At 42.7% G+C, this 121,354-nt stretch overlaps 4 protein-coding genes across 7 annotated transcripts; all 4 read right to left on the bottom strand.

Annotated features, from left to right (window-relative positions):
* Window positions 1–2,520: 2,520 nt before the first annotated feature.
* On the bottom strand, window positions 2,521–11,797 carry lrrc73.S (leucine rich repeat containing 73 S homeolog). The gene is made up of 6 exons (XM_018264880.2): window positions 10,861–11,797; window positions 10,581–10,741; window positions 6,923–7,045; window positions 6,725–6,825; window positions 3,511–3,697; window positions 2,521–3,420 (listed from the first exon to the last, which is right to left on the bottom strand). The coding sequence occupies exons 1-6, from the start codon at window positions 11,130–11,132 to the stop codon at window positions 3,350–3,352; spliced, it is 915 nt and encodes a 304-aa protein (XP_018120369.1). The 5' UTR covers window positions 11,133–11,797; the 3' UTR covers window positions 2,521–3,349.
* Window positions 11,798–18,606: 6,809 nt separating this feature from the next.
* Window positions 18,607–29,581, bottom strand: yipf3.S (Yip1 domain family member 3 S homeolog). 2 transcript variants are annotated; one of them, NM_001097663.1, is given in 10 exon segments: window positions 18,607–19,595; window positions 20,017–20,140; window positions 21,624–21,737; window positions 25,527–25,658; window positions 26,433–26,525; window positions 26,820–26,865; window positions 27,056–27,162; window positions 27,762–27,971; window positions 29,260–29,394; window positions 29,488–29,548. In NM_001097663.1, coding segments are annotated over 9 exon segments (1,026 nt in total). In that variant the 5' UTR covers window positions 29,332–29,394; window positions 29,488–29,548; the 3' UTR covers window positions 18,607–19,467.
* A 15,873-nt stretch (window positions 29,582–45,454) lies between these two features.
* On the bottom strand, window positions 45,455–75,193 carry xpo5.S (exportin 5 S homeolog). 2 transcript variants are annotated; one of them, XM_018264878.2, is made up of 32 exons: window positions 74,833–75,193; window positions 72,997–73,118; window positions 69,169–69,241; window positions 68,836–68,973; window positions 67,706–67,888; window positions 67,261–67,287; window positions 66,485–66,670; window positions 66,091–66,167; window positions 65,572–65,674; window positions 65,131–65,214; window positions 64,924–65,049; window positions 64,686–64,776; window positions 64,344–64,472; window positions 63,648–63,766; window positions 62,855–63,010; window positions 62,476–62,517; window positions 59,671–59,760; window positions 53,962–54,161; window positions 53,699–53,798; window positions 52,585–52,766; window positions 52,325–52,425; window positions 52,080–52,173; window positions 51,724–51,860; window positions 51,235–51,332; window positions 50,418–50,464; window positions 50,220–50,314; window positions 49,843–49,929; window positions 49,634–49,716; window positions 49,056–49,163; window positions 48,773–48,910; window positions 47,582–47,743; window positions 45,455–46,660 (listed from the first exon to the last, which is right to left on the bottom strand). In XM_018264878.2, exons 1-32 carry the CDS (start codon window positions 75,070–75,072, stop codon window positions 46,517–46,519), a joined length of 3,762 nt encoding a protein of 1,253 aa, XP_018120367.1. In that variant the 5' UTR covers window positions 75,073–75,193; the 3' UTR covers window positions 45,455–46,516. The 2 variants fall into 2 exon arrangements, with proteins under 2 accessions (XP_018120367.1, XP_018120368.1); XM_018264879.2 differs by having other exon boundaries at window positions 63,648–63,763; window positions 74,833–75,192.
* A 1,300-nt stretch (window positions 75,194–76,493) lies between these two features.
* Window positions 76,494–117,593, bottom strand: LOC108717377 (exportin-5-like). 2 transcript variants are annotated; one of them, XM_041564195.1, is made up of 32 exons: window positions 117,218–117,593; window positions 112,979–113,100; window positions 109,278–109,350; window positions 106,814–106,951; window positions 105,480–105,662; window positions 104,494–104,679; window positions 102,411–102,487; window positions 100,031–100,133; window positions 99,734–99,817; window positions 99,484–99,609; window positions 99,038–99,128; window positions 98,289–98,417; window positions 96,081–96,196; window positions 95,536–95,691; window positions 94,134–94,175; window positions 92,935–93,021; window positions 91,731–91,930; window positions 91,471–91,570; window positions 91,113–91,294; window positions 90,948–91,003; window positions 90,314–90,413; window positions 89,009–89,145; window positions 88,466–88,563; window positions 87,984–88,030; window positions 86,761–86,855; window positions 83,753–83,845; window positions 80,863–80,948; window positions 79,740–79,847; window positions 79,490–79,627; window positions 77,714–77,875; window positions 77,406–77,550; window positions 76,494–77,195 (listed from the first exon to the last, which is right to left on the bottom strand). In XM_041564195.1, exons 1-32 carry the CDS (start codon window positions 117,341–117,343, stop codon window positions 77,179–77,181), a joined length of 3,603 nt encoding a protein of 1,200 aa, XP_041420129.1. In that variant the 5' UTR covers window positions 117,344–117,593; the 3' UTR covers window positions 76,494–77,178. The 2 variants fall into 2 exon arrangements, with proteins under 2 accessions (XP_041420129.1, XP_041420130.1); XM_041564196.1 differs by having other exon boundaries at window positions 79,740–79,844.
* Between the last annotated feature and the right edge of the window lie 3,761 nt (window positions 117,594–121,354).

Here is a 121,354-nt window from a genome sequence, read left to right as displayed (position 1 = left end):
ATACATAATTATTCATATCTAGAAGATACGTAATCATGGGCATAGCCGCGTTACGATGATGTTTTAAGTTATGGAATCAAATAGAGTTTTATCAGGAGTGCATGCTCGTTTCTTCAGTTGTCTGCTCCTGTTCGCATCCTCAAGGATTTTTTTCTTGCTTGTGTGGCTCCCAACATTATGTACATTTACCTGTGGCTCAGGTTTAAAAAAAAAAAAATTGGGGACCCCTGGTCTAGACGGACCACATTTTCTATTTCAGTAGATGTTTTGGTGCAAATCTAAACACAATGACCACTAGAGAGAACATCTCTCCCTACACCGGAGAATTAGCCCATTAACATGCAAAGTAAATGCTGTGCCACAAATCTTGGCCAAAAATCTCCTTGTTGCCCCTACTTATTCATTGTCTGGACAGACTGTGAGTTTCATGTGCAAACTGTGCACACACTTTAAGATCTACAGTACATGGACAATATGGCTCCAGACTCCATTAGCCAATATAGTCCCAAATAGGGTCATTTGTCATTAACCCAAAGGACTTGATCAAGGGGGGAGCGAATAAATCCCTTTATCAGTTAATATACATGCATTGATAGAACTGATGGATTTATTAACATGCTCATTGGGAATCTGCTTGTTCTAAGGCCAAAGGAATACAAGCCACTCGTACAAAACAATTGGCCACCTGGCTGACAGTCTGCCGTGTGTTCTAAGCCATCACTCATAGTGGGCAGATACCTGCCGGCACAATATAGGGTGAGTGTGAGCTCTGCATATTGGAAGTGCTGGAAGCAGTCAATTATACACGCGGTACCTGTATTTCTACCAAGGTTTTGAAAATCAGCTCAAGGTTAAGTATGCATTTGTCACTAAGATTTCCGATTTCACTTCGTGATATTCGGCGCATTCGATCGAATATTAGGTATTCAAACTTTTTCTACCAGTTGTGGGAGGATATTTGAAATTAAAAAACAAAATTCACATAAATTCAAAATTCGACCTTTGATAAATCGGCCGTTATAAAAGACTGGAGACTGTGACACTTAAAGGAACAGTTCAGTAGAAATCTAAAAATGAGTTGGGCTGTGCAAAATAAAAAAAAAATGTATCTAATATAGTTAGTTAGCCAAAAATGTAATGTATAAAGGCTGGAGTGACTGGATGTGTAACATAATAGCCAGATGAATGCTGAGGATTAATTACAAACGCCCTAAACATTTATGTCCCATGTGGCCCCCCTTCAAGTCACTGACTAACTCAGAGTTAGAGAGCTGAAAAGCAGGAAGTAGTGTTCTGGCTATTATGTTACACATCCAGTCACTTCTGCTTAGGAAAAAATAGAAACTTTTCTCAAATCTTTCCTAAGCAGAAGAACATCAGCCTCTTTCTTTCTCCTGACAACTTCCTTGACTACTTGGTGGTCAGACTGGTGGGAAACTGACCAGCAGGTGGCGCTGTTGTAACAAAATTCATTTATATTAACAGTACACGTATCCCTTAATATCTTGGAATTAAAGAAAAATAAATAATGAATGTACATTGCAAAAGTTCATAGAATAGCCCCATCGTCACGTTTACATTTACTTATTTTAAAGGTTTACTTATCCTTTAATAAAAGGAAGTGTTGAAAATGTCTTGATTGAACAAGAAAGCTCACAAAGTTCTACTGATTGGACAGGATCAACACATGTTTAGGATCAATCTTTATCATCCAGATCCCCTTCCTGAAATTCTGGCATAAGCGTTCTCAACGATCCCATAAATAAATTCAGGAATCAGAGTAAAAATAATGATATTTCTGGGATGACTTATGTGACTTTATTCAGAAGAAGTCTTTCCTGACTTGGTCAGACTGTTGGGAGATCTTGAAGATAAAAATCTGGATCTTTTAGAACAAATTTGGACTTTCAAGTTGCTCCTTATTCATGGAGTCTTTTAAGCCCATCAGTCAAAGGAACCCTGGCAATGGCACGGGAAAGAAACCGCAAACATCTTTTAAGTCTTCTGGTAAATGTAAAATAAGGGTCTCACAGCTGTTATTAGAAGTAACACCAGTTCCAAATAAAACTGGGAATCCTACCCAACTTGACCATCCGAAATGTTTTCCCCTTCACAAAGTCGAGAAAGTCTCTAGACGAAGCTCTGAATGCTGAACCTAATGCCTTTAAAAATGGCTTGGATGATTTCTTGGACAGACATAATATCAAAGGCTATTGTGATACTAAACTCTATAGTTAGTATAGATATGGGTATATAGAATTTTAATTAAAAGTAGGGAGGGGTGTGTGTATGGGGCTGGGTTTTCATTTGGGTTGAACTTGATGGACTTTGTCTTTTTTCAACCCAATTTAACTATGTAACTATGTAAGAATGTGACTGAGGAATTGAAGGACTGATCTTGTTATAGGGAAATAGACGCAGAGACATAACAGCCAGTAGCAGTTCATGTAGGATCCTGCTGGAACTGCTGTGAGCGCTACTCCCCAAATCAATCTAGTCACACAGGCAACAAGAGAAGTCTGATTTGCAATAAACTTTATTGACATGCTTGTGCTTTTACAATAATTCAGATCTCCAAAATGTGTCTCTGTGCAAAGGGCTACCCTGTGCTTAGGGTTGCCAACTTTTCTGGAAAAAAATACCGGCCTTCCTATATATTTATCTTTATTTTTCCTATAAATAACATTGGGATCAACCATCATTTTTACCGGCCAGGTGGCAACCCTACCTGTGCTGTCCCTCTACACGCAAAACCAATGGGACAGTCTGTGTCTGCCCTCCCTGTATAGACTACGAGTATCTGCTGGTTGGACCCAACAGCCATGGAGCACTTAGTGGGTTAAATAAAATCTCTATTTCTTTTATATCCTCTAGTAGTAAATACATTGCCTTTTGCCCTTGGTGGGGGTGCTGAGCATTTAGAGCCCCCAAACAGGATTATATGAGATACAAGACTTTGGTAAAAGCACAAAAAGAACAAGAATCTTCCCTTTCCTCATCTAATTCACATATTGGATTATCTGGTGGGATCAGTGAATGGATCCGCTATCCAAGTCGGTACCACAATGGGTCACCCTGTGTCTCTAAGTGCTGCCAGTGGGTCACATGTGCAATCTAGTTGCCATTTCAGTGGGTTTGTATCTTGCTGACTGGTATAGAAACGTTTTGGGGAGGATGCCGCCATTTGTGCATTTTCTATCTGGGGATATTACAACAAGAGAGAGAGAGTAACTTCCCGTTGCTGCTGCATCTCCCCGGCTGTGCTTGATACAGACTTGTGCTATTGTCTAGTTCTGTGGTAACGTTGGTGCCTTAGTGCCACGTGCATCAGTTTATTCCACCGCATGGATCACATCTCTGTCTCTGTAAGCAGACTGTCACCTAGGCCTGAGGTCAGGAGAACCCTGTGAGGAGCAGAACCTGGGAGAGACGGAAAGGAACAAGTCACTACAAACGGTTATTATAGGACAGGTATTTATAGGTAACGTCCAGATTATTCTGTTCTAGTACCTTGTGAGTGTTTGAATCCCTTTTCCCTCACTGGCTGCTCTTGTACTTGCCCATCATACTCTTCCTCTTCCTCCCCTTCAGAGAGCAGATCGGCAATTTGCTGCTGCAGGTCCAAGCTGATGTTATTCTCTGACAGAACAAGGGTTTTCAGAGGGGTTGGATAATTCTGCACCATGTCAAGGAGAATCTGAAGTGACAGGAACATAGAGATAAGATAAGGTCTCCCAGAGGGTTATATTCCTGTCTGTCCAGTCAGTGAGTAGCTGGAGTAAAATCACACAGTCCTGCCCAGGTTCCAACTCAGAACTTCAGTGGTGAAAGTGTAATTTGTGCATATGTGGAAACATCACAGAGGGAGGGCCCAATGCTAAAGCTGGACACGTGTGGGCTGATATGACCATTTCTGAGCGAGTTGTGTAGAAGCCCAGCAGGTATTGAGCAGAAAATTGGGAAGATCTCAGGAAAATTCTATTGGGCTCAGGGCCCCGTTCCCTCCCTTTAATTCAATCAAATTTTCATCATCGGGACCAGAGCAATGGGGATTGGCTTTAAGGTTGCCACCTTTTCTGCCGGTGGAGACCAGACAGGGGACGGGACCATGATGTGGAGGAGCCGGGCTGTGACATCAGGGCGGGGCCGATTGTCGTGTCAATCATGGGGAATCCAGCACAGTTTTCCTAATTTAGAAAACGGGCAGGAAGTTTTGACCCGGGCAGGTGGCAACCTTAATTGGCGTGCAGGAAATTTTAAAAACGATTGTATCTCCTGCGCCTCCCAAGTGTTTCTGAACCAATGTGGGTGTGGTCGGGCAGCATGCGGCCCCCTAAAATCCTGCCACCCTAGGCCTGGGCCTTGGTGGCCTGTCCATAAATCCAGGCCTAATTTGGGCGAGGACTAAATTAGCACATGTGGTGCTTTTTTTCTTGCATTGGCTTCTAGCATAGTCCGACTGCTGGCACGTGGACCAAACGCTCACAACTGCCCAATTGGGCACAGCACATAGGTGGCTAAATTGGGCAAAGATCTGCACAAATCTCACCAAACAAGTGGATCTTTATGTGTATGGCAAACTGAAGCTGATGCAATAGGAAAGGTAGAGGTGTATTATACAGAGCAGTAGGCAGAGCTGTAGGAAGGGTTATGTGGAGCAGTAGACTGAGTTCTAGGGATGGTTATATGGAGTAGGAGGGACTGTAGGGATCAGGCCCGGACTGAGAATTAAAATAGGCCCTGGCATTTCAGGTACACAGAGGCCCAATCAGCCCCCACCAGCCCACTAAATACTGACTTTCAATGACACCTTATAGCAGCCCCTCTGGCATTTGCCAGAACCCACAGATTGCCAGTCCGGGCTTGGTAGGGATGGTTGTACAGTAGACGGAGCTGCAGGGAAGGTTTTACAGAGTAGTGGGTGGAGCTGTAGGGAGGGTCATACAGAGTAGTAGGAAGAGTTATAGGGAGGTGTATATGGAGCAGTAGGAGGAGTTGTAAGAAGGGTCATACAAAGCAGTGGGAGGAGTTATAGAGATGTAGAAGGGGCTGCAGGGAGGGGTTGGAGAGAATTCTTCATCTTAATGAAGTAGCTATGTGGGGACAAGCAATGAGCAGGTAAGTATGAGTTTGAAGACCCACCTCATAGCTGCACTGTTGGCTCACCTCAAACTAGTCAGTGGCTGACTCAGGATGTGATTCATAAAGCTTTACTAAAAATTAATGTGAACAAGGCGCCACGGCCAAACGACTTAGTTCAGTTTTAGACCGGCTCCTGTTTCTGATTTTCTCAAACTCCTGGATTGCAGGAAAGCTGATGTAATTCCTATTTTAAAAATGAATTATGAACTCAGTCTGGCAATTATAGGCCAGTAAATTTGACATCCTGGTGAATGACATTGTGAGCAGCAATCAGCATGGCTTTATGAAGGATAGGTCATGCCAGACAAATGTGATTACTTTTTATGATGAGGTAAGTAAGATGCTGGACAGTGGGGGGAGCAGTAGACGTGATCTATTTAGATTTTTCCAAATCGTTTGATACTGTGCTCCACAAACGACTGCTTTCTAAACTGAGGCCTGTTGGGCTTAATGAAGTCGTTTGCACATGGATAGGAAACTGGCTACAGGATCGGGTACAGAGGGTGGTAGTTAATGGGACATTCTCTACTTGGAGTAAGGTTCTTAGTGGGGTTCCTCAGGGCTCGGTTATTGGGTCCACTTTTATTTAACTTGTTCATTAATGACTTAGGGGAGGGTGTTGTAAGTAATGTATCAGTGTTTGCAGATGACACAAAACTATCAGCCCAATTAATTCCATCCAGGATGTGGCACTTGCAACAGGATCTGAGTGGCAGATGTGATTCAATGTTGATAAATGTAAAGTCCTGCACCTGGGATGTAAAAATATCCACTTATACCCTTAATGGGACTGCACTAGGCAAATCCATAATGGAAAAGGATCTTGTAGATAATAAACTTGTCTGTAGCAAGCAATGCCAGTCAGCAGCATCAAGGGCAAATAAGGTCTTGAGCTGTATTAAATGGGGCAGAGAGTCACGGGAGGAGGGGGTCATTCTTCCACTGTATAGAGCACTGGTAAGGCCCCATCTAGAATATGCCGTACAGTTTTGGTCTCCATCACTCAAACAGGACATTATTGTATTAGAGAGGGTACAGAGAAGGGCAACTAAGCTGGTAAAGGGAAAATCTTAACTATGAGGAAAGACTGGCCAAATTGGGGATGTTCACGTTGGAGTAGAGGCGCTTAAGGGGAGATATGATAACTATGTATAAATATATAAGGGGATCATAGAATAATCTCTCTAATGATTTATTTACCAGTAGGTCTTTCCAGCTGACACAAGGTCAAGAGGTTCCGGCTAAATATTGGGAAGGGGTTTGTTACAGTGAGAGCTGTGAAGATGTGGAATTGTCTCCCTGAATCAGTGGTACAGGCTGATACATTAGATAGGTATAAGAAGGGGTTGGATGGTGTTTAGCAAGTGAGGGAATACAGGGAAATGGGAGCTAGCTCATAGTACAAGTTCATCCAGGGACTGGTCCAATTGCCATCTTTTTTCCTCCTCTTGGGCAAATCGGAGAGGCTTCAAACAGGGTAGCCTTCCTCTGGATCAACTAGTAGTTAGTCAGGTTATATATAGACCTAAAAGTTTGACCTGGATGGACATGTGTCTTTTTTCAACCTAATTTACAATGTTACCTGAGCAGATTTATTGGTCAGTCCTGTCCCTTCCAAATCCAGAACCTCCAAAGTCCGACTGGAAGCCACACACACAGCTAACATAGATGCAATGTGATCCCCTGGGGAGACAAAAACCACACAAACACATGGCTAACATAACACAGTGTGACCCCCTGGTGACACACAGACATAGTGACAGACAGAGGTGAAATTTACCCAGTGGATTATAATCCAGATTCAGAGTGCGCACTTGGGAGCTGTGAGCCACAGCAATAGCCAATCGTGCCCAGCCCAGGCAGGTGATAGCCGGATTAGCAGAGAGAGTGAGTTCCCGTAGCCCTGTACAGATAAATGACCATTAGTCTCACAGTCGTGCACTGCTCTCTATACTACGTGACTCATGACACATGCAGCTAGCACACAGGCAGATTCGGGGAGATAAGTCGCCCTGCTAAAATGTAAATCGCCGGCGGGATGGCACTCGGATTGATACGTTTTCCGAAGTTGTCCGAAGTTTCCTCGTGAGGCAGCTTCAGAAAACGAATCCCTCCGAGTGCCAACCTGCCGGTGATTTACATTTTAGCCAGGCGACTAATCTCCACGAATCTGCCTGTGTGCCCTGACCCTAAAAGACAGAATAAGAGAGTACATAAGGGCCATTGAAAAGAAGGATGAAAAATCCCCCACAGGAAAGCATTTTGCATCTTGTTCCTATAATGGCATCCAAGATCTAAGGGTAAAGGTCATAGAACAAGTTAGAATCCCTCTTAGAGGTGGGGATACCCCTAAATCTAAGAGAAGCTTTTTAGATCTTCAAGTTGGATACCAGAGTTCCTAGTGGTCTTAACACTAGGCATGAGCTTGCATATTTATATTAATACGATTTTTGATTCTCTGTATATATGTTAGGATGTTCTATACATTGTTTTTGTTCATATACCTGCCTTTATAGTTTTGCTATACATTTCTTGCTCATATCACCTTTAGCATACAGGACTTCCAATTGAGGCAATTTTAAAATATAGGAGGGGAATTTTTTAAAGATAAGCCTTTTCCTCTTTAAAGGAGAAGGAAAGGCTAAAACTAAGTAAACTTTATCAGAAAGGTCTATATAAATATACCAGTAAACACTCAAAGTAATGCTGCTCTGAGTCCTCTGTCAAAAGAAACAGCACATTTCTTTCCTTCTATTGTGTACTCATGGGCTTCTGTATCAGACTTCCTGTTTTCAGCTTAAACCTCCAGGGCTTGGGCTTGAGCATGCTCAGTTTGCTCCTCTCTCCCTCCCTGCTGTAATCTGAGCCCAGGGCTATGAGTGAGCAGGGAGAGACTCAGGCAGGAAGTGATGTCACAACAAGCTAATATGGCCGCTTCTATCCCAAACAAACATAGAGTTTCTAGAGCTGTTTACCCAGTTATGGTAAAGCATTCTGCAGAATAAATATAGTGTTATAGCTTGCACTATTGTGGTTAAACTATTGGCAATAAACTGCTTCGGTAGCTTTCCTTCTCCTTTAATGGGTGTTTTTGCTTCTTTGTTTGTCAGAGTGCATAATAAAAGGTGATTTTAAGTTTGGGAGATATAATACCAATGTACTTTTCAATTGTGACATAATGGGCTGTAAATTTATGTTGCGCCCAGCAGAGGTCACTGTCAGGTTAACTATTTAAAGGAGACATATAGGATAAATTAAAAAACCCTAATTTTTTAGGCAATTATAAGTAATATATGGTGTTGCTTTTAAATGGTGCTAAAAATTAGTATTATCTTTAAAAATAGTCCCTTTATTGGAGCTCCCTATAGATGTTCTCTGGTCCCAGTTTCAAATGAGGGGTGGGCGTGTCCTAACAGTCCCTGCCAGAAGAACAGTAGGAGGGGGACAGCCAATCACAGCCCTGCAGTCACACAAGCACAGACAGGCTTCAGTTCCCTATCAGGTCCTGCTAGCTGCTGATTGGTTCCTGTCCTACAGTGCAGTGAGCTGAGTGCACAGCCTGGGAATTCAGGGAGCAGGAAGTGGAAGAGAAGGGAGGGATTATTAGGGTTTTTGCAGAAATATTCAATAAATCAGCCTGAAACACTTTTTAAAGCACAATTCATCTATATCTAAATGAGTGTAATGCGCTGGTACATTCTTATTTTTTTCACAAAATGTCTCCTTTATGGAAGTGATGAATATCTATTTGTATGATTAAGGGAGTCTTTCCTGAAATGCGTTAGGCTATGCTGTTAACCCACTTGTTGCAATAAAAATCTCTTATTTTATCCGGAGTGATGTCTGATCTAATTACTGATTGGTAATATATACGGTTGGGACGCTGGTGGCTGAGTGGAGGGGCACAGCATGTGGGGTGAGTCTGGAGCTGTCACTCTCTTCTGACAATGTAGATATAAGTACAATTAGCTGTACAGATTTACTACCTGCAGCCCTCCAGCTAAAGGGTAACTTTCAGCATCTGAGAAGCAAAGAAATATATCACAGTCCGAGGGCACTCCATGATAAACGTAATTATTTGCCTCTCTGGCTTTTCACACATATAGAAAGGGTTGTTGATAGAATTAGGGCCCCCCTGTAACATGTGATGTTAGTGGGGTCCCGGTGTGTCATGGCAGTGTGTATGTGTGGAGCAGGAACATGAGAAGCTTCTGAACCTGAAGGTGTGGCTACTAAATAATTTAAAGGACCAGAAACACCAAACATGGAACTGAAAACAAATTCATTAATTCTCTGTACCATAATAAAGCGAACAACAAATAACCAAATTCTACCAGTTATGTTGGTTTCAGCCATTTTTTCTCTCTCATCTAAACAGAGTCCTGCTCACTCTATTGTTCCAATGGAATATTATATATGTATATAGGAGCTGCCCCCAGAAGCCCAACCAGCAAAGCACTGTATATATATATATATATATATATATAAACACTGTATTACCAGTAGCACACTGGCTGATGGGATTGTTATAGTAGTGAATGTCAGAAAAGGGTAATTTTATTACAATATGATGTTTATATTACAGTAGTGTAATTATGATACAGTTGGGCAAATATTTTACAGTAGGGTAATTATTTTACAGTAGTGACAGAAAACGTTCCTTTGTGCCCACAGAGCAGCCTCAGGTTCTTATTTGCAACATACAGAGTTATATTATATTATATTAACCTCCCACACGGTCCCCTCTACCCCTAGGCTCCCCATAAAGTTAAAGCAGTGGTTTGAGATTTTTGCCCTGCTGGTTCAGTTACAGCAGGGGTGCCCAAACATTTTGCAACGAGGGCCAGATTTGGTGAGTAGAAAATGTGTGGGGGCCGAACATTCAGCCCGAATTTCTTTGAACCATTAACATTAAATTACAGGAATTGAGTAATCGTAGCAGTAATATTTGGGCACATTAGCGAAATGATCTGCCACTTGGTCTATACTGCTGCCTGTGTGCTGAAGGTGTTAGTAATAGACACGTACTGGAATGTAGTGACGCCATACTTCTTTAGTTTACTGTACTGGCACGTCAGTACGTCTATTGCACCTTCAGCCCTAAAGAAATATGCGAAAACTGCGCGTTACTACGTTCCAGTACGTGTCTATTACTAACACCTTCAACACACAGGCAGCAGTATAGAGCAAGTGGCAGATCATTTCACTAATGTGCCTTAATATCACTGTTATGTTTTGGGTAGCGGAGGATGAGAAGAGTATCCTCGGCTACCAAAAAAACATAACAATTTCTGGGATTCCTGATCGCACTGTGCTGGGGGGCCTCATTATTATTAATTTCATGATGGAGGCTGAAGGCCAGTGTAAATTTGAAAAAGGGGGCACTTTGGACATGCCTGAGTTCCAGGGTACCCTATGAAGCATAAGAGATGACGCACCTGGTTTGGCCCCATCAGGAGGCAGGAGACCACAGATCAGGCCGATGCCCTCATCTCCAAGCAAGCAGTCCCCGAGATCCAGAGACATCAGTGATGGGTGCCCGGCCAGCGCAGGGTTGAGGAGGGCCAATCCCGTGTCCGTCAGGGGGTTGCCATGTAGGCTGGTAGTGAGGAATAGACAAAAGGTTAGAGAAACAGAGAGAACATGAGGATATGTAGGAACTATAATGCCAGGGAACAACTGTCAGTTTACAGACCCGTGGCACAGGCAGATACTCACAAGAGGGACTGCAGCGAGCGGTTGGCATGTAGAGACTGTGCCAGTTGCTGGACCCGCGTGGCACTGGAGACCACCCCAAGGTTAAGGTTGAGCTGCACCAGAGAAGGGGACTGCGAGACGCCCTGGCAGAGGCGGGAAAAGTCCCTATCAGACAAGAGGCACCCACGCAAGGACAGGAGGCGCACGGAGCCCTCCATCAGCCCCTCACACACCCCTTTAACCTCAGCTCCAGACAGAGTTTCCCCCGACATGTGGATACTGCCCGGTAACATGTTGCTGAATGGGGCAGGGGGGTCTCTAGTGACTGGAGGCAGGTGAGCTCCCAGAATTCTCTGAGGTTTCACTCTGTGTCCCACTTGGTGGCAGATGAGGTAAATAAGCCTTTAGCTAAAGACTGGGGGGGACATTCTGCCCCATATGAGGCTGTTACTATTATTAGGGAAGTGGGGAGGAGTCAGGAAGATTGCGAGCTTCTCAGGCGAGGGGGAGGAGCAAAGCAGCCCGGTACCCTCACCCTAAAACCCCTGCGTGGGATTATTTACATATGAGCAGAGGAGAAATATTCAAGAGGATGAAATGAGAGCTCTGAGGGCTAAAGGGACCGGCCCGAGTTGCCTCAGTTCGGAGCAGACACTCAGGGGCAGGCGGGTGAGAGGCAGTAAGGAATGACCGGGACAGATACTGCACCGACAACAAACATCTGCCTCTATCGCTGCTATATAAATAACATGACAGTTCCGGCTCCGCTCTCTCACTGCGGGGCCCTCAAGCCCTGTCTCTGTGATGCCGTCCTGTTTCTATGGCAACCGAGCGTCACTGCCTGGCCACGCCCACGCACGCTTGCCTTAATAACCTGTCACAGCCGCTTAAAGGCGTCTCTGCCCTATCTGTCCTCCGACACTAATGCACCTGCTGAGGCGCGACAATACCTTGGGCCTACTGTGCGGACTCCTCCTCCTCCTCCTGCCAATAACAGAATGTCTGCGAGTCAGGAAAAAAACGACACCTCAGAGATTGGGATTGACCTGTATTTCTGTCAGAGGAACAATAGTAACCCACCTGCCCCAGGGGAAAAGGCAAAACAGCCCCATTCAGTTTACCTCAGAGGAGAAAATCCTTCCTGTCTCTAAAATAATCGCTTTACTCTGTACTTTATTTCATTACTGTCCCTGGTATATTTATACAGTCATGCTTGAAAGTTTCTGAACCCTAAGGGGCACATTTACTTAGCTCGAGTGAAGGATTAGAATGAAAAATACTTCAAATTTCGAAGTATTTTTTTGGCTACTTCGACCATCGAATTGGCTACTTCGACTACAACTTCGAATTGAACGATTCAAACTAAAAATCATTCGACCATTCTCATACCTCCCAACATTTTGGAAGTAAAAAGAGGGACAAAAATTTTTTTTCCGCGTATAGCGCAGCAATTTTTTGACCACACCTCTGTGGCCACGCCCCCTAATTACCATGTTCGTTTTACAAAATTTGGCAGGTTATGAAAGTTTGAAAATATTTCTCCTTATCTAAACTGTGTTTTTGTGTCTCAAAATTGTTACAAAGTACCTTATTTGCACCTGTTAGCTGTTCTGGGCTCTCTGCTAAAAGCCAATTAAGTGAGAAACTTTGTTTCTTTTTCTGGCTGTTCAGTGCATAGAAAAGAGGGACTTTCCAGTACAAATGAGGGACTGCGGGTTGAGCTGTCAAAAGAGGGACTGTCCCTCCGAAAAAGGGACAGTTGGGAGGTATGCATTCTATAGTCGAAGTACTGTCTCTTTAAAAAAAACTTTGACCACCGACTTCGCCACCTAAAACCTACCGAGCACCAATGTTAGCCCATGGGGAAGGTCCCCATAGTCTTTCTAGCCAATTTCTGATCAAAGGAAAATCGTTTGATGCAAAGGATTTAATCGTTTGATTCAAAGGATTTAATCGTTCGATCGAACGTTTATTCATTCGATCGAACGAATAGCGCTAAATCCTTCAACTTCGATATTCGAAGTCGAAGGATTTTACTTCGATGGTCGAATATCGAGGGTTAATTAACCCTCGATATTCGACCCATAGTAAATGTTCTATGTTTTTATATCAATGTGACCAAAAACATCATCTGATTTTCAAACAAGTCCTAAAAGTAGATGAAGAAACCAAAGGCCCCCATACAAGGGCCGATAAAAGCTGCAAACAGCCCGAATGAGCAACGTATTGGGCTGTGTGTAGGGCCTTCCGACGGGTGTCCCTGATGGATATCTGCAGGGGCGATCCTACCCAATTTGCCACCCCCCACTAGTGCAGAGAGCGCAATTGCACTCTCTGCACTAGAAGACCTGAATTTCCGGGTTTAAAACCGGAGATTCGGCTCTTAGTTACCAGGAGCAGCAACCAGGGGGGCGCTGCCGCCTGAGGCGAGTGGTGGATATCTGGCTGAAAGTCGGCTGTTACTGGGCAGGGTAAAAAATCCCGTCGGATCACGGCTGCATCTGTTCGTTGATACGATCCGACCGCCTGTATTGCCTCCATTCTGATCCCTAGGGCCCACGATTGGATCAGCCCGATATCGGCCATTTCGGGGAGAGATCCAGCCGCCCCCAGCCCAGCGTGACTGAAACAACTCAGCAAGATGATTTCATGGTGTCTAAGCGTCGCCGTTACTAAGGTTCGCCGGGCTGTGGGCGACTTTGGGGAGCTATTAGCTCCTTATATTTCAAGTGAAGCTTCTATTTACTGATACCGACACATTCCTATTTTATAGGAACGTGTCAGTATCACTTTAAGTTTAAACAAATGAAACAAAAATGATTGTGTTTGGTCACGTATTCATTGAAAGAAAAGATGATCCAATAACAGTAATATCTGTGTGTGACATAAGTGAATCCATATTCACCTCCTTTCACTAGGTATTTGGTGTGACGCCCTCGTGAAGCAATAACTGCAACTAAGGGGCAGATTCACTAAAGGGCGAATTGTCGCCAGCGACTGCTTCACACACATCACACCACTTCGCCAGGTGCAAATTCGCTATCCGCTACGCTAATTCACAAATTTGCAAACTTTCGTCCTGGCGACTTTTTGCTAGCGTTACTTCGGCACTGCCAGCATTTCATAGTGAAGATGCGCTAGCGTTCGTTTGTGATCTTGCACTTAGGTCAATTTGCATACGGAGGGTAATTTAAAGTTGTACGGACGTCTTTATTATAAATGTTGGTGCAAATGCTTGAAGTTACCACTTTTTATTACAAATGTCCAGGGAACCGTAATAAAGACAAGAGAGTTAATATAATGCCCTACACATGAGCCCATTGTAAAATGAATGTTCCATATGTTATGAAATGTCTGGAGAAAACCCAGTTACCCAAAAAAAGTTCAAGTTAGGACTTTTGCAGCCAATCCCGCTTAAAAAAAGGAAAAGCGTTGCTCTTTAATGCATTTTCGGCTCACAGGATATGATGTAAGTGACATAAATTGAGGAAGATCTGGCTGCTTTATAGCACTTTGCCTGGTCTGAGGTGGCGAAGTCAAATCTGGCAAAAGAGGTAACGTTCAGTAAAATCTGCACTTTATTGAATTTGCGGAGTTACAACCATTTGCCAGAGCGAAAAGTCGCCTGGCGATAGAGAGCGGCCGAACGCTAGCGACGGTCTCTTTCACTAGCGAATTGTCATCTGTGCCTATTAGTGAATTTGCGATGTCCCTCCAGATATGATTTCTGGCGAAAAGTCGATAGTGTAAGCCACTTCACCCTTTAGTAAATCTGCTCCTAAATATTGCGCTAACTGTTGATCAGTCCTGCACATTGAGGATTTGTAGCCCATTCCTCCATACAGAACAGCTTCAGCTCTTGGATGTTGGTGGGTTTCCTCACATGAGCCACTCACTTTAGCATACCTCCCAACATTTTGGAAGTAAAAAGAGGGACAAAAAATTTTTTTCCGCATGTAGCACAGCAATTTTTTGACCACACCCCTTTCTGTGGCCACACCCCTAATTACCATGTTTATTTTACAAAATTTGGACGGTTATGAAAGTTTCAAAATATTTCTCCTTATCTAAACTGTGTTTTTGTGTCTCAAAATTGTTACAAAGTATCTTATTTGCACCTGTGGCTGTTCTGGGCTCTCTGCTAAAAGCCAATTAAGTGAGAAACTTTGTTTCTTTTTCTGGCTGTTCAGTGCTGAGAAAAGAGGGACTTTCCAGTACAAATGAGGGACTGCGGGTTGAGCTGTCAAAAGAGGGACTGTCCCTCCGAAAAAGGGACAGTTGGGAGGTATGACTTTAGGTCTTTCCACAACATTTCAATTGGATTAAGGTCAGGACTTTGACTTGGCCAGTCCAGAGAATTCATTTTATTCTTCTTTAACCGTTCTTTGGTAGAAAGACTTGTGTGTTTAGGATCAATGTCTTGCTGCACGACCCACTGTCTCTTGAGATTCAGCCTTAGGGCTCTTACACATTGGCGTCTTTTGCTGCGATCCCCTGCATTGCGCTTTCTTCCGTTCAGCCGCAGGGGAGCGCAGGAGTAAACACACTCAATTACTGTCAAGTGGGCTGTACTCACACAGACGCATGTTTGCAGCAAATGCAGGTGGGACGCAGCATGTTACATTACTAAGGATAAATAAAGTACATAACTAAATATAATTATTTTTGTTTCATTTGATTAACTAGGTTTTCTTTATCTACTTTTAGGACTTGTTTGAAAATCAGATAATTTACAGTCACATTCATATATAAATAAAGACATTTTTAAAGTTCAAAAACTTTCAAGCACAACTGTATATATAGTGATCATATCTCCCCTTAACTGCCTCTTCTCCAGTGTAACCAATCCCAACTTGACCAGCCTTTCCCCATAACTGATCCCTTCCATTCCCTTTATCAGCTTATTTGCTCTTCTCTGTACTTTCTCTATATATTTAAAGGGATACTGTCATGGGAAAAAAAATGTTTTTCAAAATGAATCAGTTAATAGTGCTGCTCCAGCAGAATTCTGCACTGAAATCCATTTCTCAAAAGAGCAAACAGATTTTTTTATATTCAATTTTGAAATCTGACATGGGGCTAGACACATATCAATTTCCCAGCTGCCCCAAGTCGTGTGACTTGTGCTCTGATAAACTTCAATCACTCTTTACTGCTGTACTGCAAGTTGGAGTGATATCACCCCCTCCCTTTTTCCCCCCAGCAGCCAAACAAAAGAACAATGGGAAGGTAACCAGATAGCAGCTCCCTAACACAAGATAACAGCTGCCTGGTAGATCTAAGAACAGCACTCAATAGTAAAATCCAGGTCCCACTGAGACACATTCAGTTACATTGAGAAGGAAAAACAGCAGCCTGCCAGAAAGCATTTCTCTCCTAAAGTGCAGGCACAAGTCACATGACTGGGGGCAGCTGGGAAATTGACAAAATGTCTAACCCCATGTCAGATTTCAAAATTAAATATAAAAAAATCTGTTTGCTCTTTTGAGAAATTGATTTCATGCAATTCTGCTGGAGCAGCACTATTAACTGATTCATTTTTTTCCCATGACAGTATCCCTTTAATTACGGCCACTTATATCCCCCCTTAACTACCTCTTCTCCAGTGTAAGAAATGAAAAATTGGTCAGAATTGGGGAACCATAACTGATCCCTTCCATTCCCTTTACTAGATTGGATTAATATCAAAAAGGGATATTGTTGAATTAGATTCTCTCTAATTGAATTAAATAATATCACAGCATATTTCAGATTGGGCTGCTCCTCCCAGGAAGGACTCCAAGCTCCGTCTCCATTATGGATTTGCCTAGTGCAGTCCCATTACATCTCAGATGCATGACCTTACATTTATAAACATTGGATTTCATCTGCCAAGAGTGCTAGTTCGACCAATAGTTTCAAGGTTCCACATCCTGGAACTCTGTGGGACCCACGAAAAACCCTACTCCAAGTAAAGAATATACCAGTGATACCCACCCTCAGTACCCACTTTCCTATCCATTCACAAACTGCATTACTGAGACCAACAGATCTTAAAGTAGAATTCAACCATTAACTAAAAAAACCCTACCCCCTAACCTACAAGGACCCCCTCCCTCTTCTCCCCTGCCTAGCTGCCCCCCCCTTGGGGAAAAGCCCTTACATTTTTACTTAACCCTCTGTGCAGAATCAGGGATTCACGGCAGCCATCTTCCGTGTCTTCGGTAATCTGAGACTAAGACTGGCGAAGCGGCGCATGTGTAGCTGGAGCTAGTTCCCGGTTTGTGACAGCGGCGCATGTGCCGAAATGGACGGAAATTGCCAAAAAAGACACGAAAGGTGGCTGCCATGAACTGCGATCCCTGAATCTGCACCGAGTGGTAAGTAAAGAATTAGGGGCATTTCCCTGGGGGGAGGGCAGCTAGGCTGGGGGGAGGAGGGAGGGGGGTCTACTTAGGGTAGCGATTCTTTTAGTTAACGGTTGAATTCTCCTTTAAAGCTGGCCATAGACGCAAAAATCCGATCGGACTTACCCATCTCCCGACCTGCCACTAACCTTCAGTTTAAATAAAGTAGTAAAAGAACAGCCGATGTTCTGCCCGGACAGCAATCATACGAAAGTTATGTCCGACCAAAGCTAGTGACAGTCTCCCACTGAAAATCATCAGATCGGCAATACACGCAGAGATATTATCGGCAGCCGACAGAAATCTTTCAACCTGTCCGATCCACCAAACGACTGATCTCCATGGGATGAAAAATGTCGGGACTCTCCACACAGGTCCGAAAATCGTGAGAATCGAGGATTCGTACGATCGGGTCTTTGCGTCTATGGCCAGCTTTAGTTGTTTATGCGACACTTTTTCCAGCTCTTTGGAACAATCTAAATACTGTAGATCTCAATGAATGCTCTGCAACTGTCCAACGTCCTGTTTGCTGCATCCATAAGCAAACTGTCTGACATGTGTCTCTCTTAAAGCTATGCTGATGAACCCATGATGAACATAATCTTGAATCAAAGTCAAAGTAAACTTTATTGTCATCTCAGCAGTATACGAATATACAGTGAGACGAGACAACATGGCTCCAGCTGGTACATATATGAATGTGATCCAGATTGTGCCCAGATAAGAATGGAACTCAGGACCAAAGGCAGCAGTGTTGAGCCAGTCTGTGACTGGGGTTTCCCTCTCACCCCTTTAGGGAACATTGTATTGCACAGAATCCAGCTGGTGTCAAATGCATTAGAAATGCCAAAGTCTTCAATGCAACCATTCAGCACATAGATCTATTCATTGCTGATCAGCCATGTGACACTCAGATCTTTAGTACGTACCCATCTATGGGCAGTTGGATGTTGATTCATGTTTTGGAAGACCTGTCCCCCCAGGCTTGTTCATTGTAGGGGTAATCCCGACCCCATCTGACACCTGAGGCGGCTTTCCTGCTGCCACCCCCTTCCCCCCAACTCTCCCCTTTTCAGCACCGGAGGGGATCCCGTTGCTCTGCAGTACAACAGGCTAATTTCTGGTTTTAAGACATTAAGCTCTTAAGTTACCAGGAGCAGCCTTTTGGGGCACTGCCACCTGAGACGAGATTCTCAACTTGCCCCATTAGCACAGCACCCCCGATTGTATCCCATAATACTCTCAAAACAGATTCTGTGTAGCTTGGGTAACGACATCTTTAAACTTCAGATGCTACAGAACCACAGCTCTCAGATTCACTGTACCTGCCAGCCAATCTCTGATGTTTACAAGAAGTAACCTCATACAGAACAAGACAACCCTTGGTACAGCAATGCATCACTTTACTACACATTGTATCAAGGCTTTTGGGCATAAATAAACCCTTATTTTTATAATGGTGCCCCTTTAATACAGAAGCACAAAGAGTTAAAACAGATACCCAATAACAAGTCTCACTCTATTAATGAACTTATTACAGAAATAAGAAGCAGATGATTGAGGGGACTATCTGCATACACAAATTCCTGGGCTGAGGGGTTCCACATTGGGGTAACAAAGGTGCACATAGTGCTGTTAGGAGAGTGCAGATCTCTCAAGGAACAGAAAGGGTACAAATGCACTAATTTCTCATACACACAGAGTTGTGGCACTGCATAGGGGCAGCCCTGGGTACAGAGCTGGGTGCTGATTAGTTGGGGCTCCAGTTACCAGGTGTTTGGCCTCTAGTGTTTGTGGGTGAGGAGAGAAAGGGGACAATAAGGCATAAACACAGTCCATGTAACGTGTTTGTTAGGTCTGCCTCCATTCCATGCATTGCCCTATGTTTAATAGCCGATATCCCAAAGTCTTAACATTTCCAGCTTTGATCAGATCCCACACGACCGTCCAAGACTGAAAAAAATCTATGATGGGGAGCAACGGTTGCCAGGATCAAGACAATACATCAACATTTGGAGCCAAAGAAAAAACTTGTTAACTCTTTACTATCAGAAAAGGTTTAAAGCCCCCTTCTGACTAAGGGGTTAAAGGACAGCATGAGGGGGGGGTCCCCCACATTAACAGCAGCTCTTCCTCTTAGCTGTGGGGATTCAGCCAGAAAAGGGCAAAAAGACAGTATTTGCCCCACTGGGGGATTAAGAGAATCACAGTCATTTGCAGTACTTTGTCTTTGTGCCCAAGGTCAGCGGGAGTGGGCCAGAAGAACCTGTACAGTGGCATTCAGCAGAGTATTAGGCCCCACAGGCAAATCCCGAGCAACTCTCTGAATGGGTGGTGGAACAATCACTCCATCCAGTGTATCCAAAATACCTACAAATGGAAAAGTAAGCAAACATGAGTCAGGCCAGGAGAGCAAGAGAAAATTGGAGTTTTCCAATTCCTTCCACAAGAAGGAAAAGACAGAAGGAGAAAGGCAGTGAGAGAGAAGGGGGATAGGCGTACCTGGAGAAAAAATAGTGAGGGAGAAGGGATGGGATCTCTGGAGAAGAAAGTGAGAGAGGGAAGCTGGGCAGTTAGACAGAATGAGGGGAAAACAAAGTGCAAAGAGAAAGTAGAAAGCTGAATGAGGGGCAATAGTGCTAGTGGCAGCACAGGGGTATGAGAAGAAGAGAGCTGAAAGAGAAAAAGAGAGCAGAAAGGGAAGAAGAAAGCAGAGGGAGGAAGTGGTACCAGGGGTAAGGAGAGGAACATTGGGAGGTCACAGCAATCACAAACATTAAAAGGTTCTCACCTTCCACAACCTTGTGATAAGCAAAGTGCAGGTACAGCAAGAAAAGCATATGGAGGGCGGCCATAGTACCGCACAGGATCAGCCTCTGAGTGTGTCCTACAGTGCGAGACAGCAATACTGCCACCTACAATTAAAGGAGAGATATAATGCACATTGTTAGAAAATTATAATGAACATACATTATAAATGGCTATATTTTAATTTTAATGTTTCCTTAATGGACTTCACTAGGCAAATCCATAATGGAGACGGAGCTTGGAGTCCTTGTAGATGATCAACTTGTCTGTAGCAAGTAATGTCAGTCAGCAGCATCAAGGGAAAGTAAGGTCTTGAGTTGTATTAAATGGGGCAGAGAGTCACGGGAGGAGGGGGTCATTCTTCCACTGTATAGAGCACTTGTAAGGCCCCATCTAGAATATGCCGCACAGTTTTGGTCTTAAGCACCAGAATTGGAGTTTGCCGAGAGAAGTGCAACTAAGCTGGTAAAAGGTATGGAAAAATGAGGTTCCATCTAAATATTCAGAAGGGTTTATTTTTTACAGTGAGAGCTGTGAAGATGTGGAATTGTCTCCCTGAATCAGTGGTACAGGCTGATACATTAGATAGGTACAAGAAGGGGTTGGATGGTGTTTAGCAAGTGAGGGAATACAGGGATATGGGAGATAGCTCATAGTACAAGTTGATCCAGGGACTTATCCCATTGCCATTTCGGCATCAGGAAGGAATTTTTTCCCCCTCTGAGGCAAATTGGAGAGGCTTCAAATGGGGTTTTTTAGCCTTCCTCTGGATCAACTGGCAGTTAGGCAGGTTTTATATAGACTTAAAGGGATACTGTCATGGGAAAATATTTTTTTTCCAAAATGAATCAGTTAATAGTGCTGCTCCAGCAGAATTCTGTACTGAAATCCATTTCTCAAAGGAGCAAACAGATTTTTTTATATTCAAATTTGAAATCTGACATGGGGCTAGACGTATATCAATTTCCCAGCTGCCCCAAGTCATGTGACTTGTGCTCTGATAAACTTCAATCACTCTTTACTGCTGTACTGCAAGTTAGAGTGATATCACCCCCTCCCTTTTTCCCCCCAGCAGCCAAACAACAGAACAATGGGAAGGTAACCAGATAACAGCTGCCTAACACAAGATAACAGCTGCCTGGTAGATCTAAGAACAACACTCAATAGTAAAAACCCATGTCCCACTGAGACACATTCAGTTACATTGAGAAGGAAAAACAGCAGCCTGCCAGAAAGCATTTCCTTCCTAAAGTGCAGGCACAAGTCACATGACCAGGGGCAGCTGGGAAATTGACAAAATGTCTCGCCCCATGTCAGATTTCAAAATTGAATATAAAAAAATCTGTTTGCTCTTTTGAGAAATGGATTTCAGCAAAGAATTCTGCTGGAGCAGCACTATTAACTGATTCATTTTGAATTTTTTTTTTTCCATGACAGTATCCCTTTAAAAGGTTGAACTTGATGGATGCTCCCTGTATCTATTCCCCATTTCTAAAAAAGCAGTTCCTTATGTTTTCTTTCAGCCTCCCCTCCTATTCCTTTACTGTAGTAGTCCCACTGTCCCTGCTGGGAGGGTGTTCTGCTTCTCACCATGCGGAGAGTGGACAGCCCCCCGATGCACAGCCAGAATATGTAGAAGAGTGAGTGGAAGTGGATGTTATAGGTGATGAAAAGCACGATGCAGTGTCCAAACAGCCCGTAACCCTGAGAAAAAGGAGACAAGGTTTAATAATGGCTTTTTTTGCAGATTTCTCCAAATACAGGAATCTTTCACATTCTGTAGGATAATTCTAATTGAATTAGGGATGCACCGAATCCAGGATTCGGTTCGGGATTCGGCCTTTTTCAGCAGGATTCGGCCGAATCCTTCTGCCTGGCCGAACCGAATCCGAATTTGCATATGCAAATTAGGGGCGGGAGGGAAATTGCGTGACTTTTTGTCAGAAAACAAGGAAGTAAAAAATGTTTTCCCCTTCCCACCCCTAATTTGCATATGCAAATTAGGGTTCGGATTCGGTATTGGCCGAATCTTTCGTGAAGGATTCGGGGGTTCGGCCGAATCCAAAAAAGTGGATTCGGTGCATCCCTAAATTGAATCTAATGTAACCACAGTCATCAGTGTAACAGAAACCCGTATATAAATATATATATAGAAGAAGAGCAAGGTTCAGCCCATATGAAACAGAGCACATAGAAGAGTAGGGGTGAGTTCAGAAGGGCAGGGTTTGGGGGCAGAATTGATCAGTATGAGAGAGGGAACACAGAACAGAATGGCTGCTACAAGAATCAAATAATGCACTTGTGAGAAGGGATCATTAAAGAGACACTAACACCAAAAAATAACCTTTTTTAATATTCATTATAAGATTATCTTTGAATGTTATTTATAATTTTGCCATAAAAGTATTTGCCTGATGCTTTTACATTATTTTCCTTACCCCAATATTCCCCTATGAGATGGGACAGTCAAGTTGGCAAAACAAATGTGGAATCAGTATATGCTATGTTTAAATACGTTGAGTGAGTTTACTGCTGTACATGGTGGGCCCGGGTGCACACGCCCCAGACCTTCAGCAAGGGGAGCAAACACCGGAAAATAGGAGATTTTGTGTATTCACCGTTAAATCTCTTTCTCTTCAGTCACTTGGGGGACACAGGAGACAGTGGGGTATTGCTAATGCCACTAGGAGGCAGGACACAACAGAATAATAAAATAGGTGACTCCTCCTTGGCTGGCTATACCCCCAGCAGTAGGCAGAGCCTGAATCAGTTTGTAACAAAGTAGTGACCGAATAACTGTATGATAACTGTAATAATTTGAACTGTAACATACTGGCTATGGCCAGAACCATGTCAAATGGATAGAGAGGGCCTCCATCCAGCGAGGGAAGTCCTGTGTCCCCCAAACGACTGAAGAGAAAGAGATTTAACGGGGAGTACATAAAATCTCCATGTCGGCTTGGGGGACACAGGAGACAGTGGGGACGTCCCAAAGCTGTCCCCTATCCTCAGGACGGGAAGGATAGGCCCTATGTGGAAGAAGCCACGGCAGCCTGAAGAACCTTCCTGCCAAAGCATGTGTCAGATGTCGCAAAAGTATCAAAGTGATAAAATTTTGTGAATGAGTGGATCAAAATCCACGTGGCCGATTTCTGGGTACCAGGGGAAGTGGAGGGAAGGCGTAGGCTAGCCTGAAGTTCCAGGGAGCTGTGAGAGCATCTGCTTCCAGCGCTAGCGGGTCTCGGTAACAGGCAAAGAAGGCCGGCACCTTTCGATTCTTTCTCGTCTGGCATGCCCCGTTGGTGGACGAACTCTTGGAAGATCTCCTCATTTAGTGACCATTCTCCCGGGTCTAAGGTTTGACAGCTGAGGAAGTCCGCTTCCCAGTTCTGGAGGCCCGGGATGTATATGGCTGACAGTTGGGTGTGATGGTTCTCTGCCCATTGAAGGATGAGGCTGGTTTCTCTGTGGGCACCTCTGCTTCTTGTGCCGCCTTGATGATTGATGTAAGCCACTGCTGTGGCATTGTCCGACTGGATCTTCACAGCGTAGCCTGACAAGTCCTGTTGCCAGTGAGTCAGGCCTAGGCAAATTGCTCGGATTTCCAGTAGGTTGATTGTTAAGCAGCGTTCCTTCTGGGACCACATTCCTGAGCTGAGCATCCCTCTAACACTGCTCCCCATCCGAACAGGCTTGCGTCCGTCGTTAGGAGACGTCATTAAGGTTTTCCTAGGCGTTTTCCTGCGGAGAGATGGTGGGAGTTTGACCACCAAAGAAGGGATGTTTGAGTCTTACGTGATAGACAAATCTCTTGTAGTAGGGACTTCCGTTTCCAGGACGTCAGAATCTTCCACTGCAGATCTCTGAGGTGATGCTGGGCAAATGGAACTGCTTCTATGGTCGACACTATGACCCCTAGGACCATCATGCAGTCTGGCCGAATGGGTCGGCTTGGTTAGTAATGAGTTCATGAGACTTTGTAATCTCGTTGTCTTGTCTTGTGGTAGTGAGACTATCTGAGTCCTCGTGTTGAACTGCATTCCCAGAAAGATCATGGATTGGCTGGGGATCAGAGATGACTTTTCGAGGTTGATGCACCATCCGAGCTCCTGTAGCTTGGACATGGAGAACTGCAGGCAGCGTTGGGCTGCTGCGAGGGAGGGTGCTTTGATTAACAGGTCGTCGAGATAGGGAGTAATTGATATCCCCATGTTTCTGAAGACTCGAGGGGCTGAGGTGAGGCTGAAGGGAAGGGCTGTGAACTGATAGTGAAGATTTTGGAAGGCAAAGCGCAAGTATTTCCGATGTGGAGGGAAAATGGGGACGTGGAGATAGGCGTCCTTGATATCGAGGGATGTCAAGTATTGGCCCTCGCTCATCGCTGCAATGATGGATCTGAGGGACTCCATCTTGAATCTTCGAGGCCTTATGAATTTGTTGAGTCCCTTTAGGTCTAGTATAGGATGAACAGACCTTCGTTGTTCCCTTCTTGGGAACAACAAAGAGGTTGGAGCAGTACCCTTTGAATAGTTCCCCTGGTGGCAGCGCCGATCCGCGCCTTTATGCTGCCTGAGGCGGCCTTCCGTTGCCGCCCCGACCCCTCCTCACGGCGCTCACATTTTCTGCGCAGGAGGGGGTCGGGGCGCTGCACGACGCTAGTGCAGAGAGCGCAATTGCGGTGGGAAGGGGGCTGCTGAGGGCAGATGGGACCCCCAGGGGGAGAGGGGAGGGGTACTCACCTTCCCCTGGGCCCCGGATTATGTCTTTGTCTCCTGGCCAGCCGACTTCTTCCTGAAGGGGAGGAGGAGTGTGTTAGGCTGGGTGGTTGGAGCTGCCTTTAGCTGTGGTGACCCCAGGGACAGAATCCACCGCAGGGAGATGTCATAAAAAATGTGTAAGTGTAATTATAGGAGTAAGCGAGAGAGAGTCCTAACCTCCTTAGGACACAACAAAAAACTGATTCAGGCTCTGCCTACTGCTGGGGGTATAGCCAGCCAAGGAGGAGTTGCCTTTTTTATTATTCTGTTGTGTCCTGCCTCCTAGTGGCATTAGCTATACCCCACTGTCTCCTGTGTCCCCCAAGCCGACATGGAGAAAAGAGGCTCAGCCTATGACTAAGTGTCCCTTGTAGACACAAAATGTGTCAGGCCTTGGTTATTAATTATGGAGAATAAAATGTAAGCATGTTTAACCTTTTACAATCTGACTCTGGCTTTACTACTTCGCGGGTTGAGGCTTGTGCCAGCCTCAAAACAGGCAAAACAGTCAGGTTTACGAACTTCAAGTAATAATTATTTACAAAAGCAGAACTATCAGCAAAAAACATTCAACATGACCTATATGTAACTTTTAAAGCATAACAAAACAGAAAAGGGACTTATACAGGAGAATGGGAGCGCACTGGGTTACATGGTTACAGAAAGAGTACAGGAATCCTTTACTGGCCAATGCTAATTTAGAATCTTATTCTAATTTTTGTTGCCAAATACTCACAAGCAGGGACAGTGTCTGTAACATGGTGATCTGAGCGTTGCACAAATAGGCCAAGAAGTAAATGAAAGAAGAGACTCCCAGCCAGTAGCCAAAGCAGGTGCCAATTGCAGTACCCATGAGAGTGCCCTCTCGCTGTGTAGAGATAATACATGAACTAAATCACCATATCTAGAGAAACCACCAACTTTATTGTCATCAATTTATTTATAGGCTCCAACCAACCTACATTTCTCTTTACTCTGCCCATCTTCCCCACCTACTACTCCCTCCATCCCATGAACCCTTCTCATCTACTCATCTGAACTCATCTGCTGCACACTGACACTAAGGGGCAAAATCTCACCCATGTTCTATTAATTCCTATGGGATTTTTAGAAACATATTTATCAATGGAATTCACCATTTGATAAATATGCTTTTATATGAATGAATAGAAAGTGAGTGAGATTTACTGTGGTGAGTTCTATTCTCACCTTTTGATAAATCTGTCGGGAGATGACAGCAGAAGGAGCGGGCAGAGGAGACTAAAGAGGAAAGAAAGTTAAGTGGTGGAGACAGCAGAGAAAGTATGCAAAAATATTTGGAGAGGGTGTGGCAGTAAAGGAGACATAGATATTTAGGAAGGTATCATAAAGTGGGGAGCAAAGCTGACGGGGGGCAGCAAGCTGACAATATCCTTTTCTCTCCTCAAGTTCCTCTTTGTATTCTGCCCCAGGGAGCCCTTTCCCATTGTGGTTCCTTCTATCACTTTATTTGCTTGCTTATCATCCATAACCTACTATATCTATCTATCTATATCTATATCTATATATATACTTGTCTGATCACCCCTGCACTCGGCCACCCCCCCCCCGTATCCCAGTTTCCCACAATCCCCCTACGCCTTGTCCAGCCTCTCTTACTTACAATAATAGTTCCTGATGATTTCATCCCGTGCAAGAGAATGGCCACCATGGTGAACACCAGCATGAGGGGTCCGTACAGCTCTCCAGCAATTTTCTGTAGGTGAAAAAACAGAAGGCCAGGAAGTATTTTTTTTTTTTTTTTTTTTGGTTTCCAAACTTTTCTGATCACTGTTCTAGATCCTTCCTTGTCCCATAAGTATATTACTTGTATACATTATTTTATTCAATAGACAGCCCAGAAACCCACATGCCAATGAATCGAGATGTTGTTGTTTTTCATTTCCCAGCCCTCCTCATAATACGCAGCTTTTGGAGAGCTGATTCGAGTTGTAGGCCAACATCTTGATAGGTCACAGATTGAAGTACTGTTATATAAATCTATACACACCTGGGGGAAGCTGATCATTTTTACCGGGATCATTGATTCCAGCAGCCTGCAGCAGAGAAGAGGAGTGAACACTAGTATGTCATGGCCCTGTTTCCTGTGCTTGGCCAATTTTATACAGAAACCCCATTGACTTGATTCTTTAATTATATAATATTGAACATTTTCCTACATTCATTCCTCTAAATATTGTCATGGTCTTTTAACAGAACCTTGTAACATACTGGAACTGAACTCACCGGTTTCGGACCTGTATGGGCTCCACGTCAAAGTAAGGCCGCAGGATGTCTATATTGGCATAAAGGTTGAAAGCTTTGGAGGCCTGTCTCTTGCCAGCCTGCCACATCTAGAATTGAGGAGCAGGAGAGAAAACAGACGGTAAACATGGATTAAGTCATACCTGAGCATCTCTATATTGGATTAAAGCTAGAAGGCATTTGACAGTGAAAGGGTTAAGGAAGGGAAAGTAACCCTTGTCCTGCTGCCTTTGTGTGAGCAAGGAAGGCATTACTGTGGAGAGCATCTTAATCTGGTTCCTATTTCTATCCTTCCTCTCTTTCATTAGGGTTTGAAATTAATTCTGCCAAATTTTAAGAATTAGACTGAATCTACAGTAACTACACCAAAAGTCCTCGGAATCAGACAAACTCTGAACCTGACACATCCCTTAAATGATATGAGTTTTGGAGCAGCGAAGCCAACCAAGGAAAGATACATGGGAAAGGGACCTTGTATTTGGATTTGTACAACTGAATTTTGAATTTGATTTGGGACAGGTTCAGATGCCTTCCTGAGTGGAAAAGCACAGGTTTAGAATGGCAGAGATGGGGAGACAGGGACACAGGGTAAAGGACTGGGACATGGAAAGAGAGAGACAGTGATGAGAATACAGAATGTCTGACTTACTGAACAATGCCATTAAAATGAAGCAGAGATCATTCTCACCTCATCAGCCACTTGTCGCCCCAACTGCCCCTTGACGCCTTTCATACCAAGGAAGGCCCCATCCTCCTCCCCATCCTCTGGGGCTCCTTCACCTTCCACTTCCTCTTCCTCCTCCTTCATTCGCTGATGAATCTCCCCCATGTCTTCAAAGCTGGATCCAGATGTGTCATCCATGTTTTCCATGTCAATTACTGCTGCCCCCCCACCAGACTGTGAGAGACAAGACACGGGCTGATGATTGGACGGGCACACGTCAGGTCACTTTAATTTACTCATGAAGAGTGACTTGGGCAGAACCATATCAGTTTTAAGAGACAGCGACTTGGGCTGAACCATATCAGTTCTGGGAGACACTGACTTGGGCAGAACCATATCAGTTTTAAGAGACAGCGACTTGGGCTGAACCATATCAGTTCTGGGAGACACTGACTTGGGCAGAACCATATAAGTTCTAGGAGACAACTCAGGACATATCACTACCAACAAATGTCATCCTGGTGTCCCAGTCTGCCCAACGACACAGACTTGTGAGCCCAAATATACAAACAGCCTGGCATACACATCAAATTAGTGAGAGGAAAGCATCAAACTTAAAATCATGGGTTGGCAGGTGCTCACACTCACACAGGGCAAGGAATTATTGTCTGGTGAAAGAGAGACAATATAATGATGCTAAATATCATAGTGTGACTGACTGGTATGTAAATAACCAGGGAGATCTCTCTCACATACACTAGGGGTATTGGGGGGAGAGGTAGATAAGGGTGTAAATGGACCCTGACTCAACAGGATTATTATTATATGGTACGGCCACCTCACAGGCATCATGAGCTCCTCTATCATACCTCCCAACATTTTGGAAGTAAAAAGAGGGACAACATTTTTTTTTCCGCATGTAGCGCAGCAATTTTTTGACCACACACCTTTCTGTGGTCAGGTTATGAAAGTTTGAAAATATTTCTCCTTATCTAAACTGTGTTTTTGTGTCTCAAAATTGTTACAAAGTATCTTATTTGCACTTGTGGCTGTTCTGGACTCTCTGCTAAAAGCCAATTAAGTGAGAAACTTTGTTTCTTTTTCTGGCTGTTCAGTGCAGAGAAAAGAGGGACTTTCCAGTACAAATGAGGGACTGCGGGTTGAGCTGTCAAAAGAGGGACTGTCCCTCCAAAAAAGGGACAGTTGGGAGGTATGCTCTATACATGTACTATTCCTGAGCCTCAGCTGAGCTATGTTGGCAGCTTTACCAACCGCTATCCATAGTGTAATAACAAAATGGCACGGCAATAGGGGCGAAGCAGCAGCAGAGACATTGCACAGGTTTATATTTGGTTGGGGGTAACACTGCAGAAATATCTCTCATTTAATAATATGTATGTGATTGTATGTACTCTCTCTGTGCCTCAGATCTAGATTGTAAGCTCTACAGGCCAGGAACCCCCTGTAATACAGTCAGCATTGAGCTAGTCCATGGGGAGGCAGATAATGGAAACTGACTTACCTGCATGTTGTCATCAAATCCGCCCCAGTCAGCAGCTGTCAGGTTTCTGCTTGATCCCGATGAGCTGGCCATCCTGCCCCTAGTTCCTGCCCCTCCCTCACTACCTGACACTTTAGCCTGCCCCTCCCTCACTGCCTGACACTTTAGACTGCCCCTCCCTCACTGCCTGACACTTTAGCCTGCCCCTCCCTCACTGCCTGACACTTTAGCCTGCCCCTCCCTCACTGCCTGACCCAATTACACTAGTTCACCCCAGGAGGCAGAAAACACCTATTCCAATATTTCTGCCACTTAACCTCTCCACTGCTGCCTCCAGGAAGTAAACACTAGCTGAAGACGTGGTGAGTAGGCAAGTCTCGCGAGACAAATTCTCCTCACGTCACTTGTCATGGTAGCGGCTAGTTCCCATCCTCGGAAAGGACCTGACGTCACGGTCATGTGATCATACCATGTGACCGCTCCATTGCGCATTATCCATTATTGAGCGGTAGATTCAAATAAGCAGAAGCGCTAATGCATTGTACGGGCAGGCAGCGAACATTTCAAAGGACGTGCAGCTTAATCTCTGGAACTGCCAACTTCTGATGTAAGTTGTTACAGGCTGCAACCTCTACCCTAGGTTTTACGGCAGTTAACTGGGTCACTGTGCCTCGATTTCTGTGGGCTATAGGGGTGATCGCTGTGCCTCTGATTTTATGTGGGCGATGGGGGGGTTACTGTGCCTCTGATTTTCTCTGGGCTATATGGGGGGGATCGCTGTGCCTCTGATTTTATGTGGGCTATAGGGGGGATCGCTGTGCCTCTGATTTTATGTGGGCTATAGGGGGGATCGCTGTGCCTCTGATTTTCTCTGGGCTATGGGGGGGGATCGCTGTGCCTCTGATTTTCTCTGGGTCTATAGGGGGGGATCACTGTGCCTCTGATTTTTGTGGGCTATAGGGGGGATCGCTGTGCCTCTGATTTTCTTGGGCTATAGGGGGGATCGCTGTGCTCTGATTTTCTCTGGGCTATAGGGGGGATCGCTGTGCCTCTGATTTTCTTGGGCTATAGGGGGGATCACTGTGCCTCTGATTTTCTGTGGTCTATAGGGGGGATCACTGTGCCTCTGATTTTATGTGGGCTATAGGGGGATCGCTGTGCCTCTGATTTTACTGTGGGCTATAGGGGGGATCGCTGTGCCTCTGATTTTTGTGGGCTATAGGGGGGATCGCTGTGCCTCTGATTTTCTGTGGGCTATAGGGGGATCGCTGTGCCTCTGATTTTTGTGGGCTATAGGGGGGGAGTCGACTGTGCCTCTGATTTTATGTGGGCTATAGGGGGGATCGCTGTGCCTCTGATTTTATTGGGCTATAGGGGGGGATCACTGTGCCTCTGATTTTATGTGGTCTATAGGGGGGATCGCTGTGCCTCTGATTTTCTCTGGGCTATGGGGGGGATCGCTGTGCCTCTGATTTTCTGTGGGCTATAGGGGGATCGCTGTGCCTCTGATTTTCTGTGGGCGATGATGGGGGATCCTGTGCCTCTGATTTTCTGTGGCTATGGGGGGATCACTGTGCCTCTGATTTTATGTGGGCTATAGGGGGGATCGCTGTGCCTCTGATTTTATGTGGGCTATAGGGGGGATCCTGTGCCCTCTGATTTTATGTGGGCTATAGGGGGATCGCTGTGCTCTGATTTCTCTGGGCTATGGGGGGATCGCTGTGCCTCTGATTTTCTGTGGCTATAGGGGGGGATCACTGTGCCTCTGATTTTATGTGGGCTATAGGGGGATCCTGTGGCCTCTGATTTTCTCTGGGCTATGGGGGGGATCACTGTGCCTCTGATTTTCTGTGGTCTATAGGGGGGATCGCTGTGCCTCTGATTTTATGTGGCTATAGGGGGGGATCACTGTGCCTCTGATTTTATGTGGCTATAGGGGGATCGCTGTGCCTCTGATTTTCTCTGGGCTATGGGGGGGGATCGCTGTGCCTCTGATTTTCTGTGGTCTATAGGGGGGATCGCTGTGCCTCTGATTTTATGTGGCGATGGGGGGGTTACTGTGCCTCTGATTTTCTCTGGGCTATAGGGGGGATCCTGTGCCTCTGATTTTATGTGGGCTATAGGGGGATCGCTGTGCCTCTGATTTTATGTGGGCTATAGGGGGATCGCTGTGCTCTGATTTTCTTGGGCTATGGGGGGGGGATCGCTGTGCCTCTGATTTTCTGTGGTCTATAGGGGGGATCGCTGTGCCTCTGATTTTCTCTGGCTATGGGGGGATCACTGTGCTCTGATTTTATGTGGTCTATAGGGGGACGCTGTGCTCTGATTTTATGTGGGCTATAGGGGGGATCACTGTGCTCTGATTTTCTGTGGTCTATAGGGGGGATCACTGTGCCTCTGATTTTCTGTGGTCTATAGGGGGGATCACTGTGCCTCTGATTTTATGTGGGCTATAGGGGGATCGCTGTGCCTCTGATTTTCTGTGGGCGATGGGGGGGGATCGCTGTGCCTCTGATTTTCTGTGGGCTATAGGGGGGATCGCTGTGCCTCTGATTTTCTTTGGGCGATCGATGGGGGGGATCACTGTGCCTCTGATTTTCTGTGGTCTATAGGGGGGGTCACCGTGCCTCTGATTTTCTGTGGGCTATAGGGGGGATCGCTGTGCCTCTGATTTTCTTTGGGCGATCGATGGGGGGGATCACTGTGCCTCTGATTTTCTGTGGTCTATAGGGGGGATCACTGTGCCTCTGATTTTCTGTGGTCTATAGGGGGGATCACTGTGCCTCTGATTTTATGTGGGCTATAGGGGGATCGCTGTGCCTCTGATTTTCTGTGGGCGATGGGGGGGATCGCTGTGCCTCTGATTTTCTGTGGGCTATGGGGGGGGTCACTGTGCCTCTGATTTTCTGTGGGCTATAGGGGATCGCTGTGCCTCTGATTTTATGTGGGCTATAGGGGGGATCGCTGTGCCTCTGATTTTCTCTGGGCTATGGGGGGGGGATCGCTGTGCCTCTGATTTTCTCTAGGCTATAGGGGGGATCACTGTGCCTCTGATTTTATGTGGGCTATAGGGGGGATCGCTGTGCCTCTGATTTTCTCTGGGCTATGGGGGGGGGGATCGCTGTGCCTCTGATTTTCTGTGGTCTATAGGGGGGATCGCTGTGCCTCTGATTTTATGTGGGCTATAGGGGGGGGGGATCACTGTGCCTCTGATTTTCTCTGGGCTATAGGGGGGATCGCTGTGCCTCTGATTTTCTGTGGGCGATGGGGGGGATCGCTGTCCCTCTGATTTTCTCTGGGCTATAGGGGGGGATTGCTGTGCCTCTGATTTTATGTGGGCGATGGGGGGGATCGCTGTGCCTCTGATTTTCTCTGGGCTATAGGGGGGGATTGCTGTGCCTCTGATTTTCTGTGGGCGATGGGGGGGATCGCTGTGCCTCTGATTTTCTGTAGGTAATGGGGGGGGGGATCGCTGTGCCTCTGATTTTCTGTGGTGTTGGGGATCACTGTGCCTCTGAAATTCTTTGGGGTAAAGGGGGGGGGCTGTGCCTCTGAATCAGTGGCATGAGTGGGTGTCACTGTGCCTCTTCTGTGGGTTGAGGGTGTGTTATTGTGCCCTTTAGCGGGGGGGGAAGGGGAGTCACTGTATATTTGAAAGTCGATGGGGTGGGAGTAGGGTTGCCAGCTGACCTGTATTTTACTGGCCTGGCTGGTAAAAATGTTGCATGATTGCAATGTTAAGTATAGGGAAAAACCATAAAAACATAGGAAGGCCGGTATTTTTTTTTTTTTCTAGAAAAGGTGGTAACCCTAGGTGGGAGGTCACTGTGCCAGTCTTGGATATCAGAAATCCCTCATCCTCCTGTAGTGGGATATGGCTTCTTATCCCTTTTTATTATAACTTAAAGGAGAATTCAGCCCCCCTTGATGTTAACTGCCCTTCTGTCCCCCCCCCTTGCCCCACAGTCTTACCTCTGAATCCTTCTCCCTCCAGAAATAGCGACTGGAAAAGCAGTGTGAGTGTAGCGGAGCTTCCAGCCACCATCTTGTTTTCTTCTTTCTCCTCCTCAGCACATCCCGTCTCTTTTCGGCGCATGCGTATTTTTCAAACCCAGAAATTCACTACAACTGCGCATGTACCAAAAATCCACTCGATTCATGAGATTTAGAAGATGGTGGCTGGGAGCACTCACTCTGCTTTTCCGGTCGCTATTTCTTGAGCGAGAAGGATTCAGGGGTAAGACTGTGCAGGGGGAAGCAGGGAGGGGTACAAACTGAGTGGGGTCAGATGTGGACTTATCTCCTCCTTTAATTCACAGAACTATTTAATTTTAGTAATTGTTTAATGACATCAGTTTTTTCAATTTATTTAGATAAGAATGTGTTCATTTATTTTTTTTTTCTTTATTTTACAGCTGCTGTTGGATTCCTCACATCCTGACTCCTTTTGTCGCCATCATTTTGTGCAGTTTTCTATTGTTTTGCCAGGAATGAAAGTGGTACTCTTTAAAGGGCATGTAAAGGCAAAAAAATAAAATCCCATTTTTACTTTCTTTATTGAAAAAGAAACCTATCTCCAATATACTTTAATTTAAAAATGTGTTCTGTTTTTATAAGAAACCTGACTGTATGCAGTGAAATTCTCCCTTCATTTACTGCTGTGGATAGGAATTGTCAGACGGTCCCTAACTGCTCTGCAGGGAAACAATCATACTTATGAACAGCAGGGGGAGCCCCCGCCTTACTTCCCAGCCATGCAGAACTCAAGCAGCTTTGTTTATGACGATCCCTAAGCAGCCCAGACCACACTGAGCATGTGCACAGTCTTAGTCTTGCAAAGATGTATAACAAAGTTACAAGATGGTGACCCCCTGTGGCCAACTTTGAAAGCATAAATTATTTGTTTGATTAGGCTTGTGGTGCAGTAAGTTCATGTTTATGTTTAGTATACAAAATACAGCATTTCTAGCCTTATTCTATTTTAGACTTTACATGCCCTTTAAAGAAAATCTTTGGTTTTATTTATTGTGTCTTAGATTTGTTGTATGATCCTGCTTCATGTTTTCATTTATGTTTTAATAAAATTATAAATAAAATTACTTTTTTGTTTGATGTACAGTTTCTTTGGCCACTTTTTAGAATCGAATAGGTAAATGTATCTACTTGGCTAGAAATCGACTATGCACGTTACATTTGTCAGAGTCAGCCTTAGCTGATTGCATTGTAAGTCCTGGCTAAAGACTTTCAGGGTATTTGGGAGCTGTAGTTCAGTAATATGTGTGCAATTCATTTTGCACAAACAGAGAAAATGTATTTTCACCACACTTTTGTTTTAATCAGTTAAAATAAAGTCGAACTCTTGTTTAAGCTTTAGTTTTTGAGAACACCAAGAAATGTCTCATTCGTGTATCCACTATGTCTTTATTGGCTGCTTTCATTTATTCTTGTAGAAATATAATTGAAACCTCCAGTGCCACTGGTTATTTCTTCAATTTGCAACTAACTACTCCTGTTGCTACAGGTGTTTTTCACAATTTTTTGGCCATAGGAGGATGCCATTAAACTCAATGTCAGATTTGATTATTTCTCGACTAGTTTCATTCTGCCACGTTTGAAAGTCTAGGTCAGTGATCCCAACCAGTGGCTCATGAGCAAAATGTTGCACCGTGTTGGTGTTGCTCCCAGTGGCCTCAAATCAGGTGCTTCTTTTTAAATTCTATTCTTGGAGGCAAGTTTTGGTTGCAGATAAAACAGGTGTACTGCCAAACAGCCTCAAGATAGGTTGACAATCCACATAGGGGCTACCAAATGGGTGCTTATTTGGCACCCCAAGAACATTTTTCATGCTAGTGTTGGTCCCCAATTACTTTTACTTCTGAATGTTGCTCACAGGTTCCCTGCTCTAGGCAATGACCTGCACTGCTTCTCCACAGCTCTTGGAACCCTGCCTCCATGCACAGGCCGGCCTTAGGCCTATTGGGCCCAATAGGGCCCCGCACCTCTGGGGGCCCCACACCACAGGTCAGCACAGATAATATTTCCCTCAGCACATGATGCTGCCTGGCCTGCCCCCAACTTTGAGAGTCCAGCCCATCCCCAAATCCATAGGTCCAGCCCACCCCCAACTCTGATAAGCCAGCCTATCCCCCAACTCCATAGGTCTAGCCTGCCCCCAACTCTCATAGGCCCAGCTTTCCTCCAACCTTGATAGGCCCTGCCTGCCCCCAATCCAACCAAACCTGCTCCCAAGCTGAATCGGCCCAGCCTGCCCCAAACTAATTGGCCCAGTCCACTCTCCTATTTCCTCCCTCTCTCTCTTACCCTGTGTGCCCCTATTATGTGCCCCTATTTCATCCCTCTCACTCTCTTACCTTGTCTGCCCCTTTCTATTTTGTGCCTGTATGCCCTTATTTTCCTAAATACTTGGTGTGTCAGTAGCCAGCAACACTTTGTCTAGGGGCCCCACCAACATGGTCCCAATTGGGCCCCACATTTGATAGGATCAGCCCTGTCCATGCAGTGTATATATTCCTGCAGACAACTTCTAAAAAATGCCCCTGTACACCACTGACTGATCTCAATGTTATTTGAGTGAAATCATGTGTTTTAAAAGTGATGTTTTCCCGACCACTTTGTACATAAGCACTTTATATTATATAACATTAAAAGTGTGGCAAGACAAATGTTCGTTGACCAATGTTTTAAACAAAAGGCTAATGGTTCCAGATGTGTATTAAGATGCATGTTCTTCCAATCTGCTCTTTCCTGTATTTCAGGGACAGGTATGGTAGTTGCCTATGTGCAGATACGCAGCCCTTATTTCACATCTGCTCTGTGTGTCTGCACACAGGACAATTCTGTACCTGTCCATAAAAATATAGGAAGGAGCGAATTGGAACCATATTTATCTTTCTATACCTGTGGAGAAAAGCAGATGTAGGGCCCCGTGTGCCATTATTATGTCTATTCCATGGTAACTATTTTTTTTACTGGTGTAGTTACACTGGTAGAGAAAATAATGGTCGACTTCCTTCTGCTCTGACAATCCATGTGCACTGAATGGCTTGGTTTGGCATTGCCATAATAAAATTATAAATAAAATTACTTTTTTCTTTGAAGTACTGTCCTCAACTTTTAATTGGTCTTTGCCAATGCCAATTGCTATAGAGTGTAGATGTGTTAGGCTAGACTTACAGATCTGCCTGTGTATGGCTGCTCTCATATGCCCCATCTGTATTCCCAAGTCTATTCTATCAGTAAACTGGAGAAATGGAAAGAGAATATTAGTAAAGTTGTAGAAATGATAGTGTATGTTAGGGTAAATTGACCTGCCGACATGTTTGGTTCCATGTGAATAAATTAGGTTTTTGACATTGCATCCATGAATAAAGTGCATCCTAATGATAATTGAGTCTGCCAATATATTTTCATAATGTTGGGGTCAATGGATGAAAGGTGCCATATCGATAAATGTATTGTCAAGTTTGCACAAGGCAATAAATAAATCATGTAAATAAATCAATCTGCATTTTTGTAAATGGATGTATTGCCCCATACATATACTATTATGTTTGCACAATGGGGGCTGCAAACACTAATTTATCCACTAGGTGGCATACATCAAATCAATTTCCTGTAGCTGTGTTTGGCAAGTAACTTGTTGGTATAGCAACTTGCCTTTATGAGCACACAGGTGTATGGAACTCTCATCTGAAATCAAGTTGATTGCTCTCTGTGATGTGAATTATATTGTTTACAAGAGGTTGGTTGTGTATTTCAAGAAAAGAGTTTAATATCATGTATATTTTCCTTCATTGTATTCCTCATGTTTCCAGCATGAGTGTATTTTAGCTAATCTTTGTGACACTGTGCAGCTAAATACATTACTATTTCTCATGGCACCCTAGTCATACACTTGTTCTTAGTGCCCTCTTAGGTTTTTTCTCATGCATTTTTATTGTCAATTCACATAAATAAATATATAATGCAATATAATGCAGAAATGCAACATTTCAAGGCATGTTCTGTTGTTAAATATATATTTTTTAATTTGAACATGTACAATAGGTTTATCAAATTGCTATTGCACAGCTCTTAATTATTTGCATTTAACAGGATTTCGATTGAGACTTTAAGGGGCACATTTACAAAGCTCGAGTGAAGGATTCGAATAAAAAAAACTTAGAATTTCGAAGTGTTTTTTTGGCTACTTCGACCATTGAATGGGCTACTTCGACCTTCGACTACGACTTCGAATCGAACGATTCGAACTAAAAATCGTTCGACTATTCGATCGTTCGATTATCGAAGTACTGTCTCTTTAAGAAAAACTTCGACCCCCTAGTTCGGCAGCTAAAAGCTACCGAACTCAATGTTAGCCTATGGGGAAGGTCCCCATAGGCTTGCCTATGTTTTTTGGATCGAAGGATATTTGTTCGATCGAACGATTAAAATCCTTCGAATCGTTCGATTCGAAGGATTTAATCGTTCGATCGAACGAATAATCGTTCGATCGACGTATTAGCGCTAAATCGTTCGACTTCGATATTCGAAGTCGAACGATTTTAGTTCCTGGTCGAATATCGAGGGTTAATTAACCCTCGATATTCGACCCTTAGTAAATGTGCCCCTTAGTATTTAAGTAATGGCAGGCTTGGATGAAAAAAATATGTCTCCTGAGAACAAGGTATGAAGTTCAAATATATTTTATCAATTATTGTTTTTTATTTTAGCTTCTGTTATGTTCTATGCGGTCCAAATTGCTGGAACTTGGACCTGACCCAGAGCTACAAGCCAGACCAAGATTCTGCAATTTTACCTGCTTGTACCTGCTACCCAATCCAAACTGCAGCAACCTTATCTGCAAGCCTGCACACTGCCATTATGAAATCGGAAGTTGTCTTGCTGCAAAACAGAAGTGATGTCATCAAAAATGGGATGTGGCCAAAAAAAGCAGACAAAATGATTAAAACTTTCATCAGTCAGCTAGTCCTTAAAGGGGAAGGAAACCTCGTTGGCGCTAACCCCCCTCCCCCCCTCCCGTGTATTGCCCCCCCTCCCTCCTCCCCCCTGGCCTACCCCTCCCGCTGGGCAAATGCCCCTAGCTTGTTACTTACCCTTCTGCGCAGGTCCAGTCCACGGAGTTCACAGGCGACATCTTCTTCCACGCGATCTTCTTCCTCCTTTGACCGGCGTTTTGGCGCATGCGCAGTAGGATCATTTCGCCGGTACGGATCTACTGCGCATGCGCCAAAAGTCACGCGCATGCGCAGTAGATCGTACCGGCGAAATGATCCTACTGCGCATGCGCCGGTCAAAGGAGGAAGAAGATCGCGTGGAAGAAGATGTCGTCTGTGAACTCCCTGAACTGGACCTGCGCAGAAGGGTAAGTAACAAGTTAGGGGCATTTGCCCAGCGGGAGGGGTAGGCCAGGGGGGAGGAGGGAGGGAGGGGGGGCAATACACGGAAGGGGGGTTAGCGCCGACGAGGTTTCCTTCCCCTTTAAATGGCTGTGGTGTATCTGGTGTATACGTTGGCACCATTTCTTCACAGGATGCCCATTAATTTCTAGTATTATCCACTGCTTGATCTGTCAACAACATGATCACCGATCATACACATTAAACCCACTGGGTCGAGTCAAGGCTCTGCACAATGTTTAGCCACTGTTTTGCTTCTACAAAAATTTGATGAGATTTATTGAATTTTATTTGAAGCACAAGAAATTTTTGTGCCCGACATATCTGGCATCTCATCTGACCAGAGCATCTTCCTCCATAAATTTGGGGGAGTCGCCCAAATGCTTTTTGGCATATTCAAAATGTTCCTTCCTATTTTTAATTTTAAGGGGCTGATTTACTAAGGGTCAAATTTAGAAGTAGAAAATACTTTAAAATTTGACCATTTATATCAAGTCGAAGTATTCCTGCAATTGAAATAAAATGGATTCAACCGATTTTAGCATACGAACAAACGATTTTACTTTGATAAAAAACAACTTAGAAAAATAGTCTAGAACAGAGATCCCCAACCTTTTTAACCCGTGAGCCACATTCAAATGTAAAAAGAGTTGGGGAGCAACACAAGCACGAAAAAGTCCCTTGGGTGCCAAATAAGGGCTGTGATTGGTTATTTGGTATCCTCTATGTGGATTTGCAGCCTACTAGAGGCTCTACTTGGCACTATACTTAGTTTTTATGCAATTAAATTCAGCTTTCAAGCTTACAATTCAAAAATAAGCTCCTGCTTTGAGGACACCGAGAGCAACATCCAAGGGGTTGGGGAGCAACATGTTACTCACGAGCTACTGGTTGGGGATCACTGGTCTAGAAGGTCACCATAGGCTAACATAGCATTTTGGCAGCTTTTATCTGGTGAAGTAAAAAAAGTCGAAGTTTTATTAAAGAGACAGTACTTCGATTTTCGAAGTCGAAGAATTTTACAATTTGAATCGAATGGTCATAGTAGACTATTTGATGGCCGAATTTTTACAAAAATTTATTTCAAAATTCATGTCTAATATTCGCTTCGGCCCTTAGAAAAGTAGCCCCTAAGATTGCACACAGGTGGACTTCATTTCACTAATTACGTGACTTTTGAAGGTAATGGGTTGCACCAGAATTTCTTAGGGGCAAAGGAGGTGAATACATATGCACATGCCAATTTTTTTTTTTTTTATATATATATTTTTCTCATTTCACTTCACCAACTAAGACTATTTTGTGCAGATCCATCACATAAAAAGATTAAGACCTGTTTATATTACAGGTTGGAATGTAACATAATAGGTAAAAATGCCAAGGGGGTCAGTACTTTTGAAAAGCACTGTATGTCTGACGAGGGCTTTACAGAGGAAACAGACCCTGTGGCTGCAAAGGTGGGGGGGCCCAGGAAGTAACGTAACTTGCAGCTTCCGATGCACAGGCAATGCACCCGGCACCCCTTTAGATGCTCTAAATGCGCAGATTACTTACTGTCGCACAATCTCCGACAGGCCAGAGGGGGAGTGTGCCCTGGTGCAATTGCACCCCCTGCTTCCCCAGTAGTTACCCCACTGGGCCCAAAAAATATTCAAGGGCAAATCAATAGTAGGAACATACCCTTGTTTACATCGTGTGTGCTGTTCCTTTATCATAAAAGGAGATAGGGTTATCCATCCAACAAAGGGTAATAATATCCAACTAAATAGTTATGCCACTTGTGTATCAGAGTACGTGGTATATATGTTAAAATGCCCCTGCGGCATGGTGTATGTAGGACAGACCATACGAGAAGTGAAAGGATAAAAGAACACAAGGGAGATATCCGTAACTTTAAAACAGGCACAACCACGATACCCCAGTTTCACGGCATCTTAATTTACATAACCATCATGTGTCCCAACTAAAATGGTTGGTGTTAGAAGTAGTTGAACTACCCCATAGAGGAGGCGATATCAGTCAGAGGCTTGTGGATTAAGAAACTTGACAGTTTGACTCCAAGAGGTAATGAATGACCAGTGGAGAGTAGGATGCTTCTTGTAATTTTCGAATAATGCTGATCCAAATTTTAATATTATTCTATTTTAACCTGTTGTTCTGTTCCTTTTCAGTGAGAAAGATGCGGCTGCCCATGAGTTTGAAATAGAAACAAGATATCGTCCAGTATCAGATCCTCTGAGTGGTGAGATAAACTGGGCAGTTTTCGCCACTGTTACAAATTTGCAACATTGTTAAACGATGCAACACGGGAATAAGAAAGAGAAATAATTGTAACTCTTATGTAATACAACTCTGTTACAATATGATGTTCATGTAATTGAAAATTGTAGAATTTGCAGCAAACTGGACTCTTTTTTTTGTAGGCTGAAAAGCAGTACTGGGGGTAAAGTGTAACCCACCATTTTTATGGTTTTATTGGCTATTGGACTATTTGGATTTTTCACTACACTGGACTATAAGCACCAAAGTTACACTGATTATATTATATGATATGAGGCCAGGCTAACAAATCCCCACTGCAGAGACCCCGATGAGTTAACGTTTTTAGTAACCTATCACGCCAAGGGGGTGGAGTGTATGTGGATTTAAAAACCTGTTTGTAATGTGCACTGATTGACACTTGAAAAAGAGCCACTTTAGCTCAAAACATGTTGTGAATAAAAAAAACCTTGCGGCACAGTTTCTGCGGTTTTATCTTCCTGTTTGTCCACAACTTTAAAGACTTGGCATTTGCTTAACATTGACCAGCCTTCAGAAGCAGATTTCACTGGCCGGGCACATTACTCTGTAGTAGAAGAACCTCTGGTACATTAGGATTGAGGTGTCTCATTTTGTACCAATGTTTGCCTGAGGGGACCTGAAGGAAACAGTTTACAAGTAAGGCATTCTAGAATTAAACATCCTACCTTTCCTTCAGGTCCCCAGGCAGCACACCTAAAGAGACATTTACAAGAAAGAATAGGGAGGGCATCAGACAATGGTTTGTAACACTTTTTGGCTGAACGCAGCCTCCCCTGAAAACATCACATAGGATAGGGTCTATAATGTCTTGTGAAGTCAAGTCAAGTCACACTTTGGAATATAGATCTGTGTGCCCATGGGGTTGAAATGGCTCTAGTTGAATGAGCTTTTATCCTCGCTGGAGGAGTTTTTTTTAGAGATAGAGGGAAAAGTTTGTCACTTTGTAGCCATCAGATCTATTGAAGGACTGCCAAGAGACAGTTAGGAAGAGAAGTGCAAACTAACTGTGAGTCCATTTTCATGGCAGAATCTCCCTGCGGCTCAAAAAATCTGCCCTGAGGTTGTCTGAGCCCTGATGTAGACTGCTGAGGTACATGCAGAGGGTACCACACGCAACACAATATTCAGTAATATTTCTGATACAGTGCAGCTGTGTGTGCCCTTTGCTTGTCTATATGGGATACAAATGCAGTGTTGTACATTTTTTGTTCTTTTTGCTGCCCCTATTGTTAAGGAACTGTTGATTGAACCAGCCAGTAGACTGACTCCTCCAAGAGAGGTACTTGAAGGGTTCTGTCATGATTTTTACGATGTCGTTTCTATTTCAGTTACACTGTTTTTAGTTACATTGTTTACCAGACAGACGCAGGTGTGTTTTTTTTTGCCAGAAAGAGAAAATATGTCTTCCCAATGCCCAAAGAGGTGCAAGATTCCTTCTCCTAGAAAGGATCCAGTGGAGGCTAAAATGCAGAAGCTCTATCCCTTTTCTCCAGAGTCTCAGGAAATTTGGAGCAATCCTCCAACAGTGGATGCTCCAGTTGCTAGATTGTCCAGGAAGGCAGGGCTACCAACATTCCACAGCCAATGGAGAGAAGGATTAAGCGGAATTGAAGAAGTTGTACATTATGATGGGAGCCATGTTTCAGTGGTCAAGGCCCTGTCAATGTGGAGAGAGGATTTAGAGTAGAGGACCAGAAAAGGGGTGCCTCATGACAAGATTTTGGTAGTTCTAGGGGATCTGAGGCTTGCAACATCCTTTTGCCTGAGGGCCTCTGGTGTTTAACGAGATCTATGGCCTCATCGGTAGTGGCTCTTAGAGCCCTTTGGCTTAAGTATTGGTTGGCGAGACTGGATTTGTACTATCGATTTAAAGGATACATATTTGCATGTGTCGGTGGCCTTAGAATATCAAAGGTTTCTTTGCAATAGGTTGTCATCTGCAGTTCACATGCCTGCCCTTCGGGTTGGCCACGTCTCCCATGACATTAACCAAGGTGTTGGTGTTGGTCATTGCAAAGCTTCGAGAAGAGGGTCTAGAAGTATATCACTATCTGGACGACCTCTGAGAGGGTAAGGCTAAAACAGCAAGGCTATTCTCAGGCTGTGATTGACACCTTATTGAGGTCAAGAAAAAGAATACGTCTCACCGATATGTGATCTGGGGAATATTTCAGGCATGGGCAAGTGAGAATTTTGTGGATTTGTGGAACCCATCAGAGCCAAACATTCTTGAGTTCCTTCTTTGGGCCTAGAGAAGGGTCTGAGTACACAGAGAGTACAATTATCACCATTATCTGATATTCTGGGATGATGATGGACAGCAGAACCCTTGTTTTCCAGATTCTTTCAAGCAGCAATCAGGATTGTTCCACCACTTAAGCCACTCACTCCTGTGTGGGACTTGCCTTTGGTCCTAAATGCTCTTGCAGATACTCCTTTTGAACCTCTTCAACAGGCCACACCATGGAATGCCACCCTGAAGACCGTCCTCAGAAGAGCATGTGAGATACAAGCTTTATCATCCAAACCTCCTTATACTATTTTCAAAGTGGATTTGGTGGTCCTTAGAGTTAGACCAATATTACAATTCCTGCCCAAGTTATCGCTAGATGTGCATTCCTGTCTACAAATGTACCTACAAAGAACTGAGAGCATCAAGAAAACTAACAAGACTGTTCAAAGTCTCAGCTTGGGCTAGGAAGGGAGAGGCAGCCAAAACTGCAACATGGAGATGGATAGTGATGGCAATAAAGAAAGGTCTATAAAGAACAGGGTAAGCCGATGCAGGAGGGGATCAGAGCACATTCCTCGAGAGCCATGGGGTCCCCAAATCTGCATTAATGTATATTGCAGCTCAGCAAGAGGAATTGGGGAGGCACAACACCTAGTGACTGCAGGCAGTGATTTCCAAGTGGGTCGTCAACATTCACAGAAAGCAGAATAAATCACATTACACTGATCAGCTCAACTTTAGCCGACATCCCACCTACACCCACACTACAGACTGGAGCTGCTGTTCAACTACAATACTCCCATAACATTACAAAAAGTAATATACACACAAAAACTCAGGATTTGGTGGATTCCTTTGGTGTTGTAGCCACAGGTAGTGATGCCCCACCTTAAAGCTGAGGATCAGAGAAGATCCAATGGAACAAGAATGAGGCCGCAGCAGACTGGCAGGGAGACCCACAGTAAATAGAGACAAAATCAGCAGTTACAGAGATCTATGGGGACCTAGGACACTTGTTCTTATCCTGTTTGAGGGGAAAACTTCATGCTGTGAATATCTATGGCACAACAGGCTGAAGGCCAGGCCATTCTTTTATCTAAAAAAATATGTACAAGTGATTTATTATGCTTTCTACATGTTTATTTGCATAATGATAATCAATTTTACTGCACAATGAACAACATGAGTACTGGGGTATAATATATGGAATGGCTACTGACAGCTGTTCTGAGGGGGACTGTATGTTTCCTGCCATGCATTTCAGGGTTCTCTATAAGTTACTGTCCTGTATTTTCCTTCCATACACTGAATTGCCATATATTTATCTTGAGGCTTTACAAATGCTATCGCCAAAACTACAGGTGATTCCATCTCACTGCCTGTAGTTCCCCAAGAACATCAGAGCAGTCTCTTTCTCCTGACAACTTGCTGGTCAGAAACGGACCATAGGTGGCGCTGTTGTAACTAAATTCATTGATATTAACAGTACATGTATCCCTTAATATCTTGGAATAGAAAAAAAAAAATTAACGTAAATGACAAAAGTGCTTAGAATAGCACCCTCATCAATTTTACGTTTAAACACTTTAAAACATCTGAGATCATTTTAGCTGAGCAGCTTGTAATTTTTTTCTGCACTTCTTTATATGTTTTCCCCTCTCCAATCAACTTTTTAATCAAAGAGCAACCCATTTTATTCATATTTTCAGAGAGAAATGTACTATAACCAGAATGCACTTCCTCAATGATTCAATTTCACAGAATGAGCAGTGTGTATGTCATAACTGTTGTTTTTCTTTAACTTTACTACACCTACTAGTAAATTATTTTCCGTGTAGAAATGTAATTTCTACAAAAAACAGTGATTGATCAGGTTATGTCGGACTGCAACTTTAATCATGTGATGGTGGTGAAAGAAACAACAAGAGTTCATTGTTGGGCCAGAAGGCGCAGTTATTCCATATGGGAGTATCTTCCTTCCTATTGGGCTGACAATTCAGTGCACCCCTTGTATTTTTACGTACCCCTTACAGATTTCACCCATAGGTGGAAAACCATGACATGCAAATAACTCCCCTACTAGGGGTGCACATAATGTTTGGATTTAACAGAATACCAAATCCTGTTGGAGTATCCGGATTAACCTCCAGTCAAATACTGGATATCATGTACCAGATCCATTTGCCAGAGAAACAGCCATAGCCAATAGTTGGTAGAAGACAGATGAGTAATATATACATAGAGTGACAGGGAAGATTCAGTATAAAAGGGCCAATACCTTTATTTTGTACACTGCAGGGCGACAGATGACTTGAAGCTCGACTCGTTACCTGGGTCTTCTGCTGGATCTACAAAGTCCCAGCTACAGCCAACAAGTATGACTGTCTTTAACATAACAGCTCCTTGCAGCAGTGGCTCAAGCCGGGAAAAAATAAAATTAAAAAACATTGTCCAGTCCGTAACACAGTAAAACAACAAATGGTGCCCCAGTACAAAGATAATAAATTAACACAATTTGTTTTGAGTTTAATTTACCTTTAACGTAAAGGAACGGTAAAAGTAGGACATCCTGTATGGTAGCACAAGCCTCGCCTACCGGAGTGGAGTTACCGGTCAGAGTCCAACTTCCACCATAAAGGGAAAGGTGTTGGGCCCACTTCATGTTCCAGTTCTAGCAAAGCATCACTTAGAACGTCCTTACGAAGACAAACAAGTCTAATTCTCTGCAAGAGTAAGAGCAATCAGTGATGTGCCATTACTGATCTCAGTTCCATTGATGTTTGTAACCAAAGAGAGTATTTAGCTTTTTCTTTGCACAGCTTGATGTCCCAGGAATGTTCTCAGCATAACGTAGGCACTTGTTGATCCTTGGGAGAACCGTCAGCCTCATTATCAGCAAACAACGCCACACTGTACCATTAAGTGCTGCTTAGTTCCACCACCCACTTATCGACTATCCAGGTCCAAAATGAAGTTATTTGGAACATTCAACAGTGCAAACCCACTCTCCTACCCAAAAGCAGCAAATCAAACAATGTCACTAGTTAACAGGACAAATGATGAGCTTGCTCCAGCAGAGAGCACTATACTGGAGCACAGGTGGTAAAAAAAAAAGAGCTACGGAACAGTCAAGTGGGCACAGTTAACCTCACATGGTGCAGTGTTTTAATACTTATGCTTATAAAGGTATGTGACCCCCATGGGCGGGGGAGGGGCAGGGTGAGTACAAGTAGCAGAAAACATCCAAGTTCTGCTCCCGTCTGTAGTGATGTCATTAACTGGACACAGAGGAATGTGGCAGAGGCCAAATTTCTGGTGCATAATGTCAGGGTTGGAACAGAGCCATCAGGGACCCATCACAACTGCTCAGCACAGATTCGCTATCCAAAGCTGGCCTGGTTTTTTTCTTTAAAAGAGCGGGCAAGTTCCGTATATGAACCTCCTTCCGGAACTGCTCACCCAGTGGTTTCTGAAAAATTCAAGAAAATAACACCATGAGGATGAGTAACAGTAGCATTACCTGGTTATATCAGGACTCTAATGTCTCACGGTCTGCAAAATGCTGCCTTTTATGGTTCTTCACACTTCCAAAATTGCACGATGGGCTCAGAAACCAGGATAACATGTTACAGTGTGATTTTCATTAACCCCCCCATTAACAACTCTATAATTGAACACTAGTGATGTAGTGTTAAAGGACAAGGAAAGGCAAAACAAATAAAATCCCATTTTTACTTTCTTTAATGAAAAAGAAACCTATCTCCAATATACTTTAATTAAAAAATGTGTACCCTTTTTATAAGAAACCTGACTGTATGCAGTGAAATTCTCCCTTCATTTACTGCTGTGGATAGGAATTGTCAGACGGTCCCTAACTGCTCTGCAGGGAAACAATCATACTTATGAACAGCAGGGGGAGCCCCCGCCTTACTTCCCAGCCATGCAGAACTCAAGCAGCTTTGTTTATGATGATCCCTAAGCAGCCAAGACCACACTGAGCATGTGCAGGGTCAGGGTCAGGAAATATGTTTAACAAAGTTACAAGATGACAGCCCCCTGTGGCCAACTTTGAAAGCATAAATCATTTGTTTGATTATGCTTTGTCATGCAGTAAGTTCATGCTTATGTTTAGCATTTCTAGCCTTATTCTATTTTAGACTTTCCTTGTCCTTTAAAAGGAGGGGCAGGTAGAATGGGTAGTTGGGGGAAATACATTGCTAGATAGGCTTCAGATACGGGACATGGCTACGAGAAGGCCTTTAAATTCCTCGTGTTCGTATTTGTTTATAGGAAACTACGGAGTTGAGGAAACAGATGGGAGACCTATTATGTTTATCTCAGTATCCAGAGTAAATTGCTATACTGATCAAGAACGGACAATCTTTCTTACCCCGATGCACCCAGCAATGAGCTTTCTAAACTGTTCCCTTCGCTTTTTCTCGCTAGCCTTCAGCTGAGGTGACAAAAGCTTTGTGTCGAACTGCTCCAAGGAATCCCGTTGGATATCGGGTACTTGCTCCATCAGCCCACGCAGCTCTTGATACTGTGGGCGCTATGGGAATAAAAGAAAAAGGAAGGTTTTCTCTTTTTATGCAAAATATAAGGCAAGGTTTAGAGGACAGACAGGGACTTGGAGGAGAAGGACCAGGTGACTTATAGGGGGCAGGGGTAATAAAGGGCAAAGTAGGGGAAGGTTTAGGGGACAGAGACAGATGGGCACTAAAATAACTCTGCTGTGGGGCACAGTAACATCAGTTGTGGGACTCTCAGGAAGGTAATGTTGCTCAGTGGTCAGAACCACTAGTTTCCATGTGCAAATCCTTATTTAAGGATAATAGTAACAATTAAAAGCAGTGACAGGGAAAGCATCTTCCAAGTGAGATTGAAAATAAATATCCACTGGGGCAGGGAATGCTGTATAATATTGCTGTAGAATATGTTGTTGCTATATAAAGGACGTTGCTAATAATATTGCTGTTAAACACTAGTCCAGAGTTCTGCCAAAGTTCCAGTTGGCACATTGCAGTTGTGATGATCTAAAAACTGCTAAGCCACTCAATAGGTACCACTTTACTAGAAGTTCTGGAAGGGCTTCTAACCAGTTCCATACTAACCATATAGAATATAAATGTTAATACATGTAATACAGCCTATGTAGTTCCTATATGGAGGACAGTGAGGTTGTGGAATGTGCTGCCAGATGTTTTTGTGATGGCTGATTCTGTTAATGCTTTTAAGAGGGACTTGGATTATTTTTTTTGGACAAGCATAATATCCAAGGCTATTGTGATACTCAAATCTAGAGTTAGTATAGACATGGGTATATATCATTTATGTGAGTGTATCGAGGGGTCAGTATGAGTGTGTGTATGTATGGATGCTGGGTTTCGTTTGGAGGGGTTGAACTAGACTTTGGCCTTTTATTTTAACTCGATTTAACTATGTAATTCATAGAATGCTATTGCCACGAGGCAGCTCAGAAAAGCAGGATAGCATTTCTATAAACTGAAGGGTTTATATTGAGATAAAATCACACATTAAGTGGAACCATAATGTCCCCTTTTCACACCCCATTACTTACCAGAGCCTCATATGTCTGGAATGCCAGCTGGAGCAAGGGAAATTTACAACTTTCATGCTGACCATGAGCCTGCAGCCCACACAGTATATTGGAAAATAAACAGAGAGCAGCATCAGCAGGCAGGGATGTGGACATCACCTGGGGGGGGGGGGAGAAAGGGGTAGCATGATAAAAGAGCATACACTTGGCCTACAAAGACAGTATGCCAGAGCACTAAGTAAACTATGTAGGGCATATATAAGGCTGCTAGATAGAGAGGAAGTGGGTAGCTGAAGCACGTTACCTGTTTAAGCAGGGGCCAGCACAGCTGAGAAGCTGCCCTCTGACAGGCAATTGTGTCCTTCCACACCAATGGGCTGTAGGAAATAACCAGCAATGCAGTGGAAATCTCCTGAAAGAAAATAAAATGCACATGAAACTGTGGGGGCCCATTACTTGTAGTAACCATAGCAAGATTAAATACTTTCTTGGATAAAAAGAAGGTAAATAATCTAATGTTGCTCTATTTCCCTTCACATATCTTCAGATTTTCAGTTAATATTCAAGAAAAATCCTTGCTGGTTGTTCCAGGACATTTGCCACCATGCTCAAAAAGCATGGCAGCAGCACAAGCTCTTCCACCAATCACAGTCTAACATGCTATGTATCTCCTCCACACACTGTCCAGCGCCTCCTTCCTTATACCTTCTTATTTCTATAATAAAGAAGGTTCCCCATTCATATTCCACAATCCAAATGGATGAACAGGCATGTGGACTCACACACTAACCACTTGGTTACTACTTTAGCTTCTTGTCCACCTAATATCCCAGATCCAGAACCCTACCTCTAGCTCCTCAGCCTACATCTAGAACCCCTCACCTCATTGCCAACCAGAAATTGTCCCAGTTCTGTGAGTTCAATGGTTCCAGGTACAACAGCCTCAGTTGCCATCATTTCTTCATCTGCAAGAGAGAGGGTGCCCGATAAAGCATCATATAGAAGAGAAAATTCATATATACGCAATAATACAGGTAGATGTCTGAATAGTCATGTCTGCCCCATGCCCATTCTACAGTATGACTCCTTACCATCCCCATCTGCCTGTCCAGCACTGTGTCCAACATCTGCAGTGGATGCACAAAAATCCACGCCTTTTCTGGCTATACAACAAGAACCTGCAAAAGAAGATGTTAAGAGAAGGAAGGCAGTCAGAACCGCAGAGGGCTGCAGATTAGTGAAATGAGATAGGGCACATGAAAGAAACACACAGGCACCTATTGAACAAGAACAAAATGGGAGCTCATGAGAAGATGGGCAACTGGGCAAGGAGCATTAAATCAGCTGATGGGGTAATCATAATGAAGTTATTAAATGAGAGTATAATAAGAAAATGTGTGTGCCCCAGTTAGCCAATGGGTTGGTCAAAAGCCTAATAATTCACAAAACAAGAGTGAGTAAGACGCACCAATCAAATCCACCACTTCCCGGGTCAGCACCCTTGCTAGTTGCTCCTCAAGTACCTCTTGGGACTCACTGTCTTCCTCTGTGTAGTCCTCCTCACTGCAAGTAGACCACAGTTCTCTTATAACCTCTAGCCAATCAGAACCCATCACTGGCTGTCAGTAAGGTTAGACCATAAATAGGAAATCACCACCATCCTTACCTCACTGTAGTTCTCTGGTTGATAGACAGCCACTTACGGGACAGTCTCTGCAAGACAAGACAGATACACCAGCAGCCTGGATATTAGTTTCAATCAATTAAAAAGTCTGCATTGTTTCTGAAATAATCACGTTTATATTTACTGTTCCTCTCTAAGCATCTGTTTCTTTTCATTCTGACTTCATTCAGGAGTTGGGTGTCAGGTGAATGATCCAATATATCTTATAGGGGTCTCCTTTTGCCTAGAAGATGTATTAGAGCTCACTATTAAAATCACCAGACATCATGTCTCTCTACATGCAGGATTTGTGCAAAAGGCAGTTATTTTGTTAGATTTTGTTTGTACTGGAATTAGCTATTTGAGTGAGCTCTAATTCATCTGCTTGGAAAGGAGCCCCCCTATAAAATATATTGGATCTAACTGTCAATGAACATCGGACACCCAACTGCTGCATGAAGAGAGAATGAAGAGAAACAGATGCTGAGAGAGGAATAGTAAATATTAAATTGATTATTTCAGAAACAATGCAGAATTTTTAGTTGATTGTATTTCAGTATGAGGAAGCTTATATTAGATTTTCATTTTCGAGATAGTTCCCCTTTAATGTTATGTCAACATGACAACCAACATTGCAGAATCTCCATTCCGCCTTTCCATAGAATAGATTTGGAAAGGGGTGTCCACTGCATATTAACACTGGGGATGCCCATAAAAAGTGAAGGGAGATTTCCTCCTGAAACAAATGTTCTTTTTTAGCGGAAGAGGGAATCCTCCTATTTGATTAGGATGGCTGAGGATGCAGCCTGGCATCTCCTACCTGGTGAAGATAAACAAGAAGAGGTCCTAGGATTGGACAGACCAGGCTTTCGTACTTCTCTGGAGGACAGGAAATGATGAATGGCTTCACAAAGACACGTACACAGACTGGTTAAGAAGAATCACAGGCATCCATGGAATTATTCCCAGATTCAAATAAAGCAATTTACCTATTTCTGACCATGCTTGGAAGCATACTGGGTGCACTTCTCCAGTCTGTAAAAAGCTTTCCTAGCCACAAGGAGGTGCTCTCATGCAGTCAGTATAACCTTTAGTCACACAAAGGGGTACCCTCCTGCAGTCCATATAACCTTTCAAGCAAGTAGGAAGTGCTCTTCTCTATTCTGTGTTACCCTCCCAGCAAGCAGACATTGCTCTCTTCTAGTCTGTCTAACCTTCCTAGCCAGCAGGGACACCCTCCTGCCGTCATAATGCTCTCAGTCTTCATGGAGTGCTCTGTCTCAATCAGTATATCTATACCAAAGGATATGCAGTATTATTCGTAGCCTGTAATCCGGTACATTGTCCAGGTTGGTGAACACAGAGCTGAGCAGATGAGAGGTCATGTTAGGAATGGAGTAGAATTCATGTGGTATGGAGGGCCCACAGTTTCCCAGAATATGGTGGCTGAAAACAAGCACAAATCATATAATGCAAGAGGGTGGGAAAGAGGAAATAACATCCTTAGAATAGAAGCAAAAAACAAATGAATCTGATGCGAAAACTCTATAAATAAACAAAACATACAGCAGATTCTCCTAAGACAGTTGGAAAAGCTGCAGTGCAAGTGGGGCAGGATTCCACCTGAAAGAGGAGCGACTTAACAAAAACAACATTAACACTCACCAGCTATCAAAGAGCGAGGCAAAGAAGACCTGTATCCTGCTCAAAATGGTCTTAACAGGAAAATCATAGTCTTCTATGGTTGGTTGGCTGGAGCCTAAGGAGGAGTAAAGAGTTTTGGAGGCAGGGTCATTAAGGTACAAAGACTTACAGAAGACAAGTACGTGCTATTTAGAGTGCGCACACCATCAGAGTACTTAGGAGAAGTTGGTACAGAGCCAGGAAGATATGCCTGTTCAGACACTTACCCGTGAGGATTTTCTTATCCATTTCCAGCATATTTAAGGACTTGCAAAAAGTATCACCCATTTTACTCATGACTTCTGGTAGGTAAAGGCTGTTCATTGTCCTTGAAAAAAAAAAAAAAAAAAAAAAGAAACAGCGGTCAGTAGCAGGTGCTTGTACATGGACCTATAGCCCAGGGACCAAAGGAATTTGGGTTGGGGGGGGGGGGGGAGGAGCAGTCAAGGGAAAGTCAGAGAGAGTGGCCAGGACCACACGCACACACCTGATTAGTGCTAGCAGACTGTCCAAGACTTTAAGCAGTATCCCAGCACATGGGTTGCGGAACAAAGGCGCACCACTTGGGTTATAGCCGATAAGGAATCCCCCAGCTTTGGCTTCCTCAAGATCAGTTGGCCACTGCGATCGTTTCACCATTGCTAACAATGTGAAAGTGCAAAGACCGAGCTGTTGGAGAGCAGGAACAGAAATTAGGGTTCAGCAAATAAAAAAAAAAATCTTCTTAGATTGTGTAAACAAGAAACTTTAATCTGACCCAATCAATGAACAGACATACGTGGTTTCCTGCAGTGGCTACTGTTTACGAGACACTGTAACTAAAGATGGCTATACACTGTAAGGTTCACTTGTTTGACAAAGTTGTTAAACGACGGAATCTTTCCCCTGACAGGCCCACCTTGGGTGGGCGATACTGTGGTAATGCAATAGTTTGGCCTTAGGCTAAATGACTGAGTTACAATGAAGGGGATACGAAAAACCAAGCCTGCCCCAAGTTCTGGCTGATTTTTGGCCACATATCAATCGAGGATGCCTGTCGGAGGGCCACATACAGGGGCAAATAGTCTACCAAATCGGTCGAAAGGACCCAAATAGGCAGCTTCAATCTGCCTGTGTATGGGCACCTTAAAATATAGTCACATTGCAACACTTATAGGTTTGTCCTAGTCCTATTGTTTCAATTTACTTCTCCTTCTCGGTCTAACTTTCTTGGTGTAGTTCCTCAGCCTGCAGTCTTGTGCCTTTCTAGATCCCTGTATAATTCCACCTGCAGACTTGCACCTTCATATGGCCATATAACCTCTCAGTGACTTCTATATCCTACATGATACAAGAGCAATTAAATTCCAAGTATATAGCTCAGCCTGCAGCCTATGTCTTTATATGGTAACAAACATATATAATTATATGAGCCTTTCTGTAAATTATAAGGCTATGACCTGTATGAAGGCTCACTGTAAGTATCACGGGAGTTCATGTTGGTACCTTTGCCAGGCTTTTCTAAATATATTATCACTAACAGAACAAAACTGCATTATATGGAAACAGGTCAACAATTAATCACTCAACCTTGGTGGTGACACATTGTATGACAGACTAACCTGGGAGCGATTGGGTCCACCTCGATCTTCCTCTTCCTGCTGACTTGCCAGTATATCAGCTCCCACAAAGGAAATAAACTCATTGGGACCAGAAAATGCTCTGCACAAGTAACAAGAATGGAACATGGCTAAAATGATTAAACAATGGCTCCTAGAAGACCACCCATATACATGTGATGGCCGTTGGTACATTTTGGGCCTAGGAGGCACTGACCCATAAACGTCACTAATATTAGGAGAAAAACATTGTGGACAATACAAACCTCTGTGTTTCCTCTGAGATCCACATGGAAACCAGTGGACTCACCAATTCCTCCAGAAAGGCTCGCTGCTTGTCGTAGTTTTTGAATTGGTTGCTGACCAAAATAAGAGCCTCCATCAAGGCACATTTCCCCATCTGTGTGAGAAGCTGCTCCTCCCCCAACATAGCTTTGATGCGGGCATGCAATTGCTCAAAGTGAGGCTGTGAGGGAAAGGAGACATGAGTTGAATACAGAGAAGACAACATTTTACCCATTGAACCACAAAGGGGTTGAATATCACAGACTAAAGAACATCATGCTTGGTTTGGAATACTCTATGCAACAGACAGGTTAGAGAAGTTGTATGGGGCAAGGAGAGAAAAGGGATTTTGGGCTCGTAGGTTCTCGAAGGCCAAAACAATCAGTGCATGCTTCAGGTTTTGTCTTCATTCACCGCTGGAGGCAGGACAGAAAACTCCTGGTCCCTCCTACTGTGTATATCCCCTGGATAAACTTCCAGCTCTCATTTCTTTTGGAAAGCTTACCGTATATACTCGAGTATAAGCCGTGGTACCTAATTTTACCTCCAAAAACTGGGAAGGCTTATTGACTCGAGTATAAGTGGAGTATAAGCCTAGGGTGAGAAATGCAGCAGCTTCTGGTAAGTTTCAATCAAAAAATTTAGGGTTTCTGCTCCCATTGGAGTTGCCGGCGTCTTGTTTTTGGACGCCGACGACCATTCTTGAATGCCGGCGACTATTCTTGGAGACTATTCTTGGACGCCGGCGACTATTCTTGGACGCCGGCGACTATTCTTGGACGCCGGCGACCGTTTTTGCGCTTGACCCGAGTATAAGCCGAGGTAGAGTTTTTCAGCATATTTTGGGGGCTGAAAAACTCGGCTTATACTCTAGTATATACGGTAGTTGGTGGAGACAAAGTAGCGACAGTAGAGTTTCCATGGCTCATACTAAATCAACCTGTGTAGAACTTACTGCACTCACAGTTTGGGCTTATAAAAAAAAAAAATCATATTCCTCTTTTCTCTAGAGACCCTCCCATCAGCGCAGACATTAGGTGAAGTAAAAAAAAAAAAAATCAAAAAAAAACACACCTTACCTTTGATAGGGTTGGTATACCTTTAGGTTGTGAAGCATAATGTGTCTTTTCATTGTACTACCACAGCCTAAGGGGAGATTTGTTACCAGCAGTCGTGCATTTTTATTGCGCGCAACAAATCTCCACAAAATGCCTCCCCCATTTTTAATAATTAAAGTCGCCAGTGTAAAACCAAAACATTTCTTTGTTCTCAAGAGGGAGGAAACTTCACTCTCCCTTGCGGGAGGTTTTACTGCCGACTATTTCAGTTATTTCCAGTGGAGAGGTATTTTTCGGAGATTTTTCGCACCCACAGTCATGAATAAATAAACGTGGGCGACAAATCTCCCCGTTGGCCACTGCCCTTAGAATTGGTCTAGTCCTAGGCAACACCTCTGAAGAACTAAACTGTGGGGTCCTCTTCCCAACATGCGAGTTAGGATTGGGGGTCAGCACTTGTAGGAGTGAGTGTCTTTGGTTGCTTGTGTTGCAGATCAGAAGGTTTGTTTTATGGGAATTACATGTATTCCAAGGGATCTCAGATAGGCTACTATTGGGTAAGTACTTTGGTGAATACCCATGGAGCAGTACAAAGTCAATTGACAGTGGCAGTCTTTGATGGGAAACCTGAGCAATGTTGAGGACTCTGGGTAGATGGGCAGGTAAGCATCCTGTAGGTAGTAGTGCCAGGGGTGGAAAGACGTAGGCTAGGGAGAAGACCCATGGAATCACCAGGGTGTCTACCGCCCATGCTTGAGGGTCGATACTTCTTGCTATGAACCTTTGGACTTTGTGTTTGTACCGCGATGCCATTAAGTCCACTTCTGGAAGGCCCCACTTGTTCACTAACATTTGGAACACCTCTGGGTTTAGGCTCCATTCTCCTGGATCTATGTTTCTCTGCTTAGATAGTCTGCTATCCAGTTGTCTACCCCTGGCTGGTATACAGTCGATATTGCTGGAACATTCTCCTCTGCCCAACCTAGGATTGACCATGCTTCTGCCAATGCTGCTAGGCTTCTGGTGCCTCCCTGGTGATTTATATAGACTACTGCTGTCACATTGTCTGACTGGATCCGCACAGGTTTTACCTTTAGGCACTCTGTCCAGTGTACCAGGGAGTACCGTATTGCTCCGAGTTCTAGGAGGTTGATCGGGAGGAGTGTTTCCGCTTAATTCCAAAGTCCTTGGACTGTTTTCTGGTTCAACACTACTACCCAGGCTCATAGACTGGCGTCTGTTGTAACCATTGTCCAGGAGTGGTTTGGAAATGGCTTTCCTGACGTCATCCTGTGGGGTTGAAGCCACCAGTGGAGTGAGATTTTGACTTGTTCTGGAATCAGTATCTCTCCGTCTAATTTCTTTGGATCTCTCCTCTGAAGGGAAACAGAGTTGCTTTTTCTTAGGAGTTCTATACGGCTTTGTAGGATATGTATCTTTTGCCGTTGGAAGGAACGCTCTTTCCCTTCTGGAGTTCAGGATTATTACCAGGTATTCTATAGTCTGTGCTGGGATCAGGTTGGATTTGTGGTAGTTGACCAACCACCCCATATGAGTCAATAGCTGTAGCACCTGTGTTGTGTGCTCTTGGGCTGTCTCTAAACAAGGAGCTTTCATGAATAGGTCGTCCAAGTAAGGGATTACCCTTATGTCCCGATAATGCTGCCGCCATTAACTTCGTAAAGACGCGAGGGGCAGATGACAGGCCAAATGGTAGTGCCACAAACTGCCAATGGTTCCCTGCTACATAGAACCTCAGGAATCTGTCGTGATTTTGGTGAATGGGGATGTGCAGATAGGCATCCCTTAGATCTATCACTGTCAACATTTCGTGATCCTCAACATACATCAGGACTGACTGGTTAGATTCCATCTTGAAGTGGCAGGTCTTGATGAAAAGGTTGAGGTTCTTTAGGTCTAGCACTGGTCTGTATGAACAGTCTTTTTTGGGCACGATGAAAAGGTTTGAATAATATCCCTTTGCCAGGCCGTGGACGACTCCTAGAAAGGCTTTCCTCTTGGGTTCTCCCTGTGGTAGTCTGGATACGAAAATTCTGCAAGGAGGACTTTGTTATGATATCTTTGTCAGAAACCTGAGCTGGATTTCTCTGTCTCTTTTGCCTCTGCCTTTGACGGAAGGGACGAAAAAAGGATCGTCGTTTAAACGGGGGTCTCTTGGGCTTGCTCTGTGGGAGTAGGGTGCTCTTACCCCCAGTCGCCTGAGATATAATCTTGTCGAGTTATGCCCTGAAGAGCTGTTTTCCTTGAAAGGGTAGACTGACTAGGGATCTCTTAGAAGTAAGGTCAGCAGACCAAGTCTTGAGCCAGAGAAATCTGCGTGCCGCTATTGATTGTACAGAGGCCCTGGCAACAAGCTTTGCCGCGTCCAGTGAAGCGTCACAGATGTAGGCTGTAGCGTCCACTATCTGAGACAATAACAGATCGATGGGTCGTCGGAACCCAGCAGTTGTGCCACCTGTTCCACCCAGACTTCCATTGCTTTGGCTACCCAGGAAATGGCAAAAATTGGTCTAAGAATCCCTCTAATCTCGTCAATAAAGTCCTTGAAGGCAGCGTCAGCTACCGGGATGGTGGTAGTCTTTGATAGTCTGGACACTGGCGAATCGACCGCTGGAGGAGAGGACCACAGCTCTGTGCAATCCGGTGGGAATGGATAAGCCTGTAAAAAACGTTTGGAAGTCTGTACCTTATAATCAGGTGTCCATTGAGATTTAACAATTTTGTCTAAATGTTCATAGGCTGGAAAGACGCAGGCTGTCTTTTTCTGTCTCTTGAAAATGTTCTTTCCGGTCTCTGCGGCCAAGGCCGTCTCCTCAATATTAAGGGTTTTAAGGACTGCCTGTATGAGACCCTCCACTTCCCCATGTGTTCTGGGAAGCTCGGAATCTGGATCAGTGTCTCGTTCAGAATCATTATTTGATAGGACCTGTCCTTCCTCATCAGGTGTCTGGAGGCCGTTTAGATGCCGCTGTGCGCTTTTCCACGAACTTAGCTGGATTAGACAGTCGGTCTAGGACCTTGTCCAAGGTTTCAGGTATGCTGGCTAGCTTCTGTAAGCCAAGCAGTGACAAGGATAGCGCATTCATCAGTTCGAACCCCCCTGTGAAGTGGAGGCTATGTGAGGAGATGGTAACAGGGTGCGGTCTTGAGACTGGAGGCTATTGGGAGTGGGGCTAGGAGTGAGGGTGGATCTACATGCCTCACAAACCGGGTCAGCGGAAGCAGCAGGGTATTTTGCCTTGCAGCCTGTACAGGCAAAGTAGGCTACCATGGTTGCCATGTGCTGGAAGGACAAGCTATATAGAACCCCTTATGTGGCGATATATGTAATATCTACAGTATATAGCCCCCCCTATCCCTATAGCAGGTAAGCTAATGGGTGTGTAGCCCCTGCTAGAAAAAAGGCGCAGATGGTAAGAGGAAGAGCAGAGGCAGAAGTGCCATGATCTGGGATACCGCTCCTCCTGAAGAGAAACTGAAGGGTTAACTGTGCTGTCAGTACTGTCCCCCTGTTACTAGCCATGTGGTGAGAATAATAACTTGCCTGGGTTTTGTAGGTAAGGGAGCCCTGCAGAGCCGCGTGCCTGATCTCCTGTAAGGTCTGCCGTGCAGTGAGATGGCGCCTATGACCGTGTCGAGATGGCAGCAGAGGCGTGGCCTAGTGCGCGGGAGACTCTGAACCGATGGGGCAGGGGAATAAAGTCACCGTCTAGGGCCATAGTGCAGTGAAGTGAAAAACTGCGGGTAAGGCTGGGGGTGCGCAATGCTGGGAAAGAGAGCGCAGTGCCGCGCGCCTGAGGGTGAGGGGTAGGGAAGGATTCCTTACCGTGTCAGCCAGAATATCCTTTGCCCATGAGTCCAGGCTGGTGCGGTCCTCTGAGGAGCGGGAAGCCTCAGGGATAAGGGAGCTGTGCCTGCAGCCTCCGAAGAGCAGGAAGGTAAAAGGGCATATCCTTTTTTTTTATTATTATTATGCAGAAAATGTCTGGCTGATGAGGCACTGGAGACAGGTACTTCCTGGCCCCAGTGTGGCATGGTCTCCACTGCAGTTCTGACCACTTGCTCCTGCTACCATTTGTCCATGTGTTCTCCTTCCGAGGACACTAAACAAACTGGAGATGGTAGGAGGAGGCAGGGGATGAAGCCCAGAGCAGGAGGAGGAGTCACCTTTAACATCTTAATGTCCACTCTCCAAGCTGCAGGATCTTCATCCCATGGTGCCTTTGTCCCCCAATTAGGTTAGAGAAACATTGGTGTTCAGAGAAAACGTACCTTTTAAATTTTGAAGGCGGTCTTCTACCTCCTAGGCAACAGCAGTTCCCATTTGGTGGCCCCCAGCTTCCCTGGCCCACTTTACTTTAAATGTTATGGCTCACGGGGCATTTCCCAGAATTCATTACTAGTTGGAGCCTGGGACCAGGGGTCATCAGTTTTCTGTCCACCAGTCATAAATGAAGACAAAACCCTAATGTCTGTACCGATAGGAGGGCAACTAGAGAACAGTGTAACACTCTTGGCAATAGAACAACTACTAAGTGATTCTACATTACATTGTATTACAAGAAAAGGTGGTACTGAGAAACAGACCATAACCCCCAGCAAGGCACTCACCAATACTAGCTCTGGGTAATCCCTGCAGACCTTGATTAGGGAGGAGTTGGCATGTCGGCGGACATTCATCACTCCACGGGACTTAGACACCTGCAAAAGCAATTTCCATACAGTAAGAAAAACACTGTGGTAAACATTTTGATAAACCCTACTTTACTAGGTGATATATGGGCAGAGCAGACACCTGCTGGGTTTAAGCATGAACAACACTGGGTGCAGGATAAAACTGTCACTCACAGCACAGTGATCTCCAACCAGTGGCATGCTACTCAACCTCTTGGATGTTGCTGCCAGAGGCCTCAAAGCAGGTGCTTATTTTTGAATTAAGGGTTTTGGTTGCATTAAAACCAAGTGTAGGCTACCAGTCCACATAAGATAGCAAATAGCCAATCACAGCTCTTATTTTGCATCCCCATAAACTTTTTTTATGCTTGTGTTGATCCCCAACTCTTTTTACATTTGAATGTGGCTCATGGGTGAAAAAGGATGGCGAACCCTGCTGTAGCACAACCCATAGCATATTTCCCCATAAAGTAGTTTTCCAAATAAAAGAGAGAGATGACTAGAATAGAAGGGAATCACTGCAAAGTGGGAGAAAAAAAAAGGAGAAAAACAGATCCACTTAGAACTAGAGAGTACCAGTAACAAGGTCAAAAAAGGGACCAAAATCCAATAAATCCAGCACCTCCACTGATATGGAGAATAATGCCCCCGGATATAGGCAAAGAATAATAAAAATACAGACAAAGGTCCATAAATGTGGCATGCAGAGCGAACCACAAATTATTATCCATTGGTGAGTGATTACCCGGCAAGGCACACAGATATAAACAGGTTAGGGTTCCTGACCAATTGAAGCACCATTGCTCTGGACTGTGCAAGGAGGCAAACAACACTAAAAGGTGTGCAACAAGCCTCATATTAGAGAGACGTAGCCTCAGTAGTACATCTACTTCATAGTGTCATAGGGATCCCATGAGTCTGTGCCACTTAATTACCTGCCTAGCATACAGCAGGGGAAATGTTGCAGATAAGAAGAGCATGGATTTAAAGGAACAGTAACATAAAAACATTTTTTTAAGAAAATTCGTTAGTATAGAACGAAATAAAAACACCAAGACAAATTAAACTTTAAAATAGAAAAGCCTTTATTAAGAAATAACTTAAAGAAACTCCGCTTCCTGTCCTCTACAGAAAAGGTGACATGGCAACGACGATCCATCGTGCGGAGCTCGATTTCTTCTCCCATATTCTACCGACAGCGTGTAGAAGGCAATGTCGGCGCTGCAGGAGTAACAAGCGCTCAGGATACAACAGCAGCTGGAAACCTCTCCCTGGAGCTGCGGCATACTTATTGACTGGGCTGGAAACTGGGAGCAGACTGGGGAGCATGGAGTTCAGGGACTCACTGGTTCTGTACAGATCCCTCTTTCTACACGCTGTCAGTAGAATATGGGAGAAGAAATCAAGCGCCGCACGATGGATCGTCGTCATGTCGCCTTTTCTGTAGAGGATGAGAGTTTCTGTAAGTTATTTCTTAATAAAGGCTTTTCTATTTTAAAGTTTAATTGGTCTTGGTGTTTTTATTTCGTTCTATACGAACACATGGTTTTAAAAAGATTTTTGATGTTACTGTTCCTTTAATCAGGAGCAGGAAAGAAACAGCTCAAATACTCTTCTGGGTGTAGCTTCACTGCAAGAGAACCCAGATCAAGCAGAAGTGGCACAGAGATGAGAGGAACCCTGTTTGTCTGGTTATAGTAAATGCATGTACCCTGTGCTTTATCTGTGTGCAAGTTCTGCTTTGTTCATAGTAGAAAGAACATCCAATGAGGGTAATGTTGGCTGCCACAATCTGAGGACTCGGCTCTTAGCAACAAAGAGTTGCAAGGAGGAAAAGTCCTCCCCAGACACCCTAGGGAATGACTCCATACACTCCCTGAACAACAACCTAAAATAACAGCTTTGTTCTTTGGGGAATATCTCATATCAAACGGCTATCAGGAGTCATTGTGATCCTTAGAAATAAGCTGCAAGAAAGAATTAGCACTTGTGCTACTAACAGGAGTGTCCAGGATTAAACCCCCAATATCTGCATTGAAAGGACAGGCTGCATAACACACAGAGCCCACAATTCAGCTGACATTTAGAGAAATGAATCTGAATAGATCTATCAAAGTCACAAACACCAATATTGTTGCCACTATCCAGAACAAGATTCCCCATACACGTGAGCAGCATTCAAATTTGGGGAGCACCACAAACATGAAAGAAAAAATCCTGGGGGTGCCAAATAAATGCTATGATCAACAGTTTGGCAACCCTATGTGGACAGGCAGCATACAGAAGGCTCTGTTAGGCAGTACACCTGGTTTTTATGCAACCAGAATTTGCCTTCAAGCCAAGAATTTAAAAAATAAGCACCTGCTTTGAGGCCACTGGAAGCAACATCCAAGAGGTTGGTGAGTAACATGTTGCTCCTGAGCCGCTGGTTGGGGATCACTGCTCTAGGCATCTGTGCAGGTAATGTGGAGCATGTTTACATTGGGATGGGATGGACACTAGCTCATATCTGCAGGTTAGGAAACAGTTAAATGTTCATAGCCATCCTACCAAGCTTATATACAAACTGTCCCTGCAAACTCCTATAATCCCAAACTGAAAACTGTCCTTGCATTCTTTTCTAAACCCAAACACTGATAATCTGACACCCTAGCACAGCTTCATGACACACATGAGCTTTTACTATTATTTTTATTTCTACTCAAGAAGCGACATATGTGGATCCAATTGACTGTTTCATACCTTAGTGTCCCCAGGAAGTTGAAATGAAATTGCATCCAGAAGCTACAAGAAAGGGAAGAAAAGAGAGAAGCTGTGAGAGTCATGACCTGAGGGTCTTACTGGATTCACACACCTTTCCTGACCATGGGGAAAAAGCAGATAAGAAAGGAGTACAGTAAATCAGAGCATTGTGCAAGAGTAATAGGTACAAGTAATCAAAGAAGGTTTCAGGGGGAGCTAATGCAAATGTAACCCCCCCCCCCCCAAACAAAAGTGCCCTTTTAATGAATTATTTGCGTATCAGCATTTAACCAAAGAGGACTAAGACTTTGAACGCTGCATCATTAAACTTGACAGCTCTTCCTTGCAAGCTACAGAATAAAAAGCAGGTTCCACTCACCTTGGACAGCACGGGAGGCATGTAGGAGCTCATATAGCTGATGAAGGGGATAAGGGAGGATAGATTGGTGAGGACAAAGGACAGAATGAGTGGATCCATGGTCTCATAATTTAGGACTTGCTGAAGAAGACCCATACCCTCTGTTACTGGAAGCTCCTGCACAAGATGGTGACATCAGTCATTAGCTTAGATCCATCACCACACATCTTCCCAATTTTCTCCTCAAAGCCTGTGCCTCCTTTCAAATATCACAAGGTTACATACAGTAAACATACTCCTGTTGAGTAGCTTGAGCAAATTTTACCCAGAGTTTAATAAAATAACCTTGTCTTTACAAAAACACAACCAATGCCTTCTCACCAACGGTTGTTACTTCGAACTCCATGAACTAAAGAGACTTTCAAGCTGTGAGCAAGCCCAGGAGGCTGCTCCTGCCAAATTTTGCTTAGAACAGGGGAATACCTATGCTAGTAACGATTTTATGTTATATCAGCACAGAATAAGAGTAAATTAGTGGGCTTTTTCTGCTTGTGTTTAGGCAAATTGCTGGCATAGTGCAAAAAGCCAGAGAGACAATGGCTGCTTAGGAAAAGCTGAAACTAAGCCAGTAACAATAGAAACAAAATAGACTTGGCTCTTACTACTTCCATCAGAAATATCTACATGAATTTAAAAATGGTTTAAAAACCACACTTGGGGTAAATGGTGCTTCTCAGAACAAACAGAAAGCCATAACTTCCCACTGATCTTTGATTTTTATGTTTTTTTATTTAGATTTTTTGATTGACCTTACCTCTTTGGGCACAACTCGGAAGTACTGGCTGATGACACACTCACAGAAGAAGGTCATGGCTTCCCACTGCAAGAAGGAAGTAGACAGCATGCTGCACGGAGTTTCTCCAGGCTTAGCTGCTGGGACACACAGAACACTATTTCAGTAAATTTTAAAGATGTTGTTCACCTTCCAAAACGTTTAAAGTTCAGTTGGTTTCAGATAGTTCACTGGAACTAAAGACTTTTCCCAATTACTTTGTATTTGACCATTTTTTTTTTTATAATACTAAGTGTAAATGGTTGGTACTAGCAACTACACTAGTGCATTTTCGTATGTATCTTAATAAATTAGCTTTAATGAGTTTCTCTCACTTACATCCAATGATTCCCAAATCATTTGCTTTGATAACAAGACCTTGGTATAAAAATATAGGTTTCTTTTATTTATGCTTTAGCGTGGGACCATCTCCCACCTTTAGGCTGGCAGAGTCATTCAAGCCTTCTGCCGTATTTTGGGACTTGAAGTCCCTTTGCTTTTCATGACAGCCGATACAAAGATTATCTGAAAAGCAGAGGAACCTGCAGGTCAAATGCAGACTATATCACAAAATGTTAATGCAGTGTTTTTAAAATATAACTGAATAATCTCAATAATGCAGTACAGTAGCAAGGGATTCTGGACAAATGTTAGGTTAATATTTTGAGCAAAACATACAATTATGTGGTCCAGGATCCAGTGGAGCAGACAGTTGGTAGCTCAGCCACTCTTTAGCTATACGGAATCCTGTTTTTGGATCCAGGTAGCACGCGGCTCTTACCACACCACCCAACAGGGCTCGGAATGCTGGAAAACAAACTCAAATGACTCTGGAAAACAGATACTTTACAAACTGCCTCAAACTAAACATTATAAACAGTCACATCACACCTCTTGCTAAATAGATCCCCTAGCAATCCTGAAGATGCTACAACATCATACACTTCCGAAAGGCAATGCCATTAGCTAGTCCTCTAATTACATCCACAGTTTCTCTAAGTTTGGGCACCAGTAACTCACAGTTGAAAAAGTTGTTAAATTCTTCATCACTTTCGAAGTCCAATTTGGAGTACTTGCAGCTGGGACTGTTATCTTTGGAAGGGAACCCCACCTATTATATGGCAAGATTTTTCTTATTAGAAGATATTATTCATAATGGACATTCTAATTAATGCCAGCCTTTGAAATTAGGTTCCCTGCAAGCTGCTGGATAGGCCAAAATGGAATGCCAAGCTTACCCTCCATGCTTATGACTCACCCTCACAATGCTGACCATAGATGCTCGTAGGAAATCAGGAACGGCTGCTATAAGATGAGGATCACGAGACAACACTTCGTGTCTGAAGAGAGTCCCCCAAGTTAACATTGTAGAAGATGTGAGAAACTGCATGAGTAGAGGACAAGAATAAGTTCTGAATGGGAGGCATAGATATTGTTTTGAGTTATTTTGAGTAAAGACACTTACCTGACTTGGGTGTTGGGTAAAGCTCAGAAGAGTTTCAAGATATTTGTTAAAGTTCCCAGGGACATTCACTTTGAGGTCAGGGTTCTGGGGGAGGGAAAAACAATAGAATAGGGAAGATTTGAAATGGCAATTTATTTATTTTTTTTTGCAGAAATTCCATTCATAGAGACTACGTTCCCAAAGGATCACAACATGTAGTCAGATTTGCAACTGGGTACCTCCTTTCTCAAACTTAGCAATATTTTGTTTTACAAAAGGCAGCCTGTCGACAACAACAGGTGCCAGTGCTGTCATTATTTACACCACTTTTAGGCCCTTTATCCACTATATCCCTTAACTTTGTGGTTGAACTCAACCAGCATCAATGTACTGATTTGCATGGTGTTAATGGCAGACATGGGAAAAACTTTGGTGGGGGCTTAAATGTAGGAAGAAGCTTACCTGAGTCAGAGCACAGATCTGGGTGCCCAGAGTACAAATGAGCTGACAAATCCTCTTTAGCAAAATGTAGCGTTTCTCTTCCAAAGTCTCAGTATCTGCCATTCTGTGTGGGGAAAGACTTATTAACAGATCACTACAACACTCAGAACATGCTTAGTATTATGATTGTATGAGAGTTGAGGGAATAGGAAATAGAAAAAATTAGGTAGATTTGTAGGCAGGTTAATGAGAAAATGACTGGAGTAATGGGGGCTAAAGATTCCAGTCAAATATGTAAAATAGTCTTTTTTCATTCTTTCTTCTCTTATGTTAATTGAAAATCATTAAAGAAAATCTTTTAAAAAAAATATGTAAAATAGGATGGTGTGGAGCAGTAGGGAAGTAGAGGGGGTTCAAGATAGAGGTGTAATAGGCAAGAATTGGGGGAGTGGGAGGGGTGAATAGTTGTGTATTAATGGGGCTGGAAAGTGTAAACATAACCACAAAGGGCCAACATGGAGGGGAATGGATTACACTTACTGTGCTACAGATAAAATATATTCTATGGCTTCATCCCCAAATAAGATGAGGAGTGGAATCCGATCCTCCATCTTTCCCTGTGTGCAAACCAGATTATTAGCACAACCTGATTAATATTTAAGTCCATAAAGTGATCAACTAAAGTTGAACTCAAAAATAGAACAGCCATTTACTTTCCCTATCTGGGTCCCAGCCTGGATCAGCCTTCCTGCCTAAAGTTCCATAACCATAACATAACACAGGAGACATCCAGAGGCAGAGGCAGGAAGGCTGAACTAGGCAAGACCTTATTAGATGTGTGATAAAATTCCACAAACATAGTTATGAAGGTTGCTAATATCTGTGGTTTGGGAAGAAATTTGTATTTAAGTGTTGTGAGAGATTAGTATCTCACCTTCCTGCTGACTGCAATGAGCAGACACTCGGCTGCCTCCAGCTGTAGCTCGGGCTCACTTAATAGTACACACAGCATACCAAGAAGCTTGCAGTTGTCTGCCATTATGTGGCTTATAGTGACCCAGTCAATGTATCCGGCCAATGTATTGAGAGCAGCTACTGCCACGCGGCACATGCCCTGTGCCTGAAACAACAAAAGGAAAACAAATAAAAATGAGCTGAATCGAGAGGCAGAAGCAGAAAAAACAGGCAGATAGTAAACTGATCCACTGAGAGAGGAATTAGAGCCTCAGCAGGGTATAAGGTAAAGAAGGGAGAGAAGCCGCCATGACAGCAGAGCCTGAAGGAAGAAAGGGAGAGGAGTAAAGTAACTATGATGGCATGGACATAAAAGCCAAGGACCTGGGCAAAGAAAAACTTGAAAGAGAAAGGGTGAGGAGCATACAACTACAGCAGTAGGGAGAAGCCAGAGAGAGGTAGTGGATCAAACAAGACTTGGAGACCACAGGGCCGGTGAAGAAACATAACCAGGGGTTTTACAGGAGAATAGAAAGAGCAGAAGCACAGGCTAGAGACTAGTTCTCCAACTCTATACCTCTATCAGTAACCTCTAGAGAGGGCACCATGCAATCCCTGTCATTGAGATATGACAGGAGCACTGACGTTCTTATCTGGTTTAACAGAAGATATTCTCTATAGACAAAACGCAAAGCTTGATATTCATAGGCTGGCTTCTGAGTAATACCATCATCGCCCTGTGGGAAATGGCCTTACCTTCTCGCTGTTTGTGGGGTCCGTTTTCTAGGAGGAAAAAGAAAAAAAGAAATCATAAAATAATTGTTAGGGAGAAGCACAAATCCATGGGCCTAGATACATTCTCAATACAGAGACCATAGTGTCTCAGAACTATTGCCCACAGGCAGTCAAACTAATGGTTAAAATCAAAACCCAGAAAGACCTACATGTGTTGTTCTGATGTGCTCAGATCTCTACAGTAAGTGAAACCGTTGACACAATATAATAGGAATAGTAATTACAATTCCTTAAACTGTGTAGAATTACCAGAAAGGAATTTACTACAGCTCTCAGGTTTGACTTTTATATTGATGAATATCAGTATTTTTTACAACTTCTTTAGATTACTTCTTATAACTATAACTTATGAATTTTTAGGCTTTATGACTGGGGGTGTAGTCAAGAAGGGGATTCAGATCCATACCAGGTGCTGGTACTGCTGTACACTCTGCTGCAGGATGTTTAACATGAACGCAAATAGTACATTCATGTTCTGGGTCATAGTCGTCAAGATGTCTCTCCTGCGTTGCGGTGGCAGGTTCTGGAACGTTACAACGTCTTCAGCCAATCGCAAAAGTATAAACATCACCAGTTCCGTCTGGGCCTCCTGATCAGGAATACAGAAATGTGATATCTTATGAAGCAGGGTTAAAATGCACTGGTGAGTAGTGGGCTACACTCAGTAAAGCCAAAGGGAGTAAAGACTGGACTATTATGTGAGAATATATATATTCAAGACAATGAGGAGAGCAATCCAAAATCAGATAATCTTATACAAAGTGTTTTATTTCAGACTACCTAACATGTTTCGGCCCTCGCATCCCGTTTATCAAGTGTGAAGCCCGACAAATGTTGTGTTTGGTAGTCTGAAATAAAACACTTTGTAGCAGATTATCTACTTTCAGATTGCTCTCCTCGTTGTCTTGAATATATGGTTACATTAAAGAGCAGCGGTGAGGTCAAGTGGAAAGAAGCATCACCGCATTTAAAAGCTTGGCAAACTGCGCTGTAGTACCCTGTTTTATGGCATCTATTTTGTGAGAATGTGCACTGGGCCTGCAGAAAGGTAAGTCAGAAGACACAGTTAGGTTAGGGCAGTGATCCCCAACCAGTAGCTCGTGAGCAACATGTTGCTCTCCAACCCCTTGGATGTTGCTCTCGGTGTCCTCAAAGCAGGTGCTTATTTTTGAATTTTAATCTTGAAAGCTAATTTTAATTGCATAAAAACTAAGTATAGTGCCAGAGAGAGCCTCTTGTAGGCTGCCAGTCCACATAGGGGCTACCAAATAGCCAATCACAGCACTTATTTGTCACCCCAGGGGACTTTTTCATGCTTGTGTTGCTCCCCAACTTGTTTTACATTTGAATGTGGCTCACGGGTTAAAAAGGTTGGGGACCCCTGGGTTAGGGACTAGCATGTTTATAGAGCACAGTTGAATGTATGAACGCTTAGTTAGTAGTTTATACTAGACACCACCAATTTATTTATACATTAATATGACACACAACACTGTGACATAGTGCCAGAACAATATTGTGCAAAGTGTACCTTACCCCAACTCTGGTGAGGGAATCTAGTTCATTCAGCATGTCTGGCCAATGCTGGGGCCACTCTCTCTTGATCATCTCCACAACGATGCGAGCCATCATATCCTTAATGTGGCTTTCCTCCTCCAGGATGGTTCGAATACCCTGCATAGCAACAACACCAAACAGAATTACAAAGTGATTCTCAGAAGCGGGCAATACAAACCAATAGCTACCATGGTCATCAAAGTAAACAGGTGCAGATGTGGCCAATCAATCCTAGCGTAACCCCTCTAGCACTTGCCAATTTCTATGTGGTGTGTCTACAGTGGTCATAGTTACCAGCCCATTGACACTTACATGAGAAATGAGATCCATCACACTGTCCTTCAGACAAACCTTGTTCTCTGGAGCCATGTCATTCCACCGAAACCTGTGGGGAGGGTAGCAAAGTCTTTCTGTGAGAAGCAGAACATCCCCACAGCACAAAGATCTTATTGTTCCCACTCCCTCTGCAACAATGAGCCAAGCTAACTCCATATAGTAACAGTAATGGGTATTCATAATAGGCACATTGACTAGAGATGAACTAGCAGATAAATGCACTAAGCAATGGAAAGCAGGAGGAGAGGCCTTCCCCTTGGGTAGTGCAAATGAATCAGTGCACAGAAGACAATAGGAAAGCAGAAAAGAAAGGGGAAGGTAAGGTACATCACAGGAGCTCAGCAAGAATCTCATCCCACTCCGCCCTCCATCAAACTCTATAAAGTTGAGCCATTTAAACTGGAACCGTCTCATTACTCTAACAAAGCAAACCCCGAAGCAGTCACACAAGAGGACGGCGAGAGGAAAAAAGAAACACTATCAATGTAGCTTTAAAATTCATCTTGTTTTCGGTTAGTAGGGTCACTGTCCCCAGCTTCAAAATGGAGACACAACAAAAAGGCATTAAACTGCTTAAAAGCCAAAAGGCAGGCCAGAAGCAACGTTGGAGATTGGATCATGTCCTGATGCAACAATATGACCTACAAGACGCAGAATGTGGTTATATGTTGATTTTGACATGTGGATGTTTCCATTAAATGCAAATAATATATATAAATATTCGTTTATAATAAAACTCTGCTTAGAGAGATTCCAATACACTGGGAGGCACATTTATCAAAGGTCGAATTTCGAATTCATACGAGTTTTTAAAAACTGCCATAGATTCGACCAATCGAAATGTATTAATTAAATCTAATTTTATAAACTAGGATGACCGGAATTTTAAAAACTCGATCCAAGTTTTTCCCCCCGAAAAAAAACTCAAATGTCAGGAAGGCTGCAAACAACTCCAAATTCATCCCTGGATGTTTCCCATTGACTTAAACAGCAATTTAGCAGGCATGATAGATCTTGAAAATCGAATTAGAATTTTTTTTAAAAACTCAAATAGAATTTGAAAGTTTTGACCATAAAAAAATTCGACCCTTAAAAAAATCTGCCCCTTATCGTTGCTGCCCGAGTGTGGGTCCAATGTAGAGTGTATGTGGCTCTCAAAGAATCTTCACGACGGCAGCCAGTAAAACCACAAGGCCAGGGCAGAGAGAGGAGGAAGGTAACCACGTCAGGTGCAGAAAAAAAAAAAAAAAACTCAGTAGTTTCGTTTCCTACAGACTTCGATTTAGAAAACAAATGCCACAAAGTGTTTCTAATGCTGCAGGAAGCCACTTCACAGGGTGCATATAAATATACACTGGTTACTGTTACACCAATGGAACATTATTGGGTGGGAGACCCACATGCAACCTGGTTCATCTGTTGTAATCGAGGAAACGCATTCAGCTGTGCAACAACATGTAAACTGCTCTCCTGTAACACGCTCTGCCTCATACAGGAAACCACCGGCCCCTCCACCAGCCACGGATATGCAGGGAGCACTAGCCTCTAACCCATTAAAGGAACAGCTCAGTGTTAAAATAAAAACTGTGCAAAATAAAATAATGTATCTGATATAGTTAGCCAAAAATGTAATGTATAAAGGCTGGAGTGACTGGATGTGTAACATAATAGCCAGAACACTACTTCCTGCTTTTCAGCTCTCTGACTATAACACAGAGTTATAGTCAGCGACCTTATGGGACATAACTGTTCAGTGAGTTTGCAATTGATCCTCAGCATTCAGCTCTGATTCAAAAGCAACAGTTATGGCCCATGTGCCCCCCCCCTCAAGTCACTGATTACTGCCTGGTAACCAATCAGTGGAAAGCAAGAGAGCTGCAAGGCAGGAAGTAGTGTTCTGGCTATTATGTTAGACATCCAGTCACTCCAGCTTTTATACATTACATTTTTGGCTAACTAACTATATTAGATACATTTTTTATTTTGCATAGCCTATTTATTTACCCAGTTTTTATTTTTACACTGAACAATTTCTTTAAAGCATAAGTACACCCCCTTGTGCAATAGGAGTGCAGTAAACAGGGCTTGTGCTGAACATACTTTTGCCTAGTGTTAGGATGAGAAAAAAATAGTTTTTGTTCAATTGCGTTGTTTAGTTCAAGAAATAAATGAAAAAGTGTTTGGAAAGTGAAAAAAAATCTGTTTGGTTGAGTTGTTTTCAGATTGTTCACCAGAAATAAAGACTTTTTTCAATGACTTTCCATTTTTTACCATTTTTCTAAAATCGAAGTTCAAAGGAGACATTTGGTGTAAAAAAATAAGAATGTACCAGTGCGTTATACTCATTTAGATATAGAAGAATTGTGCTTAAAAAGTAGCGTTTCAGGCTGATTTGTTGAATATTTCTGCTAAAAACCCTAAAAAATCCCGCCCTTCTCTTCTACTTCCTGCTCCCTGAATACCCAGGCTGTGCAGGGGAGCTGCAGGCTCTGAGCTCAATGCACTGTAGGACAGGAACCAATCAGCAGCTAGCAGGACCTGATAGGGAACTGAAGCCTGTCTGTGCTTGTGTACCTGCAGGGTTGTGATTGGCTGTCCCCCTCCTACTGTGCTTCTGGCAGGGACTGTTAGGACACGCCCACCCCTCATTTAAAACACAGACAGGGACCAGAGAACATCTATAGGGAGCTCCAATAAAGGGGCTATTTTTAAAGATAATAATTGTTAGCACCATTTAAAAGCAACACCACATATTACTTATAATTGCCAACAAAATTAGGGTTTTTTCATTAATCCTATATGTCTCCTTTAATGTCCGTCTCTGGTGTTTCAGTCTGGCAGCCCACTAAATTTAGGTGCAGACTCTAAACGGTTACAATTTTACAACATTTAGTTGATACATTTCTCAGCAGCATCTCTGGAGTTTTAGCAACAATTGTATCAATTCTAACAGCTGCCTGTAATGAAACCCAGGGATTCTGCTCAGCAGGGACAAAGATAAGAAATGTATCAATTAAATGTATCAATTTAGAACAATTTACAGCAGGGGTCCCCAACCTTTTTTTTTTTTTTTTTTTTTACCTGTGAGCCACATTCAAATGTAAAAAGAGTTGGGGAGCAAAGCAAGTATGAAAAAGTCTCATGGGTGCCAAATGAGGGCTCTGATTGGCTACTTGGCAGCCCCTAAATGAACTGGCAGTCTACAGGAGGCTCTAATTTGCACTATATTTAGATTTTATACAACCAAAATTTGCTTCCAAGTCTGGCATTCAAAAAATAGCACCTGCTTTGAGGACACTGAGGGCAACATCTAAGGGGTTGGAGAGCAACATGTTACTCATGAGATACTGGTTGGGGATCACTGGTTTACAGGGTTGGCGACCCCCATCCCCAGAGCTGCTTTACAAGGTGCAAAATTAGACTTAGACTTTAATATTAGAAAAACGGTCACACATAGAAAATGAGTAGTAATTGTAAAAAGTATTTTTTTCAATTCAGTTGGTTTTAGATTGTTCACAAGAAATAACATGTTTGAAGGTGAACAACCCCTTTAAAACAATAGGCAAAAAGTGTGTTCATATCAAGCCCTGTTGATTGCACTCATGTTAGTGCAGGACATGCACTGGCCCTTTAAAGAATAACTAAACCCGAAAGTTAAAAAACCCTTACCCCCTAACCTACATAGACCCCCCCCCAGCCTAGCTGCCTTCTAGCTATATACATTTGGGTCTTTCCTATGAATCAAGTAACCTCTGGTATAGCAGGAAGGGAAAGCAAAGATGGGGGAGAGATGCTGCTCCTTACTTTATAACATGCTCCAAGATGTGCAGGCCGAAGTGTCTGATGAATGGGGACTGGCTCTTGTTGGACAGCTGCAGGCCACAGGGAACACACAGTGGGCTTTTCTCCTTGAACTCCTCACAGAACTGTAGGTAACAGCACAGAGACAATGACCCATAGTAACCAGGGGAATATTTATTTAAAAATAAAATAATGTATTGTCGGGGGCAGCATCCCCGAGACTCTTGATATTTATGTGTTGCCACTTCACATAAGTGAACAATCTAGAGAGGTGGGAGTTACCCCATAGCAGGGGCCCAGGTGACAGTATTGGTGGTCTCAGCCAGCAAATATCCAATACACTCCTCCAGTGGCGTAACTAGATGTTACTGGGCCCCACAGCAAATTTATAATAGGCCCCAAAAACACTCAGAGGTTGTCCTGTTTTAACAATTTATATTGAAATTGCTCATTAATTAGGGCCGCATGGGGGCCCCCTATACCACCTGGGCCCCCTGCAGCCGCAGGGTCTGCTTCCTCTGTAGTTACGCCCCTGCACTCCTCCAAGCTTCACATGGGGTGATGATTATTGTATGTTTGGTAGGGATATCCGCTATTTTTCTGAATAGAATATATTTGAGGGTTTCCATTGATCCAGACAAGGAGGTTTGTGGCAAGAGAATGGGTTTGTTAGGGTCATGATTAAACCACCAGTGAATATAGAACAGTTGGCCTGCTAGGTAATAACAGGTATAGGTCTGGGTATCCCATCACCCACCTCTGTAACTGGGGCTTTAAATTTTGTTAAAGAGAATCTATGTGCTTTTTTTTTCTTTGGCAAAGTCAAATGTAGACTGTATGTTGTCCATGGTTCTGAATAGAGATTTTGGAATTCTGATCAGGGAGTTATGACATATAAAAATGTGGGAAATTTGGAGTAATTGCATTCTGTCCTATATAGTGAGGAAAAGTGCACCAGCAATGAATTAGTGGGTCAATCAGTGGAGCAATACTTAGTGTGATAAAGCCTGTGACCACTGTGCAGAGTTATGGAAATGAGCCGACTCGTGTCAATTGGGTTTGGGAGGAATAAACCAGGAGACATGTTATCGGCAATTGGCAATATGCTGGATTTTTCCCAGTTTATCCGATCTAAACCTGTATATTCAACCATATTTCCCTTATTATCCCAATTTCATATCTAAACCTGTATATTACCCCCCTTTTCTATCTAACCCCTACATGTTCGCTTATTACCCCAATTTACTATCTAACCCTGTATATTACCCCCTTTTCTATCTAACCCTGTATATTACCCCACAATTTAACTTATTACCCCAATTTCACATCTAAACCTGTATATTACCCCACAATTTCACTTATTACCCCAATTTCACATCTAAACCTGTATATTACCCCATATGTTCCCTTATTACACCAATTTACTATCTAACCCTGTATATTACCCCCCCATTTACTATTACGCCCCTATTACCCCCCTTTCTTCTCTAACCCTGTATATTACCCCAAATCTTCCCTTATTGCCCCCCTTTCCCCATCTAACCCTTTACATTAGCCCACATTCTCCCTTATTACCTCAATTTCATATCTAAACCTGTATATTACCCCTTACACCCCTATTACCCTGTTTCTTATCTCATCCTTTATATTACCCCACAATTTCCCTTATTGCCCCCCTTTCCTATCTAACCCTTTATATTAGTTCACATTTTCTCTTATCACCCCAATCTAACCCTGTATATTACCCCACATGTTCCCTTATTTCCCCCTCTGCTGTCTAACCCGTATATAAAGCCATGTATTTGCCTCATTAACTCGAGATCCCCCAGTCCCTGGTACCTTGAGCGCTTCCAGACGATATTCCTGACTGGACTCGGGTTCCATCATGACAGTCACTGCCCGGACCAGCTGCTCACACAGAACTGGCACCTGCTCGTCCATTGCAGGAGACGGTGCTTCCCAGCGCGCACTTCTCTCACCGTGTGGAGCCCCAGTACGATGCAAACTGCGCATGTACCAAGTCTCTGGCAAGGGACACCACGCGCAAGCTCGCTTAATCTCACAGCAGCAACTGCGCATGCTCCATACTACAGTTTACGTGCCCCTCTAGAACGTCATTTCCTACCAGGCGCACGGGATTCCTCTACGGCGGCTGCTAGTGACATCATTGAGAGCGACTGGGCACGCGCGCTGCCTCAGTTTACGGTTGCTCTGACAGACTGTAGAAGCATGTGCAGTGAGTTGAGTTTACTGGTCTTTTAGATGCGCGTCACAGTACGGAAGCTCGGTGGGTCCTAACTCCACCTACTACTTTGTTTCACGAGTCACAATGAGGCGTGTAGCGCGTACAAAGGGCACGAGTATTGATAAGGACCAAGGCCTCACTCTAGGCCACTTTTGTTTGAAGGGGTCGTTCAGCTTTATTCTGATTATTCACCATAAACACTCTTTTTCAATTGCTTTCCATCTTTTGGAAGATCCAGGAGCCTCTGAACTGTTACAATTTGATACATTTAGTTGATCCGTTTCTCAGCAGTATCTGTGGTTTATTAGCAACTCTTGTATCAATTCTAACAGCTGCCTTTAAAGGAGAACCAAACCCTTAATTATAAAAACCCTACCCCCTACCCTACAAAGACCCCCTCCTTGCTCCCCCCAGCCTAGGTGTTACCCCCTGACCCTGTAAATGCCCCTACCTCTTTACTTACCCCTCGGTACAGATTCTGTGCAGCGGAGTTCACGAGCGCAATCTTCTTCTCTTTAGTAAACTTTGGGTCTTCTTCTGGCGCTTCAGCAATTTCTGTTACTTTCGGCACTTGCCGCTCTCTTCCCGAAGATTACCAAAGAGAAGAAGATGGTGCCCGTGAACTCCGCTGCACAGAATCTGTACCGAGGGGTAACTAAAGAGGTAGGGGGATTTACAGGGGGTAACACCTAGGCTGGGGGGGGGAGCAAGAAGGGGGTCTATGTAGGGTAGGGGTTTTATAATTAAAGGTTTGGTTCTCCTTTAATGAACCTCAGGGATTCTGCTCAGCAGGGCAAAAGATAGCAAATGTATCAACTAAATGTATCAATTTAAAACATGTAAAATAGTCGCGACCCCCCCCTCCCACAGATACTTAAACTTCAATATTAACAAAACGGTCACGATAAAAAGTGATTACAAAAAGTCTATTTCTGGTGAACAATCTGAAACTAACTGAACTGAAAAAAAAGTATTTGGCGGTGAACAACCCCTTTAAAGGAATTATTCAGTATAAAAACTAGATAGATAGGCTGAACAAAATATAAAATGTTTCTAATATAGTTAGTTAGCCATAAATGTAATGTATAAAGGCTGGAGTGACTGGAGGTGTAACATAATAGCCAGAACACTACTTCCTGCTTTTCAGCTCTCTTGGTTTCCACTGATTGGCTACCAGGCATTAAAGAAACAGTAACACTAAAATTTTTTATGACAAATCCACTCTACAACTGCTTCAATAACAGCTCTATTGTGCATAAAGTTTATTATATTCAATGCATTGTCCAAAAAAACATATTAAATCTCTGCTTCCGGATGTAGACTGTAGAATGGTGAAAGGGCGACTCTGCAGAACCGAAGGTGCGGCGCTCTGCCTAGACTGTAATTTACTTCTGTGAGTGCTGCGAGTGGAGAAGGAATGTCCGCAGCGGTTATTCCTAAGCTTGCTTTAGCTCGTTCAGTGCTGCGAACGGTAAAGGTAGCACGCAGATCAGCCATAAATCTAACACACAGGACCCAGTAAATTACCGCTGCGGACATTCCTTCTCCACTCGCAGCACTTACCCATGGCTTGACAAAGGGCCTGCGTAGCCCGAAACGTTGCCTCAGGCATTTTAAATAATGTTTTTCACTTTTGCCAATAATACCGGAGTGCTGCTGTTTTCATTTGATTTATGCAGATTTTGCCCTGGCAGGGGGTACAGCTTGCACCCGGGGGTGCAAGGAGCCTGGTCCGCTTTTGGAGCACACTTGAACCAAATTCGGTAACAGTCTTTATGGCACAAAGATGAGTTAGAAGCACTGATACACGGCAAAAAACCTGTTTTTAGGGAGCACAGGAAAGACCAAAACAACTGATGCTTCAATGCAAAAATAACAATTTGCTTTGCCTTTAATATAAAGGAACGTGTGACATGACCCTTTGACCCCGTGGATTAGAGTCACAGGTTGATCCCACCTGGAAGAGAAAGAAGTGGGACAGGGTTTGAGTTCATGTCCATAAAAAAGCATCACAGTGAATTTTATACATCATTAGGTAAATATGTAATATAAAAAAAATATATATATATATAAAAATGGTATTTCAATATCCAAGTCAGTGTTCCAGCTGCAATGTTCCAAAGCATGGGCGTGAAATGAAACTTAATTCACCCAGTTCACAGCTGACCTTTAATCTTTTCAGCGTGTGATGTAGAGGGAGCTCTCACTGCGCATGGCACAAAATCAGGTTCCATCACTGGTCCAGATGTTTTCTTGAACCCAGCGGGCAAGTGTTGTATGTGGACTTTGTGAAACCGCTCAGCCAGTGGATTCTAGAGAATGGTAAAGGATATGGGGAGGGGTGAACAAAGAACAAGAAAGGGGGGGCATTTAATGACATGAAATCATTCATCATTGAACCAAATCATATAGTTTCCCATGTATAACTGTGGTCATTCTGAGGCAGAGCAGCAACTTACTGAATGGAAATCTTACCGCTATGCACCCAGTGAGGAGATTCCTAAATTGCACTCTGAGATTTTTCTTTTTAGTCTTCTGCTTGGGGGACAATATTTTTTCATCAAAGCATGTCAATGCATTTTGCTGGATTTCTGGAACCTGCTCCATCAGCCAATGCAGCTCCGGGTACTTAGGACGCTAGGGGGTTAGAAAAAAAAAAGCATGCTTAGCAGTTAGCACTGCATTGTATTCCACATTTGGGTGACTTGATATGCTTGAGTTGTGCTATGGGGAACTTGTGGGTAATTAACTCTTTTGAAGATCACATTCTTCTGAGAAACCAGGTTGCAGTCACTACATTAATAAGGGTAATTTGCATATCCCCAGGGTGGATGTGTTAAGGCCCCCATACACGAGCCGATAAAAGCTGCCGACAGACTAAGACGGCAGCTTATTGGCCCATGCGTAGAGCCCCCGATGTCTGGCCGTAAGCTGCCGATCAGGCAGGTTAGAAAATCCCATTGGATCGTGGCTGCATCTTTTCGTTGATGTGGTCCCACGATCCGACGGCCTGTTTGGCCACCGTTCTGATCTGATCATGGGCCCTAGGGCCCACGATCAGATCAGCACCATAATTCGCCCACTTCAATGTGGGCATATCGGGGAGAGACCCGCTCGTTTGGCGCCAAACGAGCGGATCTCTAATTCTATGGCAACCTTTAGAGTGCACAAGAGTGCTCCCCTTAGTGTTCACTTAACAAGCACTTGTGCCCCAGGGAATGCTATGCTCAGTTCCAGATTAAAAATCCAGCACAGTGAGTTCAGAACAGCCTGGTCCATACTATGTTCTTCCCAGGGCATTTTTGCAGAACATTTGTGCCAATGCGCCGGCACTTTTTGTTTGTGGCCACCAGGCTCTTCTACCCAAACTTCACTTAGTTGCCCGGCGACAAATCTCTTCTTCGGGGCGACTAATCTCCCTGAACTGCCTTCCCTCTGGCTAGAATATAAATCGCCGGCAGGATGGCACTCCGAAGTCACCTGAAGTTTCCTTGTGAGGCAACTTTGGAAAACAAAGTCATCCGAGTGCCCTGAACTGCCTTCCCACCAGCTAGAATGTAAATCGCTGGCGGGATGGCAGTTCGGGGAGATTAGTCGCCCGGAAGAAGAGGAGATTTGTCGACGGTTGACTAATGTCCTCAAATCTGACCGTGTGTCTCTGCCCTAAGTGGGCCACGCTGCAAGACTCTGCACTCCAAAAAGGTAATGACTCTGCAAAGTGCAAAGGGTGTGTGCCTGCCCTGTACCCCACCTAATTTATGTCAGTAAATAAATTAGCTGACAGCAGGCAAAGATATTAGGGTTACACTAACATCACAATAAGGGTGGGCTGTGGGCAGAGTGTGGATGTGTTTTGCCAGCTTGAACTCACCCAACCCCAATATTTGGGACTTCTTCAAGTCAGCTGCGAACGGTGGAATAAAAAAAAAAAAACACAGGGTCTGCTGCTCTTTTAGTTGGGCAGGTGTTGCACATTTTATAGTGTTTAGATGTCAAGTATTTTCATGTTCCAATGGAGGGGGCAGCACACTAGTAAATGCCCTCCTATTTAAAGTCCATGGGAACTGCTGGCAAGCACTGTGACCTCCCTAGTGTCAGGTGCCAATTACTCAATATTTATGCTCTGGTGCATTTCAGTAATATGTGTCTGACCCTAGGCCAGTCAGGTTCTCCCACTTGGGATCCCACAAGCAAATCAATAAATGTACATTTTGTGCAAACAGCAGATTTCCCTCTAATTCTGAAACTTACCAGGGCTCTGTAGACCTCAAATGCCAAATTAAGCAGAGGAGACAAGCATGACTTAAAATGACCATTAGCTTGTAGCCCACATAGTACACTGGAAAAGTAACAGAGAGCCGCATCAGCCGACAGGGAGATGGTGATCATCTAGGAGGGAGAAAGATCTACCATGAATAAACAGTATATACAAGGTTCCTACATAAAGAGACATGAAAAAGTGGAGCATTACAGTCCAGACCACAGAGGATATGACCGTTACCTGATTGAGCAACGACCAGCACAGCAGATTAGCTGACTTATTACATGTATCTCTGTCCTTCCACATGAGGGAACTGAAGCTCATGATCAGCAGTGCAGTGGAAACCTGCTGAAATGTCAGAAGATAATGTGCACAAGAAGTATCATCCTCCCAGCTTTCCCATTACCCACTGCAACAGCCCTTACACCCAGCTACTTTATTGTTCTCTCTGTAGCATTATCTCCCACACCAGTTTTTTCAAAACGCATCAGTTAATAGCGCTGCTCAAGTAGAATTCTGCACTGAAATCCATTTCTCAAAAGAGCAAACTGTTTTTTTTTTATATTTAATTTTGAAATCTGACATGGGGCTAGACATATTGTCAGTTTCCCAGCTGCCCCGAGTCATGTAACTTGAGCTCTGATAAACATCAGTCACTTTACTGCTGTACTGCAAGTTGGAGTGATATCACCCCCCCCAGCAGCCTAACAACAGAACAATGGGAACGTAACCAGATAACAGCTCCCTAACACAAGATAACAGCTGCCTGGTAGATCTAAGAACAGCACTCAATAGTAAAATCCAGGTCGCACTGTGACACATTCAGTTACATTGAGTAGAATAAACAACAGCCTGCCAGAAAGCAGTTCCATCCTAAAGTGCTGGCTCTTTCTGAAAGCACATGACCAGGCAAAATGACCTGAGATGCACCTACACACCAATATTACAACTAAATACACTTGCTGGTTCAGGAATTAAATTTTATATTGTAGAGTGAATTATTTGCAGTGTAAACAGTGTCATTTAGAATTAAAAACGACATCATAAAAATAAAGACAGACTCCCTTTAAGGTGGCCACACATGCATATGAAGGCACCCAAACATCACCCACTGAATTGTCAGATAGAATTCTATTGTTTCTACCTGCTTACCTGACCTTCAGCTCTACATGTGTGTATTGAAACAAACTATCTTTCCAGGAAAGATCGTATTTGTTATATCTATGGCCACCTTTACTGTCTTGACTCAGGGAGAACAGCGCTATAAATTCTCCCACCAACCACTGTTACCATAATCCATCAAATTCATAACCTCCCACTTTTCCCCCATGACTACTTATTTCCCATATCTAGACACTCTCACCTCGTTCTTAACCAGGAACTCCCCCAGGCTTGTGAGTTTAATTAGAGGTTGATATACCTTATCCATTTGTGTTGCAATTTCTTTGTCTGTAAAGCAAAGAAATATGGCTGATAAGGCATTAGATAAGGGATAAAAAAAGGAAAGGTGCACCTAGCCACAAACCTTGGCAAATGCATGTCATAAGAAAGAATGATGAACAGGGCCACCATTATGGGGCCACAGAGGGGACAGTAGTCCCGGGCCCAGACATGCTGTTCTTCCTGGATTAGCCATATGCCTCTCGGCTGGACAACGGTGAAGCAGCCAAACAAAGCTGCTGAAGAAGCCGAGAACTTTTATGGAGGGGCCCTGACCACCATATACATGGTGTATGTACAGGTAAAATTTCTGAATAGAGTATACCTTACACCGTATAGGCTTGCAGAGTTATACCCAATGACCTCAGACCAATGTGTAAAGTGTAACCAAGAAGTACTTACATGTGTTTTGGGACCGCCCACTTATTCAACGGTTTTGGGGTAAAGTTCTGCATCATATCTCATTAACCCTGAATATCACATGTATTAAAACCCCGTTGGTATGCCGTTTGGGAGTGGTGGATAACTTGGGACTTCAGTCCATTGTTAAACCCTGCTATCTTCAGCTCCTATACTATGAAAAAAAGTTCATCCTTCTACACTGGAAATCCGTTGATCCTCCAACTCTTACCTCCTGGAGGGCACTGGTTAAAGGGATACTGTCATCGGAAAACATGTTTTTTTCAAAATGTATCAGTTAATAGTGCTACTCCAGCAGAATTCTGCACTGAAATCCATTTCTCAAAAGAGCAAACAGTTTTTTTATATTCAATTTTGAAATCTGACATGCTAGTCATATTGTCAATTTCCCAGCTGCCCCTGGTCATGTGACTCGTGCCTGCACTTTAGGAGAGAAATGCTTTCTGGCAGGCTGCTGTTTTTCATTTTCAATGTAACTGAATGTGTCTCAGTGGGACATGGGTCTTTACTATTGAGTGTTGTTCTTAGATCTACCAGGCAGCTGTTATCTTGTGTTAAGGTGGCCATACACGGATAGATCCACTCGTTTGGCGATGTCGCCAAACGAGCGGATCTCCCTCCGATATGCCCACCTTGAGGTGGGCAATATCGGACTGATCCGATCGTGGGCCCTAGGGCCCAACGATCGGATCCTTCATGTTCGCAAACGGGCGGTCGGATCGCGGGACCGCATCAACGAACAGATGCGGCCGCGATCCGACGGGATTTTTAACCCCATCCGATCGAGATCTGGCCGACTTTCGGCCAGATCTCGATCGGGGAAGCCCGTCGGGGGCCCCCATACACGGGCCAATAAGCTGCCGACTCGGTCTGTCGGCAGCTTTTATCGGCCCGTGTATGGCCACCTTTAGGGAGCTGCTTTCTGGTTACCTTCCCATTGTTCTTTTGTTTGGCTGCGGGGGGGGGGGGGGGAAGGAGGGGGTGATATCACTCCAACTTGCAGTACAGCAGTAAAGAGTGATTAAAGTTTATCAGAGCACAAGTCACATGACTTGGGGCAGTTGGGAAATTGACAATATGTCTAGCCCCATGTCAGATTTCAAAATCAGATATAAAAAATCTGTTTGCTCTTTTGAGAAATGGATTTCAGTGCAGAGTTCTGCTGGAGCAGCACTATTAACTGATTCATTTTGAAAAAACATTTTTTTTCCCATGACAGTATCCCTTTAACAACACTCTCCCTTTTCAAAAGCTGACCTATATAGCACGTGGATGCCCAAAAAAGTGAGGCAATCTGGGGCCCGTGGCTGGAAATGGAAGACACCACTAGGACTGTAAAGTATAATGCAGATGATTATGTGAATCACAGGCAATTTTTAACCTTCCTTTAAGGCTAAGGCCACACTAGGCGATAGCGCCGCGATTTGACTCGCGGCGACTTTTCGCCGCGACTTTTAAGCCGCAATCGCTGGGGAAACTTTTGCGCTGGCGTCTATGGGGAATCGCGAAAAATCGCCAGCGTAAAAACACACGCGGCGATCTTTTTTCTATTGTCGCTCGAAATCGTCTCGCTAGGCGATTTCGAGCGACAATAGAAAAAAGATCGCCGCGTGTGTTTTTACGCTGGCGATTCCCCATAGACGCCAGCGCAAAAGTTTCCCCAGCGATTGCGGCTTAAAAGTCGCGGCGAAAAGTCGCCGCATGTCAAATCTCGGCGCTATCGCCTAGTGTGGCCTTAGCCTAAGTTTTCCTTCCCTTGTGTTTTTCTTTCCTTTCTGTTTTTGTTAAAATAAAATGTAAAAATGAAAACTTGAAAAAAAAGTAGGTAACTGCTTAAAGTCTGTCTTGACGTGATGACAGGCATGTTAATACATGTGTTCCTGTACATGGGAAACATGGGGTTGCAGTCACTCCTTAATCCTGTTAAGACACTTTGATGCCTGGATATCATACGCAACTGTTTATAGGATCGCATACTCAATGGTGGTGGCAAAATTTCCTGAATTTTTGGGCCATTCTTTTGATCAATTTGGTTGCCAATACTCTCATACAATTGGCATTGCAATTATCGGGCCATTTATTATTTAAATTGATGTATTTATGAAATGTTTTTCTAATTAAATGATTTATTAAGCTCATGCACGTAAGCAATAAGTCTTTTTTGATCAAGGGGGGTACAATTTTTACTTATTACATTTTGAGTTTATCTTGGGTTGTGGATGGACTCCCCAGCTATATAATATAGCCGAGGGAAATTCTATGAACTCATTTCTCTCCTTTTTTCCTCTTTTGGGCTGTTTTTTTGGTATATAAATGCACTGCAGGATAAGAGCATCAAAGGCACTAACGTTTTAAACTTTTATTGGTCCCTTTCACCCAGAATGACTCCTTACCTTCTTCATCTGTTCCTGCCTGTTCAACACTGGGCATAACTGTAGCATCGGCATCACTGTGATATGTTTTGTGTGTGACGAAACAACATACATCTGGAGCAGAGAAGGTAAAACACATGAAGGTAAAAGACTATGAATTCATTTGTAAATCTTTTTCTCTCATTCTCCCTATAGCTAAGTCAACAGATTTGGGAGTGGTCCCTAAAAAACGTTACTGTAGGGATTAATATATACTTTCCGGCAGTCAAATATAAGAATATTGGTTTTCCATAACAATTTTAAGGAAAGTGTCATTTGACCAGGTCATGGCACCGTGAAGAGAACTTTTAGATCTCCAGATTTTTTTGTTGTAAGTATTAAAGAGTATGTGACACATAACTACTAATGACAATATTAATAATATATATTTTACAAATTACTCATGGCTCTTGTGTATTGTAAGTTTAAACGAACAGTAACGCCAAAAAGTTGAAATGTTTTAAAATAAAGGAAATATAATGTACTGTTATGCTGCACTGGTAAAACTGCAGTGTTTGCTTCAGAAGCACTACAATAGTTGTTATAAACAAGCTCCTGTGCAGCCACGGGGGCACCGATTCAATCTGAAATGAAGGAGAAAATGCCCAGGATAAATAGCACATAAGCTCTGTAGTATAGAATTGGATTCTTTAGAACTTATCGGTTATCTACTGTGTATCTTGTGCTTGAATGGCTGCCCCCATGGCTACACAGCAGCTTGTTTATATAAACTATAGTAGTACTTATCTGTTATCTACTGTGTATCCTGTGCTTAAATGGCTGCCCCCATGGCTACACAGCAGCTTGTCTATATAAACTATAGTAGTACTTATCAGTTATCTACTGTGTATCCTGTGCTTGAATGGCTGCCCCCATGGCTACACAGCAGCTTGTTTATATAAACTATAGTAGTACTTATCTGTTATCTACTGTGTATCCTGTGCTTAAATGGCTGCCCCCATGGCTACACAGCAGCTTGTCTATATAAACTATAGTAGTACTTATCAGTTATCTACTGTGTATCCTGTGCTTGAATGGCTGCCCCCATGGCTACACAGCAGCTTGTTTATATAAACTATAGTAGTACTTATCTGTTATCTACTGTGTATCCTGTGCTTGAATGGCTGCCCCCATGGCTACACAGAAGCTTGTTTATATAAACTATAGTAGTGTTTCAACAGCAAACACACCAGTTTTACCCGTGCAGGGCAACAGTACATTATATTTTCATTCCTTAAAAACATTTTATATTTGATGTTACTGTTCCTTTAAGTTCCAATTTCTGAAAAATATTTTACCAACAGAAGCTGCAGTGACCTTCTCTTAGGTTGTCTCACATTCACCCATTTGCACTAACTTTGTAGTGCCCAAATGTACTCTGATCCGCTGGATCTGCATCCCTGGAACCCTACAAGAGATACTATTTACCTCCATCAACGACTGCACTCACACCTTTCTTAAGTCAGAGGGCCATTCTCAGTTTCACCCCTCACTCTCATATTTGCAAGTAAAGATGTATGTGTGTGTGTGAGGGGGGTAGTTTTTAATGCTTCAGAGCAGATGTAATAATGAATAAAAACAATTTCCAAGTTAATGATAAAACCTCAGAATGGGTGGCCCTCTAAGGGACCTAGTCCTCTTATCCTCAGTGCAGTACCAAACAAGGTGGAGGGGAAGAAATACATTATATAGTGATTAAAGTACCCCCTATTGTAAAATATAAGGATATTATAAGTCACTGAGGAGTTCTATGACCATTTATATTATAACTAGATAGGCAAATTTATTTGCCAGGCGCAAAATCGCGGCGAATTCCCGCGATTCGTCGCCAGCGAATAAATTCTCGAAACCGCCAGTGAAAATTTGCCAGCTAAAATTCGCGCCGGCATCCAAAAAACATACGCCGGTGGAAAAAACTTTGCGGTTTCGAGAGTTTTTCGCCGTTTCGCGATGTTTCCCAGGACATTCGCAAATTTTTCGCCGAAGCAAAGCAAATTTGCCCATCACAAATTATAACCGTTTATAACTTATGACATCACTAGTCACCATTTATAAGGATATCATTTACAAGATATTCATGACTTTTGTGTATTATAAAGAGGTACCCTACTCCCTAGTGAAAGGAACACAACCCTGCACATGTTTTCCAGGGGGATGTGTGGGGGATAAAAAAAAAAAGAAATGGACTGAGGCACAAGGCCATTTGTTAAAGGGGAAATATGTGGCAACGCATTATACTCCAACTATTGAAGGAATGTGCTTAGAAAAGTTGTGTTTTGCGTTGATTCATAGAGAACTACCCTCCTAGTCCTTCCAATTCCCGTTGCCTCTATTCGCAGCAACTAGGTGGACCTGATAGGGAACTGAAGCCTGTTCTTGCTTGTATGTATGTATGTATGTATGTATGTAGGTAGAGCATCTGGCAGGGACAGTTAGGACACACCCACCCCTCATTTCAAACACTGGTGGGACCATAGCAAATCTATGGGGAGCTCCAATAAAGGGGCCATTCTTAAAAGATAATGGTAATTTTTAGCCCCGAGTGAAAGCGGATAAATACATTATTCATTACAAGATTAGAGAGATTTTCAATTATTGTAACCTTTAATAAAAAGAAAATGAGAGTGCAGTGGTGTAATTACTATACAGCAGCTGGGGGTAGACAGCCCTCGTTCTCCCTAGCCTCTTCTACTCTTTTAACTTGACCACCTACTGCACTTGGGTGGGCATTTGGCCAGAGTAGGCCATGACTCAGGATGGTGCGCATTGCCCTCTTCATGTTATGCCATCTGGGGAGTAAATGATAGAATGGAAAGCTAAAGACAATGTGCAAAACCTGGGGCAAGTTGCTCAAGATGATACAAGCATGTCAGAGAGAGTAGGAAATAAGGGAATGTTCCCGCATCCCCAAGTTTCAAAATAAAGTAAGTTTCAGACGCCCCACATGGACAGACTGAGAATAATCCCTACTGGCTGGATATGAGACTCACAGATCAACTGCACTGCTGTCCGGGTCAGCAGCCTCACCATGTGATCAGCAAGATCATCTTGAGACTCACTGTCTTCCTCTGTTAAATTATTGTCACTGCATCAGGAATTTAAAATATACATTAATGATTGTTACTGTATGAATCGTTTAGTTTATTCAGTGAAGTAAGATAAGCACATTTGCACACACGTGTGTCTGCACTCAATCACTGCTTTCTGTTCAAGGTGCAAGGTCAAAAATATGTGCAGTTTTAGAGGTAAGACCAGTACTCTAGACAAAAAAAAAATAATTTACATAGGACAAAAATGGTATGTGAAACTTTTTTTTTTTTACTCATCTAGTGTGTTGGTTTTACCTGCAAATCTCACACTCTCTCTCTATACTCCCATTCTTTCTCACTCGATGCTCCCGATAATCCCATTCTCTCTCTCTCGCTCGATACTCCCATTCTCTCTCTCGATACTCCCACTCTCTCTCTCGATACTCCCACTCTCTCCCTCTCGATACTCCCACTCTCTCTCTCTCTCGATACTCCCACACACTCTGTCGCTCGATACTCCCATTCTCTCTCTCGATACTCCCATTCTTTCTCTCTTCCGATACTCCCATCCTCTCTCTCTCGATACTCCCATTCTCTCTCTCTCTCTCTCTCGATACTTCCATTCCCTCTCTCGATACTCCCATCCTCTCTCTCTCTCTCTCGATTCTCCCATCCTCTCTCTCTCTCAATACTCCCATCCTCTCTCTCTCTCTCGTTACTCCCATTCTCTCTCTCAATACTCCCATTCTCTCTCTCGCTCGATACTCCCATTCTCTCTCTCAATACTCCCATTCTCTCTCTCTCGATACTCCCACTCCCACTCTCGAAACTCCCATTCTCTCTCTCGATACTCCCATTCTCTCCCATTCTCTCTCTCTCGATACTCCCATTCTTTCTCTCTTCCGATACTCCCATTCTCTCTCTCGATACTCCCATTCTCTCTCTCGATACTCCCATTCTCTCTCTCTCTCTCTCTCTCGATACTCCCATTCTCTCTCTCTCTCTCTCTCGATACTCCCATTCTCTATCTCTCAATACTGCTATTCAGAGCACAAGACACACTATACCCCAGTCATCAATACATAAATAGATTTGTCTTGGTAGAGACTGACCAGAATAACGGACTCTCCCTGGCCTAACAGAAAACCATGTTATTGCACAGGGATGTTCTCCAATATCCTTACCTCGATGAAGTTCTCTGGTTGATACACAGCCATTTTTGGGACAGCCTCTGCAAGAGATGACAGATACATCAGAAGCCTGAAGATGATCTCAGTTAATATGGTTTCCACTTGCACAAGCACAGTGTTCAATGCAGAGTGTGGCGCTGTAAGAACGAGTGAGACCCAAAACTCTATGAATAAGTGGAAACTATAAATTGTGGAACTCTCCCTAGGCCAACATGGCAGCCAATACTAGAGAAAATTCAGATTTTGATTTATAGCACGGGTGGTCCCCTGTGCATTACATTGAAGGCTCCCAGTACAATTTAATAGGTTGATTTCTTCCAGTTTCTAAAGCAACTGCCCCTTATTATAATCATAGCTACATAATGGGATAGGCCAGACAGGCTGTCAGAAAATGACCAGATGGATCTATAAATCATTAGTAGTTACTTTGCCTGTGGAGCTCAGGTACCGACACTGTAAATCATGGTGTGTCCTACCTGGTACAGACACATTAGGAGAGGTCCCAGGATTGGGCAGACCAGGCTTTGATACTTCTCTGGAGGGCAATAATAAACAAGTGGCATCACCAAGTCATGTACACAACTGATTAAGAAAAAAAAGTAGAGAAATTGGTACAGACCCTTTTCCTCGAACGCCTGGCCCCTAATATTATAATTTACCTACTTTTGAGAACCCTTAGGAGTTCGAAGTTTACTCTCAGCTCCGTCTGTATAAGCCTCCAAGTCAGCAATCTGCACTCTCCTGTTGAAAGTATAACCCCCCACATTGTGTGTCTTCTGCAATCATTATAAACCTTCCAGCGCGCAGTCATTATAAAACTCTCAGTCCACAGTGTATGCCTCCTGCAGTCATCATAAACCTTCCAGCACACAGTGTATACCCTCCTGCAGTCAATATCAACCTCTCAGCCAACAGTGTATGCCCTCCTGCAGTCATTATAAACCTCCCAGCACACAGTGTTTGCCCCCCCCTCCAGTGTGTATAACTGTCACTGCCTGCCTTAAAGTGCAAAAGGATATCAACTATTTGTCGAAGACTGAGGTCAGACACATAGTCAAGGTTGGTTAAGGCAGAGTTGAGCAGACGAGGCGCCAGGTTAGGAATGGAGTAGAATTCATGTTGCAAGAAGGGGCCGTACTTTCCCAGCATCTGACAACTGAAAAGAGCCACAGGTGAGAGAGGCTAGAAGTTAAAAATCATCTTCCAGAGAAAATGCAGAAAATAACAAACTGAAGGATTGGGACTGCAAAAAAAATAACAAGAGACCACAAGTAGCAAAGTGCTATTAACCCAGGAGGGTAAGACACAACCTGGGGGAAGGTTGAAGTAAAAAGCAAAGTGGGGTTAGTATTACAACTGGAATTGGGGAGGGTAAGTGATGATACTTCTCCAATATACTTTAATTAAAAAATATGTACTGTTTTTATAAGAAACCTGACTGTATGCAGTGAAATTCTCCCTTCATTTACTGTGGATAGGAATTGTCAGACGGTCCCTAACTGCTCTGCAGGGAAACAATCATACTTATGAACAGCAGGGGGAGCCCCCACCTTACTTCCCAGCCATGCAGAACTCAAGCAGCTTTGTTTATGACGATCCCTAAGCAGCCCAGACCACACTGAGCATGTGCAGAGTCTTGGTCTTGCAAATATGTATAACAAAGTTACAAGATGGTGACCCCCTGCAGCCAACTTTGAAAGCATAAATTATTTGTTTGATTAGGCTTGTGGTCCAGTAAGTTCATGTTTATATTTAGTATACAAAATACAGCATTTCTAGCCTTATTCTATTTTAGACTTTACATGCCCTTTAACTTATTATTCTATTGGACTGAATACTGTTTTGAAACAACTCCGGTAGGAGATTGCTTTCAACTCATAATTCTGATCTGTATACTATAGGCAACATTTGTTGGTATGGCATTTAAAATGATTTGTATCACAAAAAAAGGCGTTATATTAAGTTGCAATTAAGGAGTAGACCACAAGATGGCAGTACTGTTTTGTTCTTTTTGCTTATGAACCTGGCCGCACCATTGAGCGGGTAACACTTATCGGTGAGGTGGGCGTTATAATGGTTTGCTTGCTGTGCCATTGTATTGTATGCACCTGATGAAGCTGATGGGCCAAAACACGTAGTGCACGACTTTTCTGCAATAAAGACATGATGATAATATAAAGATACAGTGTGCTCTCCGGGTACTACTTTATGTTTACTTTGAATTCTTTGCACTCTTACACGGGGACTGCAGCCTGTTGAGAAGCACGAGAACACAGACTCATACGATAAGGACAAACTAGCATCTAAGTGATGATAGTACTCACCAGGCTTGATACAGCGAGTTCAAAAAGTCCTCTGGCTTCTTCAGCATGGTCACTTGTTGCACAGACATGTCACACTCATCCATGATAGGTTGACTGCAATCTAATAGGGGACAAGTCATAAGGACTGGGCAGGGTCACACATTCACACAGCTGGGGTAAGTTCATACATGACGGCCATGTGCAACGTACTTAAAGAGGTGGTTCACCTTTAAATTAACTCATAGTATGATGTAGAGAATGCTATTCTGAGACAATTTGCTATTTGTCTTTTTTTTTTATTTTTAGCAGTTGTCTTTTTTAATTTTAAAAACCTGAATAAGAGATTGGAATATAAATAGGAGAGGGCCCAGACAGAAAAATAAGTAATAAATAGTAACAACAATACATTTTTTGAACCCCCCCCCCATTTGAATACTGGAAAGAGTCAGAATAGGCAATTCATTTAAAAAAAAAGTATAAAAATAAAAAAATGAAGACAAAAAGTTGCCACAAATTGTCCTTCCTGTAACATGCTAAAAGTTAGATTAAAGGTGACTAAACCCCTTTAAGAGCTGTATGCACAGAGCCAGGAAAACATGGCTCTTAAATCCCATGATGCTTTTGTTTTCCAACTCAAGTTTACATATGGACTTACCCAATATTTCACTCATTTTAGTCACAAATTCTGGAAGATACAGGCTGTTCATTGTCCTAGAGAACGAAAATACTGGTATAAAGGGGCAGAACACATACCTACAGGTTTGGAGCCAAAGGAACAAAACAATGAGCAGTCCAGGTAAGCTCAGACACACACACATACCTGATTAGAGCCAGCAGACTGTCTAGGACTTTCAGTAGTTCCCCTCTGCAGGGGTTAAGAAACATTACAGCACCGTTTGGGGAACAGTCTTTAACGAATCCCCCAGCTCTGGCTTCTTTCAATTTAATTGGCCACCGTGACTGCTTCATCACAGCCAAAAAGGCATTTATGCAGTAAAAGAGCTGTGGAAGGGACAAGAAGATGGATCATGGGAAGCAGCAGGTGACAATTACAGACAATAAGAAACATTACTCTGACAAACACAATCATGGAATAAGCGACTACTGGCTTCTAATGACACATAAAAGCATAATATTAGCTAAGAAATACTGTAAGTCACAATGCTTCTCAGATTTACCTTGGAGTGATGGCTGTGATCATAATATTCTTCTTTATTTTGACTACCTGGCTTATTGGCCGTCAGAAAGGAAATTAACTCACTGGGGCCAGAAAACAATCTGCATTAAATAAGGTAACAACAAAAAATCAATTCACATTGACCCCTGAAAGACAAGACTGACATGAGTAAATTGCAGTGACATGTTTATGGGTCAAGGAGGGACTAACCCATAAACATGTCACTGCCACCAAGAAGAAAACATGGCGGCCAGTACAAACCTCTGCATTTCCTCTGAGAGCAATAAGGAAACTGCCGGCCTGAGCAATTCCTCCAGGATGAATCTCTGTCTTTTGTAGTTTTTTAAGTGGTTGCCGGCCAGAACAAGAACCTCCATCAAGGCAAATCTCTCAGTAGGGTTTAGAAGCTGCTTCCGCCCCAGTAGGGCTTTGATGCGGGCATGCAAAATCTCAAAGCGAGGCTGAAAGTATGGCAGAAAAGTTATCAGTTGTGGAGAATACACAACTGCATAAAGGAAACGTAAACCCTGAAAACAAGTCAATGTCAAATTGCTCAGAGCGCTCATCTAAGAACACTTGCAATTTACATTATTTATTTTTTTTGTTTTTAAGATATTAGACATTTTAGACAATTAAAAAATGCTATTAAATTTTGCAACAGCACGGTGCAAAGAAAAATCACAGCACAGCTAAAAGGAGACATGTAGGAAGGATAAATGAAAAAACCCTAATTTTGTAGGCAAGTATGAGTAATATATGGTGTTGCTTTTACATGATGCTAAAAATTAATATTATCTTTGAAAATAGCCCCTTCATTGGAGCTCCCTATAGATGTTCTCTGGTCCCTGTCTGTGTTTCAAATGAGGGGTGGGCGTGTCCTAACGGTCTCAGCCAGAAGCACAGTAGGAGGGGGACAGCCAATCACAGCCCTGCAGTCACACAAGCACAGACAGGCTTCAGTTCCCTATCAGGTCCTGCTAGCTACTGATTGGTTCCTGTCCTACAGTGCAGTGAGCTGAGAGCCGCCGGCTCCCTCTTACAGCCTGGGAATTCAGGGAGCAGGAAGTGGACGAGAAGGGAGGGATTATTAGGGGTTTTGCAGAAATATTCAATAAATCAACCTGAAAACACTACTTTTTTGAGCACAATTCTTCTGTATCTAAATGAGTACAATGCACTGGTACATTCTTATGTTTTACACAAAATGTCTCCTTTAATGTTTTTTCCTGACTGTAAACGATCAGCCAAAATCACCTGAAGGTGACACTTACAAATGTATTATATTACCAGATTTTAATGGTCTAGAATGTCTAACACCTTGAAATGAAAAACTTGACATGAGCTTACATATTCTATAAAAGGAAATATCTCCTATTAATGGAAGAAGTGTTATAAAATCAATGGGGCCATGTTGTTTATAAACGGCTGCACAGACAGTGGTATTAGGAAACAGTCCATCACTTACCCTGACTAAGTCTGGGTATCTAATACAGAGAGTTTTGAGGATGGTGCTGGCACGGCTGTGTATTTTTTCTGAAACAGTTCTGGGCACCTGCAAGTAGAAACAATCTAGTAAATGAAGGAAAAGCTTTTTTATTTTGTTTTTGTGTTCTCCATAAAATACATTTCTCTTTGGATGACACAGGCTCCTATTGGCAGGTCTGGACTGGAATTCAAAATAGCCCCTGGCATTTCAAGTACACAAAAAGCCCAAACAGCTCCTCACCAGCCCACTATGGCTTCTTACAGCAGCCCCTTTGGCATTTGCCACAATCCACAGATTGCCAGTCTGGCCTTCTTATTGGGCACAGTGCCCCCTTTATACTTCTATGAAAAGAAACAAAGTATCAAACATATATTTTACATTTTAAATGTTTTCTATATATTTAAAATACAAAGAAAATGCTATTCACTGTTGGGAGCACCCACTAACAGTGAGTATAGTTGCTAACCTTGGTCCCTGGGTTGGCACTCCTTTTTTTCAGTTATGCTGCCACCATATAGTGTCACCCAAGTAGCCCATATGGCTGTAGTTATGCAGTATCCTTGCCAACTGGCACATGCCCAGTATATATTTGGCTAGCGCAAGGAATCCTTTGGAAACACAAGGCATAAGTAGAAAACTACTCTGGCTGGTACGTTTTTCAGGGAACCGGAGTGTCCACCCAGGGTCCAAGGTCAGCAATGCTTAATATGGCATTTCATTAAGTTGTCCTACACAAAATGTTATTTAAAGGAAAATGTCACTATAAGCAACATTCACCACACACTTACAATTGTAAAGTTATTTGTAAATGTCATTGTATGATGATTTTTCAATATAATTGTTATGGAAAGCAGTTATTTGTCTAAAAAACGAAGACCAACTGAAAGGTCGCCAAGGACAAGGCATTCTATAATATATTAAACCTTATGTAATGTACATAGGGACTGGGAATCATGAAATTGTCCCCATGCTTCTAAAAACTGCCTCTAGAAGGTACTAAAAACCCCAAAACTGAAAGCTATCTGCAAGGTTCTATATACCTTCATACCTCCAGTGCCACCTCACCCCCTTGGGACATATACAGTAACTCTGCAGTGGTTGCAACTTTAACAACAGTATAAATAGTATCCCAATATGCCCCATTTCTCGGTGACATATAAAGTTCCCCTGTTTCTTACCGTAACATCTTCTTTATCTGGAAACCCAGCTGCATTCAAGAGCTGTAGGAAGGGAGGAGAATGAGAGAAGAAGAATCCCAGTAGATTGATAGTAACAGTTACATATACATAAACAGCCTGGGAGACATGATGGAGGGGCCGGTTACAAGGACTTTTGAATTTAAAGATAGCAGGAGTTGGACAGACTGGAGCGAAGATGGGAGACTGAGCCAACAAATGATCCAGAGATATTAATTTGATTGTAACGATAATGTAGACTGTATAAATAATCAGTAACTGTAAATATTTTAAGTAATGTTTTTAATTATTTTAGTTTTAATAAATTAAAGGAAACTAAACCCCTCTGAGATGTAATAGCACTCAATTGCCCTCAATCTGACCCCTTTACCTCTCCCTCCTCTCACAGTGTATTACGTAGAGTAGCGCTCCTCCTTGCAATCCTGAGCTCAAAAATTTATATCCTTTTAGGACACGGAGCCTGCAGGCAAAAGCACAGTTGGGGCTAGTGAGGAATCCGCCTCAACTGTACATGTGTAGCAGGCCCTTACTAATAACTGGGCCTCAGAGCCCTCCATTCTCCCTTAACCATGTTCTGTAAAGCTAAGCAGAGCTCAGAGGGGTTGGCAGGTGGCCACCTTGTGTTGCTTAAGGTGGCCATACACGGGCCGATAAAAGCTGCCGACAGACCGTGTCGGCAGCTTATTGGCCCGTGGATGGGGCCCCCCGACGGGCTTCACCGATCGAGATCTGGCCGAAAGTCGGGCAGATCTCGATCGGATGGGACAAAAAATCCCGTCGGATCGCGGCCGCATCTATTCATTGATGCGGTCCCGCAATCCGACCGCCGTTAGGCATCGTTAGGATCCGATCGTTGGGCCCTAGCGCCCACGATCGGATCAGCCCAATATTGCCCACCTCAAGGTGGGCATATCGGAGGGAGATCCGCTCGTTTGGCGACATTGCCAAATGAGCGGATCTCTCAGTGTATGGCCACCTTAAGGTTCTCTTCTTGGCAACTGGCCCAGTTGAAGCCAATTCCACATGTTACTGTTAGAAGACTGCCAAAAGGAACACCTGAAGCAGAGTGAAAGGTGGTGACAGAATCCCCTGCTTTGCTTCTGGTTCTGTCTGGACAAAGCAGAATATGCTGAAATAATCAACCAAACTCTGCATTGTCCAATGGCAGAGTATTTAAAAGATAAAAAATATCCGCCCCATAAAATACCATAATGCTATTTTTATTGGATGGGACAAAGTAAGAACCAGAGGCTGCCAATGGATCTGTATTCTTTGAATTAAGGTGATCTATTTTATTCTGGCTTGTTGGTGGAAAGTCCAGATCATCCAAAACAGATGCACATGTTACTTTACAGCACTGTCACTTACCAAACATTGCACTAACCTTCTGTAACATAAGTGGCATGATGCGGCCTGCGTGGTCAACGAAAGGCAAAAGAGAGGACATGCTCTTGAGGACACAGGACACGATAAGAGGATCTTTGGTCTCATAGTGGACGACTTGCTGAAGAAGACTGATACCCTCTGTATGTAGGAAATTCTGTGGTGGGGGTACATTTAGACATCTTTACAATCATGTACGTGCGTATATACAAATATTTATGGCTCACCCTGCAGAACTTCCTATCCGTCCCCAAACTACAAGCACAGCAAATGTCTGCTGAGATGCTCCACCAAGAACAGCTACTGACCATGGGAGACAGAGCAGCCCAGGAGCACTGTCTTTATGGCAAGATTTTATATGATCCCATTAGTTTGAGGCTCAAATAACATGTTTGCTAAAAAAAAAAACAAAAAAAACAAATGGTATGGTGGTACTTCATTACCCTAGGAGATGGCTGGTTACTAATTGTTGGTGGGTGAATTTGTGCTTCTTGCTACAGCAAGTTGAAAAAAAGTCTAAACTTACCTCTCAGTTTCCCTTCTTACCTCTGCAGACAGGGGGCAGCAGAGCTGAGCGAAGACTTCACTGCAGAAAAAAGACATTGCTTCCCAATGCAAGAAGGAAGGAGAATGGGGGCTGCACAGAGCCTCTCCAGGTGTGTCTATGTAAATGTAAAATAAACATTATATGATAAATCCACAGGCAAGAGAGGTAATGTATTAACCCTGTCTTGGAAATCTATAGTAATGCATGCACTGACCTTGGGAGCCGCTGAGCAGATTTCACATGAGGTTACACTGTACCCACTGTACTGTACCCAAAGGTTGCTTGATTAAACATGTTTTGCTCATTCATCCCTATTGTTAATACAGGTATGGGACCTGTTATCCAGAATGCTCGGGACCTGGGGTTTTCCGGATAATGGATCTTTCCGTAATTTGGGTCTTTATGCCTTAAGTCTACTAGAAATTCATTTAAACATTAAATAAACCCAATAGGCTGGTTTTGCTTCCAATAAGCATTAATACTATCTTAGTTTGGATAAAGTACAAGCTACTGTTTTATTATTATGGAGAAAAAGGAAATCATTTTTAAAAATTTAGATTATTTGGATAAAATGGAGTCTATGGGAGCCATTCCGTAATTCGGAGCTTTCTGGATACTTAAACACTAAAAGAACAAGGTTTTTGACAGCCCTCCCAGGTGACCGGCTTAACTGTGCCTAGCAGGCTACACCCCTTCCATAATCAGGACACAAACAAGCATGGAGAACTAGAACTATACTATAATACCTAAACTGAACACTGAGCTGCAGAGAATGGATAAGGGCCAGGAAGAAATGAAAGGCACATACAATACCAGGGGTGACTGGACGGCAGCTGCTCTATGCAGAGAAGCCTCTAGGGAGGGAGTCCCCAACCATTTTTACCAGTGAGCCACATTCAGAAATAGTAGCCGAGCAACACAAACATGAAAATGGTTCCAAATAAGGGCTGTAATTTGTTATTAGTAGCTCCTATGTGGACTGGGAGCCTACAGGAGGCTGTTTGGTAGTACACATAGTTTTTATGTAGCTAAAGTTTGCCATTAAGCCAAGAATTCAAAAACAAGCACCTACTTTGTGTCCACTGGGAGCAACATCCAAGGGGTTGGTGAGCAACATGATGCTCATGAGCTACTGGTTGGAGATCACTGTTCTAGGGGGAGCTCTCTCCTAATCTCCAAACAGACTTGAGCACCAGTAAGGAAGGGTGTGCCTGTGCCCCCCTTTCAGGGAAGAGAGAAAAGGATTTAACAGGTAACACAAAAATCTCTCTCTTTCATTGTAGGGGACACAGGCTAGTCCAGCTAGTAACCTGATTTGCTCTGTACACAATACCCCTGATCCACCAGGCAAGGGTAGTCTTGGAAGACCTCAAATATTTGCGGGGCCTGCAGAAATGACAAGGAGAGCATCTGCCATCTTCTGATCTTGTTAGGCATATTTTGTGTGAGTGGCACTGTACATAATCAGTAGACTCTGAATTGCAGAGGAAAAGCCAATGCTACAGGGCTGATTATGCATCAACTTAAATGCAGATTACACTGGTTACTATGCTTCTATGCTGCCATTTAATGGGACTATGAATTCATTAATCAGCCTTGCATTATGACTGTTATATTGTATGTATATATATATATATATATATATATATATATATATATATATATATATATATATATATATATATATATACTACATAATATTGGTGGTCGCTAAGCTCAGGTGAATGAAAGCAGCCCAGAGCAGGTAAAGACGGAGAGTTACTGGAAGGGAAGACTGTGGTGGTCTTGGGCTAATACAGAAGACCAAACATTTTTTTAACTAACTGAATAAAGGTTGATATAGGATAAATAAGTTTGTCCTGTGACTTTGACAACATTAGTTCAGTAATAACAGAAACATCTGCTGCTCCCAGTGGTTTCAGTGAGGTGCTCAAGTGCATCAGTGGGGGGAGCCTCTTGTGGGCTGGCATACAGTTCTATCAAATAACAAGACCCCTTTTTCTGAACCCACCATAATGTTTTTTTACAGTCTCAGTATTCTTTATGTTTGAAAGCAGTTAAATAGTAGCAAAGTTTGTGGGGCCCTGATAGACCACAAAGAATGTCTCTACCAGGGTCTATCAATGTAAAAACTCCCTGCAGACAGCACAAGAACTAAAGTCTCTGGGGCATGAGACCTAAGAGGTAGCAATTTACATGGAACGTACTGATCTGTGGTCCGGGATCCAGCGGTGCAGACAGCTGATATTGCATCCACTCTTTAGCCACATGCAATAATGTTTTTGTGTCCAAACGACACATGCATCTCACCACAAACCCTATCTGGTTTCGAAATGCTGAAGAAAAAACAAAGCCAAGGTTCATTATCCACCATAGACAACACAGACATTTCTCATAGCCACCCTAAGCTGTCTGAAGCAGAGCCTTTTGTAATCAACCCAGTGTTGTTCATGATAGATTTCCCATCCCTTCTTGTGTGCCATTGCCCTAATGATTCACTTGTCGACTCCACCATTCACAACTGAGCATGGCTCTAGTGCTGGGCAAAATGCCTTCTTGGGTTACTAAAAATAATTTAGGCAAATGTCTGGAATCACCTTAATGTGCCACTGCTCTAAGAGAGGTTGGGGAGAGACATAAATTTGGTGGATTAGAATTTTTTCAGGACATGAACTCGATTGTTAGAGTTTTTTCCCCCCCTTTGTTTTTCAGTCGTTTTTTTGACATTTGGATTTTTTCATAAATACCCAAACATTCGAAATTTGAGTTTATCCCAGGTAGAAAAACCCTCGCACAACTCACAAATTCAATTATTGATAAATATGTCTCACACCCCCAAGGAATAATCCAGCACTGTCATTAGGTATCACCTTCTTAAACCGACCATGCCATTCCCAATATGGATGTTCCAGGACTTGAAAGCCCTACCATTTCGGCAGGGCAATAATTAACTCACATAAGAAAAAGTTATCAAACTCTGTGTCATTGATGAAGTCTAGTCGGGAGTATTCGCAGCTGGGACTGTTATCCATTGAAGGGAAACCCACCTATTACAGCACAAAATGTTCTTTATTAGTTACAATGGACATTATAATGAAAACATGAAATCAGTTCCCTCTCAGGTCCTGCAAGCTGCTGATTGGTTCCTGTCCTACAGTGCAGTGAGCTGAGTGCACAGCCTGGGAATTCAGGGATCAGGAAGTGGAAGAGAAGGGAGGGATTATTAGGGTTTTTGCAGAAATATTCAATACATCAGCCTGAAAACACTACTTTTTTAAGCACAATTCTTCTATCTATTATCTAAATGAGTATAACGCACTGGTACATTCTTATTTTTTTTTTTACACAAAATGTCTCCTTTAAATAGCAGTTATAAAATTAGAGTTTATGCATGTTGCTCACCTTCACAATGCTGACCATTGCAGCCCGAAGTAGATCAGGTATGGCTGCTCTTAGATGGGGGTTATGGGACAGCACCTTGTGTCTGAAGAGATTCCCCCACAGCACTACAGCAGAAGATGTGAGAAACTACACAGAAGAGCAATAACGATCTCATCAGGCGCTCAAAAGTATAGGAAAAAAAGAGAATACTTTCCTTTTAGGCCGATACACTTAGTGCAGTCGGATATTAGTTTTGATCAAAGTCACTTACCAGGCTTGGGTGTCGGGTGAGGCTCATCAGGGCTTCAAGGTATTTGTCAAAGTTCTCAGGGATCTTCCCATTAAATGTGTTGGACTTGGAGAAGAGTGGGTAGTAAAGTTATATATTGACTGGTAATAAATATTAGCAGTGACATCACTAGCCTGTATTGGTGGTATGTTTAAGTGGGTTTAATCAATAGCAAGCAGATTTGGAAGGTGGTCAGGATTCTCAAATAAAGAAAGAAGAACCCAGATTTAAGTAAAGTGGGTCAGTGAGGCAGGGGGTGGTGTAGAAGAAGAACCTTACCGGAGTCAAAGAACAGAGATGGCTGCCCAGTTGACAAAGGATTTGGCAAATTGTCTTTAGGATAGTATAGTTTTTCTCCTGCAAAGGGTCACTATCTGCCAATCTGTGTGGGGAAATGCTCATTAGTACAAAGCTACAGTGCACAGGGGGGATATACAGAGAGTAGACAGAGAAAGAGAAAAAGACAGCATGGGGTAGTGATATTCATGGCATACTGAAATTGCTCTTGTACAAGACATAGGAATAACAGGGTTAAGGCCCTCCGCCTCCTCTTTCTTTCTCTATATTCCTCCTGCTTATCCTCTACTCTTCGGTTTCAAATAGCAAGAACAGTTTCCAGCACACAACCAAAAACGGTAACATAATACACAAAGGGTATAAAACTGAGGAGGGATAATTCTCCGCTGAAACACAACATCGTAGATGTTGTAAGGAGTGAGGTTCTGTGTCCCCCAAAATTGTTGGGGGACACAAGAACCACAGAGACATGCCAAAGCAGTCCCAAACATTAAGCTGCGATACAGCCATGAAAAACACCACCTTCCACATAAGAAGAAAAGATTCTGAAGGGCCCTCATAACCAAGTTGAGATCCCATGAAGGAACAGGCCACTGAAATGGTGGAATTATGTTGGCAGCTCCCTGAAGAAATAAATGAATACCAGTCCTTCCTGTATTTTGATGTAGAATGGGTCCATACCAAAGTATGTCTGATGAACCAATTCCCCACTAACAAGTACATTAGGTCTAAAAAACACACTCTTCATGGTTTACACCGAGCCACTAAAATTAACTGCAGCTCCTCCTAGCAAAACTTCCCAAGTTCCCCAGCCCAACACTGGTATGGAGTGAAAGATGTATGCCAACTGGAATCTCTGCAGTACCATCATAGCATTGACCACCAAGGCTTGTGGGTCTTGCTTTTGAACAGGAATTTCACGGTATCCCAGTTGTGCCAAGACACCACAAGTTTGATCTCTTTTTCCTCCATCTTTGAACCAACATCTTAAATACCTCCAGGATGAGCTCCCACTCTCCTGGAACCAGGCAATGACTAATTGGATTTCCTTTTTTTTAGGACCGGAAAATGAAGCTCTGATATCTTTGGAACTTCCCTTTGGAATGTGTGGTGAAGAAGATAAAGAACCACTGGAGGGGGAAAACGGCCAACAAAAAAAAAAATCCCAAGTTTTTGTCCTGAGGTTGAGTGCATCCTGAGTTGGGGAGAAAGTGTTGTCAGTGCACCAGTCAGGGAGTGCTGAACTGAGGAGCCAACCAGAGAGCCAATGTGTCAATGCCAGACAGAAGGCACTGGACTGCCAGGAGCGGGACCCGGATACCCTTGAGTGATGTACCAGGCAAGTGCATGTGTGTGGGGGAAGGTGGAATGGGGACAGAGCAGAGGATTCATAAGAGTGATGGGTGGCAACCTACTTACCCTGGAGGGATCACTAACCAAGAGCTCCCCCCTCCCGAGTCTGTGTTCAACCAATCACAGGATTCTACAGTGCTCAAGGAACCCAAACTGAGTCTGATGGTTGACCATGCAAGCCAAGGCAGAGGTATCCAGTGTAGAGTGTTAACCATGAAATACAGGTGCGTCACTGACTTGTCTCACCCCAGGTGTCAACACTAGCCACAGACCAAAGGAATCCTTTTGCTATGCTCCTACCTATAATCCTGCTTGCAATCTTGAGAAACCCTAGTCTAAAACCCTGTTATTACATATTTATTAAGTGCCAACATACTGTATGCTGATTGCAGTACAATAGAAGGGTGTAAACATCAAACATACAAATGACAAACAAATACTGACCAATATAGAAGGAGATTTACAATCTGAAAGGAAAAGAGGTTTATAAAAACACAAGGTGTGGGGATCCCCGACCCATATGGGAAATACCTAATCTAACATTCAAACAGCCCACCAGGATATGCCTGTCCTGAATATCGAACCTAAACCCTTATTTGCATGTTTAAATTTAAATTGAACCAAAGAACTGCACCATTATAGAAATTCATGTTTAGCTGCCCCGTTTTTTAAAATTATGTGACTGTTAGCGTTCTGCCAAATTGAATCCATAGGATTCTGCTGAATCTAAACCCTGCAAAATATGCTGGGATTTGCTCGAAACGTGCATCTGCTGCATTGCTAAGCTACAGTAAATTCCACTGTAGCAGAGAGAACAGAGGTGTACAGTACAGAAAGAGTTGGGCCTAAATTTATGGAAGAAAGAAGTTATGAATACAGGAGAAGGAGCTAATTACAACAGCAAAGGGAGGAGCTAGGCAGAAGTTAAGAGTAACTGGTAGAGGGGAGTATGAAAGTGAAATAAAGAGCACTAAAAGAGGTTGGAAGAATGGGGTTGCATTCCACTCACTGTGCTGCAGTTAGGATATATCGTAAAGCATCATCCCTAAATAATATCAGGAGTGGAATCCGTTCCTCCAGCAGTTCCTGTGTGCAAATCAAATCCTTAGCTCAACCAAACAAAGTAAAATATATCACTCCACACACATTTTAATGTTAATTTCCAGGAGCACTAGTGTCAGTTTATAGCACCTCTCCGAGCTTTAACCATTGAAATGCATCTATCATCAATTTCATCTCTTACACAGGCAGTAGCCTCCTCTTCCTTTTTGAAACTGTTGTGTTGGCTCCGGCGCAAACAGATACGGCTTATTTTGGGAATGAAAATACAAAAATCTCATGTTTCTTTGCCGAAATCAGCCGAGTGTTTTCAGGCAAAAGTGACACAATGGTTCCAGATATGAGAACTTTGTCTCGGAGTCTTGTTCTCTAATGTGGGTTGGTAAAATTACCAACATTGTTAAAAAAAACCAAGGGGGGTAGTTGTTGCTGGTAATCTAACTTTCAAGGACCAAACATGGAGTAGCTTTAATCTCCCGGTTTAGCTCAATAATTTACAAAAAAACATATTTTTCCCAAAAGGAGACATATTCTGTTAGTGAAAAGCTCATATTTTATGCAATAATGAATTATATGGTGCTGGTTTCATTCTGGTTTCATTCTGGGCTAAAATGAGTATTCACTTTAAGAATTGTCCCTTTTTTGGAGCCCCTTATAAATCTGCTACAGCCCTTGTATGTGTTTCAAATGAGGGGTGATTGTATCAGAACAGTCCCTGCCAGAAACACAGTAGGAGAAGGATAGCCAATCACAGCACTGCAGTCACACAAGAAAAGACTTTGGTTCCCTATCAGGTCAGCCAAGCTGCTGATTGGTTCCTATTGTGCAGTGTGTAGAGTGCTGCCAGCTCCCTTGTGCATCCTGGGAAAGAAGGCAGCAAGAAGTGGAACAGATTGATGGGACTAGTATGGTTTTTCAACTTGAAACACTACTTTTTAAAACACATTTCTTCTGTATTTAAAAGAATGCCACATTCTTTTTTTTTTTTCATACAATGGGCCAGATTCAATTCAATGAGAAATAGGGTTTAATCACATGAAAACTCAATCAATTTGAGATGCAATTCAAGAAAAACATCAAAAAAATAAAAGGTATGTTACTGTTTATCACGTGAAAACTCTATCGAAGACTAGGGAAAAAAATGGAATTTAATTTACGGAACAGTTTTTTCTCCTTGAACTGAATCTTGTCCATGAGATTTCATGTGATAAAACATGAGAACCTTTTATCACTGAATTGAATTTGGACCAACATGCCTCTCCTTTAAAAGGAGAACTAAACCCTGAAAATTAATGTGGCTTAAAATTACATTTTATATGCTGCACATATTGCACCAGCCTTACGTTTCAGCTTGTCAATAGCAGCAATGATCCAGGACTTCAAACTTGTCACAGGGGGTCACCATCTTGGAAAGTGTCTGTGACACTCACATGCTCAGTGGGCTCTGATTGGCTGTTGAGAAGCTAAGCTTAGGGCTCGTCACTAATTATCCAGCAGAAAATGACCTTCCCTGGCTGTAATATAAGCTGATGCTACAGGTTTGCTGATTATTAAATTCTGATGCTAATTGCACTGGTTTCTGTGCTGCCATGTAGTAATTATCTGTATTAATTACTAATCAGCCTTATATTATGACATTTCTATTCTATGTGTACTGTATATTGTGAGTGGCTCCCTAAGCTCAGTAAGTGACAGCAGCACAGAGCATGTGAATCAGTGAATCAGCGGAAAAGAAGATGGGGAGCTACTGGGGCATCTTTGGAGACACAGATCTTTACTGCTAAAAGACTGTGGTTGCCTTGGGCTGGTACAGAAGAACAAAACATCATGTACAACATTTCTAGCTACTTCTAAGTTAAGCTTTAGTTCTCCTTTAAAACAATAGACAACAATAGTTCAGGGCGGATATTGAATGGGGTTATACTGCCCCTTTAAATGTTGCAAAAATGTCTACCTTTTTTCTGCCAGACCATTAAAATGTGTAAGAACGAAAGAAAAAGTCTGATGTGCAAATTTAGGTGTTGGGATCTCACCTTCTTGCTAACTGTAAGGAGCAGACACTCGGCTGCCTCCAGCTGTAGCTCGGGAACATTTAGCAGCACACACAGCATCCATAACAGATTGTATTTGTTTGCCGTTATGTGTTTAGTAGGGAGCCATTCAATGTATCCGGCCAATGCACGGAGAGCAGCTGCAGCCACGCGGAACTGGCCCTGTGTCTGGGAAAGAGGAAACAAAATACATAGCAGTTGTGAGGAAAAAGGAGGAAAATCAGGGAGAGGGGTCACAGGCTACAGGAGAAGCCAGACAGAGGGAGAGAAATTCAAGCCACTGGGGTGGCATTGGGTGAGAGGGAGCAGGGCAGACAATGCTCATTTGAAAACTTTCAGTACTTTGTGGCCACCGGATGGGGGGGGGGATAGTTTATAGCTGAAGCATGCTCTTCCAGTGGCTATGTATGCCGTTAATCAATTGTGTCCACTGAATACATAACAGTTTTATTATATGCATTTTTGTGATTAACCTCTCAAACACACCATTAGCCAGTAGCACTACAGGGACCTGTGAAATTCATGTTGAGAAGCACTGGGGGGAGAACCACCGTCTGCATCTCAATCCAAAACGTCATGAACTGAAAACTTCAAACACGTTAATTGGAACTCATACGCAAATCCTATGCGCACCCTCTTGCTCATCATTTTTCAACAGCACTTGGACACTTAAAACTTCATTGATTCATTTCTCAGCAAGTAATATAGGCTCTAACATGAATTGGTTCTGAAATGGATAAACTATTTATGAATTATTGTATTTGACAAATTGATTGATTTATTTGATGAGCTATATAAATTAATTATTTTTTTAAAAAAAATGAATAAAATGATGTTTTAATTAATTGGCTGAATTAATTTGGAAGCCCACAATTCATTGGAACATGTTTTAACCCATTGAGTGCCATTGGAGATACTGTCCATTTAAATTAAATTTGGAGTAGGAAAGGGGGACTTCAGATCCATACCAGGTCCTGGTAATTCTGTGTACACCGCTGCAAAACCATCACCATAAATGCAAAGATGTTGTCCATTTTTGATTTCAGTGCTGTATGAAGATCTTTCTGGCACCCTATGGGTACAGTTTCAAATGGCCCAAGGTCTTCAGCCAACCGCAAAAAGATGAACATCACCAGTTCCATCTGGGCATCCTGGCAAGACAGGAGTGATTCAAAATTAAGCCAAAGTATACTAGCCTTTCCAGGCCACCCAATACAGCAGGAGCTTAGAAGTATAATAATATTATATTATAATAATATTATAGAAGAATAAGCACAGAAGATTAACTACAAGATGAGGTCGAAAAAAAGACGCACATCCATCAAGTTCAACCATTTCTCTAACTAAAATTTGTTCATTTTGAATTCTGGCTGATCCACAGGAAAAGTATTACTACTCACACTACCAGGTTAATTAAAGGGCTGGTTCACCTTGAAGATAACTTTGTATATGTTGTAGAATTGACAATTGTAATCAACTTTTCAATAGGTCTTCACTATTTTTTTTTTTTTTATAGTTTTTTTTTTTTTTTAATTATTTGCCTTTTTCTTCTGACACTTTCCAGCTCTCAAATGGGGGTCACTGACTAGGGGGCATTGTTAATGTGGGTATTTAAGGAAGTTACACTTTGCAGTTTTATACTTTGTCAGCTTGAAAAAGGACCAGGAGGTCCGAAACGTTGCTGTGCCAGATGTAATTCTGAAATAAAGGCGGTTTTATTTTATTATGGGAGTGCTGCTACCTATTTTTGTTGTCACTGACCCCATCTAAAAAACAAATGCTCTGTAAGGCTACAATTGTATTGTTATTGCTACTTTTTATTACTCATCTTTCTATTTGTCTCATCTCTTATTCATATTCCAGTCTCTTATTCAAATGAATGCATGGTTGCTAGGTGTAACTTCGAACCCTAACAACCAGAATGCTGGAACTGCAGGGCTGCTGAATAAAAAGCTACATAACTCAAAAACTACAAATGATAAAAAAAAGAATACCAATTAGAAATTGTCTTAAAATATCACTCTCTATCTCATACTAACAGTTTTAAAGGTGAACAACCCCTTTAACTAGCTCATTTATTTCACAGCAAGCGTGATACTAAGACTGGTTTATAAAAAACATTTTTTGCTTTAAAACTGTTATTACATAACAACCAAACTCTGATAGGAAGCAGCAATAAGACAAAGTGTAAATACTGTGTAATGATATCACACAATGAAATGAGCCCCTTAATCTTATCAGCAGTCTCCTATCAAGACAGAACTAGTCTGAGTATTAGAGAGACATATTTGGAGGTTCTTACCCCAAAACTGGCAACAAACGCCAGCTCAAGCAGCATCTCTGGCCATTTCCAGGGCCATTCTCTCTTAATGATCTCGACCACAATGCGAGCAATCACATCCTTAATGTGCTCTTTCTCCTCCAGGATGGGATGAACGTTCTGAACAGCAACAACACCAAAGACTGTTACCAAGGGACACAGAAGCTAATACAAGTGATTATTGTGGTTATTTGTGTGGAGTGTAGGCAGATTGGAGAAATCAGCCCCAGAATAAAAGCAGAAGGAACACACAGAGGGTAAGAAGGATGTAGTTGATAATATTAATGGGATACTGTCATGGGAAAAAAAAAAATTTTCAAAATGAATCAGTTAATAGTGCTGCTCCGGCAGAATTCTGCACTGAAATCCATTTCTCAAAAGAGCAAACAGAATTTTTTATATTCAATTTTGAAATCTGACATGGGGCTAGACATTTTGTCAATTTCCCAGCTGCCCCATGTCATGTGACTTGTGCTCTGATAAACTTCAATCACTCTTTACTGCTGTACTGCAAGTTGGAGGGATATCACCCCCTCCCTTCCCCCCCCAGCAGCCTAACAACAGAACAATGGGAAGGTAACCAGATAGCAGCTCCCTAACACCAGATAACAGCTGCCTGGTAGATCTAAGAACAGCACTCAATAGTAAAAACCCATGTCCCACTGGGACACATTCAGTTACATTGAGAAGGAAAAACAGCAGCCTGCCAGAAAGCATTTCTCTCCTGAAGTGCAGGCACAAGTCACATGACATGGGGCAGCTGGGAAATTGACAAAATGTCTAGCCCCATGTCAGATTTCAAAATTGAATATAAAAAAAATCTGTTTGCTCTTTTGAGAAATGGATTTCAGTGCAGAATTCTGCTGGAGCAGCACTATTAACTGATTCATTTTGAAAAATGACAGTATCCCTTTAAAGAGAATCTCAGCCCAGGATTAAGTACCGCTGAAGTATGAAACACGTAAGGCCTATGGAGAATGTAAGAATATCTATAACTTTGACTAATAAAGACAATATTTTTTAACGTATTCTTTTGGCCTTTTGGATAGCCCTGTTTTTCTTGTCGTAGATTCTGGTTGGCCGCTCCCTGAAGCTGAGGGTCTGGTGCACCTGGACCACAAGAGCTAGTGATATTCTGGAGCACCTTTTTTTCCTTTTGTTGCAATGTTCAAGAGGACACAGTCAGCAAACTATGGCAAAATCCTCTATTAGGGACTGAAGCAGCTCAGCATAGATTTACCTTATCTTATATAACCAGACTTATTGATAAGGTCCATAGCATAATAATTCCTTTGTTTGTTTGGCACAGATACAGAATCTTGCCACAGATTTAGTTTGGGAACCCCTCTTAATTCTTTGGAGTTTTGTTTATCATTGGCTGAGCTTTCAAAGTAGCAACTGCCTTTCAATATATAACATGCCTTATGGAAACAGTTGTATTTCAGCAGTGACATAAAGTTTATTGGATTAACAGAAAATATGCAATATGAATTATAACAAGTGCATAAATTTGGGCACCCAACAGAGATATTACATCAATACTTAGTTACAAATGTAACAGCCTCTAGACGCCTCCTATAGCCTTTGATGAGTGTCTGGATGTGGCTATTTTTGACCATTCGTCCATACAAAATCTCTCCAGTTCAGTTAAACTTGATGGCTGCCGAGCATGGACAGTCTGCTTCAAATCATCCCATAGATTTTCCATGATATTCAAGTCGGGGGACAATTATTTAGGGACACATCTGGGGGACTAGAGGTGCTCCCTTATACAGATCTTACTCTTCATTAGGGAGTGCCTCCATCAGTATCGCATGTATACAGTGTTTAATTTTTTTTTTTATATAAAAATACAAAAAAAAAAAACATTCAACATATTCTACTGATAATTCATTACTTTAAATATGTTTTGTATATTTTTTTTATATGTATTTCAACTCGTCAAAAAGATTTAGGTTAAATCTTCAAGCTTTAGACTTCTGTAATATGCATATTAGTAGAATATGTTGAATTTTTTTTTGTATTTTTATAAAAAAAATGAAACACTGTATACATGAGATACTGATGGAGGCACTCCCTAATGAAGAGTAAGATCTGTATAAGGGAGCACCTCTAGTCCCCCAGATGTGTCCCTAAATAATTGTCCCCTAAGCAAGGCGAGATGGAAATTTTGAAATAATACAGGACTTTCATATACATACATATACATACATACATACATATATACATATATATATATATATATATATATATATATATATATATATATATATATATATATATATATATATCCCCCCCCAAGATTAAATAACACTATTTATACCATGTGACAATTGCTAACCAGTATCCACACATGACTTAACTATACATGTGGATGTATGAGGATATGCTATGTCCTTCTTTTTGGAGATAGAAATGGCCACCCTACACAGATATTTACACTTACGTAAGAAATAAGAAGCATCATACTGTTTTTTACAAACACCTTGTCATCCGTATGAATGACATTCCACCGAAACCTAAAGAAAAAACGACAAAGTCATTATGTGTGAAACAGACATTAAGCAGGACAGGACTGCTGCTTACAATGGGGATCAGATAGGATCTGTGCAGCCACTGGGACAGAATGCTCTGTTATACAGATAGCTAGAATCTCAGCTGCCATAAAGCAGGACAGGACTGCTGCTTACAATGGGGATCAGATAGGATCTGTGCAGCCACTGGACAGAATGTTCTGTTATACAGATAGCTAGAATCTCAGCCATAAAGCAGGACAGGACTGCTGCTTACAATGGGGATCAGATAGGATCTGTGCAGCCACTGGGACAGAATGCTCTGTTATACAGATAGCTAGAATCTCAGCTGCCATAAAGCAGGACAGGACTGCTGCTTACAATGGGGATCAGATAGGATCTGTGCAGCCACTGGGACAGAATGTTCTGTTATACAGATAGCTAGAATCTCAGCCATAAAGCAGGACAGGACTGCTGCTTACAATGGGGATCAGATAGGATCTGTGCAGCCACTGGGACAGAATGCTCTGTTATACAGATAGCTAGAATTTCAGCTGCCATAAAGCAGGTCAGGACTGCTGCTTACAATGGGGATCAGATAGGATCTGTGCAACCACTGGGACAGAATGCTCTGTTATACAGATAGCTAGAATCTCAGCTGCCATAAAGCAGGACAGGACTGCTGCTTACAATGGGGATCAGATAGGATCTGTGCAGCCACTGGGACAGAATGTTCTGTTATACAGATAGCTAGAATCTCAGCTGCCATAAAGCAGGACAGGACTGCTGCTTACAATGGGGATCAGATAGGATCTGTGCAGCCACTGGGACAGAATGTTCTGTTATACAGATAGCTAGAATCTCAGCCATAAAGCAGGACAGGACTGCTGCTTACAATAGGGATCAGATAGGATCTGTGCAGCCACTGGGACAGAATGCTCTGTTATACAGATAGCTAGAATCTCACCTGCCATAAAGCAGGACAGGACTGCTGCTTAAAATGGGGATCAGATAGGATCTGTGCAGCCACTGGGACAGAATGCTCTGTTATACAGATAGCTAGAATCTCAGCTGCCATAAAGCAGGACAGGACTGCTGCTTACAGGGTCGGACTGGGGGGCCCGGGGCCCACCGGGACTCCAGTCCAGGGCCCCCCTACAGGCCCCCGTCCCCCTGCTGCAACGCGCCGTGCGGCGCCCTTCAGTGTGCATGCGCACACGGTGGCACCCTCTGTGTGTACGCGCGCACGGCGCTGCGTCTGCACGCATGCGCACACTGCGCATCGACGAAGATTTTTTTTTTTATTTCAAAAAACAAGATATCTGTTGAGGGGGCCTGGCCCGGCGGGGGCCCACGAGGGTCGGGGCCCACCGGGTTTTTTCCCGGTTTCCCGCCGGGCCAGTCCGACACTGGCTGCTTACAATGGGGATCAGATAGGATCTGTGCAGCCACTGGGACAGAATGTTCTGTTATACAGAGAGCTAGAATCTCAGCCATAAAGCAGTACAAGACTGCTGCTTGCAATGGGGATCAGATAGGATCTGTGCAGCCACCGGGACAGAATGTTCTGTTATACAGATAGCTAGAATCTCAGCTGCCATAAAGCAGGACAGGACTGTTGCTTACAATGGAGATCATTTAAGATCTGTGCAACTCTGACAGAATGGCTAATATCTTTGCCATAAAGAAGACAGCAATGTTGCTTACAATAGATATCAGATAGGATCTGTGCTATTGTGACAGAATGTTTTGTTATAAAGACAGAAAAAGCCATAAAGCAGGAGGAAATGCTTTTATGTTAAATAACAAACTATTTTGCAACAGTGACACAAAATCTTCACTTCCTGTGCAAAAAAAGTTATTTAGTTTGGGTGTATAGAAACAGTGTCTGAGCGACCAGAATTGATTATAAATATACTAAACCGACATACCGGATTCCCCAGAAAGGAAACCATGATGCTCCGCCAAACCATTTTCAGCATCCCTAAGGTTAGGGTTGCCACCTGACCAGTATTTTACCGGCCTGGCCGGTAAAAATTATGGTTGATCCCAATGTTATTAATAGGGAATAAAGTTAATATATAGGAAGGCTGGTATTTTTCCACAGAAAAGGTGGAAACCCTACCTAAGGTTCACAGTGTAATACAACTCTTCCTCACTATGTTTCAATGTAAAATAATGGATTCTGGGACATCAAGTCCATAGTGGATGTTACACAGATGAATACAGATGGAAAGCAGAGGGACTTCACAGGAGTTGCATTAAACTGTGAGCCTAAGAGTTAACTAGAAAGGAAATTGTGTAGGATGGTGTCAGATTGATAGAATGCATCCTACAAAATCTAATGTTTAAAGGACCGGTAACATCAAAAATATTTTTTTAAAAATCCGTTAATATACATAATACATATACATAGTTTAAAGGACCAGTAACATCAAAATGTTTTTTTTTAAAAATTAATAAGTATAAACACCAAGACAAATTAAGCTTTAAAATCGCAAAGTCTTTATTAAGAAATAACTTACCGAAACTCCTCTTGCACTCCCCTTCAGAAAGCGACCGGGCGATCCATCGTGCAGCGCTCGATTTATCCTCCCTGCCTTCCTTATATGAGATAGCCAAATTGAGTGCCGCACGATGGATTGTCGCGCTGTCGCCTTTTCTGAAACGGAGTGCAAGCAGAGTTTCAGTAAGTTATTTTTTAAAGGATAAGTAAACCTTTAAAATAAGTGAATGTAAAATTGACGAGAGTGTTATTCTAAGCCCTTTTGTCATTTACATTCCTTATTTATTTTATCTTTATTCCAAGATATTAAGGGATACATGTGCTGTTAATATGAATGAATTTTGTTCCAACAGCGCCACCTGCTGGTCAGTTTCTGACCAGTGTGACCACCAAGTAGTCAAGGAAGTTGTCAGGAGAAAGAAAGAGGCTGCTCTGATGTTCTTCTGCTTAGGAAAACAATTAGAAACCTTTCTCAAATCTTTTCTCAACAGAAGAACATCAGAGCAGCCTCTTTCTTTCTCCTGACAACCTCCTTGACTACTTGCTGGTCAGAAACTGACCAGCAGGTGGCGCTGTTGGAACAAAATTCATTCATATTAACAGCACATGTATCCCTTAATATCTTGGAATAAAAAGAAAATAAATAATGAATGTAAATGACAAAATTGCTTACAATAGCACTCATCAATTTTACATTCACTTATTTTAAAGTTTAACTTATCCTTTAATAAAGGCTTTGCCATTTTAAAGTTTAATTTGTCTTGGTGTTAATACTAATTAATTTTTTAAAAAACATTTTGATGTTACTGGTCCTTTAAACTACATGGAAGCTTTGCGAGCCGACACGTGCTGTTTAGAGATGCTAGGAAAGTTTGTCTGAGCATCATGGTTTCCTTTAAGTCTGAGAAATCAGGCATGTAAGTGCAACTAATACATTTATATCAATTTCTGTCAGTGTTTCTGCACCATTTCTTTTCACCATAACCCAATCCAGTAAGTTCATGTCAAATAGGGGTGCAATTTTTTCTTTAATGGTTATTTATCTTCCTAATGAATCCAGTAACCACTAGCTTAGTAACAAAGCAGCAGAAGGGAAAAGCAAAATCAATGGCAGGGGCTGCTCCTTACTTTATAACATGCTCCAAGATGTGCAGGCCGAAGTGTCTGATGAATGGGGACTGGCTCTTGTTGGACAGCTGCAGGCCACAGGGAACACACAGTGGGCTTTTCTCCTTGAACTCCTCACAGAACTGTAGGTAACAGCAGAAAGACAATGACCCATAATAACCAGAGGAAAGTCGCCTGAACAGGTATTTATGTAAAAAATAAAAATAGCCAAATTGACAATGTTATATCTTTCCACCTAAACCTGGACCTACTCCCCCTTTATAAAGTATCTCTATCGATGGCATGCTCATTAAAACCTTTAGCTCAGCATATTGTCTGGGGATATCCTTTGACTCATCTCTCTCTCTATGACCATATGAAAGCTGTCACAGCCTGTCACTTTTTCTTATGCATCACTGGTAAAATTCATCACTTTTAATCCTATCCTATCCCTACTAGACTATTGTAACCTTCTACTGACTGCCTGCATAACTGGCATCTTTTCCTACTACAGTCTGTATTAAATACTGCACCAGAATTCTCGTCCTCTCATCCACGAGAGTTCAGTGCCCCCCCCCCCAGCTAAAGTCTTTATCCTGGCTTCCCAGAAAACAGAGAATAATTTATAATACACAAAAGCCATGGATATCTTGTAAATTATATCCTTCTAAACGGTGACTAGTGATGTCATCAGTTATAAACAGTGAATAGCGATGTCATTTTTGGCACACGACTCACTAAAACTTGTGTATTATAATAAATAAATACAGGATATTAGATGTAAGCTTGAAGTTCCTCATGCTTTTATATGCTTTAATATGGTGACTTATAATATCCTTATATTTTACAATAGGGGGGTACTTTATTCACTATATAAACTCCTCGCAATATTCCCTTCATTCCTCTGCACCTCACTCTTCTCCATACGTTCCTGGTTGATACCTCTGCTCCTCTCAGAGCCACCGCTTGGTCAAACCCCCCAATACTACTGCTGTTACCCACCTTAAACCTTCCTGCTCCTTATATTGGAAATGTCATCCTTGAATTCCTCTAGAGAGAATCCCCACTCCTCAGTCTCTTCAGAAAAAAACTCACAGACTCCCACTTAGAGCACTTGCATAACACCTAAACTGGTAACTGGCACTTATATTGCAGGGTCACCTACTGTAACCTGCAGCACTTAATATCCTCTTACTTGTGCGTGTAAGTTACCCTTCCCCTTAAACTGCAAGCTTTATGGGGCACGGACCTCCTTTCTCTTGTCTCTTAGACACACTGTTCTTAATCTTAAATGTAAGTAAACGTTGTATTTACTACTGTAATGTTTGTTCTGTTAATTTAATGTTTGGATGCACAGTGCTGTGTGCATTAGTTCTGCTATATAAATGCATACAAGAAAATAATTTTATTTCATATAGAGCCCCTACAGAAATCTCCCACTCCCCTTCCAAACAGGACTGCACTTTACCCCCAATACTTCCCCATTTGCTGCATAAGTTAACACAAAACAGCGAGTGGGGCTAGCGGCTGACATGTTTGGCTAATGGATGTTCATCCCAGCTCTGGGGAAGACAGGAGCACAGGTGAATGAAGTCAATCTGGTTCTACATGCATACACACAAAGTAGCCAATCTCCACCGGGGAGCAAGTAGTCACAGATACAGCAAACAGGGAGGATTGGTGGTGTTGGATACTTAAAGGAAAACTATACCGCTCAAACAATGTAGGTCTCTATGAAACTATTTTGCATAAAACAGCTCATATGTAAAATCCTGCTTCATGTAAATAAACCATTTTCATAATAATATACTTTTTTAGTAGTATGTGCCATTGGGTAAATAAATTGAAAATTGCCATTTTTATAAATAAGGGTTAGGGATTGTACGATTCACAGTGCACACAAACATACCAAACAAACCATACATGTTAGGTCACATGAGCCAATTAACAGACAGAGTTGTGTCTTTTGCATCCACACTTCTTCCTGTTACAGTTAGAGCTGCAGTATTTCTGGTCAGGTGATCTCTTCCTGTTACAGTTAGAGCTGCAGTATTTCTGGTCAGGTGATCTCTTCCTGTTACAGTTAGAGCTGCAGTATTTCTGGTCAGGTGATCTCTGGGGCAACACACAGACCATCACAAAATGATGGTTCAAGGCAAGAGATGTAAAAAGGCAATATTTACTTAAATATATATTCTAGTTTGATAATCTTTAATATGCTACTTAATTTTTTATAAACTCTTACTCAAGTATTCATTTTGGGGATATAGTTTTCCTTTAACATTTGCAAGTTCCAGTGAGTGCATATATATTTAACTTTTGGTATGTTATACAATGGTTAATTCTAAGCAACTTTTCAGTTGCTCTTCATTTTTAATAGTTTCTGAATTATTTGCCTTCTGCTTCTGACTCTTTCCATCTTTCAAATGGGGGTCACTGACCCCATCTAAAAACAAGCACTCTGTAAAGCTACAGATCTATTATTATTGATACTTTCTATTACTCATATTTCTATTCAGACCCTCCCCTGTTCATATTCCACTCCCTTATTCGAATCAATGAATGATTGCTAGGGTAATTTGGACCTTTTGGACCTTTGAGTTAACTTTTGGTATGATGTAGAGTGTGATATTCTGAGACAGATTGCAATTGGTTTTATTATTTGTGGTTTTTGAGTTATTTGGCTTTTTATTCAGCAGCTCTCCAGTTTGCAATGTTTAGCAGTCTGGTTGCTAGGGTCCAGATTTACCAAGCAACCATGCATTAATTTGAATAAGAGATTGGAATGTTATTAGGAGAGGCCTGACTAGAAAGAAGAGTAATAAAAAGTACCAAGAACGATAAATGTATAGACTTATAGAGCATTTGTTTTTAGATGGGGTCAGTGACCCCCATTTGAAATCTTGAAAGAACCGGAAGAAGGCAAATAAATTCAAAAACTGTAAAAAAAAAATAATGAGGATCAATGGAGAAGTTGTTTAGAATTGGCCATTCTACAACATACTAAAAGTTAACTTAAAGGTGAACCACCCCTTTAAAGGACCATTTACATAAAAAAAATGTAAAAAAATTTCTTCCTACTTGACAAAAAAAAAACCCACGAAACCTTGAACTTTAAATTCGTAAAGTGTTTATTAAAAAATAACTTACAGATTCTCCGCTTGCGCTCTTCTGCAGAAACAGCGACATAATGCGACGTTCGATTTCTCCTCCTTAGCCATCTCTTATAGAAGGCAGGGAGGAGAAATTGAGCACTGCACTATGGATCATCAAGTTATTTCTTAATAAACACTTTGTGAATTTAAAGTTAAAAGTGTCTTGTGTTTTTTTTTCCGTTAAGTAGAAACTATTTTTTTTTTAAATTTCAATTTTAGACACTTTTGAGTGAAAATCTAATGGCCACCAAAATGTCTAGAGGTTGAGCTGTTTTAGAAATATTTATTGAAATTGTACAGGTATGGGATCCGTTATCCGGAAACCCATTATCCAGAAAGTTCTGAATTACGGAAAGGCCATCTCCCATAGACTCCATTTTAATCAAATAATCCAAATTTTTAAAAATGATTTCCTTTTTCTGTGTAATAATAAAACAGTCGCTTGTACTTGATCCAAACTAAAATATAAGTAATCCTTATTGGGAGCAAAACCATTTTATTGGTTTTATTTAATGTTTACATGATTTTCTAGTAGACTTAAGGTATGAAGATCCAAATCACGGAAAGATCCATTATCCGGAAAACCCCAGGTCCCGGATAATAGGTCCCATACCTGTATCTGTATTAGCACCTTATGGGGCCCCTGTACCTCCTGGGCCCCCCTCTGTAGTTACGTCCCCTGGTGACGGGTGAATTTGTCCCATTTTAATTCATGGAAAAATGTGCAGATGAGTGAAAAGTTGCAAAAGGTGTATTTTCACATATATTTATTAATTTTAGATATTTATTTTTCACTGCACATATTGTGCTATGTTTTGGGGCTACTTTTGAAGAGGCTCTTGGCTGGTTTTGTAGCTGATTTTGAGAATCAGACCTGACAAGTCTGTCTCAGCAGCAGAATTGCGCGTGTCCTGCTTTTCATTCACTTCCCCTTTACCTAATTATCATTATCACTGACTCCCCCAATTCTTGCACATGGTTTGCTCATTAGTCCTTGAGTGTTAATAAGATCAGTTCCCCTTCTCTCTGCTGCCTCATTCCCCCATAATACCAAATGCACCTCATAGCCCTGCCCGCGACCCCTGAGACTCCTCAGCTCCGGTACCTTATGGGCTTCCAGCCGACGCTCCTGACTGGACTCGGGCTCCATTATAACAGTGAGCGCCCGAACCAGTTTGTCGCACAGGACTTGAAGCAGATGCTCGTTGGACACTTGAACCAACATGGCCATTGCCGGTGACCGACGGGTTTCTCTGAGTGAGTGTGAGGAGCTGCACTGCGCATAAACCAAGTCTCGGGCGAGGGACCCCACGCACAAGTGCACTCATTTGCGGAGCAACTACTGCGCATGCTCAAAGCTTACTTGCTCCATGAATAATGCTCGCCAATTTCAACCAGGCGCATATACATACACACAGTCTGTAGCTGCTCATAGGAATTGTATTTGCTCGTATCTTATTGGCTGCCCATAGATACAAGCCGCAATACGTCATCTGATCATTTCGTGCACGTGGAAGAGTCAATTCTGAACTCAATTGATGGGAGCCGTCTGGGGTCAAACTCCAGAGCAGAGTTAACTTTAAAGGAGACATTTTATGTAAAAAATAAGAACGTACCAGTGCATTATACTCATTTAGATATAGAAGAATTGTGCTTAAAAAGTATTTGTTTCAACCTGATTTATTGAATATATTTCTGCAAAAACCCTAATAATCCCTCCCTTCCACTTGCACTTGCTGCTCCCTGAATTCCCAGGCTGTGCTCTCAGCTCACTGCACTGTAGGAACCAATCAGCAGCTAGCAGGACCTGATAGGGAACTGACGCCTGTCTTTGCTTGTGTGACTGCAGCATACCTCCCAACATTTTGGTAATAAAAAGAGGGACAAAAAAGTTGGCGAAATTATTTGACCACTCCCATTTTCTGGCCACACCCCCTAATTACCGTGTTCATTTTACAAAATTCCGCAGGTTGTAAAAGTTTGAACATATTTATGTGTTTTTTTCCCCAGTTATTACAGTTTTGCTAATGAAGGTGGATTGCCCTTTAAACTGTGAGTCTAACGTTTCCCAAGGGACCTGCTATATTGTTACAATTACTTATTTGCGTATCTAGATACATTTGAATTGTTACAAATGTATCTTATCTTCTGTTGCGGCTGTTCTTTGCTCTCTGCCAAAAGCCAATTAAGTTAGAAACTTTTGGGTTTTTTTCTGGCTGTTCAGTGCAGAGAAAAACGGGACTTTCCAGTACAAATGAGGGACTGTCCCTCTAAAATGGACAGTTGGGAGGTATGCTGCAGGCAGGCCCGGACTGGCAATCTGTGGGATCTGGCAAATGCCAGAGGGGCTGCTATAAGGTCCCATAGAAAGTCAGTATTTAGTGGGCTGGTGGGGGCTGTTTGGGCCTCTATGTGGGCTGATTGGGCCTCTGTGTACCTGAAATGGCAGGGCCTATTTTAATTCTCAGTACGCGCCTGCAGGCCATGATGTTAGAAAAGCTGATGTGGGGTCCAATTCCCTAAATCCTGGTTGAACTCTGTCCGAACAATCACACAGACACCTCATGGTCTCCATTGCTTCCCCAAATAAGCTGCACCTCTACTCTAAGGGGCATGTTTATCAAGGGCCGAATTTCGAATTGAAAAAACTTCGAAATTCGAATTCCAAAAGACCAACCGAAATTAAGTTGAAGGGTTTTATTTTGGTCAAAAAGGTCAGTTTTTGATCGAATAGGTCCGTATTTGGCCCATTTCGATTAGACGTTTTCCCCCCAAAAAAACCTTTGATATTTCAAAGTCCACCAATTGACTCCAAATAGGCTAAAACAGCAATTCGGCAGGTTTTAGATGGCGAATGGTCGAAGTTGAATTTTTAAAGATACAGTACATGATAAATTTCGATATTCAAATTTTTTGCAAATTCAAATATATTCGAATTTTGACTATTCCCCAGTCAAAGTACACAAAAAATAGTTTGAAATTCGATTTTTTTTCCATTAAAAACTTCACCTCGACCTTTGATAAATCTGCCCCTAAATCTTATATCCCTAAAACCTGTTTTTGTGGGCTTAATTCCCCCCCCCAGGTTGCTAGGGTAATTAAGCTCAAGCAAACAAACAGCAGCAAATAATCCAAGTCTGGGGGTGCAGAAGAAGAAATATAAATACTGTAATGCAAAACCACAAAAGGAGAGACCAATAGCAAATTGGATGGAAAGAGGAAAAAGCGACAGATTGATTTATGAAGCTGACTGGGTTCTGGGAGCCCTACAGACATTCTATAATATATATTTTATATGAATCTTCTGCTCGTCGGTATCCGCAGTTTGTTTGTGTGGCGGGAGGGAATATCAAGCACAATTATATCATTATGAACATATTCCTGTATTTCTGTCTGAATATGTCTCTCTTTTGCCTTGAGGAGTGGGAAAGAGGAACAGAAATAGCAGCGCATTATCCATGTTACTCCCACTGGCAGCAGCCGGACCTTCACCACTGCGCATGCGCCAATCCCCAACAGCGCGCAGTAATCTGGAGATTTACGCGATACCATAGAGGAGACCGGGGAAGTGAAATGAACGTACCCACTCTGTCCGCCCAAGATCCAAGTTGCTAATGGTACAGAGGATCTTTACAGATTAGGAAATAGATCTTTCAGTGTGGCTGGGCTAAATCCTAGTGGGCAAAGGTACAGCAATAGAAACTAGATAGTCGAAGTGCTGTCTCTTTAAAAAAAACTTCGACCCCCTAGTTCGCAATCTAAAAGCTACCGAAGTCAATGTTAGCCTATGGGGAAGGTCCCCATAGGCTTGGCTAGCTTTTTTTGATCGAAGGATATTCTTTCGATCGTTGGATTTAAATCCTTCGAATCGTTCGATTCGATGGATTTAATCGTTCGATCGAAGGAATAATCCTTCGATCGTTCGATCGAACTATCTGTGCTAAATCCTTCGACTTCGATAATCGAAGTCGAAGGATTTCAATTCCTAGTCGAATATCGAGGGTTAATTAACCCTCGATATTCGACCCTTAGTGAATCGGCCCCTTAGTGTATTTTACACAGAGAGTCTATTTCCTAGTGGGAAACACAATATGATACGCTCTTAGTGGGTTCTCTGCTCCGCTCTACTGGTATATTATAAGACACTAGAATCTAGTGTATTTTGTATGTTGCTTACATACATCTTTGCTTAGCAGCAGGGATACGATTATCCACTAGGATCTAGTATTTTTAGTATGAAGCGTCTATTTCCTAGTTGCTTATATACATCTTTGTTTTACAGGGATACGATTATCCACTAGGATCTAGTGTTTTCTAAATGAAGCCTCTATTTCCTAGTTGCTTATATACCGTATATACTCGAGTATAAGCCGAGTTTTTCAGCCCCCAAAATATGCTGAAAAACTTTACCTCGGCTTATACTCGGGTCAAGTGCAAAAACGGTCGCCGGCGCCTAATAGTCGCCGACGTCCAAGAATAGTCTCCAAGAATATTCGCCGGTGTCCAAGAATGGTCGCCGGCATCCAAAAACGAGACGCCCGCACCTCCAATGGGAGCAGAAACCCTCAATTTTTTGATTGAAACTTACCAGAAGCTGCTGCATTTCTCACCCTCGGCTTATACTCGAGTCAATAAGCTTTCCCAGTTTTTGGAGGTAAAATTAGGTACCTCGGCTTATACACGGGACGGCTTATACTCGAGTATATACGGTACATCTTTGCTTTACAGGGATACGATTATCCACTAGGATCTAGTGTTTTCTAAATGAAGCGTCTATTTCCTAGTTGCTTACTGTATATACATCTTTGTTTTACAGGGATACGATTATCCACTAGGATCTAGTGTTTTCTAAATGAAGCCTCTATTTCCTATTTCCTTACATACATCTTTGCTTACCAGGAATATTATCCACTAGGATCTAGTGTTTTCTAAATGAAGCATCTATTTCCTAGTTGTTATTTTTTTATCTTCAAGTAAAACCAGGACTATACATTATTAATGAATGCCTACAAAGTTAGATTTTGTTTTCATATTTACAGGTATAGGAACAGTTATGCAGAATTGTCAGGATCGAGGGTTTTGCAGATAACAGGTCTTTCTGCCATTTGGACATCCATACCTTATGTCTACTAAAAAAAAAAATAATTTAAACTCCAACAGGATTGTTTTGCTTCCAGCAAGGATTCATTATATCTCAATTAGGACCAAATACAAGCTACTGTTTTATTATTACAAAGAAAAA

This window comes from Xenopus laevis, chromosome 5S (genome assembly GCF_017654675.1).
Source record: "Xenopus laevis strain J_2021 chromosome 5S, Xenopus_laevis_v10.1, whole genome shotgun sequence".
NCBI lineage: Eukaryota > Metazoa > Chordata > Amphibia > Anura > Pipidae > Xenopus > Xenopus laevis.
The sequence above is the reverse complement of the archived record's forward strand: the minus strand, read 5'-3'. Positions and strand labels throughout refer to the sequence as shown.

Coding starts and splice junctions, on each gene's coding strand:
- xpo5.S (XM_018264878.2), bottom strand. CDS start 75,072: ATGCGCAGTTGCTGCTGTGAGATTAAGCGAGCTTGCGCGTGGTGTCCC. Junction 67,288..67,705: donor TACAGCAGTACCAGCACCTG/GTATGGATCTGA, acceptor TTTTCCTCCTAG/AAAACGGACCCCACAAACAG. Junction 66,168..66,484: donor TCATTGCAGTCAGCAGGAAG/GTGAGATACTAA, acceptor GTTTGCACACAG/GGAAAGATGGAGGATCGGAT.
- LOC108717377 (XM_041564195.1), bottom strand. CDS start 117,343: ATGGCCATGTTGGTTCAAGTGTCCAACGAGCATCTGCTTCAAGTCCTG. Junction 91,004..91,112: donor AGTCTGCTGGCTCTAATCAG/GTATGTGTGTGT, acceptor TTCGTTCTCTAG/GACAATGAACAGCCTGTATC. Junction 79,628..79,739: donor GCTGGTCGTTGCTCAATCAG/GTAACGGTCATA, acceptor TCTCCCTCCTAG/ATGATCACCATCTCCCTGTC.
- yipf3.S (XM_018264178.2), bottom strand. CDS start 29,331: ATGGCCAGCTCATCGGGATCAAGCAGAAACCTGACAGCTGCTGACTGG. Junction 27,972..29,259: donor GATTTGATGACAACATGCAG/GTAAGTCAGTTT, acceptor TGTCTCTCACAG/TCTGGTGGGGGGGCAGCAGT. Junction 27,163..27,761: donor GGCGACAAGTGGCTGATGAG/GTGAGAATGATC, acceptor CCTCAATTCTAG/ATGTGGCAGGCTGGCAAGAG.
- lrrc73.S (XM_018264880.2), bottom strand. CDS start 11,132: ATGTTACCGGGCAGTATCCACATGTCGGGGGAAACTCTGTCTGGAGCT. Junction 10,742..10,860: donor CGCTCGCTGCAGTCCCTCTT/GTGAGTATCTGC, acceptor CCTCACTACCAG/CCTACATGGCAACCCCCTGA. Junction 6,826..6,922: donor TCTGGATTATAATCCACTGG/GTAAATTTCACC, acceptor TTGTCTCCCCAG/GGGATCACATTGCATCTATG.